This window comes from Moschus berezovskii, chromosome 14 (assembly GCF_049115385.1).
Source record: "Moschus berezovskii isolate FMDL1 chromosome 14, NW_MosBer_1.0, whole genome shotgun sequence".
Classification (NCBI taxonomy): domain Eukaryota; kingdom Metazoa; phylum Chordata; class Mammalia; order Artiodactyla; family Moschidae; genus Moschus; species Moschus berezovskii.
This window is the reverse complement of record NC_142473.1, coordinates 85,758,093-85,891,662: the sequence shown is the minus strand read 5'-3', so window position 1 is coordinate 85,891,662 and position 133,570 is coordinate 85,758,093. Positions and strand designations below refer to the sequence as shown.

The following is a 133,570-nucleotide window of genomic DNA, read 5'->3' as shown; positions in this document are numbered from 1 at the left end:
TCAGCATCAGCCCTTCACCTCAGGTGGTGGCCCCCTTCTCCATGGGTTAGTTCAAAGGCCACAGCTTCTGAGACGGCTCCCCGACCATATCCTCATGGGAGGCTGTTCTCCTCGCTGCCCTCCATCCTGCGTCCCCTCTCTTGTCCCCAGCCTCCCTCCCCTCCCTGGAGGGACCACGGTCTCAGCAGGGAGCCGCGTTGCTCCCCGAGGGCCTCGGGGCCCAAGTCAGGCCATGGGCAGCCTGGTGGCTCCAGGGCTGGCTTTCCAGCCCTGGGTCTCCCCGGCTTCTTCCATTTTCTGGGGTCCTGGGGTCACTGAGACAGACCAGTGCTCCTGCTCTCAGCTTCATTCCAGGCTGGGCTCCAGGAAGGATCGGAGCTTGACGAGGCAGGAAGCTCAGACTACACATGGTGCTCAGAGGGCAGAGGTCCCTGGGTGGTGACAGAGAGAGGACTTCCCGGCGGTGCGGCTCTACGTGGGGCCTGGGGAGCGTGTCCAAGGATGTCGGGGCACACGTGTGTATGGCTGTGTGGGTGTCTTGGAGTGTGTGTGAGCCAGTCTCCAGACACCCGTGTATGTCTGTGCTTGTGAACACGCGTGAATCTGTGTGAGCCAGCGCGCGTTCGTGTGGTGCTTGTGTGCACGTTCCCTGCATCTCTGTGGAGATGCTCGTATGTGTGCGTGTCCCTGAGTGTGTAATGCTTCACGTTTTCTCTGTCTCCACCTCACTCTCAAGGTTACCTAGTGGTGTGGTCTTGTGCATGTGCCCAGTTGCGTTCTCCATTGCAGGACAAATCCAAGGTGAAATTCTCTCCACTTCTGGGTCTTCTACTTGGGACAGTTTCAGCTTTCCATCTGAGTCAATCTCTTTGGCCTTTAGCCTTTCTGCCTTGACTCCTTTCTAGATTTGTGGGGTCAGAGCCACAAAGCCACCTTCCTCCCTGGCCACCCCCTGTTTCAGGATCTCTGCACTAAAGCAGCAGGGACGCTAGAGCTGGACTTGCAGGGACTCCTCAGGACAGCTGCGTGTCTGCAGGCTTGTCCTACTGTGACACTCTCAATGCTGTCCTTTCTGCAAGATGCAATGATGACCACATCTTTTGCCGTGAGCTCACTGAGGGTCCTGGGCTAAGCGTTTTCTGGGCACTGTCTCCTTTAATCCTCATAACATCCCCGTGTTGTGGGGGTGCACCTGCATCTCAAACGAAGAGAGTTGGTAGATGATGGAACAGTACCAGCCCCTCACCTGCCTGACCCTCAGTTCGTGCCCTTAACCACCAGGACCTCATGGGAGAAGCTGGGTTCTCCTGGGGCGTCTGTATGTGATGGGGTGTGTAGGGGGCGGGGGTGGTGAGCTCCATCAGGTTCTCTATTTGCAGGGCTCAGTCCAGGGCTAGGTGGGAGCTGTCCATGGTGCTGGGGCGGAACCGGGCAGGATGTGAAGGAAGGGCACTTGACCTTTTCCCACCAGGGACCGAAATGTCCAATGTTGAGAGCCCCTCGGGAGATGACACCCTGCCTCAGTCTGGGGAGATGCCAGCGAGTGAGTCGGGGCGGTCCCTATGGAAGGGCTGATGCTGCCAGACAAAGAGGAAGAGGGGGCTCTGGAAGCGAAGGTGACCCCAGGGGAGAGGGGCCTGCTGAGTCCATCTCAGTCTTGAATGAGGTGGCCAAGGACTTTTAACATCTTCAGGAAGAGGACACAGTAAGGCTGGAGGGCGTCCCTGCAGGCCAGACCTGCCACTTCCTGCTGGTGAGGAGCCCCGTGAACTTTAATCCTGCTCAGGTGAGTGGCCAGCGACCGAGGCAAGGCCCAGCGTGGAGATGGGGACAGCCTGTACCCCTGGTCATTTTCTGCCTTGGGGACCCTGGGGGCATCAGCAGAGGCTGAGCCTGGAAGACGTGTTGGGGGTAGAAGGGGAGCGTCTTGTGGAAACACAAGCTGCATCGTAATCTGCCTTCAGCTGTCTGCGGGGCTGGAAGTCAGGGAGTGGATTTTGGAGACTTGAACACCCAGCGCTCAGGTGATGTGGGTTTCTTGAGGGGACGCTCAATTCTCCCTCTTTCATCCTACCTTGGAGGTTCTTTGGTAAACGTGCCACTGGGAAGGACTCATCCACAAGTTCGACCTCAGTGACCAAATCTGGTGTTCAGTAGAAGGTCAACCAGGGCCAAGTCGGGATGGGGGCCCAACCACAGTGGGCAGGAGGGGTCCCGGCTCAGTGGGAGGGAACTCCTACTGACCCCAGCGTGCACTCAATTTGCTGCAGGTCCGTCTCTGTTTCTCTCTACAATCCACTGGAGACCCAGGGACAGATGGATGTCTGGAAAAGACATGAAGGGGGACTGGGAAAAGCCAAGCATTTTCCTTTCCTTTAATATTTTACCTGCACCATGTGCATGCGGGACCTGAGTTTCCTGGCCAGGGATTGAACCTAATTGCACACCTGGCGTTGAAAGTTTGGAGTCTTAACCACTGGACCACCAGGGAGGTCCCGCCAAACGTTTAGGATCAGGATGCGTGTGTGGAAATCCTGCTCGGTCTCTGACTATCTGTACGACCTGGGCAGGAAGACGAGCCTGGTTCCTCATCTGTAGGATGGGGTGGCCACACCTGCCCTCCTCTTGTTAGAGCCAGAGGGATGCGTGTGTCCCGGGACGCAGAGAATGTGAGGGTGACCATCGCCGTGGGTCTCCATTTCAGCTGACCAGCAGGTGTCCAGCATGGTCCAGCCCCTCTCTAAGGGTCGATGCCGGGCAGGCAGCAGGAGCAGCAGGTAGGGACAGGCCAGGGCTGCCCATGTGCTTCCCTCCTGCCTCCTCTGGGGTCGCTGGATACCCTTCACCAGCTTGCCATCGGTGCCTGGAATTTGCGTCCCGGGCGGCCGGCTGTCTCTGGGGCAGTGGCTGGATGTGTGATCCTCGGCACCCGAGGGCAGGTGGGAGAGGGGTGACTGTCAGCAAGCCTGGGGGTGGCACTAGGAAGAGCTGGACCTCCGCAGAGGGGCCTCCTGGGTCTCTAGACTCATCTCCACTGTGGTGTGGGGCGGGGAGGGAAAGACCCTCCTGGGGCTGAGTCGGGGGAACAAGAGGCTGAGGGCCCTTCCCGCTGTGTCTTCACAGGAGGCCCTGGACTCGCTCACTGTGGCTCAAGCCTCCTGTTCCACTCTTCCTACCGATTTGGATCCTCTGGGCAGTCTCCACCCGGCCCCTCCCACCCCCTGCAATAAAAGTGCTTTCCTGAAGCTGATGTTTTGCTTCTTCTTGTCATTGATGACCTCTTCTGAGCCCCACCCACGAGCTTTCTGCCCTTAAGGCCCGCCCCTTCCACCTACTGTGTTTCATCAATAGGTCAGTTCAGGTCACTGCAGTCGCTCAGTCATGTCTGACTCTCTGCGACCTCATGGACTGCAGCACGCCAGGCCTCCCTGTCCATCACCAACTCCCAGAGCTAGCTCAAACTCATGCCATCCAACCGTCTCATCCTCCGACCTCAATAGGGTCAGAGGGCATCATTCTAAGGAGATGGGGAATGGGGTCGGTGGGGGCTCCTCAGGGCAGGGGAAGGGGCTCAGGGGCTCTTTTCCTAAGATGCCCAGTCACCGGGCACGTGCATCGCAGGAGCCGCAGGACCACGCCCACCCCCTCCAGTCTTCCCACTGGGCTCTGAATGCGCTGCACTGCCTGCTACTGCCTCAGCGTCAGAGGACAGCAGCTCCCTGGGAACAGCCCACGGCTCCCCGGAGTGGCAGTGTGGGAATTCCATTCCTCTGCTCCTCAAGAGGAGTAATTCTGGGGCATGTATTGGGCACCGCTTCCCAGGGTTTCCCAGCGGGATCAACTTGCAGTTACCCACTGAGGTGGCTGGCTTTATCACAGAGAGTATCGGCCGCCTTCTCTTCCCTGTGTGAACCCTCCTCTTCCCCACGTGTGTCCCAGCACCTCCCAGATAAACTGCTTCCTCAAATCCTTGTCTCAGGCTGTGTTTCTGGGGACTCTCAGTGGTATAAAGACTGCTATTAATATATGTACAACTCTGCGCAAGGCCTGGGAATTATGACAAGACAGCTTCAGGAACGTAGGATGTTTCTAATGTAGGCACAGCAGATCCAGTGATGGTTACTACTAACTGTGCATCTGCAAAGCACTCTGCTGTGGCAGGCAGCTTACCAAGATGACCTTGTGTGATCAGCAACTATTGTCCCTTTGATAGAACCAGGTTAGAGAAGTTGTGACCTGGTTTGTGCCCCAGGATGAGCATCTGCATGTGACCCATGGCGGGATGCAAGGATCTCCAGAGCATGTCCTTTCTGTCAGGAGGATTTCGTGGCTGGAAGTGTTGGCTGCTTCCTGGACATGATCACATGGGGTGCAATGCGGAGGAGAGGTGGGACAGCGTTCTCTACTTTTTGAAAAAATCATTTCTTTGTGGCTGTGCTGGTCCTTGCTGCTGCTCCCAGGCTTTCTCTAGTTGCAACAAGTGAGGACTACTCTCGAGTTGCAGATCAGGGACTCAATGGCCCCACAACATGTGGGATCTTCCCAGACCAGGGACTGAACCCGTGTCCCTTGCAATGCAAGGTGGATTCCTAACCATTGGACCATCAGGGAAGCCCTGAGTCCTCTACTCTTGTCTTCCCCTTGGGGCACAGGATTCCAACCTCACTGGGGCTGAGGGAGTCCCTGTCTGAGGTGAGGAAGGAGGGCGTCCTGAACCCTCTGCTGGGGGGCGGTGAGCAGAAAGTGAGGCGTCAACGCCGTGAAGCCCTTTTCTCCAGAACTGTTGAAATTCACAGACGTATAGAAGGTGCAATGGTCTTAGAGGCAAAGAAAAAAACCTCACTTAAAAATTATTTCATTTTTTGTGTATTTGATTTGGCTGTGCTGGGTCTTCCTTGGAGCTCAAAGGCTTCTCGAGCTGTGGCACCTGGTCTCTAGAGCTCAGGTCCTTGGTAGCTGTGTCTCGCAGGCTCTGTTCGTGGCAGCAAGTGGGATCTAATTCCCTGAGCAGGGATGGAAACCTGGCCCCTGATTTGGGAGCTTGGAGTCTTAGCCAATGGATCACCAGGGAAGTCCCACCCCAGGGCCTTAAGAAGCAAATCAAGAACCTTAATGTTTTGAGTGTGGCCCTGATAGGAGAAGCTACTTACTCAAGTTTTCAGAGTAAGTTGAAAAAATTAAGAAATCAGACTGAGGTCCGCTGTAACTGCTGTTGTCTAGATTTCCCTGACGGTGGTTTTCTGACACAATGTACGGGCTCAGCCCTGTGCTGGGTGACTTGGAGGACACAGCTGGAGCGGAGCTTTCGCTCCTGTCCTCAGGGACGTTGTGTTCTGCTGCGGGGAGGCACTGCTTCTCTTTGTTGCAGACTTAATAATAAAGAGTAACAAAGTCCCTCGTTTATTAAGCATTAAATATGTGCCGGGCTCTGAGACTCTGTGCTAAGGGAGACTTCACCTTGTTCCTCACAAATCTCTTCTGTTGGAGGTGTGTTTGTGGCCGAAGTGTGACTTCTACCTTTGGGGGGTTAAAGTCACCAAGGAGGCATTTGGGCTCCTGGAAAGACTATATCTTGACGTGGGCTCCATCACATGGTGCATTTCCTCTGTGACAATCTCCCGAGCAGTCTCTGATACAGTGCGGGTGAGAAATTGCATCTTAAACATCCTTAAGATAAATTTTAAATAAAATAAGGGGACTGGCCTTGTATCCCCAAATATGGGCTTGTGTGTCATTTTCCCCTCCAAAATGATGCCAACTAAGCTCTGGGTACCTCAGCTGGTGTCTTTACAACAGAACCCCTGGAGGATCCTTACCTCATCCTGAAATGCACTGAGCGGGACCTCAACCACCTCTCCGTGCTTACTGGTTGACGAGGGGAACAGTTGGGTCCTGGTTTCCTGACAAAGGCTACCCCCAAGCCCACATGCCAGGTACGACCTCAGAGCGTTCCTGGAGCGGATCTCATAAGCGGTAGGTCCTGTCATTAGCCTTGGTTTGGGAATGGGAACATTGAGACCCAGAGAGGCTGAGTCTGGAGTGGTGATTGCATTCCACAGCACAGCACACTGCCCTCTGCATGATGTGGGGCTGGACAGGCCTCACACAAGGGGCGGAGCTGAAACCCCATTAACAGAGATGCAAACAGTACGCTAGAGAGGGGAGTTTCACGGATCCTGAAAAGGTGGGAGCATTAGCTGACCGGGGAAACACATTGAGGGAATCACGACAGCCAGGACTTGGGAGTCAGACACTAGGCTCAGACATGAGTCTTCCAACGAGCTGTGTGGACTTGGGCAGGTTACTTAGCCTCTCTGAATATCTGTCAACTAAAACGGCAGTGCCTCAGGCCTCAGACGAACGTAAAGATTAAGGAAGTTGGATAAGGATGCGAAAGCCTTAGAGAAGCACAGCGTTGGGATGGTGGTGGAGCTTCAGAAATGTTATGTCCAGACTTCCAGCCCCATGCGTAAGACTCTGAGCTTCCCCTGCAGGGAGTGTGGGTTCGATCCTTGGTTGGGGAACTAAGACTCCGCCTGCCTCGTGGCCAGGCCAAGAAAGCTGTTTCCAGTTTTACATCGGAAGGAGTCACCGTGATGCGGAGGGGGTCCCTGAAGTCACCGGGATGTATTTGCCCAGGTCCAGCCTAGAGGAGGGGCTGGCCAGAGGGATGGGCGTCCTGGGACAGGAGGCCGAGGGTAGGCAGGCAGATAAGGAGCCGGAAGGCCTGTCTCTGGCTCCTCATGTTTTCTTGGGCAACTTATTTCAGCTCTCTGAGAGGCCGTTTCCTAAAGTGTGAAACAGGGACTTTTAAATGAAACGTCGCTTGAAAAGCTTATCATAGCACTGGTTCGCAACACTGGCTGATGTTACTGGTCATCCCAACTGCTGTGTGAAATGGTGTCCTTGGCCTGGGCCCAGGACTGGGAGAATAAAGTGGAAGGGCTAGACCTCCACTGCCCCTCCAAGGGAAGTCTCCAGCTTGAAATCTAAAGACCAGGTTTTCCCTCTCTGGAATTGACCAATCCTCCCCAACACCAACTCAGAAGATAAGCTGAGGGTCGGGTCCATTGGCCCTGGGAGATAATGGCTGAGACCGTTACTCTGCAATCAGCCCAGAAGTGACCTCTCAGACACTTCTCCAAATGCAGGGCCCCGGGGAGAGCAGAGGATGGGAAAGAAAGCCTAGATGCCCCATTCTTGGTGCCCTGAGCCCTGGGCTGGATCCAAGGTACCAAAATTTACTGCTCAGCTAGGGTACCCCAGAGTGCAGGCAACACTCTGACTGGCCCATGGACCCTGGGCCATGACATCTGGCAAAATCCAATCTCAGCCCTTGCTGGCCTCTCCTTGATCGCAGTGAATGTGGCTGGAACTTGATTGATGAATATCTCGACATTTTGTTCATCACGGTACTTTTGCATTGATTCTGACTTTTAAGAAAAATTGCATGAAATGTTTATTTACCCTGACTTCTGAACTCTTCAGTGTCCCTTGAGCTCTGCAACTGGGCTGAATGCCTCATTTGCAGCCCCTCGTACCGACCGTGGGGGCTGGTGGACTGGAAGGGAAGCCTGGACCCCAGAGAATTGGAATGACTCAGTATGAAGGTCTCCACTCCAGCTGTTGCTTCCTGATGAGAAGATCTGCCTCTCGGCTGGACAACAAGGCCTGAACTAGGTCAGCGAACCTCAGAGAGGCAGTTTTGCTTTCCAGAGGACATTTGGAAATGTGTGGAGACATATCAGAGTGACTTAATGCTGCTAAACTTTCTAGAAAACGTAGGAGATCCCCTCCACCGACCCCCATCAAAGAATGATTTGACTCCCAAGAATAATTGTGCAAAGGCTGAGAACCTTCAGCTAGAGTGGCAGTGTAAAGGAAAGAGCATCAGGTGTTCATCTTGAAGACGAGAAAGGGATGGAGAGCAGAGGGAGACGCAGGACGAGAGCAAAGGGAAAGGCGGGAGACAGCGGCCCCGCGAGAGGAGGCTCCAGCCCCAGAGGCTCAGCGGTCCCGGCGCCCCCGCTCCCCGCAGCCTCCGCTCGGCGCGGCCCCCTCTGAGCCTCATTCTTCACATCAGTGAGTCGGGCTGGCCGCACGATCTCGCGGGACCGAGGTTCGGAAAGTGAGGATTCGGGATGTGACGCACATGAAGCATCCACACGTGGTCCGCACAAGAGCTCAGGAGGGCCGAGCCGCCCCTTAACCTCCCCGCACCTGCTCCCCCTGGTCTCCCCGCTCCCTGGGATCCTCCGCGGCATTTACTGGAGTTCTGACCAGAGGAAAGTGCTCCTGGGACTGAAAAGTGTTCAGACCTGGACCCTTAGGGGCACTGATAAAAATTCAGTCTGGACACTAGTCATGGGGGCTTCTGGAGCATACTAGGGTGCTGGGGCATCTGTGTCCAAACAGGAGGCAGGTCCCTGATGTCCCAACAGAGTGCATGGCCCAAGGGCGGGAGGACTGATCCAACCTCTTATCAGCCCCGCTGTCTAACCCCCGAGCCTGGGGCAATCCTCCTGACCTCCTCCCACTTCCCCAAAGCCCAGTATAAGGGCAGCTTCTGTGTGCCAACAGCCAGAGGCTGACAGCGGAGGCTTCAGACTCTCAGGCGGTAAGTGCTCCCTTGGCTTCCCCAGAAGGACAAGTCCAGGGCTGAGAAGAACCGGGGTTCTCTATGGGAAACACTGGGGAATCTGGTCCTTTCCACCATAATGACCACTGTCTTCCCTTCTTCCCCTGTGTGTCTGACTCTGGCCCTGAAGGTGAGCACACCTGTTCCTGTAGGAGCGACCGTCTGAGCTGAGTGCTGTCCCAGGGAGCAGTGACCTGCTCTCAGGAACAGGTCTCCCCTGTTCTTTTTCTGATCCTCCAGCTCAGGGTCTGTTCACTGGCGGACAAGGAAGCTCTCTAGTTTTCCCTTTAATCTACCATTTGAGCAAACACTGCCTCTCTGCTATGTTCCAGGGGCGGTGGAGACACAGGGAAGTCCCCAGGAGGGAACGTGGAGCTGTGCGTCTGTTTCAAGACTGCAGGGACATGAAAGGCTGCCTGCTCCTGCCCCTTCTGCTGCTGGGGACAGTTTCTGCTCTCTATCTGGGTGAGTCCTCCCGTTCCCTTCTCATCCATCTTCCCCTCTTTTTTCTGCACTGTTTTTTGCTCCTTGGGTCCAGGGCCACAGGCCCCCGTTCAGCTGCCCCATCCCATCTCTAGTTCGATTTCCCCTGGACCCAGAACTGTGACCTGAACCTTTATCAGGGCTCCTTTGCAAGGAAAATCACCCACCTGTGAAGATGAGAGCTTCTCACCTCTCTCACTCCCAAATGACCCGCACGTGGTGTCAGCTGGCATCAGGTTCTCAGGCATTTGTGTGTGTGATGCAAGAATTCTGGCTCATCCAACCCCCAAGGGATCCTTCCAGTCTTTGGTTCCAGATGGCATCCCTAGGAGGACGGAGTGGAGCCATCAGCGCTGTCCATGGTCCTGGAGGAAGGTGGTGTCTGCTGATGGTGGGTTATTATTTTTATTCCAGAGAAGGATGCCCCCCATCTGGACGGTCCAGAGACACAGGAGGACCCGAGCCAGGATCTGGAAGGTTCAGGGGGGCAGGAAGGAGAGCTGTCCCTGTGTGGTGAGGTGCTTGAGTCGGGCGGAGAGGAGGCCGAGGACGCCCAGGACGATGATGGGGACTCAGACCCTGATGACTTGGATGAGGCCATGCAGTGCCCCAAGGAAGAGGAGACAGTGCAACTTCCAGCCTCTTCTGAGTGCAAGGGTTGCCGCTACAGGATGGTGCTGACCCCGAGGAAGTTTAAGAATGCTCAGGTATATGGCAGCGAGGCTGCTGCCGGGGACCAGGGATGGAGAGACAGGATTGGATTCAGTGTTCTGTTTCTTATTATTTAGACTAGTGGTTCTCTTAGCTTAATATGCATCAGAAAAGAAAGTGAAAGAAAGTGAAGTTTCTCAGTCGTGTTCGACACATTGTGACCCCATGGACCGTAGCCAAACGGGGTCGTCTGTCTATGGAATTTTGTATGGAATTTTGCAAGCAAGAGTACTGGAGTGGGTTGCCATTTCCTTCTGCAGGGGATCTTCCCAATGCAGGGATCAAACCCAGTTCTCCCACATTGCAGGCGGATTTTTTACCAGCTGAGCCACCAGGGCAGCCCAAATAAAGGCACAAGAGATGGGATTCACGGGGAGCAGTAGATACCTGATTTCTGATTTGCAAATGGATGTGGGTTCTGTCCTGGAGACTCAGGAACTTAACATGAAAACAGTGAATTTTCTCTCCCGCCTGTTCTCTCTGCAGAGAGTCTGCAGGAGGTGCTACCGAGGCAACCTCGCCTCCATCCACAGCTTGAATGTCAACTATTCCATCCATCGCTTGACAGTAACGACCAACCAAGCACAGGTCTGGATCGGAGGCTTCATCAGAGGTTGGGTAAGTGACGGGCCAATGTCCAAGGAGCGGGAGCTCTTTCTTTCTGTCCTTTTTAAAAAGGTTGGTTTAATACTGGGAATCAGTCCCCTATCTTCTAAAAGCCTTTTTCTTTTATTCATATTTGGGTGCACCCGGGATTTCTCTAGTTGTGCTGGGGCACCCTCTGGCTGTGGGGCATGGGTTTCTTATTGAGGTGGCTTTGCCTGTTGGGGTGCACAGAACTGAGAGCCCCTGCTCAGCAGTGGGAGCACAGGTGGGTTTCTGCGGCACGTGGGGCCTTCCAGGACCAGGGACCGAACCACGGCTCCTGCACGGGCACGCAGCTCCTTCACCACTGGACCATGAAGGAAGTTGTTTCTGGTTGCCTCATGGCACCACCGGCTCCCAGAGAACCCCATCCTGGCACGGGAAGCTGGCTTGTGCTGACCTAGGCGCCATGATAACTGAGCGCTTCTCTTCCTCAGCCATGTTCAGTGGCCTCACACTTGCAGCGTGAGATCCGCCATGGTGGATGCAGTTACACCAACGAGATGGACAATTATTATAAATCAGGGTTCTTCCTTTCCTCTGCCTCTCATCTTCCACCAAAGCTGGTGGGAAACGTCTATCAGCCCATCCCTGGAGTCAGGAGGTGGAGCTCATTCCCAGCCTGTGCGTTACTGGCTGGGTGCCTGCCTCTTATTCCAGTGTCCGCATCTCTAAGCGGGTCCTTCTCTCAGAGTGACCCTGGGGACTGTGGCTGAGGAAGTGCTGTCATATTGCTGCTCAGGTGTGGTCCAGGGACCAGCAGTACCAACATCGCCGGGTACTTGTTGAAATACAGGATCCTGGGCTGCACCCCAGACCTCCTGAATCAGAATCCACATTTCCACCTGGTCCCTAGGAGATGTGTCTGCTCAGTGAAGTGTGAGAAGCCTGCTCTGTGTGAGAGCTGGAAGTGATGTTTGCTCTTCCATGTCATTGCCTGAAAACGCTCAGGGATGGGTCTGTATGGTGGCGTCCTAGCCAGGTGACACAATGAGAGGAGATTATAGACACAGTGTCCAGAGGGGATGCTCAGGGGCCTTTCAGGAGCCCCCGCACCTGTCTTCCTGGACCTCAGCCCTCTGACCCAGCCTCTCTCCTCTCTAGTTCTTCTGGAGGAAATATCACTGGACTGATGGGAGTTCTTGGAATTTTACGTACTGGGCCCGAGGGCAGCCTAAGTTTGGGAGAGGCCACTGCATAACCCTGTGTACCAGAGGTGAGGGGGCCGGGTGCTCGGACAAGGGGGGCGGTGGACTCGCACACACGCCCCTGTGAGCTGCACAGACACGCCTTCCCCCTAGAGAACCCCGCCCTGTGTGTGAGCAGGGCTGAGGTGCAGGGATCCTCAGAGCCACAGTGAGGGGTCCTGGACGGGGCTGGGGCTCTGTGTCCTCCAGACTCAGCGAGGCTCCTGCCCTTCCTCTGACGGGACGGTGACAAGGAGTGAGTGTGGGACAGACGGGAGGGACACTAGGGAATGGGAGGTGTGGCCGAGGGACACGGGAAAGACGTGGGAACTAGGGCCAGCTGACAGCTGATACACCAGCTCCCAATAGCACGGCTGCCAGATACGCAGGAGTTTAGAACAGGGGCAAAGACCATGCGGGCCGGAGTCAGATGGCCGAGGTCCGCAGCTGGCTCTGCCACGTGTCTGCTGAGATCAGGGCAGGTTATCACTCCCCCAAGCCTCACTTTTCCCATCTGTGCAATGGGAGTGCTGACAGCACTGACCTCGTGGCGTCTCTGTGAGGATGAAAGGACAGTCCATAGGAAGCCCTTAGCACACTGCTTCTGCCAGGGAAGGCAAGGATGGTTGTGGCTAGCTGGGACGTGGGGAGACATCCGGCCCTCAGCTTGGTAGGAAACAGTGACCTTTCAGGTGCGCGGGACTGGGGTGGGGGACGCAGGCCACACTCAGGTGGGGAGCTGACATCCCTGTGCTCTCTGCCGCCAGGGGGACGCTGGCGACGAGCTCCGTGCAGAAGGCGGCTGCCGTTCGTCTGCTCCTACTAAGCCGGACGCGGAGACCCTGCCCCATGCCCCCCTGCCTGACGGTCTCACCCTTGGCTCCCGACCCCCCAGCCTCCCCGGGTCATAAAGGCACGTTCTCACAGCATCTCCAGACACTGGTTTCTTTACTGCACACGTTGGAGAAGGCCCCTGGGTTGGAGAATCCTGGAAGCCCTAGTTTTGGCTTTACAGGCAGGGCCGGGGGGACTTTGAGAAGTAACAGCTGGAGCGGGTCTCCTGCCGGCGGGGCAGGAGCGGGTGGCACTGGGGAGTTTCACTGCAGTGGCCCCTGGGGGCAGAGTGGGGACCGGGCCGGGTCCCGCTCCTGGAGGCCCCCCACCAGCATCTGGGGGAGGACGCCTCTGTTGAGGGGCCCTCTTCGTTTGGACTCAATAAGGTCTGCCGTTTAGGGGCAGAGTTGTGGCTTTCCACAATGCAGGGCTTGTGTCAGATTGGAGAACTGGGAGGAGCCTGAGGTCCCGCCTGGGGCCCCCACATGATGGGGTGAGGAGAAAGGGCCTCTCAGGGTGCCGGGCTCTTCCAGCCCTGGGCTGTTTCACCTCAGAGACTGGCCCCTGTTCACCTTCTCCCACCTGCCTGCTGCTGTTCAGTAGCTCAGTCGTGTCCAACTCTTTGTGACCCCATGGACCGCAGCACGCCAGACATTCTGTCCTTTACCAACTCCCAGAGTTTACTCAGACTCATGTCCATTGAGGCAGTGATGCCATCCAACCATCTCGTCCTCTGTCGTCCCCTTCTCCTCCCGCCTTCAATCTTTCCCAGCATCAGGGTCTTTTCTAGTAAGTCAGTTCTTCGCATGAGGTAGCCAAAGTATTGGAGTTTTGGCTTCAGCATCAGTCCTTCCAATGAATATTCAGGACTGAGTTCCTTTGGGATGGACTGGTTGGATCTCCTTGCAATCCAAGGGATTCTCAAGAGTCTTCTCCAACACCACAGTTAAAAAGCATCAATTTTTTGGCGCTCGGCTTTCTTTATAGTCCAACTCTCACATTTGTACATGGCTACTATGGTTTTTCCCGTGGTCATGTATGGATGTGAGTGTTGGACTGTGAAGAAAGCTGAGCGCCGAAGAATTGATGCTTTTGAAATGTGGTGTTGGAGAAGACTCTTAAGAGTCCCTTATAGTGCAAGGAGATCCAACCAGTCCATTCTAAAGGAGATCAATCCTGGGTGTTCATTGGAAGGACTGATGCTAAAGCTGAAACTCCAATACTTTGGCCACCTCATGTGAAGACTTGACTCACTGGAAAAGACTCTGATGCTGGGAAAGGTTGGGGGCGGGAGGAGAAGGGGACGACGGAGAATGAGATGACTGGATGGCATCACCGACTCTGTGTCATGAGTTTGAGTGAACTCTGGGAGTTGGTGATGGACAGGGAGGCCTGGCGTGCTGTAGTTCATGGGGTCGCGGAGAGTCGGACACGACTGAGTGACTGAACTGAACTGAACTGAACAGGAAAAACCATAGCCTTGATCATACTGATCTTTGTCAGCAAAGTGACAAAGTGTTTTTTAACACGCTCTCTAGGTTGGTCATAGCTTTTCTTCCAAGGAGTACGCGTGTTTTGATTTCGAGGCAGCAGTCACCATCTGCAGTGATTTTGGAGCCCAAGAAAAGAAAATCTGTCACTGTTTCCAATTTTCCCCATCTACTTGCCATGAAGTGATGGGACCGGATGCCATGATCTTAGTTTTCTGAATGTTGAGCTTTAAGCCAAATTTTTCTATCTCCTCTCACATTCATCAAAAGGCTTTAGTTCTTCTTCAGTTTCTGCCCTAAAAGTGGTGTCATCTGCATATCTGAGGTTATTGATATTCTTCCCGGCAATCTTTATTCCAGCTTGTGATTCATCCAGCCTGGCATGTCTCATATAAGTTAAATAAGCAGGGTGACAATATATAGCCTTGACATAATGCTGTTCCTATTTTGAACCAATCGATTGTTCCATGTCCATTTCTAACTGTTGCTTCCTGACCTGCACACAGATTTCTTAGGAGGCAGGTAGGGGGTCCGGTATTCCCATCTCTTTAAGAACTTCTCAGTTCATTGTGATCCATGCATCAAAGGCTTTAGCAATAAAGCAGATGTTTTCCTGTAATTTCCTTGCTTTCTCGATGCTCCAAGGATGTTGACAATTTGATCTCTGGTTCCTCTGCCTTTTCTGAGTCCAGTTTATACATCTGGAAGTTCTCGGTTCACATACTGCTGAAGCCTAGCTTGAAGGCTTTTGCACATTACTTGCCAGTATATGAAATGAGCATAATTGTATGGTTTGAACATTCTTTGGCATTGCCTTCCTTGGGGATTGGAGTGAAAATGGACGTTTTCCAGTCCTGTGGCCACTGCCGAGTTTTCCAAATTTGCTGGTGTATTGGGTGAAGCACTTTAACAGCATCATCTTTTAGAATTTTATGTAGCTCTGATGGAATTCTACCACCTCCACTAGCTTTGTTTGTAGTGCTGCTTCCTAAGGCCCACTTGACTTCACACTCCATGATGTCTGGCTCTAGGCGGGTTGCTCTAGTGTCATGGTGATTCGGGCCGTTAGATCTTTTTGTATAGTTCTGTGTATTCTTGCCACCTCTTCTGAATCCACTTCTGCGAGGTCCTTGCTGTTTCAGTCCTTTAGTGAGCCCATCTTTGCATGAAATGTTCCCTTGGCGTCTGCAGTTTTCTTGAGGCAAACTCTGGGCTTTCCCGTCCTGTTGTTTTCCTCCATTTCTCTGCACTCATCCCTGGGGAAGGCTTGCTCATCTCTCCCTGCTGTTCTCTGGAACTCTGCATTCAGTTGGGTGTATCTTTCCCTTCTCCTTTCCCTCTGGCTTCTCTTCTTTTCATAGCTATTTGAAAGGCCTCTTCAGGCAACCACTTTGCCTTCTTGAATGTCTGTTTCTTTGTGATGGTTTTGGTCACTGCCTCCTGTCCAATGTCACGAACTTCTGTTTATAGTTCTCAGGCACTCTGTCTTCCAGAGAGACTCCTTTGAATCAATTTCTCACTTCACTGTATAATCGTAAGGGATTTGATTTAGGTCACACCTGAATGGCCTAGTCGCTTTCCCTATGTTGTCCAATTTAAGTCTGAATTTAGCAGTAAGGAGTTCATGATCTGGCCACAGTCAGTTCCAAGTCTTGCTTTTTGCTGGCTGTATAGAGCTTCTCCATCTTCAGCTGCAAAGAATACAATCAATGTGATTTCAGTATTGACCATCTGGTGATGTCCATGTGTAGAGTCTTCTCTTGTGTTGTTGGAAGAGGGTGTTTGCTGTGATGAGTGCATTCTCTTGGCAAAACTCTGTTAGCCTTTGCCCTGCTTCATTCCATGCTCCAAGGCCATTTGCCTGTTACTCCAGGTGTTTCTTGACTTCCTACTCTTCATTCCAGTCCCCTATAATGAAAAGGACATCTTTTTTGGGTGTTAGTTCTAAAAGGTCTTATTGGTCTTCATAGAACTGTTCAACTTCAGCTTCTTCAGCATTACTGGTCGGGGCATAGACTTGGATTACCGTGATATTGAATGGTTTGACTTGGAAATGAACACACGTCATTCTGTCGTTTTTGAGATTGCAACCAAGTACTGCATTTTGGACTCTTTTGTTGACCATGATGGCTACTCCATTTCTTCTAAGGGATTCCTGCCCACAGTAGTAGATATAATGGTCATCTGAGTTAAATTCACCCATTCCAGTCCATTTTAGTTCACTGATTCCTAAAATGTCGACATTCACTCTTGTCATCTCCTATTTGACCACTTCCAGTTTGCCTTGATTCATGGACCTAACATTCCAGGTTCCTGGACCATATTGCTCGTTATAGCACTGGACCTTCCTTCCATCACCAGTTGCATCCGCCACTGGTAGCACCTGCAAAGTACGTGCCCAGTAATGGGGTGTCTTTTGGAAACAGCACATGGGTGCCTTCCTCTCTCTCTAAGAAGCCCCATGGACCCAACACTGCAGTGTCCTTCAGAGTGATAGCTTCTAGTCCTTTTCATGGAACACGGTGGGGTGGGGAGGCAAGATCTTTACAGGCAGAAAGCTCCTGGTTGGGGCTGAGCAGGGAAGATCAATGTCTGGAAGGAAAAGAAATCAGCTTCAGGAAAGCACTTTTATTGCAGGGGGTGGGAGGGGCCGGGTGGAGGCTGCCCAGAGGATCCAAATCGGTAGGAAGAGTGGAACAGGAGGCTTGAGCCACAGTGAGTGAGTCCAGGGCCTCCTGTGAAGACACAGCGGGAAGGGCCCTCAGCCTCTTGTTCTCCCGACTCAGCCCCAGGAGGGTCTTTCCCTCCCCGCCCCACACCACAGTGGAGATGAGTCTAGAGACCCAGGAGGCTCCTCTGTGGAGGTCCAGCTCTTCCTAGCGCCACCCCCAGGCTTGCTGACAGTCACCCCTCTCCCACCTGCCCTCGGGTGCCGAGGATCACACATCCGGCCGCTGCCCCAGAGACAGCCGGCCGCCCGGGACGCAAATTCCAGGCACTGATGGCAAGCTGGTGAAGGGTATCCAGCGACCCCAGAGGAGGCAGGAGGGAAGCAGGTGGGCAGCCCTGGCCTGTCCCTACCTGCTGCTCCTGCTGCCTGCCCGGCATCGACCCTTAGAGAGGGGCTGGACCATGCTGGACACCTGCTGGTCAGCTGAAATGGAGACCCACAGCGATGGTCACCCTCACATTCTCTGCGTCCCAGGGACACACGCATCCCTCTGGCTCTAACAAGAGGAGGGCAGGCGTGGACACCCTATCCTACAGATGAGGAACCAGGCTCGTCTTCCTGCCCAGGTCGTACAGATAGTCAGAGACCGAGCAGGATTTCCACACACGCATCCTGATCCTAAACGTTTGGCGGGACCTCCCTGGTCCTGTCTCCAGTCTTCAAGTTGGACTCTCAATGCGCTGTCCTTGCATCTCCAAGTCTAAGGGCATTTTCTCCCACAAACGGCTATTGCCTTAATGTGCCTGGATATTAACAAGTCCCTGGGAACAGTCCACAGCTCCCAGGAGTGAGTGTGTGAGAACTGCAGTCCATTGCCCCCTCGAGTGGAATAATTCTGGGGCATGAACTGGGCACCGCTTCCCAGGGTTTCCCAGCGGGATGAACGTGCAATTACCCACTGAGGAAGCTGGCTTCGTCACATACAGTGGATTGGCTGCCTTCTCGTCCCCGTGTGAACCCTCCTCTGAGTTCCAGCACCTCCCAAATACTCCACTTGCTCAAATCCTGCTTCAGGGTCTCTATCTGGGGACTCCACATAAGTCAAACTGCTATTAAAATACGTACAGCTCTGTGTAAGTTCTCAGAATGTGATAAGACGCAGCTTCGGGAACATACAGATGATTGCAAATCAAACACAGAGTGAAATTCGCTCAGTCGTGTCAGCTCTTTGCGACCCTGTGGCCTGCAGCCCGCCAGCCTATTCTGTCCATGGAATTCTCCAGGCGAGAACACGAGTGGGCTGGCATTTCCTCCCCCAGTAAACACAAAAGAATCTGCCACTTGTTTCTGCTCATTGTACATCCATAAAGCACCCCAGCCGCGCTGAGTACAAGCACCTGTGTTAAGGCACTTCCGTCATATCCAGCTCTCTGTGACCCCATGGGCTATAGCCGGTCAGGCTCCTCCATCCAAGGGATTCTCCAGACAGGAATACTGGACTGCGTTGACATGCCCTCCTCCAGGACATTTTTCCAACCCAGCGATTGAGCCCATGTCTCTTACGACTCCTGCCTTGACAGGCAGTTTCCTTAGCACTAGTGCCCTCTGGGAAGCCCTTATCTGTGGCAGGCACCTTCAAGGAAGGCCTTGTGTGATCAGTAACTATTGTCCCTTTGACAGAACCAGGTTAGAGAAGTTGTGACCTGGTTTGTGCCCCAGGATGAGCATCTGCATGTGACCCATGGCGGGATGCAAGGATCTCCAGAGCATGTCCTTTCGGTCAGGAGTGGCTAGACATGTTGGCTGCTTCCTGGACGCGATCACATGGGGTGCAATGCGGAGGGGAGGCGGGAGACCGTCGTCTGTTCTATTTCTTTTTTTTCTTAAAAAAACCATTTCTTTGTGTCTGTGCTGGTCCTTGCTGCTGCTCCCAAGTTGCACCAAGTGAGGACTACTCTCGAGTTGCAGATCAGGGACTCAATGGCCCCATGACACGTGGGATCGTCCCAGACCAGGGACTGAACCCGTGTCCCTTGCAATGCAAGGTGGATTCCTAACCATTGGACCATCAGGGAAGCCCCGAGTCCTCTACTCTTGTCTTCCCCTTGGGGCACAGGATTCCAATCTCACTGGGGCTGAGGGAGTCCCTGTCTGAGGTGAGGAAGGAGGGCGTCCTGAACCCTCTGCTGGGGGGCGGTGAGCAGAAAGTGAGGCGTTAACGCCATGAAGCCCTTTTCTCCAGAAGTGCTGAAATTCACAGACGTATAGAAGGTGCAATGGTCTTAGAGGCAAAGAAAAAACCTCACTTAAAAATTATTTCATTTTTTGTGTATTTGATTTGGCTGTGCTGGGTCTTCCTTGGAGCTCAAAGGCTTCTCTAGCTGTGGCACCTGGTCTCTAGAGCTCAGGTACGTGGTAGCTGTGTCTCGCAGGCTCTGTTCGTGGCAACAAGTGGGATCTAATTCCCTGAGTAGGGATGGAACCCCGGCCCCTGACTTGGAGTCTTAGTAGCTGTGTCACCAGGGAAGTCCCACCTCCTGGTCTTAAGAAACAAATTGAGAACCTTAATGTTTTGAGTGTGGCCCCGATAGAAGAAGCTACTTACTCAAGTTTTCAGAGTAAGTTGAAAAAATTAAGAAATCGGACTGAGGTCCGCTGTAACTGCTGTTGTCTAGATTTCCCTGACGGTGGTTTTCTGACACAATGTACGGGCTCAGCCCTGTGCTGGGTGACTTGGAGGACACAGCTGGAGCGGAGCTTTCGCTCCTGTCCTCAGGGACGTTGTGTTCTGCTGCGGGGAGGCACTGCTTCTCTTTGTTGCAGACTTAATAATAAAGAGTAACAAAGTCCCTCGTTTATTAAGCATTAAATATGTGCCGGGCTCTGAGACTCTGTGCTAAGGGAGACTTCCCCTTTTTCCTCACAAATCTCTTCTGTTGGAGGTGTGTTTGTGGCCAAAGTGTGACTTCTACCTTTGGGGGGTTAAAGTCACCAAGGAGGCATTTGGGCTCCTGGAAAGACTGTATCTTGACGTGGGCTCCATCATGTGGTGCATTTCCTCTGTGACAATCCCCCGAGCAGTCTGTGATACAGTGCAAGTGAGAAATTGCATCTTAAACATCCTTAAGGTAAATTTTAAATAAAATAAGGGGACTGGCCTTGTATCCCCAAATATGGGCTTGTGTGTCATTTTCCCCTCCAAAATGACGCCAACTAAGCTCTGGGCACCTCAGCTGGTGTCTTTACAACAGAACCCCTGGAGTTCCTTACCTCATCCTGAAATGCACTGAGCGGGACCTCAACCACCTCTCCATGCTTACTGGTTGATGAGGGGGACAGTTGGATCCTGGTTTCCTGACAAAGGCTACCCCCAAGCCCACATGCCAGGTACATCCTCAGAGCGTTCTTGGAGTGGATCTCATAAGCGGTAGGTCCTGTCATTAGCCTTGGTTTGGGAATGGGAACATTGAGACCCAGAGAGGCTGAGTCTGGAGTGGTGATTGCATTCCACAGCACAGCACACTGCCCTCTGCATGATGTGGGGCTGGGTGGGCCTCACACAAGGGGCGGAGCTGAAACCCCATTAACAGAGATGCAGACAGTATGCTAGAGAGGGGAGTTTCACGGATCCTGAAAAGGTGGGAGCATTAGCTGACCGGGGAAACACATTGAGGGAATCACGACAGCCAGGACTTGGGAGTCAGACACTAGGCTCAGACATGAGTCTTCCAATGAGCTGTGTGGACTTGGGCAGGTTACGTAGCCTCTCTGAATATCTGTCAACTAAAACGGCAGTGCCTAAGGCCTCAGACGAACGTAAAGATTAAGGAAGTCGGATAAGGATGCAAAAGCCTTAGTGAAGCACAGCGTTGGGATGGTGGTGGAGCTTCAGAAATGTTATGTCCAGACTTCCAGTCCATGCGTAAGACTCTGAGCTTCCCCTGCAGGGAGTGTGGGATCGATCCTTGGTTGGGGAACTAAGACTCCGCCTGCCTCGTGGCCAAGAAAGCTGTTTCCAGTTTTACCTCGGACAGGCGTCACCGTGATGACGGAGGGCGTCCCTGAAGTCACTAGGATGGCTTTGCCCAGGTCCATTGTAGAGGAGGGGCTGGCCAGAGGGATGGGCGTCCTGGGACAGGAGCCGAGGGTAGGCAGGCAGATAAGGAGCCGGAAGGCCTGTCTCTGACTCCTCATGTTTTCTTGGGCAACTTATTTCAGCTCTCTGAGAGGCCGTTTCCTAAAGTGTGAAACAGGGACTTTTAAATGAAACGTCGCTTGAAAAGCTTATCATAGCACTGGTTCACAACACTGGCCAATGTTATTGGTCATCCCAACTGCTGCGTGAAGTGGTGTCCTTGGCCTGGGCCCAGGACTGGGAGAATAATGTGGAAGGGCTAGCCCTCCACTCCCCCTACAAGGGAAGTCTCCAGCTTGAAATCTGAAGACCAGGTTTTCCCTCTCTGGAATTGACCAATCCTCCCCAACACCAACTCAGAAGATAAGCTGAGGGTCGGGTCCGTTGGCCCTGGGAGATAATGGCTGAGACCGTTACTCTGCAATCAGCCCAGAAGTGACCTCTCAGACACTTCTCCAAATGCAGGGCCCCGGGGAGAGCAGAGGACGGGCAAGAAAGCCTAGATGCCCCATTCTTGGTGCCCTGAGCCCTGGGCTGGATCCAAGGTACCAAAATTTACTGCTCAGCTAGGATACCCCAGAGTGCAGGCAACACTCTGACTGGCCCATGGACCCTGGGCCTCTCCTTGATCGCAGTGAATGTGGCTGGAACTTGATTGATGAATATCTCGACATTTTGTTCATCACGGTACTTTTGCATTGATTCTGACTTTTAAGAAAAATTGCATGAAATGTTTAATTACCCTGACTTCTGAACTCTTCAGTGTCCCTTGAGCTCTGCAACCGGGCTGAATGCCTCATTTGCAGCCCCTCGTACTGACCGTGGGGGCTGGTGGACTGGAAGGGAAGCCTGGACCCCAGAGAATTGGAATGACTCAGTATGAAGGTCTCCACTCCAGCTGTTGCTTCCTGATGAGAAGATCTGCCTCTCGGCTGGACAACAAGGCCTGAACTAGGTCAGCGAACCTCAGAGAGGCAGTTTTGCTTTCCAGAGGACATTTGGAAATGTGTGGAGACATATCAGAGTGACTTAATGCTGCTAAACTTTCTAGAAAATGTAGGAGATCCCCTCCACTGACCCCCATCAAAGAATGATTTGACTCCCAAGAATAATTGTGCAAAGGCTGAGAACCTTCAGCTAGAGTGGCAGTGTAAAGGAAAGAGCATCAGGTGTTCATCTTGAAGACGAGAAAGGGATGGAGAGCAGAGGGAGACGCAGGACGAGAGCAAAGGGAAAGGCGGGAGACAGCGGCCGCGCGAGAGGAGGCTCCAGCCCCAGAGGCTCAGCGGTCCCGGCGCCCCCGCTCCCCGCAGCCTCCGCTCGGCGCGGCCCCCTCTGAGCCTCATTCTTCACATCAGTGAGTCGGGCTGGCCGCACGATCTCGCGGGACCGAGGTTCGGAAAGTGAGGATTCGGGATGTGACGCACATGAAGCATCCACACGTGGTCCGCACAAGAGCTCAGGAGGGCCGAGCCGCCCCTTAACCTCCCCGCACCTGCTCCCCCTGGTCTCCCCGCTCCCTGGGATCCTCTGCGGCATTTACTGGAGTTCTGACCAGAGGAAAGTGCTCCTGGGACTGAAAAGTGTTCAGACCTGGACCCTTAGGGGCACTGATAAAAATTCAGTCTGGACACTAGTCATGGGGGCTTCTGGAGCATACTAGGGTGCTGGGGCATCTGTGTCCAAACAGGAGGCAGGTCCCTGATGTCCCAACAGAGTGCATGGCCCAAGGGCGGGAGGACTGACCAACCTCTTATCAGCCCGGCTGTCTAACCCCCGAGCCTGGGGCAATCCTCCTGACCTCCTCCCACTTCCCCAAAGCCCAGTATAAGGGCAGCTTCTGTGTGCCAACAGCCAGAGGCTGACAGCGGAGGCTTCAGACTCTCAGGAGGTAAGTGCTCCCTTGGCTTCCCCAGAAGGACAGGTCCAGGGCTGGGAAGAACCCGGGCTCTATATGGGAAACACCAGGGAATCTGGTCCTTTCCACCATAATGACCATTGTCTTCCCCTTCTTCCCCAGTGTGTCAGACTCTGACCCTGAAGGTGAGCACACCTGTTCCTGTAGGACTGATGGTCTGAGCTGAGTGCTGTCCCAGGGAGCAGACCTGCTCTCAGGAACAGGTCTCCCCTGTTCTTTTTCTGATCCTCCAGCTCAGGGTCTGTTCACTGGTGGACAAGGAAGCTCTCTAGTTTTCCCTTTAATCTACCATTTGAGCAAACACTGCCTCTCTGCTATGTTCCAGGTGCGGTGGAGACACAGGGAAGTCCCCAGTAGGGAACGTGGAGCTGTGCGTCTGTCACAAGACTGCAGGGACATGAAAGGCTGCCTACTCCTGCCCCTTCTGCTGCTGGGGACAGTTTCTGCTCTCTATCTGGGTGAGTCTTCCCGTTCCCTTCTCATCCATCTTCCCCTCTTTTTTCTGCACTGTTTTTTGCTCCTTGGGTCCAGGGCCACAGGCCCCCGTTCAGCTGCCCCATCCCATCTCTAGTTCGATTTCCCCTGGACCCAGAACTGTGACCTGAACCTTTATCAGGGCTCCTTTGCAAGGAAAATCACCCACCTGTGAAGATGAGAGCTTCTCACCTCTCTCACTCCCAAATGACCCGCACGTGGTGTCAGCTGGCATCAGGTTCTCAGGCATTTGTGTGTGTGATGCAAGAATTCTGGCTCATCCAACCCCCAAGGGATCCTTCCAGTCTTTGGTTCCAGATGGCATCCCTAGGAGGACAGAGTGGAGCCATCAGTGCTGTCCATGGTCCTGGAGGAAGGTGGTGCCTGCTGATGGTGGGTTATTATTTTTTTCCCAGAGAATGATGCCCCCCATATGGGAAGTCTGGAGACACAGGCAGACCTGAGCCAGGATCTGGAAGGTTCAGGGGGGCAGGAAGGAGAGCTGTCCCTGCGTGGTGAGGTGCTTGAGTCGGGGGGAGAGGAGGCCGAGGACCTCCAGGATGATGATGGGGACTCAGACCCAGATGACTTGGATGAGGACGTGCAGTGCCCCAAGGAAGAGGAGACAGTGCAACTTCCAGCCACTTCTGAGTGCAAGAGTTGCCGCTACAGGATGGTGCTGACCCCGAGGAAGTTTAAGAATGCTCAGGTATATGGCAGCGAGGCTGCTACCGGGGACCAGGGATGGAGAGACAGGATTGGATTCAGTGTTCTGTTTCTTATTATTTAGACTAGTGGTTCTCTTAGCTTAATATGCATCAGAAAAGAAAGTGAAAGAAAGAAAGTGAAGTTTCTCAGTCGTGTTCGACACATTGTGACCCCATGGACTGTAGCCAAACAGGGTCGTCTGTCTATGGAATTTTGCAAGCAAGAGTACTGGAGTGTGTTACCATTTCCTTCTGCAGGGGATCTTCCCAATGCAGGGATCAAACCCAGTTCTCCCACATTGCAGGCGGATTTTTTACCAGCTGAGCCACCAGGGCAGCCCAAATAAAGGCACAAGAGATGGGATTCACGGGGAGCAGTAGATACCTGATTTCTGATTTGCAAATGGATGTGGGTTCTGTCCTGGAGACTCAGGAACTTAACATGAAAACAGTGAATTTTCTCTCCCGCCTGTTCTCTCTGCAGAGAGTCTGCAGGAGGTGCTACCGAGGCAACCTCGCCTCCATCCACAGCTTGAATGTCAACTATTCCATCCATCGCTTGACAGTAACGACCAACCAAGCACAGGTCTGGATCGGAGGCTTCATCAGAGGTTGGGTAAGTGAGGGGCCAATGTCCAAGGAGCGGGAGCTCTTTCTTTCTGTCCTTTTTAAAAAGGTTGGTTTAATACTGGGAATCAGTCCCCTATCTTCTAAAAGCCTTTTTCTTTTATTCATATTTGGGTGCACCCGGGCTTTCTCTAGTTGTGCTGGGGCACCCTCTGGCTGTGGGGCATGGGTTTCTTATTGAGGTGGCTTTGCCTGTTGGGGTGCACAGAACTGAGAGCCCCTGCTCAGCAGTGGGAGCACAGGTGGGTTTCTGCGGCACGTGGGGCCTTCCAGGACCAGGGACCGAACCACGGCTCCTGCACGGGCACGCAGCTCCTTCACCACTGGACCATGAAGGAAGTTGTTTCTGGTTGCCTCATGGCACCACCGGCTCCCAGAGAACCCCATCCTGGCACGGGAAGCTGGCTTGTGCTGACCTAGGCGCCATGATAACTGAGCGCTTCTCTTCCTCAGCCATGTTCAGTGGCCTCACACTTGCAGCGTGAGATCCGCCATGGTGGATGCAGTTACACCAACGAGATGGACAATTATTATAAATCAGGGTTCTTCCTTTCCTCTGCCTCTCATCTTCCACCAAAGCTGGTGGGAAACGTCTATCAGCCCATCCCTGGAGTCAGGAGGTGGAGCTCATTCCCAGCCTGTGCGTTACTGGCTGGGTGCCTGCCTCTTATTCCAGTGTCCGCATCTCTAAGCGGGTCCTTCTCTCAGAGTGACCCTGGGGACTGTGGCTGAGGAAGTGCTGTCATATTGCTGCTCAGGTGTGGTCCAGGGACCAGCAGTACCAACATCGCCGGGTACTTGTTGAAATACAGGATCCTGGGCTGCACCCCAGACCTCCTGAATCAGAATCCACATTTCCACCTGGTCCCTAGGAGATGTGTCTGCTCAGTGAAGTGTGAGAAGCCTGCTCTGTGTGAGAGCTGGAAGTGATGTTTGCTCTTCCATGTCATTGCCTGAAAACGTTCAGGGATGGGTCTGTATGGTGGCGTCCTAGCCAGGTGACACAATGAGAGGAGATTATAGACACAGTGTCCAGAGGGGATGCTCAGGGGCCTTTCAGGAGCCCCCGCACCTGTCTTCCTGGACCTCATCCCTCTGACCCAGCCTCTCTCCTCTCTAGTCATGTTACAGGAGATTTCACTGGACCGATGGGAGTCAGTGGAATTTTGCCCACTGGGCTGCAGGACAACTGAAGTCTGGGAGAGGCCGCTGTGTAGCCCTGTGCACCAGAGGTGAGTGGGCTGGGCGCTCGGACAAGTGGGGCGGTGGACTCGCACACACGCCCCTGTGAGCTGCACAGACACGCCTCCCCCTAGAGAACCCCGCCCTGTGTGTGAGCAGGGCTGAGGTGCAGGGATCCTCAGAGCCACAGTGAGGGGTCCTGGACGGGGCTGGGGCTCTGTGTCCTCCAGACTCAGCGAGGCTCCTGCCCTTCCTCTGACGGGACGGTGACAAGGAGTGAGTGTGGGACAGACGGGAGGGACACTCGGGAATGGGAGGTGTGGCCGAGGGACACGGGAAAGACGTGGGAACTAGGGCCAGCTGACAGATGATTCCGCAGCTCCCAACAGCATGGCTGCCCAATGAGTGAGAGTTTAGAACAGGGGCGAAGACCATGCGGGCCGGAGTCAGATGGCCGAGGTCCACAGCTGGCTCTGCCACGTGTCTGCTGAGATCAGGGCAGGTTATCACTCCCCCGAGCCTCACTTTTCCCATCTGTGCAATGGGAGTGCTGACAGCACTGACCTCGTGGCGTCTCTGTGAGGATGAAAGGACAGTCCATAGGAAGCCCTTAGCACACTGCTTCTGCCAGGGAAGGGAACGATGGTCGTGGCTAGCTGGGAAGTGGGGAGACATCCGGCCCTCAGCTTGGTAGGAAACAGTGACCTGTCAGGTGCGTGGGGCTGGGGTGGGGAACGCAGGCCACACTCAGGTGGGGAGCTGACATCCCTGTGCTCTCTGCCGCCAGGGGGACGCTGGCGACGAGCTCCGTGCAGAAGGCGGCTGCCGTTCGTCTGCTCCTACTAAGCCGGACGCGGAGACCCTGCCCCATGCCCCCCTGCCTGACGGTCTCACCCTTGGCTCCCGACCCCCCAGCCTCCCCGGGTCATAAAGGCATGTTCTCACAGCATCTCCAGACTCTGGTTTCTTTACTGCACATGTTGGACGAGGCCCCTGGGTTGGAGAATCCTGGAAGCCCTAGTTCTGTCTTTGCAGGCAGGGCCGGGGAGACTTTGAGAAGTAACAGCTGGAGCGGGTCTCCTGCCAGCGGGGCAGAAGCGGGTGGCACTGGGGAGTTTCACTGCAGTGGCCCCTGGGGGCAGAGTGGGGACCGGGCCGGGTCCCGCTCCTGAAGGCCCCCCACCAGCATCTGGGGGAGGACGCCTCTGTTGAGGGGCCCTCTTGGTTTGGACTCAATAAGGCCCGCCGTTTAGGCGCAGAGTGGTGGCTTTCCACAACGCAGGGCTTGTGTCAGATTGGAGAACTGGGAGGAGCCTGAGGTCACATGATGGGGTGAGGAGAAAGGGCCTCTCAGGGTGCCGGGCTCTTCCAGCCCTGGGCTGTTTCACCTCAGAGACTGGCCCCTGTTCACCTTCTCCCACCTGCCTGCTGCTGTTCAGTAGCTCAGTCGTGTCCAACTCTTTGTGACCCCATGGACCACAGCACGCCAGACATTCTGTCCTTTACCAACTCCCAGAGTTTACTCAGACTCATGTCCATTGAGGCAGTGATGCCATCCAACCATCTCGTCCTCTGTCGTCCCCTTCTCCTCCCGCCTTCACTCTTTCCCAGCATCAGGGTCTTTTCTAGTAAGTCAGTTCTTCACATCAGGTGGCCAAAGTATTGGAGTTTCGGCTTCAGCATCAGTCCTTCCAATGAATATTCAGGACTGATCTCCTTTAGAATGGACTGGTTGGATCTCCTTGCAATCCAAGGGACTCTCAAGAGTCTTATCCAACACCACAGTTAAAAAGCATCAATTTTTCGGCGCTCAGCTTTCTTTATAGTCCAACTCTCACATTTGTACATGGCTACAGGAAAAACCATAGCCTTGATTATACTGATCTTTGTCAGCAAAGTGACAAAGGGCTTTTTAACACGCTGTCTAGGTTGGTCATAGCTTTTCTTCCAAGGAGTACGCGTGTTTTGATTTCGAGGCAGCAGTCACCATCTGCAGTGATTTTGGAGCCCAAGAAAAAAAAAATTTGTCACTGGTTCCACTTTTCCCCATCTATTTGCCATGAAGTGATGGGACCGGATGCCATGATCTTAGTTTTCTGAATGTTGAGCTTTAAGCCAAATTTTTCTATCTCCTCTCACATTCATCAAAAGGCTTTAGTTCTTCTTCAGTTTCTGCCCTAAAAGTGGTGTCATCTGCATATCTGAGGTTATTGATATTCTTCCCGGCAATCTTTATTCCAGCTTGTGATTCATCCAGCCTGGCATGTCTCATATAAGTTAAATAAGCAGGGTGACAATATATAGCCTTGACATAATGCTGTTCCTATTTTGAACCAATCGATTGTTCCATGTCCATTTCTAACTGTTGCTTCCTGACCTGCACACAGATTTCTTAGGAGGCAGGTAGGGGGTCCGGTATTCCCATCTCTTTAAGAACTTCTCAGTTCATTGTGATCCATGCATCAAAGGCTTTAGCAATAAAGCAGATGTTTTCCTGTAATTTCCTTGCTTTCTCGATGCTCCAAGGATGTTGACAATTTGATCTCTGGTTCCTCTGCCTTTTCTGAGTCCAGTTTATACATCTGGAAGTTCTCGGTTCACATACTGCTGAAGCCTAGTTTGAAGGCTTTTGCACATTACTTGCCAGTATATGAAATGAGCATAATTGTATGGTTTGAACATTCTTTGGCATTGCCTTCCTTGGGGATTGGAGTGAAAATGGACGTTTTCCAGTCCTGTGGCCACTGCCGAGTTTTCCAAATTTGCTGGCGTATTGGGTGAAGCACTTTAACAGCATCATCTTTTAGAATTTTATGTAGCTCTGATGGAATTCTACCACCTCCACTAGCTTTGTTTGTAGTGCTGCTTCCTAAGGCCCACTTGACTTCACACTCCAGGATGTCTGGCTCTAGGCGGGTGGCTCTAGTGTCGTGGTGATTCGGGCCGTTAGATCTTTTTGTATAGTTCTGTGTATTCTTGCCACCTCTTCTGAATCCACTTCTGCGAGGTCCTTGCTGTTTCAGTCCTTTAGTGAGCCCGTCTTTGCATGAAATGTTCCCTTGGCGTCTGCAGTTTTCTTGAGGCAAACTCTGGGCTTTCCCATCCTGTTGTTTTCCTCCATTTCTCTGCACTCACCCCTGGGGAAGGCTTGCTCATCTCTCCCTGCTGTTCTCTGGAACTCTGCATTCAGTTGGGTGTATCTTTCCCTTCTCCTTTCCCTCTGGCTTCTCTTCTTTTCATAGCTATTTGAAAGGCCTCTTCAGGCAACCACTTTGCCTTCTTGAATGTCTGTTTCTTTGTGATGGTTTTGGTCACTGCCTCCTGTCCAATGTCACGAACTTCTGTTTATAGTTCTCAGGCACTCTGTCTTCCAGAGAGACTCCTTTGAATCAATTTCTCACTTCACTGTATAATCGTAAGGGATTTGATTTAGGTCACACCTGAATGGCCTAGTCGCTTTCCCTATGTTGTCCAATTTAAGTCTGAATTTAGCAGTAAGGAGTTCATGATCTGGCCACAGTCAGTTCCAAGTCTTGCTTTTTGCTGGCTGTATAGAGCTTCTCCATCTTCAGCTGCAAAAAATACAATCAATGTGATTTCAGTATTGACCATCTGGTGATGTCCATGTGTAGAGTCTTCTCTTGTGTTGTTGGAAGAGGGTGTTTGCTGTGATGAGTGCGTTCTCTTGGCAAAACTCTGTTAGCCTTTGCCCTGCTTCATTCTGTACTCCAAGGCCTAACTTGTCTGTTACTCCAGGTAGCTCTAGACCTCCTACTTTTGCATTCCAGTCCCTTATGACAAAAAGGATGTCGTTTTTGTGTGTGTTAGTCTTAGAAATTCTTGTAGGACTTCGAGGAAACAACTGTATTAAAAATACACCGAGCATGGCCCTGCCCACCAGAGCAAGACCGAGTTTTTCCCACAGCCGGTCTCACCCATCAGGATGGTTGCACAAGCCTCTTATCCTTATGTGACAGAAGGCAGACAGAAGAAGGAAGAACTGCAAACCCAAAGACTCCAGAGTGAAAACTCCAATCACAGAATGCTCTGCAAGATGATCACGTGGACCACAGCCTTGTCCAACTCAATGAAGCTCTGAGCCATGCCTTGGAGGGCCACCCGAGATGGACGGGTCATGGAGGAGAATTCTGACCAAATGTGGTCCACTGGAGAAGGGAATGGCAAACCACTCCAGTATGACTGCCTTGAGAACTCCACGAACAGTATGAAAAGGCACAAGGATACGAGCCCGGAAGAAGAGCCCCCCAGGTTGGAAGGTGCCCAATATGCTACTGGGGAGTAGCTTCAGAAGGAATGAAGAGGCTGGGCCCACGTGGAAACACAGCTCAGCTGTGGATGTACCTGGTGGAGATGGGAAAGTCGATGCTGTAAAGAGCAATATTGCACAAGAACCTGGGATATTAGGTCCACGCAGCAAGGTGAAGTGGATGTGGTCAAGCAGGAGATGGTAAGAGTGAACACTAACATTTTAGGAACCTGTGACCTAAAATGGACAGGAATGGTGGCTTTTCTTCAGAACTTAATTGAGCCACCTGGGGGTGAGTCCAAGGCCCATCTCTCTGCGACACGGCTCCCCGACCATATCCTCATGGGAGGCTGTTCTCCTCGCTGCCCTCCATCCTGCGTCCCCTCTCTTGTCCCCAGCCTCCCTCCCCTCCCTGGAGGGACCACGGTCTCAGCAGGGAGCTGCCTCGCTCCCCGAGGGCCTCGGGGCCCAAGTCAGGCCGTGGGCAGCCTGGTGGCTCCAGGGCTGGCTCTCCAGCCCCGGGTCTCCCTGGCTTCTTCCATTTTCTCGGGTCCTGGGCTCACTGAGACAGACCAGTGTTCCTGCTCTTTGCTTCACTCCAGGCTGGGCTCCAGGAAGGATCGGAGCTTGATGAGGCAGGGAGCTGAGACTGCACACGGTGCTCAGAGGGCAGAGCTCCCCGGGGGGTGACAGAGAGGGGGCTTCCCGGCGGTGAGGCTCTACGTGTGGCCCGGGGAGCGTGTCCAAGGATGTCGGGGCACACGTGTGTATGGCTGTGTGGGTGTCTTGGAGTGTGCGCGAGTCAGTCTCCAGACACCCGTGTGTGTCTGTGCTTGTGAACACGCGTGAATCTGTGTGAGCCAGCGCGCGTTCATGTGGTGCTTGTGTGCACGTTCCCTGCATCTCTGTGGAGATGCTCGTATGTGTGTGCGCATCCCTGAGTGTGTGTATCGGGGTCACTTCATACCTTAGACACCTGATCTGTGTTGCTCTCCTTGTGTGTTCCACTGTGTCTTTGGCCAGCATGTTTGGGGGTGTGTGTACGCGTCAGCGTGTGTCTGAACAGATCTGTGCAGGTCTGCTTGTGTGCATATGTGTGTGTGTGTGTATCTATCTGTACAGGCCTTGGATGATGTAGAGTCCTAGGACTGCATGGTCTGGGAACTTCCCTGGTGGTCCGGAGGGTAAGACGCTGATCGCTAATTCAGGAAGCCCAGGTTCGATCTCTGGCTGGGGAACTTGACCCCACACGCCTGCCGCCAACTCAGAGCTCGCGTGCCACGATGAAGGCCCCACGAGCCACGCTGCCAAAAGAAACAAGAAGACAAATTTTTAAGAGAAGCCAGTTTTGCCGGCTGTGCTTTGCTTCTCAAGGTGCTGGAGTTGATGGAGCAGGCAGGATGGGAGACCCGCAGGGGATGTGGTTGTTGTTGAAGTTGCAGGGTTGAGGCCCTCGGACGTGAGCAGGCCTCTGGCAAGAGGAGAACGGGCCTTGGCGTTGCCTTAACCACACCAGGGCTGGGTCCTGGGGACTGCCTCCGGGTGAAGAGGCCTGTCCTCAGTGGAGGGGTCTGTCCATCTGCCTTGCATGGAGATTGGGTCAGGAGGCTCCTAATCACAGCGTCTCAGTGTCTCCAAGGGCGGGGAAGGGGAGCTGCTTTGGGACAGGCCACACCCATGTCCCTGCATTGCAAACTGCAACAGCCCGTTTCTTTTTGTTTTTAGGATTGATTTACTCCGTTTTGGCCGTGCTGGGCCTTCGTTGCCACGCACGGGCTCTCTGGTTGCGGTCAGCGGGGGCCACTCCTCACTGGGGTGCTTGGGCTGCTTGCTGCAGGGGTGCCTCCTGTTGCAGAGCACAGGCTCTAGGCGCTCGGGCTTGAGTTACTCCATCGCATGTGGCATCTTCCCGGCCCAGGAATCGAGTCTGTGTCCCTGTGCTGGCAGGCATATTCTTTATCTGCTGTGCCACCAGGGAGTCTTTATCAGGGAAGTCCTGATTCTTTGTCAGGGAAGTCCAACAAGCTAGTTCTTGAGACTGTCCTTCAAAAAGAAGTGGAAACGCTGGGGTGGGGTGGCGGGGAGGGAAGGCTGAGCTCTGCACAGGTGGCTCTGGGACTGGTGTTCCTGGGACTTGCTGAATGGCAGTGAAAGTGTTACTTGCCCAGTCGTGTCCGACTCCGTGCGACCCAATGGACTGTAGCCCACCAGGCCACTCGCTCCATGGGAATTTGCAGGAGAGAATACCGGGGTGGGTTGCCGTTCCCTTCTCCAGGGAATCTTCCCAACCCAGGGACTGAACCCAGATCTCCCACGTTGCAGGGAGATGCTTTACTGTCTGAGCCACCAGGGAAGCCAGATTCCCTCCTCTCAACCTTCACTTGTCTCCTATATGGGGAATGGGCTCTAGCTAATCCCAGGGTCCCAATATACTGCCTGCCAAGGTCAGAGAAGGAGGGCGGGAGGAGAAAGGGATGGCAGGAGGGCTCAGATCCTTCCAGACTGAAGCCTGCTTGAGGTGGGTCAGGGTGGTAGACAAGATGTGCTTCAAGCATCCAATCTTGTCTATCATTCACCCTCAAATTCAACCATTATATATGCATTCCTTTGGCTGTTTAAGGCCTTTCAACTTTGAAGTTCAGTTCAGTTCAGTGGCTCAGTCGTGTCCGACTCTTTGCGACCCCGTTAATCGCAGCACGCCAGGCCTCCCTGTCCATCACCAACTCCCGGAGTTCACTCAAACTCATGTCCACAGAGTCGGTGATGCCATCCAGCCATCTCATTCTCCGTCGTCCCCTTCTCCTCCCGCCCCCAACCTTTCCCAGCATCAGAGTCTTTTCCAGTGAGTCAACTCGTCGCATGAGGTGGCCAAAGTATTTCAGTTTCAGCTTTAGCATCAGTCCCTCAAATGAACACCCAGGATCGATCTCCTTTAGAATGGACTGGTTGGATCTCCTTGCAGTCCAAGGGACCCTCAAGAGTCTTCTCCAACACCACAGTTCAAAAGCATCAATTCTTCGGCGATCAGCTTTCTTCACAGTCCAACTCTCACATCCATACATGACCACGGGAAAAACCATAGCCTTGACTAGATGGACCTTGGTAAAGCCTTGACTAAAAAGCAAATATTCTAGAAGAAACTCCTGAGTGTGTTGTCTGTAATTACCTCTGGGAGATTGATTGGTACCTTGACAAGGAACAGGTTTTGTGAGAAGGAACACAGAAGGGAACAGTGTCTGTAACTGCTAGCACACATGTTGGGGGGGGGGTTGTGGAAAAGAAAAGCCATTAGAAAGGAGCCAATGAGGCCGAGAGCACCGTGTCCACCATTGTCTCTTCCTGGGGGCCTGGGACGGCTGTATTTCCCTGGTGTTCTTCTCAGTAAAGCTGGGTTCTGCAGCACAGTTCTGAGTCTGACCAGCGAGAGGCGGTTGGAAGCGGCACGAGGGCCAGGCCTGGCATTGACTTGTTTACTCATTAAATATCTGTTTGTTTATTTGGCCGCATGGGGCCTCAGCTGTAGCGCGCTGGACGGTCGGTCTTCATCACTCAGGAGAACTCTCAGTTGTGGGATTCAGTTCCCTGACCAGGGATCGAACCCAGGCCCCCTGCACTGGGTGACGTGGAGTTGTAGCCACTAGACCACCAGGGACGTCCCAGGCCTGGCCTTTAAATGACCCCCGATGGTCACCCATGACCTTCCAGTTCTCACCTCCCTCGCCATAGTGGTCTGGGAGTTCACGTGTCTCAGACGGCACAGCTACCAGTGCAAGGGCTGTCTGACGCACTTCATTGTGCAACATCCTGAGATTTCACAGTTTGTTCCTGCAGCAACAGAACTGTTTTTACCTAACTATAGAAAAGAAGGGGCCAACAAATTTCTTCATTTTCCCCAGCCGGATGTGGCACGCAAGTCGCGATCCCAGACTCTGGGGTCATAAAGGTCTGGGTTCGAGTCCCAGACCTACCATTTTAGTCTAAAACCTTAGCCTCAATTTCTTCAACAAAATGAAAGTTGAATTAGACAAAGCCTACCACTCATTTAACCCACTGCTTGGCGATGGCGGGTTATCACGGAATATAAGCTTTGCTGCTGAGCTGTTAGGAATGAGTGTGGGTTCTGGTTCAAATGTCCATGTATCGCAAATTTCTTTTTCTATCAGGACTAATGACAAACCACAGCAAGCTCTTTCCCGGTAGCTCAGATGGTAAAGCATCTGCCTGCAATGCAGGAGACCTGGGTTCGATCCCTGGGTCGGGATGATCCCCTGGAGAAGGAAATGGCAACCCACTCCAGTACTCTTGCCTGGAAAACTCCATGGATGGAGGAGCCTGGTAGTCTACAGTCCATGGAGTTGCAAAGAGTTGGACATGACTGAGCAACTTCACTGGTTCACAGCAAGCTTGGGCTTCCCAGGTGGCACTAGTGGTAAAGAATCTGCCTGCCAACGCAAGAGATGCAGGAGATGGGGTTTTGATCCCTGGGTCAGGAAGATCCCCTGGAGAAGGGAATGGCAACACACTTCAGTGGACAGCGGAACCTGGTGGGCTGCAGTCCATGAGGTCGCAGAGAGTTGGACTCAACTGACCACAGCACAGGGGTGGATGGGGCAGCAAGCTTATCCGGGCTCGGGGGAGGAGTCACTGACGCGTGTGCTGAGCAGAGGTGAGTTAATACCGGGACTGCTCAGCCCTGAGGCTTGCACAGGGAACCGCGACCTAGTTCGGCCGTGGGGAAGACAACATCAGGGTCACACAGAGTCACACACCCACGAGTTCAGGCCCGGGATGGGGCGTCTGGAGGGAAGGGAGGGACTGCAGGAGAGGGTGCCCCCAGGACGGAGCCGCCTCCATCCCCTCATCAGAGAACAAACATTGCTGTGACCCCAGCCTCTGCCCAGCCTCCTGAGAGCTGGGTTCACCAGGAACGCCGGTGGGGCTCCTGGCTGGAGAGGTCAGCTCTGCCTTCACTGATAAGTCTGCTGTTCAGGTCTCCGGATGCTGCCTCCTCCTCTGGCTGGTCCCTGGGGAGGTGTCACCCCGGCATCCTGAGGACGGGGGCTGGACTGTAGGCAGAGCAGGAAAAGGGGTGACGGGCCCCCTGCAGGGAAATCTCATCCCTTCTCCCCATGGGCTGGAGGTCACAGGGGTCTGGCCTTCCCAAACAACTCCCTCAGCTGCCCTGACCCCCATTTCCCTGCACCTTCTCTGGAGGGACCAGCCCTCCCTGTATAATCAAGCTCTGCTAAGACCTCATGGTCTGGCCTGGGTGCCCACCTTTCTGCGGCATCTCCCGTGAAACTGGTGGAGCTCCCACTCCAGGGCTGTTCAGCGGCACGAGCCCCTTCCCATGCCTCATGTTGCAGTCTTCTCCAGAAGACACACAGAGCGTAAGCCTCAGGCTTCATAAGGGCTTCCCAGGGGGCGCTAGTGGTAAAGAACCCACCCACCAAAGGGGGAGATGTAAGAGACTGTGGTTCGATCCCTGGGTCGGGAAGATGCCCTGGAGGAGGGCATGGCAACCCACTCCAGGATTCTTGCCTGGAGAATCCTGCGGACAGAGGAGCCTGGTGGGCTACATACAGTCCACAGGGTCTCAAAGAGTCAGACACGACTGAGCGACTTAGCACATGCTTCGTGACTCTTAGCTGGACCTGCCCCTGGGACCTTTCTGGGCCCCTACCGCAGAAGGGAGGGGGCGACTGGGCATAGAGAGGCAGCCGGGCTGCCCGCGTCTGCTCCTGGCTCCCCACCACCACCCCGAGCGGCAGGACGTCTCTGGTTCGCTAACTGCAGGTCCACGGACAAGCCGTTTCCATGGCCTCAGTTTGCTCATCTGTAAAGAAGAGAATCAGACAAGAGAGTTCCTAAAGCCCCTTTAGTTTCTGACGTCAGAAGGCTAACCACCTCGTTCGGGCCCCGCGGAGATAGGCCCGCTGACCGGCTGCTCACAGGTTGCCGGGTCTCACCCAACCTTTTCCTCCATGTAATGGAGAAGACTCGCTGACTTCCTGGAATAGGGCAGCAGGTGGGGAAGCCCACCCTGCCCCGGGCAGGGGAGTGGGTGCCTAGCTGGGCTCCCGAGTGAGGGGCCTGGATGTGTATGACCCTGTGGGGGTCCCAGAGAAAACGAGAAGGTTCCCTTCTCCGGCTTGAGGTGAGGGAAGGAAAAATTCACCGACGGTTACGTCTCCTGTTTCCTTCTGCGTCTGGGATCCACCCAAGTCAGAGAAAGGGACCCTGCACCCCCGTCTGACAGGGGCCCTGCCTGAGTTCTTGGGGACTGCAAGGGCTGCACTCGTGGGGAAGCTGAAATGGATCGTGGTCAAGGTCAGGGAGGCTGAAGCGGAAGGGCAGACGACTCCAGGTGTGCCCTGTCTCCTGGTGGGGTGGGGGTGATGGAGTGAGTCAGACCCGGGTCCAAATCCCAGCTCTCTTGCTTCCTGGCTGTGTGTCCGGGGGCAAACGACTCAGCCTCTCTGAGCCTCCATTTATTTTCAGAAAAGGGAACCTAATATCTACCTTGCAGGACTATTCTAAGGGGTAAATGAGCTAACATGTGTGAAGGTGCCTGGCACTTGGTGGGCTCCTGTGGCCCATGGTTATTCCTATTTTTATCTCTTACTCTTCGGAAGGGGGATGGCCAGGTACCACCACCCCGGGTTCCGGGGAAGCAGAGCAGGGTGAGGCAGGGGGTGCAGGTGAGTCGGGGGTCTCCGTGGGAGCAGGACCCATCTGCAGGGTGGCGGGGTGGCCAGACGCAGGCCTTGGCGGTGGCCCCTGTGGGTGAGCAGCAGAAATGAGAGCCGCTCCCCGGCCCGTCCCCACCGCGCCGTGCGGGGTCTCCCGTCAGGAGGCTGGGCGCCCCAGGCTGAGCGTGCGGCCTGCGGGAGAGGCCCTAGTGACCGATAGAGTAGGCGCCGGAGTCCGTGGACTGCTTCTCCTCCGTGGTCTGGTCGCTGGTGTCCCCGGGGTGGGCAGAGGCGGGGGCCCTCAGCGTGGTCTCGCTCACCTGCAGGCAGAAGGGCAGGGGTGAGTGGGCTCCGACCCCGGGCGGGGTCCTCCTGTGGCCTGTGGCGGACTCAGCCGTCGGGGCTCACGGCCGGGTCCGCGGGGAGCGAGGGCAGATGGGTGTGACCCCAAGATTCTTCCCATGCAGCTCAAGGGCAAAGCGAACCCCGAGGCAAGCCACAGCAGGGTCTGCCCACCCACGAGGGACGACGAGTGGGTGGGGATGCTGAGAGCGATGCCCATGCCCCGCGCTCGGCCAAGGTCGGCCCGGACACCCGACGTGCGCTGAGGCCCAGTGAACTCCGCTTCGTGGACCCCGGACAGTCCAGGGTCCAGCTCCCTTCCTGCCCCGGTCCCTCTCTGTCGCGGACACCCGCCTCCACCACTCACCTCCTCGAACTTCCTGGCCTTGTACTGGTCGGCCCCCTTGAGGAAGTTCAGCAGGATGATGTCGCAGAGCACGGTGCCCTGGAGGAACAGCGGGCGGCCCTGAGCGCTGCGGCCGGGGCGGGGTGGGGGGAAGCTGGGGCGGGGGCAGCGCCGCCCTCCCGAGCTGCCCGGCTGACCTTCCTTTAGGAAAACGCCCGAGGGCTCTGCTCTGTCTCTGGGGTCCACCTCCGCAGCCCCGGGGGGTGGGCCCACCCTGAAATGCGCCGGGAGAAACCGAGGGAATGCGGGGGGCGGGGGGCGTGAGCCCGACCCCGGGGATCAGGGCTCTGCGCCTGCTCGGCTCTCGGCTCTGGGAACCCTGGGGTCTCCCCCAACCACCCCAAACCCCGCCACCTTCACGGCGATGGGCACTCGGACTTGGTAACTGGGGGGGCGCTGGCCACGTGGGTGTCAGGACAGCAGACGCTGGCCCCGCGCGGAGGGGATGGCTCCATGCAGAAGAGGGCCCCCCACCCCCAGGCTGGCCTGCACCCCCGCCCCGCCCCGGGCGTGACCGAGCCTGGAGGGCCGGCACTCACCACTCCCACCGAGGTGAAGGCCGCCACGGAGCTGATGATGGTGGGGATGATATTGAACTTGCCAGCCTGGTGCACAAAGACGCAGGTGAGCGCGCAGGGCCGGGTGAGGCCTGGGGCTAGACGTGGACTCGCAGCCAGGGCGGCCGCGGAGCCGGAGGCTTCTCGGGGACCAGAGGGCGCCCCCACCGCCACCCCGCTGCGGAAGCGCGACCCTGAGGGTCTCGGGGCGGGTCAGCCGCAGGACCCGCCCCCGACGGCGCCCCTCGCGGCCCGGATCTCGCCCCGCCCCGGCCCGGAACTCACGTCGCCGTACACCAGGACGTCGAAGCGGATGCCGAAAGCCTTCAGCAGGGTGCGGTACTCGCTGCCGTTGTCCATCTTGTAGTACTTGGCGAACCTGGAGGCCAGAGGGGAAGGCGCAGGCCCGCTGTGGGCTCCTGCCTCTCCTGCTTGAACCCGCAGGGTCCCCTGGAGCCCTGCAGCCCTGCCCTGCCTGACGGTGGGGCGGGACTCCCGCCGCGGTCCTCCCCGTGTGGTCACCTGGAGGGTTAGTTAAGGAGGCAGATTTCCAGGCCCGGCCCTGAACCCAGAGAAACAGCAGCGCAGGGCTAGGTCCCGGGGGGCTGCCTTCCTCTAAGTGAGTCTGACGTTAGGACAGTGTGAGCCCCGCTGGACTCCAGGCTTCCGCGGCCCTCTTTCTCTGGGAGTCTTCTCCCAGGCCGGTGTGCCCCTTGCCGTGGACGTCTCGGCCTGCTCGGATTCAAAGCCTGCGCCTGCCACTTGCCAGCCGCCCAACTTGGGACAGTCACTTAACCTCTCTGAGAGTCGATTCCTTCATCTTTGAGTGAGCATAACACAGAAGTCCTGCTCCTAACTGCTGCCATGAAAACAATGAAGTCACACGTGTCAGGGGCTGAGAACAGGGTCTGGAACAAAGTAAGCACCTGGAGAGGCTCCCTGGTGCCGACGCTGTGAAGGAATACACGGACTCCTAAACACACGGACTTCCCTGCTTTGTAGGGCGGCTTTAACAAGTGCTTTTAGGAACTTCCCTGGCGGTCCACTGGTTGGTACTTTGTGCTTCCAATACAGGGGAGGCAGGTTTGAACCCTGGTCAGGGAACTAGGATCCCTCATGACACGAGGCGTGGCTGAGATGATGATAATAATAAATGCTTTCGGACACTGCATCTCACAAGCCAGTGGGATAAGGGTGTGACTGCCCTACTTTTCAGACAAGGCTCTAGGGGTTAAAAGACTGGTCCAGGGTGACTCAGCTGGCCGAGACCTAGTGCTGGATTTGCCCCACTCTCCCCACCCAGTTCAAGAACTCACTCTCTGAGCTTTCTCTGCCGTGTGCCGGGATGATTGATCAGAGTGATCGCGTTTCATTCTCACTGAACACAGTGAGGTGGGTGTCATCCTGTCTGGGGACGCCTGTGGTGGTGAAGGCGCCTACCTGCTGTCTCACAGTCGGCAAGGACTTGAGTTGCATTTGTCTTTCAGCTTCTAAAACCAGTGCGTTTCCCTCTTCGTGGCTGTGCCCGTTACGGGTGAAACTAACTCTGTGTGCGCATGTATGTGCCCAGTTGTGTCTGACTCTTTGCGACCCCATGGACTGTAGCTAGCCAGGCTCCTCTGTCCATGGGATTTCCCAGGCAAGGATACTGGAGTGGGCTGCCATTTCCTTCTCCAGGGGATTTTCCCGACCCAGGGATTGAACCTGCGTCTCCTATGTCTCCTGCATTGGCAAGTGGGTTCTTTACCACTAGCACCGCCTGGGAAACGAACCCTAGCCAAGAGGTAATCTTTTTGGCTACTACCCCAAAGCGGTGACACAGGTTCCCAATGTCAGCATCCCAGGAAGAGGATGAGGATTCAGTGAGGGGATGACTGAGAAGGGACATGCAGAGCTCTGCAACTGTCTCGGGTCCACACTGGTCTTTTTCTCGGGGGCTTCCCTTTCAGCATTTCCACTCCCCAGAGGCTCCCAGGCCTGTCCAGGGCCTCTCCCAGAACAGAAGACAGCTGAGAAACTCACTCCCTGGAAGTGTCCAGGAACTGACATGATGCCCCTCCCAGGGATGTTTGCCTTCCAAACTGTCCAGCGGGGAGAATGAAGCCCTGAGTCCAAAGGGGTAAATAACAGAAGGATCACGGCGAGGGGAGAAGGTCACTTGTCGGGGGGACGAGCCACCTTGAATCGTAAATGTCGGCTCTGTCGCCGCTGGCTGGCTAGCTTCCCACGTGGCTCGTCGGTAAAGAATCTGCCTGCCAGTGCAGGAGACTTGAGCTTAGTCCCTGGGTCGGGGAGATCCCCTGGAGGAACAGCTAGCAACCCTCTCCAGTGTTCTTGCCTGGGAAATTCCATGGACAGAGGAGCCTGGCAGGCCACAGTCCGTGTGATCGCAAAGAGTCAGACACGACTGAGGGACACAGGCAGCGCTCACTGGTCAGCCCTGGGAACTCCGGGGTCAGGCAGAAATGAGCTTAAATCCGTGCTCCACCACCACAGCTGCAGGTGTGGGCTGTTTCCTGGGACTCAGCCCCTGGGGTTTCACTTCCGGCGTCTATAACACGGGGGGGCTGCTGAGGCCTCTGAGGCGACCCCGAGCCCACCCTCCGAGGCGGGCGTGCTCCTGACCTCGGTGTCGGAAGTCCTCTCTGCCCTTCTCTGCAGAGACCACTCCCGCCCAGCCCCCTGCCCTTGGGACAGGCTGGTCCAGCCAGTGGGAGGCACCTGCGGGTGGCCAGAGGGTGAAGGGAAGACAGGCAGGGTGCGTTTTGTCTCCCGGCTCCTCTCTGGGGCCTCTAACCAGGCTGGCCTCCCGCCTGAGGCCCAGAGCCCACAGGGAGGCCTGCCCACCTCTGCAAAGAGTGCCTCCGTGCAGTCACCCCTTTTGAGACCCCTGACTGTTCCCTCCCAGGACTCTGGCCCTCCCCTTCCCCACTTTACTGGCAGGAAGCTCGGGCCTGGAGAGCTTCATCTGGGTCAGGATGGAGTGTGGGAGGAGGGGACCCACCTTCGGTTTCTGCCTGTGCCCGAGGGAAGCACCTGCTTGCTGATGGAGGCCTTAGAAAGGCTGGAAAAGGTTCGGGGAGAAAATAGTCTCTGGGGAGGCTGGCCCGGGCATGTGTTTTGTGCAGGGGCTCAGCAGCTGGAGGGAAAGGCTGGGAAGGCAGAAGGGTCCTCCTGACAGTGAGACTCAGAGAAAGAGCGAACCCAGGCCTGGGAAGGAGGCTGTGAGAAGGCCAGCCACTCAACCCCAAGGGCAAAGCCTTGGTGGGGGAGTTCCCTGGCTGGCCAGTGGTTAGGACTTGGTGCTTTCACTGCTGGGACCCAGGTTCAATCCCTGGTCAGGGAACTAAGATCCTGTGAAGTGTGCATTGTGGCCGAAAAGGAAAAAAAAATGACTTGGAGGACAAGGAGATACGGCAGCAGCTACCTCATCCTCAGAAGTATGGTAAGTGTCGGAACCTCCCTGGTGGTCCTGAGGCTATGAGTCTGTGCTCCCAGTGCAGGGGGCCTGGGGCTCCATCGTTGGACAGGGAACTGTATCCTGCATGCCACCACTGAGACCTGGTGCCGTAAGGTAAAGAAATATGCAAAAGAAAAGTACGGTCAGCATGGTCTGGGGGGATGTGGCAGAGAGCTTCACGGAGCAAGACACAAAGCACCAAACTCGAACCGTACCAGCTGTAAGAGAACAGGACGAACACCAGAAAGGAAATCATTTCTGTAAAGATGAAGAGGCCCCAGAACCGAATTCTGCCAGCAGGCCTCGCGGGAGAGTTCAGGAAGTTTGCAGAAGGGTCTGGTGTGGGCAGAAGGCTCCCGAAAGTCCTTGCTGTGGCTTTCTCAGGCTGGCCCAAGGCAACGTGTGAACCGTTTCCATCTCCATCTCCATTTACAGAGCAGCAGAAAAACACGCACGTCTCTTGAGCTTCTCAGGAAATCTCAAGAAGAAGACAGTGCTAGCCCATTTTGCAGATGGACAGACAGTTGACAAGGTCGCTTGCCTGCACTGGAATTCCGATGCATGCTGAGAACTCCTCAATCTGTGCTTTCAACCAGAGCCATCCTGCCTCTGTGCGCTGCTGCTGCTGCTAAGTCACTTCAGTCGTGTCCGACTCTGTGTGACCCCGTAGACGGAAGCGCTAAGTGGCCGTAATTCTTCTTTTGTTCTTTCTTTCTTTGTGAAGGACACAGCGCCGGATCTGAAAGCCCTTCTGTGCGCTGCGTTCTGTCTCACGTCACTGGAGCGCTCAGGGCCCTTGTCTGAAATATGTGGCAGCTGAAGACTGGGGACGGGGTGGGCGGGCAGCGGGTCACAGAGGCGCAGGGCCGAGACTGGGACGGCGCTGCTGAGCTCTGCACCCCGGGCTCAGGCCGCAGCCGTGGGAAACGCTCCGATACGGGGTTGGAGAACAGAAAAGCGGTATCCTGGGTAGCGCCGCTCGGAGCAGGGCTGGCTAAATTTATCTTGGGAAGGAGTGTGAAGGGAACGGAGAGGAGAACCAAAGCCGACTTGGCTCCCCTCCAGCACCTGCCTTCCAAGAGGCAATGAGCACGCTCAGATCATTATCTCGCCGCCCACACACCCTCGGAGGAAGCTTGGCAGGGACCGGTTCTCCTCCCGGGAGGGCGCGAGGAGGAACGGCTTTCAGCGGGGGGTGAGGGGGAGGCCCGGCTGCAGACGCGGGAGCGGCCCAGGCGGCCTGACTTCTGCACTCGGTGTGGCTGCAGTTGGGGGGGGATCACGGAATCTGGCCCCACCCTGCGGCAGAGACAGGCTCCCTGCGCACCAGGGTCAGGTTATCTTCTGTCTTGGCACTGGCTGGACCGGGTTTCCCAGCCCCCTCGCTGTTACCTGGGCCCCCAGGACCAATTCTTGTCAACAGACTGTGAAGGGAAGTGAGGGCTGTTACCGCTGGGCTGGGTGTGTGAGAGCTGTGTGCTTTCCTCATCCTTCCCAGCTTCACGCCGGGTGCTCAGGAGCCAGGGGAGAACTCAGGCCCCAGAGGGGGCTGACCCCAGGGTGGCAGGACCCCCAGAGGACTGCACACAGCTCTCCACCCACCCTGACCCCCAGGGCACGGCGCCTCGAGCTTGGCGTAAGCCTCTGCTGAGCCACTGAGCTGCAGGGCCTATTTGTTACAGCAGCTAGCAGTACTTACCCTGACTACTACAAACTACTCCCTCATAGCTCAGTCACTGGGAAAGACTCTGCCTGCAGTGCAGGAGACCCAGGTTCGGTTCCTCCTTCGGGAAGGCTCCCTGGAGAAGGAAACGGCACCCCGCTCCAGTATTCTTGCCTGGAAAATCCCATGGACAGAGGAGCTTGGCGGGCTACAGTCCACGAAGTTGCAAAAGTCGGTCACGACTTAGCAACTAAACCACCACCATCACATCACAGCTCAGAAAACTGAGGCTCGGAGGGAAGAAGCATTTGTGGAAGAATAAAGAATGAGCTAAAACTGGGGAGTCGCCCAAGATGACAGAGAGGGCAGATTCCAAGGACACCACATTGCCAGGAACAAACCTTCTTAGGAAGTCTAGGAGATTGACGTGTGGTTCCACGGCTGTCGTTAACCAGCTTTTTGACCCTGGGCAAGTCACTCAACCTCTCTGAGCTTTTTGCTTTGGTCGGTAAGTGAGAGTACAAAGAGCTGCGGGCAGGATGGTGATGGGATGGTGCCCAGATGGACAGCGTGACTGCTCAAGCCTCGTCCATTTCCTTCGTCACTCCGAGAACGAAGCAAAGTGAAACCACAGGGTCTAGGGGACTTCCCTGGTGCTCCAGTGGCTAAGATTTCGTGCCCCCGATGCGGGGGGCCCGGATCCAATCCCTGGTCAGGGAGAACTAGGTCCCGCGTGCCGAAACGAAGAGCTCACATGCCGCAACTTAGGATCCCACACGCCACAACTCAGACCCGGAGTGGCTGAATGAGCAAATAATGAGTAAAATAAACATTTTAAAAGAGCATAGGTGAGCCACGAAGCGTCCAGAGAAGGACTCCAGCCACCTCCCTGAAAAAGGAGAAGGGCGTGGGATTCCCTGGTGGTCCAGTGGTTCAGACTCGGTGCTTTCATTGCCATGGGCCTGGGGTTTGACCCCTGGTTGGGAATGAAGACCCCACAAGCCATGTGATGCGGCCAACAGATAAATAAACGGAGAAGTAAACGGAAGGGCTGAGCTACCCCACACCTGCGTGCAGGCCGAGTCACTTCAGTCGCGTCCGACTCTGCGAGCCCACGGACTGCAGCCCGCCAGGCTCCTGTCTGTGGGATCCTCCAGGCAAGGATACTGGAGTGGATTGCCATGCCCTCCTCCAGGGGAATCTTCCCGACCCAGGGATCAAACCTGCGTCTCTCATGTCTCCTGCCTTGGCAGGCAGATTCTTTACCACTAGTGCCACCCAGGAAGCCCCACCCTATGGCTGAGCCCTGATTTTCCCCAAATCCTCTGATTCCTGCCTCTCTGGCTCCTGTCTTCTTGACTAGGAAAAGGGGTCAGTGAGGACAGGCCTGGAATGCCCAGCCCCAGGTCTGCGGTCCCAGCCTCACCCTCAGAGGCCCCCTCACCGCCTGCACACCACGCTGCCTGCTTTCTGGACCCCCCGAACACGCTCCGTGGACACTGACTTCTGTGCCTCTGCCCCGATGCCCCTTCTCCTCCCTTTCCCCACTGCGCAGACTCCTATTCGTCCCGCGGGGCCCAGCTTCACGGGCTGCCACTTCTACTCCCCACAGCTCTTCAGGGCACCCTGCTTCGTGCCAGGTGTGGTGCTAGGCACCGTTGATCCACTGGCAAGCTCCGCTCTCAGGTGAGGAAGGGAAATAAGAATGAACCGCGCAGACCCATACTCAGGTAAGACTGGATGCAAGAGCACACGGCGTGGAGGCTGGCGGGTCAAGGAAGGCGTCGTGTGAAAGCAACGTGGACACTGAGACTTGAAGCGTCGGGGGCTGAAAAGTAAGAATGGCTGGAGCTGGAGCAGCTTTCCTGGTTGAGGGGTCTGCAGGCCCTCTTGAGGGCAAGGATGCTGCATCCTGAAAAGCTCAGCGACCTGGTGGGTGGAGCAGAGACTGGAAGCAGCCCTGGTTGGTGCAACTTGCCCCGGGAGCCCACCTGTGTCTCTCGTCCCACTGCTGAGGTCAGGGGCTACATGCTTTGGCTAGAAATTGACCAAGGTGGAGTATTTACACCCCGGAAATTGGCAAGCACTACAAATCAGTGCTCTGGATTTTGTTTTTTCCCAGCGTGCTGGCTTCCCTGGCTTCCCAGGTGGCACTAGTGGTAAAAAACCTGCCTGCCAATGCAGGAGACCTAAGAGATGCAGGTTTGATCCCTGGGTCGGGACGATGCCCTGGAGAAGGACATGGCAATCCACTCTCGTATTCTTGCCTGGAGAATCCCAGGGACAGAGGAGCCTGGTGGCTACAAATCCATGCGGTCACAAAGAGTCCAACACGACAGAAGCGACTTAGCACGCACACACGCTGGCTTACGAGTGCAGCGCTGAAGCTGTAACACCCCTTTGGGCCACCTTTCCTGTCTCTGCTGGGATCCAGGCCTCCACTCCAGTACCTGCCACCCCAGACTGTAGCTAATAATTAGGACTATCGGGACTTGCCTGGTGGTCCAGGGGGTAAGAAGCCAGTTTGCAATACAGGGGACGGGGGTCTGATCTCTGGTCAGAGCAACTAAGCCCACATTGCAGCTCCTGGGCCTGTACATCACAACTAGAGAGCCCATGGCTGCAACGAAGATTCCGCGTGTGCAGCAAGGCCCCACCGCGGCCAGATAACACAGAAGTAGTTTCTACAACAGTAACTGGGGACTATTGACTACAAGCCGGATCTCCCCATCTCTCTTTGCCCAAGGGCCTTCCCAGTTCAGCAAGGAGTCGGGTAAATGCTTGCTGGAGGAGCAAATGGATTTCTGAGTTTCCTGACATCTCACAGTGGAGCTTCGCAAGGCTGGCCTCCTAGTTTCCTCCTACGGACTGGGGCATCTGCGTTTCTCCCCATTCGTCAGGTGGAGCTAGGACAAGGCAGGGACAAAGGCTCTCTCCCCAGCAGAAACAGTTAGATCTGACAGCTGGCTGGGTGGGGAAGTAGATGCTATTGGTGGGAACAGTGCAGGGCAATAATATATGTGCAGCACTTTCTCCCGCTAAGCACTAGGCCGGCAGCTTCCACACTCATCATTTCATCGAGGCCTCTCACAACAGCAGCTCCATGGAGCAGCTGGTGGCTTAGGGGCCCTGGAATGAGACTGTCCTGGACTGGGACTCCGGGTCTGCCACTTGGATGAGCTACAAAACCTGGGGCTTAGGGCTTGGGTCTCAGTTTCCCCAGATGCGCCATGGAAATACAGCAAGGGGCCACAGCTGGGATCCGCACGGCACCTCTGGAATCCACAGCTCCCTGCCCACCCCCTGCTGCTTCCCTGCGAGAAGAGGCTTTGAAGGGAGCGTTGGCTGCAGTCTCGGAGCAGGCTGGCAGCTCGTTCAGCTGGTGCCTGCGAAAACACCGTGGCCGTGGAGGAAAGCACAGTGCGGCTCTGACGTGATGCCAGGACTATCGGGGAGAGAAGAGACCCCAGACACCTGCCCGTGCTGAGCTGGGAAGCAGGGGGAAGCCTGGGAGTGGGGTGCCGACTGGCAGGGCTGGGCCTCTGGGTACAGGGGCCCCTGGAGCCCAGCTGTTTGAAGGGTCACCTGTCCCAACACCCAGCCTCTCTCTGTGCTGTCATGACTGCACCGTGAGGCGGGAGGGATCTTAGTTCCCTGACCAGGGATTGAACCCACACCCGCTGCGCTGGGAGCTCGGAGTCTTAATCCCTGGACCTCCAGGGAAGCCCCCCAGCACCGAGTCTCTGGTCTCCGACCTCCACGGACTGCCTTCCTGCCCCCAACTCCTCCCTGGTTTCCACTGGGGGACTGGTGGGTGGGAGGCACCGGCCAGGGACCAGTGGGTAGGAAGCAGAAGGTGGGGTGTCAGTTCCACCCGCTGCTGCCTGGCTTCACTGGGTCCCGCCTGGAGCTGGGTCGCTGTGCGGCTGTGGCCCCTGCTGGGACCCCGGCTCCATCCTCTGACCTGACTGGGGGGGTTTATGCTCCTTCACAGACCCCAGCTGAGCCGGCTTTCTGGCCAGGCCCCTCGCAGAGACACCTGTGCTATGGCCAGATAGCATGCCCTCAGCACAGGACTGAATCAAACACTTCTGAGGCCTGACAGTACTGAGAAGCTTGTGTGTGTGTGTGTGCGTGCACGCGTGCATGTGTGTGTGTGTGTGTGTGCACGCGTGCACACACACATGCTTCCTCTTGCCTCCAGCAGCAACAAAGAATGAGTAAGTTGCAAGCGTCAATTACCGTAATAAATCACTTGTCAGAGGTGCTGCTGGAGGGCAGTGTGGGAACGTCATTCTCGGGTTGCGGGGAGGGGGGGGTCCACATCACAGGTCTATAAATAAAGAGCGCATGCTTCAGCAGCCTGAGTCTCCAAAGCCTTTCCCCAGAGGCCCACAGGCACTGAATCGGGCTTAGAGACGGTCACCTGTATCCAGCCCATTTTACAGACGGGGAAACTGAGGCCCACAGAGGGAACGAGGGCTTGCCAAGAAATCACACTGAGTTTTTGCGGCAAGGCCCGAACCCCCACCTGAACCTTCCTTCTGCTTCTCCTCTACCTTGTCTTTGCTATTCTTGGCTCGCCCCAGCACCAGATTTTTTTTGTGTGTGTATAAACATTCTCGTTATTTGAGTGCAGGTCTATCATCTCTACTAGATTAAAGATTTCTTGATTGGACCCGGGGGTCCCATGGTCGGGAGTTGTCCTGCCCACACAGGGGACGTGGATTTGATCCCTGGTCTGGGAGGATCACACAAGCCCAGGGCAGTAAGCCTGTTTTCCTCGACCACTGAGCCCACCTGCCCTGGAGCCCGTGAGACCACCGCAGCAAGGGGCCCACTCACCGCAGCAAAGAACCAGTGCGGCCAAGAATAACAGACAGATAATTTATCTCAACCCGGGGCTCTGTGACACCCTAGAGGGGCTGGATGGGGCGGGAGGCGGGAGGGGGGTTCAAGAGGGAGGGGACGTATGTATACTTGTGGCTGGTTCATGCTGATGTTTGGCAGAAACCAACCTAATACTGTAAAGCAATTATCCTTCAATTTAAAATAAATAATTTTTTTAAAAGTTAAAAAAAAAAATCCCTGATGCTAGGAACCGGTCCTGCTCTCTCCGGGACAGCCACAAAGCCCAGCACATTATAACTGGAGGTTAAGAGAAAGCCTCAAAGCCCTTCCCGCCTTAGCCTGGAAGGGCCGCCACCAGCTCCCACTGGTGGGAGCTGCCCAGCTCACCTTTCAACAGCTCCAGCCCCGAGCGGCTTCCCTTGGGGCTCAGCGGGTAAAGAATCCGCCTGCAATGCGGGAGACCTGGGTTCGATCCCTGTGTTGGGAAGATCCCCTGGAGAAGGGAAAGGCTCCCCACTCCAGTGATCTGGCCTGGAGAATTCCATGGACTGGATAGTCCACGGGGTCACAAAGTTGGACACGACTGAGCGACTTTCATTCACTTCCTTTCACTTCAAGCCTGAGTGGCGCTTTCCCACGCTGAGCTGGTATTTGCAGCCTCTGAACTGAATGGAGAAGTGTTTTTTACCACCACGTACAGATCCCTTGGACGCTCCCAGACATCTGTTTAGAAACGATCCATCTCCCAAGGGGTGGTGGGAACTCCTTCCCAAGGCAGGGACATGTAACTGTTACAACAGCAGGAAAAACAGCAACAAACGTGCCGGATCCGGTTGAACCTGCGAGGGAAAACCTGGGCCTGGAATCCGCTGTCTGAGGGAGGGAGGTGGCACTCTCAGCAAAGCTTCTGCCTGGTGGGAAGTAATTTTGCCAGCCGAAATACACTTTTACAGTTGATTTTTTATACTGAAGGGAAAATATCTCCTGGCAGACTCCTTGCATGCGGCTGAGGCAACATCCTTCCAGCAGGCAGGGACTCCTCCCCTGGGAGAAGGGTCCCAGGTTACATTGATTGACTCACGTTCTAGGAACCTAATCGACCGCATAGGCAGACATTTAAAATATGGTGTGTGGGATCTTTTTTAAAAAAATACTACTATTAATTTATCTTCAACAAGGCAGGGAAAGGTCAACGGACATAGAGCTGGAGGATACATCAGAGAGCCAAGTTACCGGCTGTCTGCCCCGGGAGCGATCTGTTTTTGGCCTCAGTTTCCTCATCTGTAAAATGGGGGTGACCATACCAGTCCTGCCAGCATACTTGGGGCTGCGAACACGAGCTCGGGGGTCAGCCCGCCAGGGTTCGGATTCCAGCTCAAGCACTATTTGCTGTGTAGTCTGGGGGCAGATAGATGCAAGCTCTGAGCCTCAGATTTCCAGTTATAAACTCCAACCTCCTCAGAGTCGATGGGGTGATCCACAAAGAGCGCTTGCCAAGTCCCAGGCTCACGAGTCAGTGCCCAGGAGTGTTAGCCAGCAACCTCTACCCATCCTGCGGGAGTGACAAAGGGCTGAATGAATTCAGGACCGCTCTGATTGCCTCGCCTCTCACCGTAAGCTAAAGGAAGCAGAGACGAAATCGGAGGAGAGAGAATTCCAACCCGTGCAGCCGAGCCGAGAGGACCTGCACGTGTTTCTTCAGAAATGATGGAAATGACTGGTTTTATCACACTTTCTACAGCTTTTGGAAGGAGAAAAAATCCAGATTGCAGAAAGCGCGATCAAAGCCAAGGGTGCCGTTCGATTCTGTCTCTGTCAATTGGCCTGAGAGCTCGCTGAGTCGCACGTCGCAACATGGAAGCGGAACACACGCCAGATTTCAGAGTTTCATGAAAGCTGCGGTGGGGACACTTCCAACAGCAAACGATCGCTAGAAACACCTACCACACGAGGAACATCTCGCAGCTGAACGAGTGTTTTCTGTCCCAGACTCAGGAAATCCAAGACTGCGTTGCCTTTTAGTATAGCAAAGCTGTCTTGGGAGCTCTCAGGGGAGGAACAAGATATGCGATGATGCTAAATGCATGGTTCTGATTCTGTCATTCCGGCAATCAGGGTGGGGGTGGGGGACTATATCCCTGACAGCTGCTGGGTGGCCACAGATGAGGTCCCTGGGTTTGAGGACTCACGTCCTCTTCACCGGGCCGTGTAACCTTGGGCAAGTCTCAGAATCTTCCTGAGCCTTCCTTGGGGTGAGAGGCAGATGATGAGCTGTAAATCCTATCAAAAAGAGGTCTGAGAGGGCTCTTCCAACTTAACTCTAGGGGCTCCAAATCTGAGGTCCAGGGATAAGCTTTTCAAGGTCTTCAAAGCCCTGGAATTCTATGCTGTATGAATATAAATGCAGAGAGAGAAAAAAAAAAAAAAGATGGCCAAACTGCCCAAGAGGTTAACTTCCCATAAAAGGAGTAGGACTGGGGGAGGGGAGGGTGCTTCCCTGTCAGTACTCTGACTTGGATTTACTATTCAGAGAGTGGACTTCACCTTATTTGTAGAAATCGAGGATCCTGTACAAAAAGAAATCGCCTGCCAAATTGCTCACACGTGTGAATACGTGCATTTTTCTGGGGCAATCAAGGTTTTCATAGGTGTGTGGAAGGCTCAGAGGCCTCCAGGAGGTAGGGCAGAGCTGTGACCTCACAGAGGAAAGCTGTCAGGCTTGTGCTGGGTGTCTCTACTGATCCTGCTCCTCCCTGCCCGACCGTGCTCCTCCCTGCCTGGCCCCGCCCTGGGCTGCCCAGGCCTTTGCTTCTCTTGCTTGCTGCTCTGTGTCCCGGGGCTGGGAACTGCTTCCTGCCCTGTCCCTTCAGACCTGGACCGTCACCAGCGTCCTATTACTGCCCTCTGTGGACGCTGCACTGTCCTCTCCGCTTTGAAACAGTCCCTTTATTCAACTCTCCTCCAGTTACCCAGTTGGCAAGTGCCATCTGTTTCCTGCTGGGACCCTGGCTGATACAGTATTTTCAATTCGTCTTTGTACTGTCTCTGCCGAGCCACTCACATGGATTCACACGTGTTCCCTGACACACTCTCAGCCTCACCGACTCGCACAACTGGCGCACACTCACACGCATTCATCCCCAAACGCACGCACACACCCGTTCAGAAGGACACTCAGTGCCCCTACAACGCTGCCTGCCCCAGCCCTCTGAGGGATGCAGTCAGTTCTCTGGTTAAAATTCTGCCCCGCGGAGCTGTGGGGGCACCCGACACAGAAGCCCTTCTGCTGGGGTGGCTGTCACCTTGCGCACCCTGGAACTGGTGACTTTCGCCAGTTCTTATTTCTTAAATTTTTTTACTAATAATTAAAAAAAGTCCTCTGGCCATGCTGCACGGTCCGTGGGCCCTTAGTTCCCAGCCAGGGATCAGACCCACACCTGCCTCATCGGCAGCGGGGAGTCTTAACCTCGACCTCCAGGGAAGTCATGCCACTTCCTATTTTCAGAAATGCTGTGCTCTGTCTGGGATGATGTGGACGAACCCACCCACTGCACGTTCTCAAGGTAGTTGGAAAGAAGCCGCATGAAAACACTAAGTTAAAATGGCCTTTGGAGCCTTACACCACGCAGAAGAGGCCTGGGGGTAAAAATAAAATCTTTCCACTCAGTTTCAGGTAGGGACAGATGGGAACCTCCAGGAGATCACACAAAGAAAGATTATTTAGATGGACGGCACCAGGTGCTTTGGGTGGGAGTGGAAGGGAGACGCGTTTTAGCTCAATACGAGGTCACCTTTCCAATGACTGGAGCCGTCAGTGACGGACAGACCCTGTCTGGGGCCTCATTGCAGAGACTGCCAGAGGGACTGAGAGCAAATGACCTCTAAGCCTCCTCTAACATGCACCTGTGACCTTGGCCTCATCACCTCCCGCTTCGCAGGGCCTACTGCCTTGTCTGTTAAATGGCCGCGTTAGTCGAGGTGCCTTCGACAGCTATAAATTCTCTAAGTCTCTGACTTCTGCAGGCAAAGATCCTCAGATCCTTGGGGTGGGGGCTGGCATTTGGAAAGGAGCTGCAGAAGTAATTAGGGATGGAAACTCGAGTCTCTAGCTGCCTCTGAACGTCTGAGTTTGCAGATTAAAAGAAGGCTGAATCTTGGCTGAATGATTCCATTCCCTCCAGAGCAAACGGCAACAGCAGGACGTTGGGAAAAAAAAAAAAAAAAATCTAGCCTGAAGAAGCAGATGAATTTGTTTGGGAGACAAAAGACTGGCCTAGGAATGGTGCCTCCAGCAGCAGCGACTAGTCTTTCAGCCTCCCTGGGCCTCAGATTCCTTGTCTTTAAAGTGGGGATGAACGTATTAACTACACTGACCGAGCTAAAGGTGAACATGTCTAACCTTCCTGGTTGGGGTGGAAAGCAGCCAAGAAAACAGGTTTGCATCCAGGAACCCACGCTTACTGGCTCTGTGACCTCGAGAGAAGTATTTCACTCGCAAGCCTCTGCTTTCTCATCTGTGAGGTGCGGGGAGGGAAGCTCCTCTGGTCTGGGGCTGAGGAACTTTGAGCAAACGCACATGGGACGCTTCACACACTGGCAAGGGGCCTCGTGAGACTCTACAGAGCAGACATACAGGATCTGCACCGCAGCCGAGCTGAATGAGCCTGGCCGTAAGCCTTGTTCTCTGCGCCGAGGTTTTGGATTGGTGGCCAGGAGCCTCCCCAGCAGGTGATCTCAGCTTAGCATTGGGTGTTCATGTGGTGCCTGCAGTTTGCGGCAACATGAGGGCAGTGGCTGGCTCCCCCAGTGGGGGAGTAGATTGGGGGAGTGCTCTGAGGGGCCAGAGCCAGGGCCACAGAGATGCCCTCTGTGCCCTTACCCCTTGGGCTCTCTAGAAACTCTTAAACCCAAAGGGTCAAATAGAGCACCTTTGCCTCTTCACATTTGAGCCAAAATCCCCCGGGACAGTGACTGCAACCGTGAAATTAAAAGATGCTTATATTTCTTGGTAGAAAAGCTATGACAAACCTAGACAGTGTGTTAAAAGGCAGAGACATTGATTGGCTGACAAAGGTCCACATCATCAAAGCTATGGTTTTTCCAGTAGTCATGTATGGATGTGAGAGTTGGGCCATAAAGAAGGCTGAGCAATGAAGAATTGATGCTTTCGAACTGTGGTGTTGGAGAAGACTCTTGAGAGTCCCTTGGACTGCAAGGAGATCCAACCAGTCCATCCTAAAGGAGATCAGTCCTAAATATTCATTGGAAGGACTGATGTTGAAGCTGAAACTCCAATACTTTGGCCACCTGATACAAAGAACTGACTCACTGGAAAAAGACCCTGATGCTGGGAAAGATGGAAGGTGGGAGGAGAAGGGGACGACAGAGGGTGAGATGGTTGGATGACATGACCAACTCAATGGATATGAGTTTGAGTGAACTCCGGGAGTTGGTGATGGACAGGGAAGCCTAGTGTGCTGCAGTCCATGGGGTCGCAAAGAGTTGATCACGACTGAGTGACTAAACGAAAACAACACTCTAGCCTGGAGGTCTTTGGTGGGAGGGTCTATCTGGGACCCCCACATCTTAGTTTCCCTTAGGACCCCAGGGATTATGCTCACAGGGTACTTAAAGACCCTCTGAGCTGTCTCCTCACATTTAACCCAGGCTTATTTAGGACTAGTCTTCCCTTGTGGCTCAGCTGGTAAAGAATCTGCCTGAAATTGGGAGACCTGGGGGCGACCTCTGGGTTGGGACGATCCCCTCCCTGGAGAAGGGAAAGGCTACCTATTCCAGTATTCTGACCTGGAGAATTCCACGGACTGTATAGTCCATGGGGTCGCAAAGAGTCGGACACGACTGAGCGACTTTCACTGCACTTATTTAGAACCAGGTCTAACTCACATCCTGCTGTGCCCAGGGTGAGAGGGCAGGGGTGCAGCGTATGTGTGGGTGAGCCCACCACGACCACCTGGAGATGAGAACTGCAAACCAGTCTGTGAATGAAAGACTTTCTCCTAAAGCTGTGTGAAACCGAGAGTCGGCGTCTTCCTCCTAGCTCTGTTCTTCATAAGCTCTCCTGCCAGATGAGTTAGCTGGAGGGCTGAAGAATTCCCAGTGGCCAGAGGGAGGTTATGAAGATGAAGATTTGCATTTTAGATTGCAAGAATTTTTATTAATATGTTACTATTTTAAGCTGCCATACAAATATTCTTTGTATTGATTTCAGTGTGATGTACTGACTGGATAAACATGACAGTTTCTGCCAGGGAGCCAAACTGTATTTTTAACCTACTTTAAATTATGTGTTGTTTCCTATGGTTTTTTTTTTTTAAGTTTAGAGTTGATTATAAAGGAACTTTCAATTAAAAAAAATTTTTCTTTCCAGAGAATACACACATATTTTAAACTATTAATTGTAAAGCTTGTGGTTGTTAAGTCTCTAAGTCATGTCCAACTTTTTGCGACCCCATGGACTGTAGCCTGCCAGGCTCCTCTGTCCATAATGGAGTGGATAACTATATTTTTAAAACTACAAACAAAAATTAAAAGAGGTAAAATGACTTTTTTTTTTTGCTTATGGATGCCATTATGTTGGACAGTACCATATAATATATATAATATATATATAATTGAAATACATTCTTAATCATGTTTTTTTCCCCTGATTCCTGCCTATTTACCTAATTTAGCCTGTTTACAGTATATAACACCGTGTACTTAACCAGGGCCCTGCCAGAAACTTTAGGACCTTAAAAAATTAAGGGAAAACCCCTCCCCAGAGAGCTGAAGTCTTCCACACATTGATCAGCTCCTCAAGATAGTAAGGTTCATTGATAAGGAAACGGGGATGGAAGGTCAAGGGTTTTTCGAGGACTTTCAGCTGGTTACCAATAGTTCGCCCCAAGTTCTTTTCTCTCCCTTTCTTCAAAAGGGGAGAGGGATCCCTTATGTCTCAAAGCCATTGGGAATGTAAATGAGATGATATTTAAAGACTGAGTTCTTGTTTGGAAAGTCACTGAAGAGCTAACAGTAATAGTGTAATCAGTACTTGTCACTCGATGAAATCTCTTGGTTATGGACAGAGACACAAAATTTCCACCTTTTGAGAAGACGATACCCTTGCCTAGTGAAGCAAGAAACCTCAGAAAATTCTGGTGCAGGAGACAAATGGGACGACCCGCAGCTTCAGAGCCAGAGGAGCTCAGAATGCGTTCAGAATCACGGAACGGAATGTTTCAGGAGGCCCTGGTCTTGGGGCCTAACTGCCAGCTGGGAGCGTGACCCCTCCACGGGGTCCCTGCCCGTGATGGTGAGCTCGGAGGGTGGTCTGGGGTCTCTGAGTGGCTGACGGCTGGAAAGTCCTCCCTGATTTTGAGTCGAAATCTGAGGGGGGGCCGTGGAGCCTTCTCTTTCTGGGGTGCACTGTGGCCTGACATGTCAGGGTGCCCACCTCCTTCTCGCAAAGTCCCGGGGAACGGGGGGGTTACCTGAAATTGTAGCCCGGGGAGACACTGCTCTTCTCGGAAACGCCATCCAGCCGGGTGAAGGAGTATCTGGGGATGCACTGGTCCCAGGCCTTGTCCAGGTCGCACACCCAGCCGATCTTAATGCCCAGGACTCCGCCCTGGATGGACAAGGGTGCAGACTGAGCCCTCCAATGGAGCGGGGTGGGTCCCGGTGGGGTGGGGTGGGGGGTCGTGACAAGTGGACAGGGGATTTCCTGCCACTCCCCAGGTGGAGGGCAGAGGTCGGGAGAAAGAAGAGGGCTTTGACACGCATCGCTCAGTAAAGAAGGGCTGTAGCTGAGGGTCACAGCCCCTGAGCCTCTCTGATTCCTGTTTTCGGTATCTTTTTTACCCCTGTGGCACTGGCTCTTGTCGAGGCCTGCCCTTTAGTTGTGGCATGTGGCCCTCACTGCCCCACAGCAGGTGGGATCTGAGTTCCTGGGGCAGGGATTGACCTGCTGTCCCCAGCATTGCAAGGCGGGCTCTGAACTGCCGGACCACCAGGGATGTCCCTGTTTTTTATTTTTTAATTTCTGGTTATCTTTAGTCCCTTAGTTCCAAAGCAGGGAAGTGACCACTGATCTATCTTCCCATGGTGTGGGCGCTCCTGGGAGATGGGCGGCCTCTGCCTCCATGTGGAGCGTGAAGACAGGAGCAGGGGAGAGGGCTGGGGGTGGGCAAGAGCACTGTAGGCACAGGGCGGGCACAGGTCTGGGGTGCCCCCACCCGGGGCGTGACCACACTGCAGCTCCTCCCCGGCCCCCAGAACCCCCTCCACCGGCCAAAGGGCCCCCTGGTCCCCCAAGGCAAGAACGGCTCACTCCTCACAGTTTGGGCCAGCTTGGCAAAATCCTGTCCCGCGAACTTGACCACGTCGCCCACCCGCAGGATGGGGCAGAAGGGGGCCCTGTCGGGGTGGAAGCGGCAGGTCTTCACGTCTGCGGCCGTCAGGTCGGGGAGGAGGTTCCCCCTGGGGAGTGGAGGTGGGTTGACGCCTGGACTTCCCTCCGGGCCCCGCCCTCTGGATGCTCGCCCCCTACCCCCGCCCCTGCGCCTTTCGATGGCCCGCACCAGCACCCTCCTATGTGAGGGTGGGCGGCCTTATCCTGGCTCCTCTGTTGGTTCTGCACGTGGACACCCACCCAGGAGGGGCTGAACGGGGCACCACCGGAGGGGGGCTGCCCCAAGGGGAAAGGGACACCCACCCACACGTGGGCCTGAGGCGGGGAGGAGAGGACCCTGCCTCCGGAGGTAGGGTTCCAGGCCCAGGGTCCACTGTCCCCGCCCCCACCCCCACTGCCCAGCAAAGCCCCCATGTGGGTCCTCAGCCCCAGCGCATGAAGCTGGCAGAGAAACTGGTCCCAGAGTCCACCTGGGGAGGTCTCCCCCTGGGGATCCGGGGAAGAAGGGGTGTCCCCCTTCCGGGGGTGGGGGTGGGGGTTGGCTGCGATGCTTCTTGGCTTCAGGAAGGAGCTAGGACTCAATCCTTTGGCCCCCTGATGTGAAGCGCTGACTCATTGGAAAAGACCCTGATGCTGGGAAAGATTGAGGGCAGGAGGAGAAGGGGACGACAGAGGATGAGATGGTTGGATGGCATCACTGACTCGATGGACATGAGTTTGAGTGAACTCCGGGAATTGGTGATGGACAGGGAGGCCTGGCGTGCTGCGGTTCATGGGGTCGCAAAGAGTCGGACACGACTGAGCGACTGAACCAAATGGGACTGAGGACTCACTTTTCAAAGTTGAAGAGGGGGAAACGGATGCTGTTCTTGATGAAAATAGTGAAGTTCTCGGCTTCCATCATGACAGGCCTGCGGGCGAGAGCAGGAGGCCTGAGCTTGGGAGGAGGAAGGCGGAACCGGGAGGAGGGACCACCTACCTTCCTGGGAGCACCTCCTGACGGCCACCTGACCGTGGTGTCTTAGGGTCTGAGGGACAGCGGGGCTGGGGGAGATGCTCCCAAGGGCCCCATCCCCGCCCCAGGAGTAGACGGGACCGGGGCACCCAGAGGCTTGGAGTGTGCCCAGGTCCTTACATCTCCACCGTGTCCACCTCCGCTGGGCACCAGCCCTGGATCTCGCAGGTCCGGAGCTCAGAGCTGTAGTTGACGCAGCGCCCAGTGAGGATCCCTGTGAGGGTGGAGCCACGATCTCTGGGTGCATGCCCGGCCCTTCACCCCTTCCCCCTCTTCCTGTCAGGGATGCCCCCCAACACACACAGGGACCCCGCAGGCAGAGGGAAAGGACAGGCTGGGCCAGGGAGGTGGACTGGGGGCCCGTGCTCCTCAGAGCTCCTCCCTCCTCGCCTCCCCAGCGCTGGACCGGCCAGATGGAGGGGACGACCTATCCCTCCCGTGTTCCAAGCCCCTTCACCACGGAGACCCCTTTACCACAGGCTCTTTCCTGCCTCTGAGCCTTGGCTGCCTCTGCTCTTCTTGCCTAGAAATGCCCTTCTTGAAGCCTCACCTGCCAAATCCTGCCCGTTCTTCAGGGCCCATCTCAAATGTCCCTGCCTCTAGGAAGCCACTCGGGATACCCACCAGGAATCAGGGGCTCCCCTGGTGGCTCAGCGGTAAAGCATCTGCCTGCAATGCAGGAGCCACAGGAGACCTGGGTTTGATCTCTGGGTCAGGAAGGTCCCCTGGAAGAGGGCATGCCAGCCCACCCCAGTGTTCTTGCTGGAGAATCCCAAGGACAGAGGAGCCTGGTGGGCTACAGTCCGTGGGGTCAGAGTTGGACACGACTGAAGCAACTTAGCACGCACATGCCAGGAGTCAATCTCTCTCCCCCAAGCTCCTGCATCCCACTGTGCATCCGTGCCAGCCCTGGCCACCTCGGGCACACCTGTGTGCCCCCATCCCTGCACTGGCAGGTCTGGGGCAGTCCCCGCTGGGCTGGCATATGGCGGGCTTCCGTCAGAGCGGGCAGGGCCACCTGGGACCCCTGATTCCCACTCTTTCCCGTGGCAGGGATGTGCTGCCTTCGGGGTCCCGCTGACGGCCGCGGGGTTGGGAGGGGATGGGGAGGGGGCCACACTCACCTCCCCCCGCGAAGCGCTCGGGCCCACACTGGCTGTCAGACACACAGCGGAACTTCTCCTCGCTCTGCGGGGAGAGAGGTGTGGGGAGGATCTGTCACCCTGGGGGGCGCTGGAGGGTGGGGGCCCCACACAGCTCCAGGGACGGGAACCTGGGCATCTGCTTGCACCCTCAACCCCACGCCTCCCCCAACCACGCTGCCCTGCCCTCACCTCTGGGCAGAAGCCTTGCATCTGGTTTTCCGTGACGATCATCTTGGTGATGATGACGAAGACAGAGGTGCCCTTGGGAAGAGGAGGAGGGAGAGGGAAAATGCAACAGCGACAATTTGAGAGGTGGTATGACTGTTATCCCCACCATACAGATGAGGAGACTGAAGCTTATTCTTATCCCCACTGTACAGATGAGGAAGCAGGGTTGGACCTGGAGATCTGGCCAAGGTCACGGGGCTAATGAAAGGCAGAGGTGGGGTCCAAGCCAAACTCTTTACAGCCATCTTCCCGGCCCTTCTTGCTCCCCCCAGGGTGCTGTCCTTGATTTCAGGACAGGTTGTAGCAGAGCCAGGGAGAAACCCGGCTTCCTGATGCCAAATGCTGCCTAGCAAAGTGGGAAGGCAGGCCCAAGCCCCCAGCACCTCCCAGCTGCTGGGGAAGGGGTCCCCCGGATCCCTGATGCCACGGCATCTGGTCTGGGAATCCCATCAGCGCTCCTTGCCTTGGCCCCTCCCCGCCAACCCACCCAGCATCGGGGTGCCCGCAGGGTCCCGGGATGGGCAGAGGGACGTACCTGGGGTGGGGTCACGTAGTCAGACACGTCCATGACTCGGTTGGCATAGCGTCCGAAGCCTTTGACCTTGGTCACCACCGAGGACTCGATGGCTGTGTCCCGTACCTGGTATGCCTTCTCGTGCAGGAAAACCCACCTGGCGGGGGCGGGGGCGGAGAGCAGCAGAGGAGGGGTGAGGGCTCAGTCAGAGGCCGGGAGAGGCCCTCCCTGTCCGCCTCCAGATGGCTGAAAACTGGTTCTTGGAAAACGTAAAAAACAAAAAACCTTACGGGGCAGGCCGGCAGGGGCCTGCCAGCCGGCCTGGCAGGTACAGGGGGAGGCTGGGGCTGCTTGTTTCTTGGGTTGTACTGCCACCCAGTGGGCATTTACCTGTAGTGGTCGACAGGGAGTAAGAAACTATGGTCCCTGTCCCCAGAACACTTGAGCCAAAGAGTGAGTTTAATAGAGAAGGGAGAAAACGCAGACACGAAAGGGAAACAAACAAAGAAGAACAAGCAATAATTTATCAAAGTCCAGGAGCTTCAGTTCCTGCGCAGGGGTAGAGATAACCCTCTGAGCCCTAATGTTTGAGCTGTCTTGTAGATACGGAAACCCCCCACCAGGTGGAAGAATTTGATTAGGTGTTGAGCGGACTATAGCTGTGACATGAGCTGCCACAATTCTGAGAACTGGCCTCAAAAAAAAATAAAGGAAACAAACCAACCCCGGAAGTGAAGATGAACTGTATTGAAAGCAATCGAGACGCCGCCAGTCAGACCACCGATGGCCAATTTCATGACGACGGTCAGAGCTGACGGTGCTGTTTCTGCATGCAGCTTTGCCCCCTTCAGCCAATAAAAGCTGAAGCTCCCTGATTGTCGGCAGCGGCAGAGGGGGGGCAGTCTGCCTTTGGAGAGCATCTGTCATCCCAAAATAGAGCAAAGTTTCCCTTCCACTGACCTGGCCTCTTTACCGGCTTCTGAGAGGCAAGCAGTTGAGCCTGCTGTCAGTCACGCGGCTTCCCCCCCAGCGTCAGGGCAGAGAGGGACCATGTGGGCCCAGGAGGATGCCCTGGGCTTCTTCCCTTCCTGCCTCCCTCACGGGCCCTCCCATCCTTCCCCAGCAGCAAGGAGGGGCTGCCCCTGGTCCCTTGCTTTCCCCTGGGTTTCGGAAGGTGCCTGCCTTTTCACGGGAAGTGAAGCCCCCTGCCCTTAGGGCTCAGGCCATGCTCAGCCTCAACACCACTGGAGGCAGTTCCATCTGCTCCTGACAGCACGCGGGGAGGTGCCTTCACTGTCCTCACTGTGCAGATGACAGAACCTCCTCAAACGCATTTGCAAAATGCTGCGTATGTATGCCCAGCTCCGCAGACACACCGTGACCTCTCAGGGAACCTAGGGGCAGACTTGGGGAATATGATGTCAGGGTCACTTTCTGATGCTCACCAGGGCGATCCCTGGCGGGGGAACCCCGTGAGATGGAGATGGGCAGGAGGAATGGACACCGTGGAGCAGAGAAGACAAGCCTGGGTGGGGGTGGTTGAGGGCTGGGAGGTGGCTGCAGGCTGAGCCAAGGGGCTTAGAAGCAGGGGTTGGGACTTCAAGCCTGGGAGCTTTCTAACCTCTGGGGTCCCCTGATGTTGGGAGACGCAGAGAGGAGCAGCTCATGGGTCATGCTGGGGTCCCGGTCACTCGTGGGGGTCCTACCTATGGGGCTGAACTTTACAAGCGGCTCCTCGTTCACGTTTCAGTGAGGGGGTTCACAGTCATCCCCTAGTTGGGCTTCCCTATGGCCTCCGAATTCTTTTTAAAAAAAGATATTTAATTATTTGGCTGCATAGGGTCTCAGTTGGGTTTCCCGGGTGGCTCAGGGGGTAAAGAATCCGCCTGCAATGCAGGAGATGCAGGTTAGATCCCTAGGTCGGGAAGATTCCCTGGAGGAGGGCATGGCAACCCACTCCAGTGTTCTTGCCTGAAGACTCCCATGGACAGAGGAGCCTGGCGGGCTACAGGCCACAGGGTCGCAAAGAGTCGGACATGACAGAAGCCACAGAGCTCGCACGCATGCAGGGTCTCAGCTGCAGCACACGGGGCTCTAGTTGTGGTATTCCACCTTAGCGGACTCAAGACACCTGGGATCTTAGTTCCCCGACCAGGGATCAAACCAGTGAACCAGGGTCCTCTGCACTCGGAGGCAGGTTCTTAACCACTGGACCACCAGGGTAGTCGCCGGCGCCGAGTTCTGAATGCTGTCTTGAGTGGGAGGGAAAGGGTGGTCACCGCCAGCGCTGGCCGAGGGAGCCTCACCTGAGTAGCTGTTCCTGCCTTGTTCCAGGCAGTGCCCAGAGTAATGAGCCATTAAGAGTTCTCTGCGTGCTTGCAAACCGCTCCCCGGAACACCACGCCTCTGTGGAAGTCTGCAGGGGGCTGAGCTTTGCTTCCCTCACCCTGCCTTCTGTGTTTTGAACTGGGAGGGGTTTCATCGAGGTCTCTGGAGGGAAGACGGCTCATGGAGATGTCCCACCTCCCATCTCTAATCCCAGCAGAAGGGAAGGGAACGATTATGGAAAATGGGGATGTCATCCAGAAGAGTGGGAACGTCGTCCAGAAGAGCTTGGCTGCGGCCCTTGGAGCCAAGGTAGGGAGGGAGGTCTGACAGAGCACCTCTGCGGTTGTGGTGCCCTCACCCGGGTTAGGGTCACAGTGGCCACATGCCCCCTGGACCCTCTGTATGTCTGGCCTTGGAACTGACATGCCTCTGTGTGTCCAGCAGTGAAATGACCAGCCTCTCCTGTCCTTAAAGTCTGGGAACCTTCGGGTGAGAAGCGGAGTTCAGATGGTCACCATCACTGCAGGGCCAGCCCAGCACGCTGAGGATGCAGGAATCCTTACTCACGACCCAAGGGGACTGCTGTGCTATCGTCCTCACGCTACACGTGAAGGAACCCAGGCCCAGAGTGGGGCACTGACTCGCCCAGCTGGCATGCACGCTCTGACCCTGGATCACCCCTGCAGGGTCCTTGGTGGGGTCCCGCCGCCCAGACCCTGGTTCTTGTCCTGCTGGCCCCCGGCTCAGGGACGTCTCAGGAGGAAGAGCCCAGGGTCCAGGGGACGGCTGACCGGCCTCTCTCCTCTCCCTCCTGCCTCACGGCTCCTTTCTGTGCCCAGGCAGGGCTCCCCCTCCGAGTTGAATAACAAGCGGAAGCGTTCCAGTGCCCCCTTGGGGCATGCGGGCAGCTGGAGAAAGCGGGGTTGGGGAGAGTGGGGTGTTCACTTCCAGAACAGAGGAGCCTAGTCTGTCTCCAGAGGCTGGGGCTGAGGAGCTGGGGCGGCACTGAGCCTCCAGTTCTTGGCACTGATTCTGCTGCTCTGACTTCTTTCCTCGTGTTTCTGGTTCCTTATTTATAGACCGGGAGGCGGGCGGCAGGTCCCTGGCAGGTGGGACGTGCAGGATGGAAGTCAGGGCAGTGTCCCGTCCTGTCCACCACCCAGGAGTCAGGGAGGAGACTGGGAGGGCATGAAGGTGTGTGTGTGTCTGCACACGCGCGCTTGCCCATGGGGATCAGACGGGTCTCTCAGGAAGGTGTGAGCTGAGCTGAGGGACAGGGGACAGGCTGGGAGCCTGAGGAACGTCAACTGTCACCAGCTTCCCAAGCCACCCAGCCCAGGCACTGCTGTGCGTCACCTCCTCCCACCAGAACACTCGGAGGTGGCATCGTCCAGATACGGGGGCTGAGACATGCAGACAGAAACTGACCTGTCTGAGCCCCGCTCCTGCTGGGGTCAGAGCCAGGCTTCTGACCAGGTCTCCCCATCTGGAGAGATGGGTGCGGGGTGGGCAGAAAGAAAGCCATGGGATTCCACGCCCCTCTCTGTAAACTGGATCAACCCCCCCCACCCCGCCCTTTAAACGGCCTTACACGATGGACGTCTTTGGAAGCTTTGACCTGAGGCTGAACGTTGTGAACCAAAGTGGGTGGCCGTGCAGATGGGGGTCTTGGAGTGGGAAAGCCAGTGCAGGGCTGCGATGGGTTGGGGGTGCCTGCAACCCCGACGGGCCCTTCCCGGGGTAGAAGGGGCACCCCGGAGGCAGGAGGCCCTCACTGCTGCTTTCCAGGCTGTGGGCTTCCTGCAGGAAGGCCCCGGGAACCAACCCTGGACTGGGCACTGGTTGGCACATCTGGGCACTCAAGCCTCAAGGATCGTCTCCTTCCTCCTTAGGTGCCCGCAGGATCCAGAAAAGGGGTGGGTTCTTAGGAAGTCCTCCCCCACCCCACCACCGCAGAGGAGACTGTGCATTACCAGCTGAGCCCAGAAAAGGCGCGAGAAAGACCCAGTAGTCCTCACGGAGACAACTCCGTGCACCTGGCACAGGTCAGGAAGCCAGGGATGAAGGGGCGTGAGCTGCAGGCAAGCAGCTGAGGCTCAGGCCAGTGTGTGCATGTGTGTGTGTGTATGGAGTCGATCAGGCTGTGTGTTGCTGTGCATACATAAGAGAAATGGTTGACTCCTGTCATTCACGCCCTAGGTAAAGCTGTGCATCTGGTCTACCTGGCAGGGCTAATATGGAAGCGATTCAAGTCAAGCATTAACCTCAAAGCACTAAAAATCCTTTCAAATCCTCTTGAGTTGGAGCCACGGTCACTTCTCTTTGCATGACTGCCTGGCTTCTTAACGGGTTCTCCTGTGTCCACTTCTGCCCACACCAGTCCCTGGGGTGTCAGCCAGGGCTTCCCACCTCTCCCCCTACACACACACACACAGGTTAAAACACATCAGGAGCTTCCATCACGGTCCATCACTCCCCTGCAGCAGTGAAGGATCGGACGTCCAGCCTCCGCCTGTGGCTGCAGCCCCGTCCTCCACCATCCTCTCCTTGGCTCCCTCTGCTCCAGCCACCAAGACCCCTTCTCGTCCTGCATTCACCAGGCTCTTCCACTTGGCAGAGTGGGCCTTCTCTGCCTTGAACCCCCTTCCTTCCCTTCCTGCCCCTGGTGGCTCTGACTCATCCTTCAGCTCTTGGCTTCACAGTCTCATCTCCAGAAAGCGTTCCCTTACTTCCCCGGCTGGGTCAAAGGCAAACCCCTTGGTACCCAGGACCCTCGGGCACTGGGCGCCCCTTCTTCAACCCCGAGCCACGGCTGCCATTTTATATCTGCTTGTGGAGACGGTCTGATTAGCATCCACCTCTGGCCAGGTCAGCTCCATCAGGGTGAGGACCCGTCCTGTTTGGGCCCACTGTTCCCGCCTCTGTGTCAAGAGGACACACGCGATACACTCCTGCTGCCTTCCTGACCACGGACGCGCGTCTCAGCTCAGGTGCTCAGAGATGCGGCTGAGACCAGGGGCTGGGCTGAATAGCACGCTGATGGAACTGCCAGGCTCTGCTCCGTGGGGAGCTGTCAGGCTGGGAGATGGATGGGGCTGGATGTCAAGACGCCAAGGAGCCTCTCCCCCCTGCCCAGCAGGCCGGCCAGCAGCACTGAGGGCGGGGCGCTGGACTGGATCAGGGAGAGACAAAGGCAGTGGAGGGCAGGGGTGATGGAGCGTGCTGGGTCTGCAGCCCCCGGAGCCAGGCCAGGCTGGAAGGTGCGGAAGTAGCTCTGCGCTCACCTGGACCGACAGGCCATTCTGCAGTGACCAACAACCACAGCTGTGCACACGCAGGCAAACGTGGAGCCTTAAGAACCGACTTTGAGCCAGATGCCGACGGAGAGCATGTGCGAACATCCTATCTCGCGAAACCTCGGTGTCGGAACAGAACTTCATTTAAAGCTGTTTAATCCCATCCCGAAGCTTGAATCCCACGCATGTCTCTGCGAGGAGACTGCAGGTGCAGCCTCGTCTACACACCGCATGAGTGAAACCCACTGGTTCTCAGCACGCGTGTGGGGCTGCTAAAAATTTCCTTCATCCACGCCCACCTGTCTTTCCACGCGCTACTCCGGCCTGGCGGGCCAGCAGGTCCATTCCCGCGGCCCCAGCCCACACGCACACGGGTCTCCTTTGACCTCCCGGCGTGAACTCCCGACGGCCATCAGTGGCTTTCTGTCTCCCACACGCAGACCCGTTGTCTCAAGGAACAGCATGAGGCTAGAGACCCGAATGCCAGGGAAAAAGCAGCAGAGCTGCAAGGTTGCTGCCCGCTTTCCTGAGTCAATGGCCTTGAGGAGGACGGAACCCGTGTTTCCCCGTGGCCACTGTCCGTTTCGCGAACCTTTGTGTAGACGTGTGTGTTCATGTGCGCGTTGTTCAGCTGCACGGGGTGGGGGCCGAGAGGGGCTGTTCGGGCCTCCCTGGCCCTTAACCAACTCCCAGGATGGATTCCAGGGCATGAAGTCAGGCGGACGTAGGGCATCGATGCTCTCTGACAAAGGGGAGTATTTCTGGTCCTTGAGGGGGGCGGTCCCCTATATCATGCTCAGAAAAGCCTCCTTTCTCTGCAGTAGATCTTCCCTGGAGGGGTGTTTGCACCCGTTTCTGCCCGCCGCCTGTCCCCCCACAGGGGCAGGGTCCCCCACTCCAACGCCCCCCACGTCCTGCACTCAGAGAACGAGGGCTCCCCTTCCACATTCTCACAGCACCTTGCCCAGCCCGTCCCTTCTCTGCGCCCTCTCCGCCATCCACCTGGTCAACCTGTCGCCGACTCCCTTGTCTCATCGCCTTCCCCTGGCTCCCTCATCTTTCCGAGACCCCTGAAGAGTTGACTGAAGGCAATGGGAAGATATGTGTGTGTGTGTGTGGGGGGGGGGTCTGTTCTTTGGCTGGGGCTGGGGCTGGGGCTGGGGGAGATGGAAGGGGAGACGGTGGAGGGGCAAGAGCTCCCCTCCTCGGGGTGCATGGCCGCGGTCCAACTCCGGAGGGGTTAGTGTGAAAAAGAACTCCCCGATGACAGCAGCGGAGGCCAGTGCCTGGGACAGGTCCCCACAGATGAGGCTGATGCCCCCCAAAAGGGGAGACACTTAGGAAGCTGGGCAGCAACACTGAGGGGAGGCGGGGGAGGACGGGACCCGGGGACGGCCCTCGGGGTCGCTAGGACCTCAGGTTTCTAGGTCCTGGGGGCCAGAGACTCACCCCACGAAGTAGGAGATGATGAGCAGCTGAACAGCTCTGTTGATGATCCCAATGGTCCAGCTCTTCACGACCACCGACTTGGTGGTCTCGTAGGTGAAGAAATCTGAGATGCAGTTCATGCTGAGAGAATGACCCCTCAGGAGAGACCCGATGGTGGACTCAGGAGGGAGGGGTCATCGGATGGAGGCTGGGGGCGGCTTAGCGGGGGCTTGAGGAACGTGGAGCCTGTTCCTTTAAGCCAGGCAACCCTAGCTCGGGGCTCAGCCTCTCTCTGTTCTCCACCCTCTGGGCTGCCAAGAGTCCAAAGCCAGGGTGGGAGACCCCCTTTTTGTTGGTCTCCACCCCACTCCCCTGTGATGTCACGGCAGGGGTGGGGTCTCCAATCCCAGGCTCCTGATTGCCTGGGAGGCAGCTGGCTGGGGCCCTCTGGGACTTATGCTTTATCTGCACTCTGTCTACCGCTTCGGTTCTGTTCTCTTGCGCTGCGTCTCCATCCCAGCTCACCAGCTGCTCCGCGCTCTTCTGAAAGCCCCTTGCAATACCCCACCCCACCCACCTAGCAGCCTGTTTACACTGAGTTCATTCCTGTCTTCCTATAGCGCTCAATTCTACAGACAGCCCCCTCTTTTCAAGAGCTGCCATCAACAGCGTGGGTTGGAGGAGGGGGGGGGGTCTCCTGAACCTTTCTCCTGGTCTCACGGGAGAGGGTGACTAAAGAGTCACTTAGTTTCTATTTCCTATTCATCCTGGCAGTGGCTGAAGTTCTACTTCCAGCATTGCATTATAACACTGGGTGTTGTTTTTTTGGGGGGGTTGTTTTACTGTCAGTGTATTTATCTGAATCATCTGATTACATGCTCCTGGAAGGCTGGAGTTGTTTCCATCTTGCTTGCTAGTTTCCTCAAATCCTACCACCGTGTCGGAGCTCAATGCATATTTATTGAATCTAGTTGAATTTATATTGCTAGAGAGTGTGGGAACAGCCATCACCCAGAGGGTTAAGCCATGAGTTCAGGGAACAACGGTGCGTTTACATTGTCTTTCGTCCCAGGATCAAAACTACTGGTGTAACCGCGGGTCAGATTGTCGGAGAAATGTTCGAGTTTCAACATTCTGCACTAATGTCTCCATGCACGACACATACTGTCAGTCATTCTGAACGTAGAGTCACGATGAGGATGACAGAGGATAGCTAGAGGTGGTAGGTAGATCTGTCTTCAACTCTGTCGCCAACTGAGGCCCCGGGGCTACTCCCCTAAGGGTCTCAGTTTTCCCCATCTGCAAAAAGAGGTTGGGGCGGAGAAACCCAGACATCTCTCCCAAGTCCGGCCGCCTATGATTTTGTAAGATGCACCCTAGGACTCTAGAAGGTGGGGGTGTGGGGGTGGCTGGCTTCCGCAGTCCCAGGGTGATAGGCTTTCAAAGCAGTTGTGGCTCCGTGATGAACCTGACACCAGTGCTTGAACTTGGCACGGCCGCTGGCCAGCCCCTTCCAGGCAATTTACAACTTGCTGGGGCTGCTGGAAGTTTCGGGGGTGCAGCGAGCTCATTTGCAAAAGGATCCAGTCCTCTCTGGACAGGGGAGGGCGGTGCAGTCACAGCGACATCAACGCCTGCATTCTCCTGGAAGCCAGTGGGAGGGGGCATTTCTCTGCACAGCTCTTCCAATCTTTTCCTTCTTGGGTCAGACTCCTTTCTGCTTCACAGAAGCCACTATTGTGCAGGAGACACACGCGCTCACTGCAAGGGCCACGTGCTTCGGGGCCCAGTCTGATAAAAACACTACGCAAGTTCTCTTTTATAAAGCCCAGGCGTCTTTAGCGTTTAACGGGCCCCCGATTTCCGGGCCCGGGGGTCGGGGGCAGCGCGGGCGGGGCCGGGCTCAGCGGCCGCGCTGGCGGGCGGGGCCCGGCGCACCCCGCGGGTCCTCCGGCGCCGCCGGCGCTCTAGCCGCGCGCCTGGCGGGCGGCGCCTCTCTAGCCGGCCGCCGTCTCTGTGGCCCGCGCTTCCGGTGGCGGGACGCGGGGCCGCGCACGCGGGAAGAGCCTGCCCAGCGACCCTGCCGGCCCCCGCCCGCGCCGTACCCCCGCCCCGGCGCGTCCTCCGCCCGGGCGCCGGCGGCCGCGAGGCTCCGGCCCGAGGAGGTGGGTGGTCGCCGGCCGCGTGCAGGGTGCGGGCGCGGCTCACCCGCGGGGTGCGCGCGGTGGGCCGGCCCGCGATGGAGGCGACCGGCCGCGGGCGAGTCCATCCTGGGGGGCGCCGCGCGCGCTAAGTGGGCCGGGCCCGGGGGGCTGCGCTGCTCGGTGCAGCGCCCAGGGCGGGAGTCGGGTGTGGGGGGGGCTGTCAGCACTTCTTGGGGCAGGCCTGGCACCCCAGGACTGGGCCCCCGGGCGGAGATCGGACGCAAGCCCGGCGCCGCGGGCCCATCCGGGGTTACCGTGCGCGGCTGTCTTTCCTACCCACCTCTCTCTCTCTCGAATCCAGATCCCCAGCGCGCCCTGCGTCTGCGCGCCCACCCAGGAGTTTAGGGGGTACCAACAGGGCTAGGTCAGCATGGCAGAAACCCTGGAGTTCAACGACGTGTATCAGGAGGTGAAGGGCTCCATGGTGAGGAGGGCCCCGCGGAGGGAGGGGAGTGGACCTGCAGGGCCACTGGTCATGCCCATGCTCTGAATGGGCATGCTAGTTTGGAAAAGGGGTCAGAGTACCCGTGTGTGCTTAGGGTTCCCCTCAACTGAGAAGCGGTACCCAGGGAAAGGACCAGAATCAGGTCCGCTCGAAGGGCCCCACAGCTGCTGTACGCAGTCCCGGAGCCTGGAAACAGAGCCTGCAAGGGCTGTGGATGCCTGGGTCCTGGCGGGCTTGGCTCCCCTTACCGGCCCTCAGGGCTCCCCGCAGCTGCTGCTGCTCTGGTCTGTGGACGTCAGGCGGGCCCAGAAGGGGCGCCGGGTGGGCCTGACCCCGGTCTGCTGCGCTGCGGCGTCCCCACGCATTTGGTCCTTTTTTCACGGCAGAACGACGGTCGGCTGAGGCTGAGCCGCCAGGGCATCATCTTTAAGAATAGTAAGACGGGCAAAGTGGACAACATCCAGGCTGGGGAGCTGACCGAAGGCATCTGGCGCCGGGTGGCTCTGGGCCACGGGCTGAAACTGCTCACGAAGAACGGCCATGTCTACAAGTACGATGGCTTCCGGGAATCGGTGAGACACCCTGTTGCCATCGGCCCCTCTTGACTGTGTATCTCTTTTAGTTTTAATTCTCTAGACAGACAGTTCCCCGTTCTTCTGGTAACTGTGCGATCTCTGCTTTGGGCTCCTTACAGCGGGACCAGGGAAGCCATTAAGCAATCAACGTTCAGTTTTGGGTCAGTGTCAGGAGTTCCTTTGTGCCCTGACTCCAGAAGATTTTCTACTGTTTTGATTTTTTTTTTTTTTTTTTGGTGGCTTCTGCCTGTTGCCTTTATCCAGGTTCTGGGTCTTACCTGATGCTTTAGTTTGGGTTTTGTTTTTCCATTGTGACCTGCGTGCATTCAAGACTTGACTTCATTTTCGCTTCTACTTTTGCTAAAGCAATACCTGTGCAAACTCAGAAAAATCATTGTGAGACCCCCTAACTGGGACTGTCAGCCCCTTACTTTATTCCTCCCCCAGGCTGAGAAATAACCCAGAAATAACCTCTTACAACAGTCTTCTTAACAGCTTTATAGTTGTGACTCTTAAATCAGCATGGATTTCTGATAAAAGGTGTACTGGGATAGCTTCTCAGAAACAGATAATCCCAGAACATTCAAGTTTGTGTTAGGCCATCAGGAGTTTACTGGGCTGCTTCTCTTTCCTCTCCCTACAGGAGTTTGAGAAACTCTCTGATTTCTTCAAAACTCACTATCGCCTGGAGCTCATGGAGAAGGACCTGTGTGTGAAGGGTTGGAACTGGGGAACCGTGAAGTTTGGTGGTGAGTCCTCCAGGAGATTCAGGTTTCAGGGGAGGAAGAAAGATGAAAGATTTCCCACTTTAACTTGGCTTGCTGTCTTTCTGCCACTGCCTCTGATCTCCTGTCCGTTTGTAAATAATCGTGTGTTTATCGAGGACCAACGGTGTATTAGGCAGCCTGCCTGGTTCTGGAGGTCTGGGATGAACAGACAGCCCCCAGGTCCTCTCCGTAGGGAACCTGCAGTCTGACAGGAGTGCAGTTTATGCTGAGCCAGGGGAAGAGCCTGAGGATGGATCGTCTACCTTTTTCCCACAGGGCAGCTGCTTTCCTTCGACATTGGCGACCAGCCGGTCTTCGAGATCCCTCTCAGCAACGTGTCCCAGTGTACCACAGGCAAGAACGAGGTGACGCTGGAATTCCACCAGAACGACGATGCGGAGGTCTCCCTCATGGAGGTGCGCTTCTACGTGCCACCCACCCAGGAGGACGGCGTGGACCCCGTCGAGGTGAGGCCTTCCGCGTGTGGAGAGGGCTCCGGATAGCCCTGTGGCCGGCTCCCAGCGGCTCGATGACCCGCGTGTGCCTCGGCAGGCCTTCGCCCAGAACGTGCTGTCGAAGGCGGATGTGATCCAGGCCACCGGAGACGCGATCTGCATCTTCCGGGAGCTGCAGTGTCTGACGCCCCGAGGCCGCTATGACATCCGCATCTACCCCACCTTCCTGCACCTGCACGGCAAGACCTTCGACTACAAGATCCCCTACACCACCGTGCTGCGGCTCTTCCTGCTGCCCCACAAGGACCAGCGCCAGATGTTCTTTGTGGTAAGCGGGAACCTCTGGGGCCCGTGGCCCTGGGGCCTGCCCGGGTCTTTGGGAGGCGGCTGTCACCCACGTCCGTCTAGTTCATCTGCTGATCCTCCAAGCCCTGGCTGGCGCTGAACCTGGTCGGTGCTTCCCCCGCAGATCAGCCTGGACCCCCCCATCAAGCAGGGTCAGACCCGCTACCACTTCCTCATCCTGCTCTTCTCCAAGGATGAGGACATCTCCCTGACGCTCAACATGAATGAGTGAGTGAGGCTGACCCTGGCCCGGGCTGGAGGCGGGCGGGCAGGCGGAAGGCCGCAGCGCCCCCGCCCGCCTCTTGCTGTTCGCAGGGAGGAGGTGGAGAAGCGCTTCGAGGGGCGGCTCACCAAGAACATGTCGGGATCCCTCTACGAGATGGTCAGCCGGGTCATGAAAGCGCTGGTGAACCGCAAGATCACGGTCCCCGGCAACTTCCAAGGGTGAGCGTGCCAGCCTGGGCTGCTGCCTGCCATGGGGGGTGGGGGGGGTGTGCTCCCAGGTGACCCCCTGCTGGGAACACAGCCCCGCGGGGGCCTGGGTGGGCGGTCACTGGAGGGGGCAGCCTCCTGAGGCTTACGCACTGGGGGGTCTGGGACATGCCGTGTGCCCGCTGCCCAGGCGGCACTGACCGCGCCCCTCCCCAGGCACTCGGGGGCCCAGTGCATCACCTGCTCCTACAAGGCCAGCTCAGGGCTGCTGTACCCCCTGGAGCGGGGCTTCATCTATGTCCACAAGCCGCCCGTGCACATCCGCTTTGACGAGATCTCCTTTGTCAACTTTGCCCGCGGGACCACCACCACCCGCTCCTTTGACTTCGAAATTGAGACCAAGCAGGGCACCCAGTATACCTTCAGCAGCATTGAGAGGTGAGCGCCTCTGCCCAGCCCTCCTGGGCACCCTGGTCCCAACCCAGCCTCCTCCACTGGGTGGCCGACCTCTTCAGGCCGGCGATTCCTCTCTGACGCGTCGAGCCTGGAGCAGAGTTTTGCTTCTGTTGCCTGGAAGCTGGCTCTCTCCCTTGGGGTGCTCAGCCTTTGGCAGCCACTGCATTGCTTGCTTTCTCTCCTTGAAAAAGGCCGCATGCCATATGTGTTTGGTAGTAGTTCTCCTCCTCTGCCCGCACGATGGAGATGCTTTCTCCCTCTTTCCTGGAATGATCTCGGTGCCGAGAACACAGCGGCTGTTCACTGAATGCTGGCTGGGGGCTACGCTTTTCTCAGACAACCTTCATAACAGCCTGAGGAGGCTGCGTTACAGACCAGCAAAACGCCAGGCACGTCCCCCAGCCCGCCTGCCCCCTGCCTGTGCGTGTTGGTGGACGGGCATGCACTGCTTTCTGCCTTTTCTTCCCCTGAAATCTTAAGATCCTGTAAGTTTTCTTCAAGACCAGCATCTGACTCTTCTCTGCCTGCTGTCTGCTGGGGGTCTCTGAGATCCCGGGCGCAACTGAGCTGTCGAGGGTTTGGGCCCCTCGGTCCGTGCGGCCCCCGGCAGGTGTCAGGACAGCCCGCAGCCCACCCCGCGTCGGACCTGCCCATTGGGTAACGGGCCCCTCTCCTCACAGGGAGGAGTATGGCAAGCTGTTCGACTTTGTCAACGCCAAGAAGCTCAACATCAAAAACCGAGGGCTGAAAGAGGTATCTGGGTGTGCGTGTCTCTGTCGGGGAAGGGGCCGGGGTTGGCGCGGCTTCTTTTTCACTCTCTCTTCTCTTCTCGCCCTTGTAGAAAAAAGAGGTGCGTGAGACCCTCCCCCTCCGGGTACAGGTTTCCTGGCATGACCTTAGAGCAGGCTCCGCAGTCCCCCAGGGGCCCCCCGGGGGCCGGGTGCGGGAGGGGCTTGGACTAACCGGGTCGGCAGGGAGTCGGGCAGATACCCCGCGCTGAGCTGTGTGTGGACACGTGGCCCTGGGGCTCCAGGCGCGGTTGCTCCGAGCTGCTCACAGGCATGGGGACGGCTTTCGCGGGCGTGGGGCGGGGGGCTGGCCCTGAGCCCCACGCCCGCCCTGCAGGGCATGAACCCCAGCTACGACGAATATGCCGACTCGGACGAAGACCAGCACGACGCCTACCTGGAGCGGATGAAAGAGGAGGGCAAGATCCGCGAGGAGAACGCCAACGACAGCAGCGACGACTCCGGAGAGGAGACCGGTGGGGGGCCTGCAGGGGGCGGGGCGGGGCGGGGGGGGGGGCCGGGGCGGAGCGGGGCGGGGCGGGGCGGGGGGCCTGCAGGGAGCGGGGCGGGGTGGGGGGCCGGCGGCGGAGCGGGGCGGGGCCCCCCAGGGCAGAGCTCACGCGGTTTGTGCTCCTTTTCAGATGAGTCCTTCAACCCCGGTGAGGAGGAGGAGGACGTGGCGGAGGAGTGAGTCGTGGGTCCGCCTGGCAGGGTGAGGGTGGCCCGTAAGCTTCAGGGACTGGAGTATCTCTGGGCGTTCCCAAGACCTGGAGTTACCTACTGACCGAGGGTAGAAAAGTGACCACCGGCGAAGTGATCCAGGGACACGTTTTAAAGCTGTCAAGATGCTTTGTAAGTGCAAAGCGCCTCCTGAAACCAGAAAAGGAAAGTGGAGACAGAATGGGGGTAGGGGCCAGAGCTTGCCCGCTTCCCAGCTGCAGTCCACGGCTCAGGCGATGCATCTGTGTCTCCCCTGTGAGATGGTAGCATCCATCAGGACTTTTTAAAAAAAATTGTTTGTTTTTAGTTTTGGCCGCGCTGGGTGTTCATTGCTGGGTGCAGTCTTTCTCTGGTTGCGGCGAGCAGGGGCTGCGGGCTTTGCACTACAGCGCCCTCCCTTGTTTTGGAGCAGGGGCTCTAGGGCGCGAGTGGCTTCAGGAATTGTGACTCACGGGCTTAGCTGCTCTGCAGCATGTTGGGATCTTCCCAGAGTAGGGATCAAACCGGTGTCCCACTGGGAAGCCTCTCTATCGAGGCTCTTGATTGCTGATGTCAGAAACACGACTCACACTGACTTTGGCGTAAGAGTGAGTTTTTATCAGGTCATGTAACCAGAGAGCCTAGTGATAGAATTGGGCTTGGGCACCTGAATCCAAAGGCTTCCCTGGTGGCTCAGACAGTAAAGAATCCGCCTGCAATGCGGGAGATATGGATTCCATCCCTGGGTGGGGATGATTTCCTGGAGAAGGGGATGGCAACCCACTCCAGTGTTCTTGCCTGGAAAAACCCCATGGACGGAGGAGTCGCACCTCAGCAACTACACCACCGCCACGACTGAATCCAGGTGCTCAAAAGCTGAGGGGAGCCTTAATTTCTACTCTCATTTCCTTATTTTCAGATAGGCTCGCCGCATGCGTTGCTAAATGACCCTGAGCAGCATGGGGCAGGCTCAGCCCTACGGTTTAACACTCAGAAGTGCCGCTTTTTCCAGAGCAGCGGTGAATAGTGTGGTTGCCGCCCCTTCCTGAGTTTGAGTTCTGAGATGTGCCCTGATGGGCCAGAACTAAGCCATGGACCCCCTCAACCCCCGTGTAGAGCCTGTGGTTGGGGTGAGCTCCCCCTGAATGGGGCTGGGTGGTTCCCAACAGGAAATTGGAGCTCTCTTATTGCAAAAGAATTAAGAAAGGTTGGGCAGCAAAAAGAAAAATCTGCTGGAGTCCACTAGTTCTGCTTGCTACATACTTGTGAAGGTCAGTGAGCAAATGCTTGTGAAAATGCCTTGGAAACAGCTCTGCACCTTGATACAGGTGTTAAGGGAGCTCCATCTTCTGAGGAGCTGAGCACGTGTGACGGAGGGGACTGCTTAGGGGTACTGGGTTGGACTGAAGGTGGTCCCCCCACTTTTTACACGGTAGCTGATTATCTCTTCGTCACAGAAGACTGCAGGGTTAAAACAGTTAGCTCAGGGGAACCGGTGAAGTGGACCTGGGGCGTGTTCTGGGCAAGATGAGACCGTGGCTTTGTCTCCAGGGGCGTGGGGTCTGGGTCAGGCCGTGACCCAAGAAAGCCGCTGAGGCCCACTGCATCGTTTGTGTCTTGCTGATGGATTCGATGAAGCCGCTGCCACGGCCGGGGGGGGGACCGGGCGGTCAGAGGCACGTCAGCGAGAGGAGGACGCGCACCGCAGCCCTGCCCCTTCTCTGCTGTCTGGGCGGGGGTCTTCGGGCGCGCTGTCCTCCTGTCCGGAGTGGGTGGGGGGCTCTGCTCTCTCTGAGCCCCGCTGTCCCTGACAGGTTTGATAGCAACGCCTCCGCCAGCTCCTCCAGTAACGAGGGCGACAGCGACCGGGAAGAGAAGAAACGGAAGCAGCTTAAAAAGGCCAAGACGGCCAAGGACCGCAAGGGCCGCAAGAAGCCCCTGGAGGTGCCGACTCTGCTGGGTGCTGGGGGGGCCATTCTCTTTCTGTCTTCCTGCAGTCTCCCCTCCAACGCCCCCACCCGGTAGGGCCTGCAGACTGGTGCTGCTGGGTCGAGTTTTGCAACCACTGGCGCTGGCCTTGAGGAGGAGCCTGGAGAAATTTTAGTCTGGCCCTTGAGACAATTAGCTTCTGGGAGATCCAAATTGGAAGCAGGCTTCTGTCCCTGGAGCCCAAGGAGAGGGTTCCTCATGAGCTCAGGCTGGGGTGCTGAGCGGTGGAGGTCATGGTTTCCGTCCTTGGGGAGCTCGTGAGCTCAGGCTGGGGTGCAGAGCGGCAGAGGACATGGTCTCCATCCCTGGGGGCTCTCCGTCTAGCCTGACGCTGCGCAGTCTTTTCTCCATTGTGTCCCTCTAAGAAGGAGGTCCAGGTTCTCCTGGGGAGAACGTGGGGCTTTGTGGGCAGTAGGTGGCTGACGGCCTCTGGGTTCATCCGCAGGTAAAGAAGGGCAAGGACCCCAACGCCCCCAAGAGGCCCATGTCTGCCTACATGCTGTGGCTGAATGCCAGCCGGGAGAAGATCAAGTCAGACCATCCGGGCATCAGCGTCACGGACCTCTCCAAGAAGGCGGGCGAGATCTGGAAGGGAATGTCCAAGGAGAAGAAGGAGGCAAGGAGCCGTGGAAACGCGGCGTTGGGAGCCTGGGACCTGACGGAGGCGGCGGGGTCAGGGCTACGGTTCTGTGCTGGTTTTGCCTGCGTTGGGGCAGGGGTCTAATTTTTTTTTTCCCCTTGTTTTTTTCATTCCCTGTGTGTGTGTGTGACACAGGAGTGGGATCGCAAGGCTGAGGATGCCAGGAGGGAATATGAAAAAGCCATGAAGGAATACGAAGGCGGCCGTGGAGAGTCCTCCAAGAGGTGAGAGTTGAGAACAAAATGACCCAGGAGCTGCTTTTCTGGCAGATATTTTTGCAGTTCCAGGTTGAAAATTGGGGTGTTAACAGACTAGCTTCTGACTGCAGTAGGGCAGTGCTGCTCAGATCAGGGTAGGCAGTTGCCCAGATATGGGGAATGGGCTAGAGGATTTCTGAAGGTAACTTGGATAAATATGGCACATTTTAATCTCTTCCTTCAATTTTATTTCAAGGTGTGGGGGAGATTAAAAATTATTATGGAGCGTAATTCACATGGAAGTTTTAAAGTAACAGACGTTAGGAAGATCCCTTAGAGAAGGAAACGGCAACGCACGCCAGTATACTTGCGTGGGAGATGCCATGGACAGAGGAGCCTGGCGGGCTACAGTCAGCAGGCCCTCAAAAGAGTGGGACACGACTTAGTGACTCAAACAACAACAGACGTTAAGCAAGTTTTGCATGTGGGGCTGCTTCAGGCTGCAGCCCCTGATCCTTCCGGTGATTCATTTATGATGAGCTCCCCTGGGGCGCTTGGGGCTGACACACCTGGCTGTGTACGTTTAGTGAGCTGGGCAGTGTTGCTGGGATTGAGAAAGGCCCTGTGAAAGCCAGGAGAGATTCCGGCCCTGATGATGTGGGGAACCCGAGGGCCCAGCACCCGCTTCCCTCTTGCTCACCTAGGGACAAGTCCAAGAAGAAGAAGAAAGTCAAGGTGAAGATGGAAAAGAAATCCACACCCTCCCGGGGCTCATCATCGAAGTCTTCTTCATCAAGGCAGCTGAGTGAGAGCTTTAAGAGCAAAGAGTTTGTGTCCAGTGACGAGAGCTCTTCTGGAGAAAACAAGAGCAAAAAGAAGAGAAGGCGGAGTGAGGTGTGGCGGGGCTTGGGGGGCTGTGGGGCCTGGAAGGGTGGGGGCCGCTGGGCTGGTGGTGGGACAGACAGATGCTCCTGGACAGAGGGGTAATGAAGGGGAGCGGGTGGTTGGAATCTATCCTTCTGAAGGCTAACACTGGAGTGCAGGGAGTGGGTAGGCAAGTGGGGGTCCTTCCCTGAAAAGTGTCTGGTAGGGAGGGTGGCCTGGACTCTGTACCTCTCCCCGTAAGAGACCTTTGGCTTTCAGGACTCTGAAGAAGAGGAACTAGCCAGTACTCCCCCCAGCTCAGAAGACTCAGCATCAGGATCTGATGAATAGAGAGGAAGATTGTGTCTCCTGGGGCTTGCCCTGTTCCAGCCCTTCTCCCTACCCGTGTTTTGGTACCCATTTTCTCCTATGAAATGCAGTCCTTGGACTCTGTGCCATCTGAACAAGCTTTCCCGCTAGCCTGCACGTCCCTGGGGCTGCACGGGAGGCGTCTCACCCTGTGGCTTCAGAAGATGGCTGTTTATAATCCGGGGAGACATGGGGTGGGGGCCAGGGCAGGGCCGGATCCCACTGCGCCCCCTGCCTTCTCGCCCTTTGGGGTACATCTGCTGCTTGTCCTGTACAAGTTGCCGCAGGCAGGGGTCCTGTGAGGGCAGGTCTGTAGCTCCTAACCAGGGCCTATTTCTACTTTTATTTTGTATTTCCGGTCTGTGAAAAATGAACATTTAATAAAGGGAACTGACTTTGGCAATCATGTCCTTAGGCCTTCTTTCTTACCCTGCTGTATGGCTCTCTCTTTTTGGTGTTCACTGCACTCGTCTGACCCTTCAGCTGGGAAGCAAGTCTCCAGGTACAGCCTGTTCTGTTCCCGGCTGGACAAGCATTGGCTTTCAGTCTCTTCTGGTGGGATGGGCCACCTGAGAGTCTAGAAATGAGAGCTGATCTGATTAGGCAGTCTCTTTCACAGCGGCACTCCATTAGCGAAGCTGAGAGGGCAGCTCCGGCTCCAGCCTTAATCACCTGCGAGTCCAGGGTCTTGGAAGTCTTTCGATAATGGAATCAGGATTGACCAAGCTTCCCCGCAAACCGGGTGGAATGGAAACCTGAGCCCGCAGAACTGGGGGGAAGAGTGCTGTGTGTGGGGGTGGGGGTGTAGCTTGATAGGGGTTCAGGAAAGGGGTGGAGAATGTGTGAAGCCTTTCTTGTGGAGGAAAGGGGTATGCAGCATTGTTAGGCTGGGAGGAATTTATGTTGGGCGGGGCAGGCATGCCTACTAAGCCGCTGCAGTCGTGTCCGACCCTCTGCGACCCTGTGTGGACTGCAGCCCGCCAGGCTCCTCTGTCCATGGGGCTCTCCAGGCAGGGATGCTGGAGAGGGCTGCCGTGCCCCGCTCCAGGGGCCCTCCCTGACCAGGGACGTGCCACCTGGGAAGCGCGGCGGCAGGCGCCGCAGGAGACGCGCGAGGGTCAGCGGTCATCCCCGCGCGCTGCAGACTGAGCCGGCGCGCGCGGAGGGCCCCGGGGCCGGCCCCAGGCGCTGGCCAGGGGAAGCCTCTCCCGCGCGGGCCCCGCAGGGTCGCAGCCCACCCGCCGCCCGGGCCCGGGCCGCCTCCTCTCTAGGCCGCCGTCTCGGTGGCCTTCCGCCCCAGCGCCGAGTTGCGTCAGCTTCGCGGGGGTCCGAACCCGGGGCGGGCCCTCGTGGGCCGGGGGCGGCCTCATTTGCATGCGCCCCGGCGAACTCGGCGGCGCGCGGACACTGGCTAGGCGCCGCGACACTCGCGAGGCGCCCCGGGGGCGGGGCCCGGCGGACTGAGGGCGGGGCCGGGGCGGGGCCCGGCGGCCCGGAGGCGGGGCCGGGCGGCTCGGGGCGGGGCTAAGGGCAGGGCCCGGCGCGCTGTGGGCGGGGCCGTGGGCGGGCCCAGGGCAGCCCCGCCCGGGCTCCCCCAGGCTCGGTCCCTCGGCGGCGGCGGCGGCGGCGACTGAGACTCACGACGGGGTGCGGAGCGCGGGCCTGGCGGAGCCGGACCCCGGGGGACAGCGTGAGTGCGCGGGGGCGGGCCCAGGGCGGGGGCGAGGCACGGGGACGGTGGGCGCTCTCGCGTCGAGACCACGGCCGAGATTGGGGGCGGGGGGCGGTCACGAGGAAAGTTTGCAGGGCCCGGGGGTCCGGGGGCCGAGGCGTGCGCGCGGGGGCGCAGGGCGCAGGGCCTGGAGCGCGTGCCGGCCGAGCCCGGGAGGCGGGGGCCGAGGCTGCAGGCGGAGCCCGCGGCGGGCGGAGCCGGCGGATGGACCCTCGCCCCCTTCTCCCGGGCTGGCCCCCCGCCCCCGGCACGCCCCCGGCAGCCCCAGCCCGCCCCCGCCCGGCGCGCGTCCCCGGGCCCCCGTCGGTCCGCCGGCGGCGCCCCGTCCCGCGCGCGGGGCCTCCTTCGCCCCCTCCTCCAGCCCGCCGTCCCCTCCCCCCGGCGGCCGCGGCCCCCTGTGCCCGGAGCTCCCCGCCGGGCCCCTCCAGACGGCCCCTCGCCCCGGGCTCTCCCGTCCCGCGTTTGGCCCTCCCTCCTGTGGCAGTGTCCTCTCTGGCCCCGGCCCCTGCCCCGGCCGGAGGGAGATCGCAGGGCCGGCGGAGGCGGCCCTGCCTGCGGCGAGGCTTCTTTGGGCCTCCGCCCCGGGGCAGGAGCCGCCCGGTGTCTCCCCTGTGCCCTCAGGGTCCAGCCGGTCTCCGGACTCTTAACGCATGGGGGATGCTCGGAGCCGCTGAGATTTTCACAGCTCTGCTCTCCGGCCCTGGTCACCCGGGTTTCCCGCTGGGCGTCTGGGCTGAGACCCCGTCCTCAGTTGGGGGGTGAGGGCGAGCTCTCCCCCTTGTGTGCTACAGCTCCCCGCCCGGCTGAGCCTCCAGGTGAAAGGGTTTTTCGGTTCTGGACCAGCTGGTCTCCATTTCTAACCACCCACACCATGTATCCCTGGTAATAACGTTCAAGGACAAGGAAACAGTCTTGCGTTTTTTTAAATTTTATGTGCTCTGCCGTGCCCCTCCTCCACGCACACTCGGGCCGGCTGTGAATGTTACTCACCCGCCCACAGTGCGCCGGCCGCACCGGACTTGGCCGGCCGGACTTGCACGGGCTTGGATGTCTCTTTCCCTCCTGCCTAGTCCCTCCTGTCTGGGGAACAAGCTGAGGCAGGGGTCAGAATTGAGAGGTTTTCCCGGAAGTTGGGCACCTGAGGTCCCCTCTTTGGATCTGGCGCTGTCTTGCCAGACCAGCTGGAATGGGTGACTTTGGGCAAGGCAGGGCCCCTTGCAGGTTGGAGAGGGTTGGGTTGTCCTCAGGGACCCCACGCATGCCAGGTGATAGGAAACATCCCTTTTCCTTTGGAACAGAGAGCCGGGGGCTCTATCAAGGAAGCAGGGGCAGTGGTCAGTCTGGGGGTTCTTGAGGGTGGGATGGCGCTTTAGGATCCAGGATGGGACCTGAGGAGGTGGTGAAGTGTCTGAAGAAAAGTTGACAAAACTGGGTTCTTCGGGAGACAAGGTGTGGTCTGCAGTGCTGGCAGCCTGTGGTTGGGGGAGAGGATGAGATGGTTTCCAAGGAGCCACCGTTTAATGGTCACTTCCTGGGTGCTGGGCACTGAGCTCAGCTGCATGGATCATCTCATGTGACCCTCTTTTTTTTTTTTTTAGTTTTGGCCACACCTCCCAGCATATGGGACCTCAGTTCCCTGACCAGGGATCGAACTGGTGCCACCTGCAGTGTGTGGTGGAAGCGCGGAGTCTTAACCACTGTGTTAAGTCTCGCTGGGTTCTTCATACAGGGAAAAAACAGGTTTAGAGCAGTGAGGAACGTGCCTAAGGTCACAGAGCTGGAAGGCAGGAGATCCACCCAGCATTTGAATCCTGGTGGAGCAGACCCGGAGCTCCAGTTACAGGCCGAGAGGAGGGGCACCCGTTTGCTCTCGGCAGTAGGCTTCTGTCACGTGGTTTAAAATCTCTTCCGCAGCCCCCCTTGAAACCCCTCGGGTCAGGCCCAGGCTGGTGAGTGATGCCCACGTAGCTCCTTCTGGTGGGCTGTGGACCCTCCCACGGTGACAGGCCCAGGAGGGGAGCCCTAGGGAGTTTTCCCTCAAGCCACCCCGCCCCCCGGATGTTCTCCAGCCCGGTCCCATTCTCCCAGCCCCGGGCCTGGGCCGGCTCCTCCTTCCTCTTGGCGAGGCTCTGGAAATCCAGTGGGAGGCCGTTGCTATGGCAACAGGACTAGGCCCTGACTTTACCTCATCAAATTCCGAGCCGAAGCCAAAGCGATTGAGAAATTAAAGGAAAAAAAAATGTATTCCAGATGTTTACTTTTTATTCCTTATTTTTCCGTGTTTGGATGAGACGGCTCTGGAGGAGGCGGGAGTCGGGGCAGGGACGTGGACGGAGGCGGGGGCCTGGGGGCGCGGGGAGGGAGCCACTCCCCGCGGCGGGCCGGGGCGCGGGAAGGGGAGGCCCGCGGGGCAGGCGCGCGGCGGGGCGGGGCCCAGGTTGGGGAGGAGCGGGTTTTTCCCGTCTCCCGCGAGGTGATTCACCGGGAGACTTCAGACCTGGCAGCCCTCTTGCCCCGGCCCTGAGTCGATCCCGCGAGCGGGGGCCCCCGGACCCAAGGAGTGTTGGGGGGTGCCTTGGGAGCGGTAAGTGGGGTGCCCTGGACAGCTGGCTGGAGGAGGGAGCAGGGGGCGGCTCCTTGGACCTGCAGGACTTTAGTGTTAGGAGACGGACTTGGAGAGCCGTCGCGGGGGGGCGGGGAGAGGGGAGGACGTGACCGCCAGGGGACCTCCCGTGACCTCCCCCAGCCCCCTCCTGAAGCGCCCGCTTCCTGCCCCGCACCGGCCTCGGCCAGAAGTCGGAGACTCCCTCTCCGAGCGCGCTGCCAGCGCCCAGCTCTCTGGCTCTCTCTCCGCTCTCTCTTTCCTGGGTCTTCCGCCCTCAGCTCACACCCCTCTGCCTCCCACTCCCAGGTCCGCCGCATGTGATGCAAGTGTCTGCTCCCAGGGAAGGCGCAGCCATGGCCTCCCCAGCGCCCCGGGAGCCCGACGAGGAGCTGGTATCCGCTGGCTCCGAGCCAGGTACCTGTGGGTGCGGGGTGGAGCGGGCTGGCTGGGAGGGGGGCCGGAGGCCCGAACCCCCATTCGGTCTTGGGGGTCAGTGGGCGAAGGCTGACCCTGTTGGGGAGGGCGGGAGGAGTCCTGAGGACAAGCGGGATGAGCCTGAGCGGTCCTGCGCTCTGGTCGAGACCCTTCGGAACTGTCAGAGATCACAGCTCTCCAGCTGGAAACATGCTAACCTTGGAGAGGATGTGGATCAAACCACGTGCTTGACAGAGGAGAAAACTGAGGCCTGGTGGGGTGGGGAAGGGCAGGCACCTATGGGCTTCAACCCAGGCCTCCTGGCTCCCTGTCTAGACGCCTTTCTTGAGCTGAGTGGAATGAGTGGGTGATAAAGGATCCTATTAGCAGGGCTGTGGCCGTGAGTAATTCAAGGTCTTTTATTTGGCATTGAAATGCCTTATATAGAAGGTAGATTTCTGGGTTTTTTTTCCCCTTCTGTAGCAGATTTCCTTCTGTTTGGCTTAGGTCAAACAGTGAGTTTGCGTTCCTAGTCACACAGCGGATGATGGTGGGGAGGTGGCCTGGGTGTGCCCTGGAGGAGGGGGGCAGCAGGGTGGCAGGGTGGGGAAGCTGAGCTGGGAGAACGAGTTTGCTGTGGATGTAGTTTAGCAGAGTGGCATGCTCGAGGGAAGGACCAGATTGGGGGAGATGGTGGGCTGACTGCCTGGTGTGGGCAGGCAGGCGTTCATTTATTAGCTCGTTTGCTCATCTCATCATTCACTTGGTAAGAATGTGTACTAGGTGTAAAGTGGGTGCAGTGAGAAATAGCTGCCAGCTGGGCCCTTAAATGGCTTTTCACTTGTAAGGGTGACTGGCTGGACATTTTGGGAAGATGTTTCTGGGATGTGTCTGGAAAATCCAGGAAGCCTTCATGGAAGCGGTGACATTTGACTTGTACCTGGAAGGGTGTGGGAACATTCTGAGTCTGTAGAGTGGGAGGTGAAATTCTGCTTCCTATTCTTCTGACATCGGCTCAACCAGCCCTTTCCTTTCGGTAGGTGACCCTCGGGCCAAACCACCTGTCAAGCCCAAACCCCGAGCCCTGCCTGCCAAGCCAGCCCTGCCTGCCAAGCCCAGCCTGCTGGTGCCCATTGGGCCTCGGCCTCCCCGGGGTCCTCTGGCCGAATTGCCTTCTGCCCGGAAGATGAACATGCTGGCGGGACCCCAGCCCTACGGTGGCAATAAGCGGCCCCTTCCATTTGCGCCAAGGCCTGCGGCCGAGGCCCTGGCTGGGGGAGAAGGTGCCCCGGAACCTGGGAGAGAGGAGCCTGGGAAAGAAGAGACGCCCCCTTTGACCCCTCCGGCCCGATGCGCTGCCCCCGGGGGCGTGCGCAAGGCACCCCTCCCTTTCCGCCCGGCCTCAGAGCGCTTTGCATCGCCCACCGTGGAGGAGATCCTGGCCAAGATGGACCAGCCCAGGAAGGAGGGCCCGGCCAGCCCCGACCGCCTCTGGGGCTCCCGCCTCACCTTCAACCACGACGGCAGCTCCAGATATGGCCCCAGGGATGGTGCTGGGAGCCTCTCCAGGGAATGCTCCCAGGAGGGGCCTGCGGAGTCTCCCGCCGACTGCTCCGAGGAGCCCAGCAAGACCCCTGAGCAGAGGTGAGGGGTGGGGGCCTGTGTGTCTGGTTGCAGCCAGCCCGGAGGATAGGGTGGGTAGTCTCCTGTGAGATGGCAATCTTCTCTTGGAGGTTAGCTGTGCTGCGTGCACACGGGCCAACCCTGGACAGAGTCAAAGACCATCGCCCCTGAAGACCAAGTTAGCGTGTGCTTTATTCTGTGGTCGTCCTCTGTACAGAGTCCATGTGTTTGTAGGAGAATTCAGATGTATAGCTTGGAAGTTTATTTTCAGTGTTTTTTTTAATACCGAGAGCCAAACGCTGCCTCACTTAATCCACAGCCATCCTGTGAGGTGAAGGGAATATTAGGCCCATTTTAGAGATGAGGAAACTGAGGCTCAAAAGTGACTTCTTCTGGTCCCTTAACAAGTGACAGACAGAGTCGGGGTTAGAATTAGGGCTCTCTGATTCCAGTGTGTGCTCTTAACTGCTGGCCCAAACTGTGGGTGCAGCAGTGTGCCAGGTGCTGGGTGTGTGTGTGTGTGTGGCTGTGCTGGTGTGTATGTGTCTGTGTGTGTGTGGTGGGTGTGTGTGTATGTGTGTCTGTGCTGGGGTGTGTCTCTGTGTGTGTTTGGAGGGCACAGCCTGGCCACATAAAGAGAAGTCTGAGGGGAGAGGAAAGCCGTGAACTCCCCTTGACGCCAGGCCAGTGGGTGTGAGCACGCAGGCCGCACAGCTGGGTTGGAGACCGTCGTGTGCGGCATCCACTTTACCAGAGCTGGTGCCAGTGTGTCCTGGAGGCTCCTGACCTGGATGTGTCCCTGGGCCCCGGGGAGGAGGCTGAGGGTCCCAGCTGCCTGGAGCATCCTCAGGGCAGGAAGCGCCAGCTCGGGCCAGTTTCCCCCAGGGCCCTGCAGCTCTCTGACCCCGCTCCTGCTGCAGAGAAGGCCCTGCCGTGATCTGAGCTGAGCTGGAGGCCCAGAGCCTCGCCTGCGCTGCCTGCCAGCCTCTCCTGGGAGTGTGGGTGCCCGAGGCCTCCTGTCCCCCTGGGCTCCCAGGAGGCCCACCCTGTCCAGGCTGGGTTCTGCTCCCAGCTGGGCTTGAAAGGAGCAACCTCGACCTTGCAAAATCTCTCTGGTTGTCTTCCTCCCCTGCAGTTCTCCAGAAGCATTGGCTGGGGAGGGGCCAGTTGCCCTGGGCCAGAGAACCTTAACCCCTCAAGGGCTTGGGGGCTTGGTGGTTTTACCAGGAGCCCCGAGGGCTCTGGGCCCCTGCAGGCTCTTCCCAGGGGGGTTGGGGGGCTTACCCCCCGACGTGCAGGTGGGGTGTGCGCTGGATCTGGGGTGCTCTCTCTGGGAGCTGCAGGGGTCTTTGTCCCCCCAGGAGGACATGCCCCTGGTGGGGTGCACTTCGGGTAGACCCCTGATGACCCCTTCCTGCTCCGGGGTGCCCGTCGGGCTCTGTTCCGGTCTTCGGGCAGACCCCCGATCACCCCTTCCTGCTCTGGGGTGCCCGTCGGGCTCTGTTCCGGTCGTCAGGCAGACCCTGATCACCCCTCCCTGCTCCGCCCGCACCAGGCTCATCTGATCTCTGCCTCCATCTCCCCTCTTTCCCTCACAGGAAGTCCCCCTTGGACCTGGCCTTCAACGGGGACCTGGCCCAGCCGGCCATCTCTGAGCCCGTGGCTGACGTGAGTTCCCCACCTGTGACGGTGCAGGTTCTGAGCTGGAAGGGTCTGGTTTGTGCGTCTCTTCCACCTCCCTTAGTTTAGCTGGGGAAACAGAGGTCATGGAGGAGGTTTACGTGACTTGCCCCAGGACTCAGATTTCTCAACTTGCAGGCCACCCTGGCTAAGTGTGGCTGAGGCCCTCAGGCTCCTACACTGTCCAGGACGACTGCCCTTGACGGCCTACTATCTGCTGGGCAACCTCGGGGAGGTTGACTGACGTAACCCTGGTCATAACTCTGGCCTAGTAGGCCCCTCCGGTCCCATGCGAGAGGTGCGGACGCCAGGGCTTGAGATGCCAAATAACTTGCCCAGGGGCTGAAGGCAAGATCCGAGTCCAGCACGGTCCCCGGCCAGGTCTGCCCTTTGGCAGAAGAGGGGAAGCGACGTTTCAGGGAGGTCTCCTGTTCCAGCCCCTCTGCCCATGGTGTGCTCGGGGGCGGACAGTCTGCGTTCCCAAGTAAATGACGCGGAGGGGGGTCTGTCTTGCTCCAAGAGCCCTTGCTAGCCGGAGGCTACCCCGTCCGGCAGGGAGAGAGACCTGAGTGTGTGCGTTTGTCCAAACGTATTTATCAAGCATCCACTGTGATCCCAGTGCTGGGGAGACAGCCACGAGCAAAGCATCCACAGTCCCCCTGCTTCCAGGGAAGTGTGTGTCTGTTGCTCAGTTGCGTCCGACTCTTTGCAACCCCGTGGACTGTAGCCTGCCAGGCTCTCCTGTCCATGGAGTTCTCTGGGCAGGCATATTGGAGCGGGTAGCCATTCCCTTCTCTTGGGGAGCTTCCTTACCCAGGGATCAAAACCAGGTCTTATTCCTTGTAGGCAGATTCTTTACTGTCTGAGCCACGAGGGAAGCCCTTGCTCCCAGGGAACGCGCCTTCTAACGCGGGGAGGCAGACTCCCACACCGGGAGCCCCGCGAACCGGCAGATGGGTAGAGCATCAGACAGGCACCCGGGACACCTACCTGGATGCGTCCCGCGGTGAGGGTGATGGGACGGCCTTGCCAGGAGGCGGGGGATGGGGTGAGCTCTCAGATGTTTGGGGAAGAGGGAGCTGCTGCTACAGCGGACGTGGGCTCCACCCAGCGAGGAAGCTGGTGTGTCTGGGTCACAGAGACAGCGGAGCTGGGTAGTGATGGGCCGCTCAGGGGGCGCTGGCTTGCAGGAGGGGACGAGGCCATTGAGGGGCTGGAGGAGAGGTGTGACCTTGCTGTAGTTGCAAGGCGTCTCCCTGCCCAAAATCTTGGCCGGGGGTCAAGGGCAGCACCAGGGGCCAGTCTGGGGGCTCTTGGGGTCACCCTGGTGAGAGACGACAGTGCTATGGATCCTGGAGGCAGTCCCTGGGGGAGACGGTGGGCAGGGGGGCCTCTGGTGTGAAGGTGGAGTGGACAGGACCTGCAGGCAGGCTGCTCTGCGGGGAGTGAGTGGAGAGTGAAGGAAGCTGCTGGGGGTCTCGGGCCCAAGTGGTCGGGAGGTTACCTTTTACAGAGAAGGGGGCCTTCGTAGGGTAGGGAAGACTAGAGGAGCTTGCTTCTGGATCTGTTGGGTTGGAGACGCCTCGTCCAACGGGGTCCTAGGGGGTCAGTGGGGCGTTTGAGTCTGGAGCTGCAGGGACTTGTCGGTGTGGGTGTGCAAATGGCCGAGAAGACGGCTGAGGTCCCCCCAGGGCGTGGGTGGGGTGTGGGAGGGAGCCGGAGGCCTGGCAGAGGAGCTCAGGAGGCGCAGGAAGGAGCGGAGGCGAGCTTGGAGGGAGCCCGGCTGGCTGCCCCGGCTAGGGGAGGGACTGGGGGCGGGTGGTCAGCGGTCAGGTGGTGCCTGTGCAGCGAGGAAGGGGCGCCCCGAGAACGGGGGCGTCGCAGCAGAGCGGCAGGGTGGCGAAGTGAAGAAGGGAGCCCGTTTGGAGGGGGCTCAGCGGAGGCCGGGCCCAAGGCGCTGACGTGAGAGGTGCTGAACGCAGAGCCCCGGGTTTAGGGAAAGGGGTGTAGCTGGAGAGATGGGAGGGATGGACAGCAGTGTGTATATGGTTTTTTTTAAGCCAGAAGAAATGAGAGCAGTTTATGTGCTGATGGAAACAGTCCAGTAGAGAAGGAAAAAAATCTGTGACGCTGGACACAGAGAGGAGGGCTTGGCCCGAGCTCTGAGCAGGGATGGCTTGTGCTGGCGGCGGGGAGCGGGCACCCGGGTGGGGGTCTCTGAGTCCTTGGGGAGGGAGAGCAAGGCCCTTAGCCTGGACAGACAGGATGGGAAAGCGTTGCTGGGAGGTGGGGGTGCGCGGAAGGGGGATGTTGTGGAATTGCTGGGCCATTCTGGGGCCGTCTGAGCCTGGGGCGGCTGCAGCTTCAGGGAACCCACCATCCCAGCGGCGGGCTCCTCTCCAGCTGCCCAGGTGCAGCCTGCAGCTGGGGCAGAGCGGTATTTAGTTGGGTTAAACTGGGGTGAGGGAGGGAATACAGGGAGCTGTGTGAGCAAAGTGGTGGTGGAGAGGGGAGTCAGGACAGGGAGAAGGGAGGAGACCCGGTGACCGCACTTCTCAGATGGGCAGAGGGGAGGGAGAGAGGGCGCCGGATGGACGGGGGTGGACACAGGTGAGCAGGTCCCCTAGCTGTGACAGTCCAGAGGGGCTCTGGCTGAGGACGAGGTCTTGGGTGGACCCTCAGAGAGGTGGGTTCTGGGGAGGTCGGGGAGAGGAGGTCAGGGAGCAGAGCCAGGATGCTGGACGGGTCAGTCGTGGGGCTTTGGGAACCGCTGTGAGCTATTTACTAGGGGCAGCGCTCGGGAGAGCGGCTGTGGTCGGAAGCTCTGCTCTGGGGGCGGAGGGGTCTGTCCCAGGCTCTTGGAGGAGGGTTCCTGGGGCTCGTGATTTAAGGGCACCGGCTCTAAATTAACCTGAGATTTGCAGAGAGTGCGCAGGTTGGAAGGATAGGACGATGGCCTTGACGTGGAAGCAGGACGCCCCCCTGCCCAGGCCCAGGGGTCAGGTGGTGATGGGGCAGACAGCCCCCCATGGGAGAAGATGGGGGTTGGGGGGAGAACCTGACCTCTGGGGAGGGCAGAGGTTGGATAGAGCGAGACTCAGGTCACAGCCTGGGGCAGGCCACTGCAGGGGGAAAGGGGGGCCAAACGCTGGGGGTCCCAGGGTCCAAGAGCGTCCGTTCTTCCCCTGTGCTGTTCCCAGCGGCCGGGTGTGCAGATCTTGCTGAATCCTCTCCTGACTGCGAGGTGGACGTTGTTGCCCTGGCCCCGGGGTGCAGGTGGGGACGCTGGGGCCCAGAGAGACCCTGTGTGGGAAGGCGTCCAGCTGACGGGGGAGGTGCCGGTGTCTCCGACCAGCGCTTTCATGGCCCCCAGGGCTTCTGGCCTGAGTCCCTGGTTCTGCTGCCCCGCTGGGACCCTGGATGCTCAGAGCAGGGGTGCGGGCTGCCCCTGGGAGCTGGTCTGAAGCTGCCCTGGGCCTGGTGGAGTCCCACCCTGAGGCCGTGCACCCAGACAGCCAGACTCTCAAGTTTCCTTTTGCCTTTACACAGCCAGTTTTTAAAAAATGTATTTTATTTATTTATGTACTCGGCTGCACTGGGTCACATGGGATCTTTGATCTTCACTGTAGCTCGGCGATCTTCAGTTGTGGCGTGCAAACTTTTAGTTTCCTCACTTGGGATATAGTTCCCTGGCCAGGGATCGAACCTGGGACCCCCCACATTGGGAGCATGGTATCTTAGCCCCTGGACCACCGGGGACGCCCACAAAGCCAGTGTTCTTAACCCATGAACCTTGGACCCTTAGGAACTCCTCACATGAGCTTTGGGCTTGGGGATGTGGGCATGGGCATGGTCTGAGTGATCCCCTGGGGATAGAGCACTGTGCATTTCTTGGGGGGAGGGCCACGCGGTAGCGGTCTGGGGGCCCTAGCAGTCTCAGATGCCTGAGGTCATTCCGGAGCCTCTGGCAGTTGTCCTGGGGGGCTGTCCCCCTGAGCCCCGGTTTCCCCCGTGGAGTGAGAGTGTCAGGCAGCCAGCCGCTGACCTGTGGTCTCTCAGGGGTGGGCAGGGGCCTCCCCAAGCCGGCGGTGCAGTGACAGCTTCTGACTTTTTCTTATAGGTTCTCAAGCCCTGGGTGCCTCCTGGTCCAGGCCCCACCTTGGAGAATGGAGGTGCCCCCAGCCTGGGTCTCCCCGCTGAAGCCTTGGGCTCAGACCCCGAGTCTCCCCGCCTTGACTCCCTCGAGGGGCGCTCTACCTCCCACCCCCACCATCCAGAGGCCCAGACCCCTGCTGCTCCTGGGCCTCCCCTCCTGCCCTCTGAGACTCTGGGCTCCCCAGCTGTGGGTCTCCCCAAGGAAGGCTCCCGCTACCTGCCCGCGTGCCAAGGGGTCCCAGCTGTGGCCACCCCCGAGGCCCTCAGACCCGGCACCCCCCTGGTGCGGGAGCTCGCCGGGCACCCCAGCCCCGAGCAGCCCCCAGCTGCCGCTCCCCAGCCCCTGACGGGAGGGGGTGAGCTGCCGGACTTGCCTCGGACGTTTGCATCCGGGGACGGGGCGGCCCCGGGGGATGAGGACCGCCCTGCCGGTGGCCTGGCCCAGCGGCGGTTTTCTGAAGGTGTGCTGCGGCCTCCCGGCCCAGACCGGGAGCAGCTGGGGGGCTCGCTGGCCACCCTGCCCCAGACCCAGGGGGGCCCGTCCGCCCTGGACCGCCCCCTGGGGGGTGGGGCCGAATCTAGCTGGAGCTTGTCGCAGTCTTTCGAATGGACCTTCCCCACGCGGCCTGTGGGCCTCGGGGTGTGGCGGCTGGACCCCCCGCCGCCCTCCCCCATCACCGAGGCCGCGGAGGCTGCAGAGGCCGCGGAGGCTGGAGAGGCCGCGGAGGCTGGAGAGGGGGCCGCGTCTGCCCATGAGGAGGCTGGAAACTGGGCTGCATCCACCCAGGAGGAGACCGGAGATGGGGCCATGTCCACCCAGGAGGAGCCTGGAGATGGGACCGCGTCCACCCGGGAGGAGCCCGGAGATGGGACCGCGTCTGCCCGGGAGGAGCCCGGAGATGGGGCCGCGTCCGCCCGGGAGGAGCCCGGAGATGGGGCCGCGTCTGCCCGGGAGGAGCCGGGAGATGGGGCCACGTCTGCCCGTGAGGAGGCCGGAAACTGGGCCGTGTTTGCCCGTGATGAGCCCGGAGATGGGGCCTCGTCCACCTGCGAGGACGCCGGGGACTGGCCTGCGACCACCTGGGAGGAAGGCGCGTCCCAGCCAGGGCCAGGGGCCCCGTCGGCTGCAGAGGGACCAGGAAGACCTGCTTCCCAGGAGCCGGGGGACGATCCGGACTCCTCCCCGAGCCCGACGGGCGGAGGGGAGGACCATCCTCTGGAGTCCTCGCCAACAGCAGGGGACCCACCTGGACCAGCCTTGCCGCAGGTGGAGGAGACACATGGGGAAAGGGAGCCCCCTCCGCCCACCCGGGAGGCCGCCCTGCGCATACTGGAGCCAGTCCTGGGGCAGGAGCAGCCAGCGCCCCCGGAGCAGCCCTGCGTCCTGTTCGTCGACGCCCCCGAGCCCGGGCAGGCGCTGTCTGCCGAGGAGGACCCCATGTCCCTGGCCCTGGCCGAGACCACCCGACCCAGGACAGTGGTTCAAGAACCCCGCCGGGCGTCCCCCGAGCCCGCGGGGCCCGAGAGTGGCTCACAGTGGCTGGATGACCTGCTGGCCTCGCCCCCGCCCAGTGCACGGCGGGGCGCCCCGTCTGAGCTGAAGGGCGCCCCGACCCCCAGCGCCTGCTCCGAGGTGAGGGGGGACCCGGGCGGGGTTCAGAATGGAAGCCAGGGGCTTCGGGGGGCCTCGTTTTGACACGGATGCCCTGTGTCGAGAGTTTGGGTTCCAGCTGTGAGCAGGCACCTCTGCCCCTGCCCTGGAGGTCCTTAACCACCTGCTCAGCTGGTGGAGCAGCTGCTTAGAGTCTAGTCTGAGTCTGCATCTGACTCTGGCTTCCACCAGCTGAGTGGTCTCGGGAACGTACCCAGATCTCCAAGCTTCAGAACCCTTTCACAACGATGACATTTGCCTCATAGACTTGGGGGCTTTCCAGGTGGTGCTGGTGGTTAAAAATCTGCCTGCCAGTGCAGGAGACACAGGTTCAGTCCCTGCGCTGGGAGGATCCTCTGGAGGAGGGGATGGCAACCCACTCCAGTACTCTAGCCTGGAAAATTCCATGGACGGAGGAGCCTGGCAGGCTGCAGTCCGTGGGGCCGCAAAGAGTCGGACACGACTGAGCGACCGAGGACACTTAGGCTTGTGTTGTGGGCAAGACAGACATGGAAAGTGCTGGCTGCAGGGTTTGGCACCCCTGAGCGTTCGGTCCGTGACGATGGCTGGTTTCACGAAGGGCACCAACAGAGCCAGTTAGACGCAGGTCCTGGACCCAGACTGCCGAGTTGCTGTCTTGGTCCTGCTCCTGGCCCACGTGTGAGCTTGAACACTTGACTTTCCTGCCTGCACCTCAGTTTCTGCATCTGTAAAATGGGGAGAATGATGCTGGGCTCTGCCTCGCAGGGTGATGGCTGCAGTGCCTGTGAAGTACTCAGACTAGCGCCCATCACGAGTGCTTGGGAGTGTTGCATCTTGCAAGTGTTCTTACTGTGAAGTTCAGACTTGCTTTCGTAGAGGCCCAGAGGAGGCAGAGCCTTGTGCAAAGGTTACCCAGTAAGCTGGCAGCTGGGCCAGTGCCCTTTTGCCTACCGGGCTGCCCAGTAGTCTCAGGGATGGGATCCAGGTGGCATATGAAAAGTACTTTTCACACCCAGCCCGGGACTGGGAGGGGCGGGGCTGGGAGGAGGGAGGAGTCGGGGGCCTTGGGGGACGAGCAGGAAGGAGTTAAGGCCTCTGGGCTCCCGCGGTAGGTGTGTCCGTCCGCGGCGGTAGGTGTGTCAGTCCCGGGATGCCGTGACTCAACTGGCTCCAGGGCGGGGCCACCGAGAGCTGCAGCTGCTCTGCCGGGAGCGGGGCCAGGGCCATTGGACAGGTCCGGGCGGGCGAGGGGAGCGGCTCAACCCCGTCTCAGCACCCGCCGCGCCCAGTGGGCCCCGGGGCGGGCGGGGACCGGAGGCCAGCACCATGGCCGGGCTCGGGGACCGGGAGCCCAGCGTGTCGGTCCTGGAGAGGCTGCTGGCCAACGCCGCGCTGCGGGACGAGGCCGGCCGGCTCCGCAGCCCCGAGCCCAGGGCTCCCCCGCTCCCACGAGTGAGTCAGGGAGTTCCGGACGGGGTGGGTCTCCCTGATCCAGAGGAGGCCGTCCCTTTGGGGCCGGCGGTGAGGACTCAAGAGGGCTTCGCAGGGCGGCCACTGGCAGGAGGGAGTTTCCCTTGGGGAGGTCGGGGCTGGGGGTTCACGCGGGCTGGAGGGGTGAAGGGTGCCCTGGGGAGCTTGCCTTGGAAAAGAGGGGCCGTGGAGGGGCCCAGGGTCTTGACTGCTCCTCGCCAAGGGCATGCCCGCCCCCACGGCCTGGGAAGACCCCTCTGCCAGGCAGCCCTGCTCCTGGCGCTTTGCCAGGTGTTGCCCAAGGGCGGTAAACACGACCTCGGGATCTGCCGTGGAGGCCCCACGGGGTGCCTGCACCTCTGCTGAGCTCTCTGCTTCCGTGATCCCATTTAAGTCTCTCGTCCTATCCTGTGCCATAGGCACTGACCACATTGAACGACGGGGACCCAGAGTGCTTAAGTGATTTGCCCAAGGCCACACAGCCTGCATCCAAACCCAGGCTCTCTGAAGCCAGAGTTGGGCACTAGGCAGCGCTGACTGTCACTCCCGACCGATCGCCACCCTGACTAATTCCAAGCCCCGTTTCTTTCTATTCTCTCTGATTCCCAGGGACTCCTCGGCTGGGCCCAGAAGGACCTGCAGAGTGAATTTGGAATTGCAGGAGGCCCACATCCTGGCAGTTTCCGGCCTTCCACCTGGTCCCAGGACGCTTCTGGGGACTACGGCCTGGGGGTTGCAACCCCTCGAGGGGACCCAGGCCTCGGAGAGAGGGACTGGGTCGGCGACTGTGGGCACGGAATCGGGGAGGGGCGCCCTGGGGATTGGGCCAGCAGGTGTGCCCTCGACCGCGAGGAGGGCGAGGTTGGGGGCCAAGATGGGCGTGGAGCAGGGGCCCCTGGCGGCCTTGGAGCCCAGGACCGGGCGATCGGGAAGCCTAGTGCTCCGCAAAGCCACGAGGCGGACCTTCAGCACTGGGAGTTCGGGAAGAGGGATTCCCAGGGCACCTACTCCAGCCGGGATGCAGAGCTTCAGGACCAGGAGTTTGGGAAGAGGGATTCTCTGGGGACCTACAGTGATCGGGATGCAAGCCTTCGGGACTGGGACTTTGGGGAGAGAGATGCTCTGGGCTCCAACGTGAGCCGGGATGAAGAGGGGCAGGGTCCAGAATCAGGGCAGAAGGACCCACTCAGCAGGTACAGCTGCAGCCAGGACGCAGGGCAGCAGGACCAGGGGTTCGGGAGGAGCGACGCTGCACGAAGCGCCTACGGCCTCCCTGGCGCAGAAGCACCCGGCCGGGACTTCGGCAGGAGCGCCTGGGTGCCTGACTACAGCGGCGGCCTCCCCCGGGACTTCGGAGCCAGAGCCCTGAGCGCCGGGTTCAGCCTCGAGGAGGCCCAGCAGCAGGACACGGAGTTTGAGAAGAAGACCCCGGGCCGAGCGAGCCCCGGGGCGGCTGGCAGGGACGTGGGGTGGCCCGAGACCGCCGAGGCGGGGGGCGTGTTCCCCGCCAGTGGCCCCCAGCCGCAGGACGGGGCTCCGGGGCAGAGGGACCCAGGCGTCTGGCAAGGCGGCGCTGCCTCCCGGGAGGTTGGGGGGCCGCAGACGCGGGACGCCCGGAGCCCGGGGGAAACTGACCGGGAGGACAGGGAAGGGGCGCGGCGGGGCTGGGCCGGAGACTTCGGGCTCGGCGTGGGCGCCCAGCCAGAGGCGGCCTTCGGCCCGGGGCGGCGGGGCTGGGGCGGCGGCTTCTGCGCGGAGGCTGCGGAGCGGAGCCCCCAGTTTGGGATAATTGGGGACGACCGGGCGGGCGGGGCCGGCCTGAGCCCTTGCGGCCAGCTGGGAGGCGGCCCCTTCCTGTCCCCGGAGGGGGCCGTGGACTGGACTGACCAGCTGGGCCTCCGGAACCTGGAGGTGTCCAGCTGCGTGCGCGCCAGCGGCTCCGGTGAAGCCAGGGAGGATGGCGTGGGACAGACGGGCTGGGCAGACCACGCGGGCGTGAGGGACGCAGGACTAGTCCGCTGTCCGCGGGGCGGAGGGGCGGAGACCTCCGGGGGGCTCCGAGTCGGGCACCAGGACTGGACTTCTGAGGTAGGAGGCCCCAGCCAGGCCGGGGAGGGTGGCGTGGGGCAGACCAGCTGGTCGGGCGCGGAGGCGGGAGAGTTCCTCAAATCGAGGGAGCGCGGCGTGGGTCAGGCAGACTGGACGCCCGAGCCGAGAGAGCGGGCACTCGGGCCGGGCGGGGTGGACTGGGGCGGCAGTCTGGGTCTGAGGCATCTGGAGGTGCCCTGTGAGCTGGACTCGGGGAGTTCTCCGGGGCCGCGGGGTCGCGGGCTGGACCAGGTGGACTGGGCCGGGGACCCGGAGCTCCGGAGCGTGGAGCTCCCGGGTGAAGCCAGGGAGTGTGGCGTGGGGGGCGTCGGCCAGCCCCCGGAACCAGGCGTGGGGAATGATGACCTGGAGGCCCGAGGCCCCTCGGAGGCCAGGGAGCTCGGGATTGGCGAGATGAGCCGGCAGGACGCCGAGGATGGAGACCCCTTCCTGCCGACTGTGGTCATCTGCCCGGAGGAGGACGGATACGGACTTCGGGAGTCCCCGGCCTTCGGATTCAGGTAAGGGAGCCCCACCCCGGGGCAGGAGGGCAAGACGGCCACCTGGAAACAGCCCCCTTTTTACCCGGGGTGGAAGCTGCTCTTCCCCCGAAACTGCTAGTATTCAGAGAGCTGGGATGGTTTGGAGTGTGACTTTTTCTTTCATTTATTTCTTAAATTGAGCACCGACACACACACAGGCGGGTTTTTTTTTTTTTTTGAAGCGATGACTGTGGTGGTTGAGGTGTGATTTTGCAGTGTGATTGTGTGGGTGCTGGAGGAAGCCTCCTGTGTGGGATGGTTTCTGGCGATGCATTCCTAGTCCTGGGGCGCGAGGCCTGGCATGATCCTGGCCAGGTCCAGCGTGGAGCGGGCAGTGGCGCTCATCTCTGCCGGCGGGGAGGACCTCCGTGCTTCTTGCCTGCCCTGACTTAAGGCCCTGAAGGGCAAGACTTCCCTGGTGGTTCGGTGCTTAGGACTGCACTTTCACTGCTTGTGGACCTGAGTTCAGTCCCTGGTCGGTTGGGGGACTGAGATCCTCCATGCAGACCGTACAGCGCGGCCAATAAATAAATAAAAAACAGCCACACCAGCAGAGAATGAACCCTGGTTCAAAAGGGAACCCAAAGGACATTGGGACCTGGTATCTGTCCCGGTGACCTTTTGGCTTCCACGCCCAGGGTGGCTGAAAAAGAACTTTCAAAAAAACAAAACAAAACAGTTTTATGAGTCAACTGTAGTCTGTCTCTGAGATTTTTCTGTTCTAAAACCAACTGGGGCAATGTCTCACCCCACTTAAGGATGCTTAAAAGGCATTGTGTTTATTTTGCCATCACTTCCGTCCGTTGAGATCGGGTTTAATTCTCTTGAGTCGCAGGTTGGACCTTTGCCAGACCTGGGGTGGGGGGGGCTTCTCATGTGTTGTGAAGGGGAGGTGGGAGGGGGTGCTGGGTGGAAGCTGTTTTCACAGTGGAGGAGGGGATGCTGGTACCTGGGGGGCCAGAGGCACCAGGAAGGCTCTAGAGGGGACTGGGGTGTTAGAGGGGTTGGGAGAGGCATTGGGGGCTGAGGATGGGGTGGGGGGAGGGGAGGTGGGACGAGGCCCTGGGGGGCATTCCGGGGCTCGTCGCTGTGGGGAGCTGGAGGGGCATTGGCTGGGGTGAAATCTGCAGGGAAGGGCGTGAGTGACCTGACCTCTCTGAGCTGTGACTTTGTGGGTGTGGGGAGAGCGTAGGCTGCCCGAGTTTGCCCCTGAGTCCTCTTCCCAGGATGCGCAGAACTCTGCCATCCTGCACACCTCCCCTGGGGGATCTTCGCACCTGCCCTGTGAAGCAGGAAAGGGTTTTTTTTTATCACCTCCAATTTACAGGTCGAGTGGTGTGACCCACTTAAGGTCACCGAGTCAGCTATGCCACTTTCCTACTTCTGGGTCTTAAATGCCTTCAAGGCTTTTGGACTTGCAGACAGGGGGACCCACCGCCTTCCACATGTTCCTGAAGGTGGGGAGGGGGAGAGAGAGTCTCCCCCGTTGTTGAGGATGGAGAGAGAGGCTGGCTGGGGGACTGCGTTGGGGAAGGGGCAGGGTTCTGGCAGAGAAGCTCAGCTGTCTGAGCTCTGGCCTCCATCACATCTTGAAAACACCTGGCTTTTTTGGGCCTTGTTGTACATTTGGCAAACGCTGTGTGCTCAGTGGACATATGGGAGACTTAGAAAATAGGGCTCTTGGCACTGAAAATACAGCAGTAATGGAAACCTGTTTCCCTTTCCCCAGTGCGATATTTCTCAAGCTTATTTGACTAATATCCACAGGACTGGTGTTCAGGGCTTCTGACTCGGGGAAATTCTACACTCGGGAAAGTTGCTCTCTGGAGGAAGTTTTGCAGGTTCTTCCGGTAATGAGATGTCCTTGAGGCTGGCTCAGAGCCCCTGGCTTTGGGCTCGTCCGCCAGGTTTGGGGCCTGGTTCTGCCACTGCCTCCGTGACGCTGGGGAGGTCCCGTCTGTGCTCCGGCTTCCTGCCTGTGACCAGTGGGCGTCATTGACTGCCGACACCCCCAGGGGCCGTTGGCCTGGGGGTCCGTGTGTGCAAGTGTCAGACCTGCAGACGCGTGGTCAGCCCAGGCAGGTGCTCACCGCCAGTGTTCACACCTGCTTGGCAGACGTGGATGGATGTAGGGCCCTGGGGGGCGTTTCTGGCCGTTGTCCTGCATGGGATGGAGGCCCCCCGGCTGGCGGCCATCGGCTGGACTGCTTTCCGAACAGTTGGGACGAGAGCGGCATGGGTGCTTGGTGTGTTCCTCCCGCATCTCGGGCTCCTTGTCCTGGGGGGAGAGGCGCTCCTGGGCCGCCCCCCCGAGAGCTGCTGCACTGCCCCCTCTCCTGCCCCAAGCCCCAGGGATACAGCAGCCTCCCAGCCATCTGGGGGGGTCTTTGTGGGCTGGCAGAGGACCCTCAGGGCTTCTGAGGGCTGGCCCCCTCATTCTATGAGCAGGGGAAGCAGCCCCAGAGAGGCAGCGCGACTTTCTCAAGGGCCCACAGCTTGTGAACGCTGCCCCTTGCCATTCCTTCGGGCCCCTGCATGTGGTCAGCATTCTCTTCCTGTCTCTCTGGGGTCAGGGTCAGCTGCTGCTCGTCTAGACACATCGTTCCAGCTTCCATCCCGACCACTCTCATTTTGGGTCTTGGAGCCTTGAGCATGAGGAAACAAGTCTGTTACACACGGACCCCCGTGTTTGTACCTGGAATGGCCCTGGGGGTGGGGTTGGATCAAGTCCTGGCCCTCGGGATCCTCAGAGTCCTGACGGGCAAGGGGCAGAGCTGGTGTCGGGTGAGACAGGCCGTCAGGCTGGGCACCTGGTGCGGACTGTGGGCGGGAGGCGTGCTCCCCCCACCCCTCCGCAGGGCGTCCCCGCGGCCCAGCCGGGTCCCCTCGCGTGGATGTCTCTGCCCACCCTTCTGTGGGTCTGCAGCCCTTGGCCCTGGCCTGCCCTGAGCCTCCCCTCTGCCTCACCCCAGAGGCTCATGGGCGCGGCCGCCCCTCCCGCCCTCCAGGGTGCTCCTGATTCCCCCCACCCCCAGTCATTTCAGTTTCCGTGTGTCAGCAGCCTGGGGGGGCTCAGGCTGACACGCTCCCCGCCTCCAGCCTGGCACTGACTCACCTGCTTCACGCTCTTCCCCTCCCGCCTGGGGTCTGGGGCTCATGGCCTAGCTTCCCGGCACTGCCCGCCTTTCCCATGCCCATGGGGGGCGTGTCTGTGTGTGTGTGTGTCGGTGTGTGAGTGTGTGTGTGAGGTGTGTGTCTGTGTGTGTGTGAGGTGTGTGAGTGTCTGTGTGTGTGTGTGTGTCAGGTGGGGCTCTGTGCTGCTTGTGCCTGTGTGTGGAAGGAGTGACCGGTGAACGGTGCCCACTTCCCCGCAGGAGACCGGTCGTGAGTGTGTGCAGGTGTGTCTGTGTCTAGGAGGCAGGCAGGCAGCTGGGCCACACACAGGCTCCCCGGGTGCGGAGCGTGAGCTGCTGAGCGCGCTGTGCGGGCTGGATGGTACGGTCGTGTCTCGAGGGCGCAGGGGGCAGAAGATGCAGTTCGGGGACAAGGTGGCGTCCCAGGCCCTGGGCCACGCGGGGACACAGGTGGCTGCATCCTCAAGTTGCTCGCCGACGGGACGTGGGGACAGAGCACCTGGACTTGTGGCGGGGCTGGCAACTGGCGCCCAGGGTGTGCAGGGCCGGGGCGGGCCCGGGGCTCCCCAGGGGGAATCCAGGCGCACCAAGGGCCCGGGGGCGCCTGTTGGGCAGAAGCAGCTTGTCCAGGTGTGCCATCGAGTACACGTCGGGTACGCGGCCATCCGCGAGGGCCGCGTGTGCAGAGAGGCGCGCGCAGGGAGGGCTGAGCTGGAGGGCGGGGGCTGAGAGGCCTGCTGGGCAGGCGGACTGCCCCCGGGAGGGCCAGCATCCGTAGTGTCGGCAGCGGTGAGGATCGCGCTGGTGGGCAGGCACCCTGCGGGGCTCTGTGCCAGGCATTCAGTGTCACTCCGCGCCCGCAGGGACTGTGTACTTAGAAGACTGTAAGGCTCTTGGGGTCCCCCGCATGCGGCTCTGTGCAAGGTGTTCAGAGTCTCACTCCGCACCCCCGGTGACCCTGTAGGTAGCAGACCCCCTGGGGGTGAAGGGACTCCCCCATTGTCGCAGGAAGCGGGGAACCTGGCATTTGAACACGCCTGGCTGTCCCAGTTCGCTCCCTGCCTGCTGTCCGGGGAGAGGCTTGGATGGGCCGCAGGGAAACGGGCTGAGAAAGGCACCCTGCTCAGGGGACTTGGGGCGGGCCCCGCGGCCCCGCATGACCTCGGCCTCTGCTCTGTCCCCGCAGCCCTGGCGATCACCCGGCCTGCTCCCTGCCCACGGGCTCCCATGGCCAGCTGGGGGAGAGGCCGGCCACCCACAGCCCCGAGGCTGCAGCCCCGCAGGAGTTGGCGTCCCCAGGGCCCAGGGCCCCATCGGAGGAGGAAGGGGCTGCGGCAGGTGCGGACAGAACGGAGCCTCGGGAGCCTGGCCGGGACCCTCTGCCTTCCTGGAGGCCGCAGCCGGATGGGGAGGCCAGCTGGACAGACACGGTCGATGGCACCCGGGACACCACAGGGGCCAGGCAGGGCGAGCAGACCCCCCAGGGCCCGCCGGCCAGTGCCCCCAGCCAGGATTTCTCCTTCATCGAGGTCAGTGGGTGGGCTCTCGTTGGGGTAGGGGTGGAGGGGGTGCGTGGGTGCTGCAGTTCAGGTCTCACCTGGGCACCTCCCTCTTCACGGGGCGGTCTCAGCGGGGGGTGGGGGGAGCGGGGGCGGAGGCTGGAAGATGGAATGGGGCAGCTCTGCGAAGGTGATGGCAGTGGCGTGTACCCCCGTCCCCCATAGGACACCGAGATCCTCGACAGCGCCATGTACCGGAGCCGTGCCAACCTGGGGCGCAAGCGCGGTCATCGCGCCCCAGCCATCCGGCCCGGGGGCACGCTGGGCCTGTCGGAGGCCGCGGCGTCGGATGCGAGGCTGTTCCAGGACTCCACGGGTAGGGCTGGGCTGTCCTAACGACCTCCGTGTCGCTGTCCCGGGGGCGGTGGGCAGGGGGTCTGGGGTCGCTGCCCCGTGTTGAGCCCCTGCCCGGGCCCTTGCAGAGCCACGGGCTTCGCAGGTGCCGTCCTCGGACGAGGAGGTGGTTGAGGAGCCGCAGAACCGCCGGATGCGGGTGACCAAGGGCCTGAAAGTCAGCCTGTTCCCTGGCCTGAGCCCATCGGCCCTGAAGGTACCCTCTGGCCGTGCCGCCCCCTGGCGTCCAGCCTGAGCTCCCTCCGTCCGTCTAAGCAGCCCTGAAGCCCTGTCTGTCCTCCATGCCTGCTGCACCTCTGGTGGGCGCGAGGCAGGATGGAGGAAAGAACACGGAGGGTCTGGGTCCCAGAACCCCACGGGCTGGTGGGGCGACAGCGGTGCAGCAGGGTGGAGGTTCAGGTATCCCTGGGGGTGCAGGGTAGGGGCGGGCCGCTCAGAGGGAGGTAGGAGGCGGGGTGCGGGACTCGGGGAGGCCTCTGGTGAGCCTCCGATCGCAGCTTCAAGGCTCCAGGAGGCGCCTAGTGTGTGCGGTGGGGAGAGGCTGCAAGCAGAGGGCGCAGGGCGTACAGACCCCAGGGGCGCCCCGCTGGCTCCGTCCAGGCTGCTCGGGCTGGATTCAGGTCAGCAGTGTCTCCCCGAGGGCCTGCGGGGTGCTAGGCACAGCCTGCTCTCAGGGGAGGTCATCACTAAGCAACTTCCCCTTCCCGGGGTAAGGACTGTGGAGGGCATTCGGGCCTGGGACGGGCCGCTGCACCCTGGGGAGAAGGCTTGGCCCTCCCTGGGTGCCTTGGGTGGTCCCGCTGACGTCCGTCCACACCGCGGCCCTCTCTCAGGCCAAGCTGCGCTCGCGGAACCGCTCGGCTGACGAGGGGGAGCCGTCAGAGGGCAAGGCAGGCCAGAAAGAGTCGATGCAGCGCTCCAAGTCCTGCAAGGTCCCCGGGCTGGGCAAACCCCACGCGCTCCCGCCCAAGCCAGACAAGTCCTCAGGGTAGGTGATCTGCGTGCCGGGAACTACCCTTCTCGGCCTTAAGAGGAAAACCCTGCTTTACAGGGAGATGGAGGCTTGGGGGGGTGTCATGCCGCGGATTGCACTCTTTGGTTGGTGCCAGGGTGCTGGTCTCTGCGGCAAAGCTGGACGCCACCCCTCTTGGTGGGAGGGCGTTTCTGACTCCCTTCCGACCTCTGCCCCCTGCCCTCTAGGTCAGAAGGATCATCGCCCAACTGGCTGCAAGCCCTGAAGTTGAAGAAGAAGAAGGTCTAAGAAGTTGTTGAGGTGCGGGCAGGAGCTGGGCTTGGTCTGTCTGGGGTTGGGAGCTGGTTCAGGGCTGCTCGGGGCCCTGCCCGGAAGCTTCTGGAGGCCCCAGACCTGCTCTTATGGCCCTCCTCTGCGAGGCTGGAGGAGGGATAGGCTACCCACTCCAGTATCTTGGGCTTCCCTGGTGGCTCAGCTGGTAAAGAATTGCCTGCAATCAGGAGACCTGGGTTCCATCCCTGGGTTGGGAAGAGCCCCCTGGAGAAGGAAATGGCTACCCACTCCAGTATTCTTGCCTGGAGAATCCCATGGACAGAGGAGCCTTGTTGGCTGCATTCCATGGGGTCGCAAAGAGTCGGATACGACTGAGCCGTTAACATTCCGAGGCTGGAAGCAGACGGCTCAGGCCAAACTCCAGAGTCCTGGGTCCCTCGGCTTGGGGGCGTCCAACCTGCCTTCCTCCTAGGGCTCAAGGGTGGTAGCCTGAGTGTGGTCTGCCTGCCCTTCTGGTCCGGCACCCCTGGGTGGTACTCATGAGGCTGGAGGTCCCAGCAGGGCCTTCCTCACGCCGGGCTTCGAGGAGGGGTGCCTGGGCAGGGAGATGCAGTGTCCCCTCTGCCTCCCTGTCCCCACCCAGCCTCTTCTCTTCCCTGCGTTGCAGGTCCTTCCCATCTGGCAGTCTCAGGCATTGCCCGCCCCGTGGGATCCCCGGTGGGGCGACGGCTGAGCCTCCCCATGCCCCAGGCCACAGCCCCTGCCGTCCGCCTCTGGGGGCGTTGGAGGAGGCCCCGATATGCACTTTGTATCAGCTCCCAGCTCCCCTGCACTGCCCCTCCCCGCCGGTCTAAGGTGGTCCACGGTGTTGGTCCCTCGCTGTCTTCCCGCCACCGTCTCTGCTTCCTCCTGCAGCTCCCCTTGGGTTTTCTTTTGATACCAGTTTATAGCCTTTTTTATAAAAGCCTTTGATTTTGTAACGGGCGGAGCCCAGCCCCACCCCACGTGTCCTTCCGCCCTGCCAGGGGCCCCACAGAAGCCAATCACGTTTTGCCACTTGAAACAATAAAGTTTTTTGGGAATTGGTGCTGCCCCGGTTGTGGTGTGTGGTTGTGGCCTGTTCCCCGTCGGAATCCGAACCTGGAAGGTGCCGGCTCTCACCCTGGCCCAGCCTGTCTCTTCCCTAGCACTCCCTGGGCTCGCGGAGGAGGGTGTGTTGGTTACAGTAGGCTGATTCCTGATTTGGACAACCCCCAAATCTACATAGCTTAACATACAAAGGTTTCTTTTCCAATCATAGCCCCATCTGGGGTGGGTTAACTCTCAAATTACATTAATAGCCCCCACACTCCCTAAAAATAAAAATTAAAAAAAATGAAAGACTCAAGAAGCTCCGGTGGATGGGATGATTGCCAAGTTCAGCTTTAGTTCAAGTGATTCTGTTTGGCCTCCGTCTTCCCTGGTGGCTCAGACGGTAAAGAATCTGCCTGCAATTCAGGAGCCCTGGGTTCCATCCCTGGGTTGGGAATACCCCCTGGAGGAGGGTTGTGAACCTCACAGTCATGCGGAACCCAGGCCCCTTCCCTGTTGTGGCTCAGCCATGGTCAGGGGCCCCAGAGTCTCTGTAGCATCCAGTGGAGACAGGGGTCCATCCTTTGGGAGATCAGTGGTCCACTGGCCAAAATTCAAGTCATGACCCCTGCTAACTGCGAGAGAGACTGGGAAATGTAGTTTAGATGTTTGTAGGGAGAGAGAAAGAACCACGTATCGGTAAAAATTCATCCTCACGGGAGGAGGGTGTTGGTTCCTATGATCCTAAGTGTCCTTTGAACCCATATATTCGAGAATGTCTCCCCAGCCCAGGTCTTTCCCACCTTACCCCCTGACCATCGACATCCAGCTGTCCCTCAGCCTATTTCTCTGCCTCCTCTGTCATCCAAGAGGTGCCAGCCTGTTTCAGGGCTGGGATCGTTTCTCCCTGAGCTTTGGGGAGAGGAGAGACTTGTGTGGACTCACCTTGAAAGTGCAAGTGTTAGTCACTCAGTCGTGTCCAGCTCTTTGCGGCCCCACAGACTGTAATCCACCAGGCTCCTCTGTCCACGGAATTCTCCAGGCAAGAATACTGGAGTGGGTTGCCATGCCCTCCTCCAGGGGTCTTCCCGACCCAGGGATGGAACCCAGGCCTCCTGCGTTGCGGGCGGATTCTTTACCGTCTGAGCCTCCAGGGAAGATGGAGGCCAAACAGAATCACTTGAACTGTAGCTAAAGCTGAACTTGGAAACCTCCCATCCACCGGAGCGTCTCAGCCTTCTGGTTTTTATTTTTTTATTTTTGGGGAGCATGGGGGTTCTTAATGTACCTGGAGAGTCTGACCAACACTGTGGGCTCTAGAGAAATGCACCAACCAGCCTGGAATTCCCACCCCTGGCGTTCCGGAGCCCTGGTCCTTCGCCTGGTGCTTGCTAAACGTGCGCATTCCAGGATTGCGATCTAGCGGGTGTGCCCGCGAATCTGCCCATGGGAAGCCCCCTGAAGCAGAGGGGAGGGACAGGGGCCCTCCCATGGGTGCCTGGCCGTGCCCGGGGTGCGTCTGTGCCGCGCGGCCCCGTGCCAGCCTTCCTGGGAGCCGGCGGAGCCAGACTGGCACGAGCTCTGCCCTGCTCCTCGTCTCCCACCCCTCCTCCCTCCTCCTCGCAGGAGTAGGACTGGCAGGGGCCCAAGGCAAACACTTAAGACTCATTAGTGGGGAGAATGGAGCCGGGCCCTTCCCAGCGCCCGGCCCTGCTTCCGGAGAAGGCGGAGCCAGGGCTGGCGGGCGGGGCGGCCCAGCCTCCCTTTGACCGAGGACCGCCAGTTCAGGGCTGGGAGTCGGAGAGAGGGGAGAGCAGCATACCCAGGCTCTGAGCTGAACGGCAAGTGTCTGAGGACAATCAGAAACCGTGTTCCGACCCCGCAGCCATGCAGGGGTTCCTCGGAGGGACAGGTCTGTGGAACCTGGCTTTGAGTTTTGGAAACAGAGTCACTTGGATGCCTGGACTGGGGAATTCCTTGGGCAGTCAGGCAGGCTGATCAATGTTGGTTAAAGGTGACTCTGAAGGCGCTTTCTGAAGAGTTGAGTGAGCTTTAGAAGAGTCATTAGAATAAAGATACAGACTTTGAGGGCATCACTGGGTTTATTTTTAATCGCTAGTCCTCTGATATCTTAAAATATTAATATTTCTTTTTCTGGCTGCTCCGGGCATGTGGGGTTTCCCTTGTAGCTCAGTTGGCAGAAAACCTGCCTGCTAATGCAGGAGCCATAAGAGATGCTGGTTCGATTCCGGGTCGGGAAGATCCCCTGGAGAAGGAAATGGCAACCCACTCCAGTACTCTTGCCTGGAGAATCCCATGGACAGAGGAGCCTGGCGGGCTACAGTCCCTGGTGTTGCAAGAGTCGGACACGACTTAGCGACTAAACCACCACCACCACCAGTCATGCGGGATCTTAGATCCTCCTTGGAGCACGCGAGGTCTTTTAGTTGCTGCAGGCAAGATCGAGTTCCTCTACCGAGGATCAAACCCAGGACCCCTGCGCTGGGAGTGCTGAGTCTTAGCCACTCGACTGCCAGGGAAGGTCCTGAGGGCTCCCCTTTAAAGGCAACAAGTCAATGTGTTTCTAAAGGAATCAAACCTTTTCCTACACGTTTGAAAGCGGAGCTGTCCCGTCCTGGGATTTTTGCTGATAATGCCCGGAGAATCGGGTCCCAGTCTCATGATTGGAAACGTCTCCGCATGCTCTCCCCTGATTCCTTGCTTCTGCGGCCCTCACCGAGAGCCTGGGCCACCTGCGGACTGGATCCTAGAGGATGGAGGACGAAGCCTTTGGGAACTGAACATGGTGGTGCGTAGGGGACTGTCCCACATTCCCTGCAGCCCAAGGTTGGCATTTGTGTTGGGCTGAGTCTGAGAACAAGCTGATGGTTGCCTGTGGTGCCCTTGGTACTTGGGTGGTGGTGGTTGGTGTTGTGGGAAGTCTATCCACTAGTGATGCCTGCTGTCCTTCCACCTGCATCCTGCCCACCCCTCCCAAAAGTGGTCCAGCCATCTGCCGTGGTCACAGCCCATCCCCGAGACGCTTAGAGATGGGCAGTCCCAGTGGCGGAGTGAAGCAGGTCAGACTTTATCTGCTTTTGACCCTCAGGGACCCTTCCTGAGCCTCAGTTTTACTATTTGTGGCTCATACAGTAAAGCATCTGCCTGCAATGCGGGAGACCTGGGTTCGATCCCTGGGTCAGGAAGATCCCCTGGAGAAGGAAATGGCAACCCACTCCTTGCCTGGAAAATTCCACAGATGGAGGAGCCTGATGGGCTACAGTCCATGGGGCCGAAAAGAGTTGGACACGACCGAGCAACTTCACTTTCACTTTCAAATTAAATGTATTTAAAGTAACTCCAAGCCTCAACTTTGTAAAATAGAGGATCTGCTCTACAGGGCTGTTCGAGGTCTAAATGGTGGCAAATGAATGTCCCTGAGACAGAGAACGTGGTCCTGGCTGCCTTTGTCTTCTTCCTTTTGTTTATTTAGGCGAGGGGAACAGAGGAGCTTTTTTGGATCCATCTTGACTCAGAGGCCTGGAGCAGGCTGACCCTGGGCCTGGAAGCTGGTGGTGGACAGGGTTTCCCAAGGGCTGGTTTGCCTTTGGGGCCTCGCTGAGTCAGACGTATGGGGTCATCTGTGACAAGCCTTTGGCCCCTGAGCAGCTGCCCTGCCTCCCCACCCCTCCCCTGCCAGAGGGGCCCGTCGCAGACAGACGGGAAACAGGCTGGCCCCTCTCAGAGATGCAGCACTCCACCCCGGGAGAGGGCCAGGCCCTCGCGGCTGCAGCCTCCCGCATGCAGAATGATCGAGTGGGTTTTAACCGCTGCCCAAAGACGACTTGAATTATACTTTGATTTATACAGCACTCTTTCTCCAAAGGGCCAAACACCCATTCATTCATTTTTTTTTTAAGACTTAAGATTTTTTAATTCTTTTTGATGAGAAAAGCAAAACAGATTCATGGTCGACCACTTAGAAAATACAGAGAAGTATCAATACAGTTAAGAGGAAATTGCCTGTCCCTTTACCACCCAGCTATACAATTTTAAAAAAAGACTCGTTTTTATTTTAGAGTAGATTAAAATTGTGCAAGGAGTACAGAGTTCCTCTCAAGCCACACCCAGTTTCCCTTAATGTGAATATCTGACATTAGTTTGGTACTTGGATTACAACAAATGAATCTTAATCTTCACCTGAGACTCCTTTTCTTCAAGGAACGCACTCAGGATCCCACCGTATGCTTCCTTGTCATGTTTCTTGAGGCCTTGTTTGGCTGTGACCGTTTCTGAGAGTTGCCTGATTTTGGATGACCTGGCAGTTTTGAGGAGTGCTTGTAGAATCTTTTAAACTTGAGTTAGTGTGATGTTTTTCTCCTGATTAGACAGCAGTTACAGGTTTTTAGGAGGCAGAGGTAAAGTGCCAGGGGACTTCCCTGGTGGTCCAATGAGCTCCCAATGCAGGGGGCCCAAGTTCGATCCCCGGTCAGATAACTAGACCCCGCATGCTGCAACCAAGACCTGGTGCAGCCAAATAAATAAACATTAAAAAAGAAAAAAGAAGTAAAGCACCATGCCTATGATATCATATCAAAGATACATGCTACCCAGAACAGTCAAAAATAAATAATGAAAATTTAAAAAGAAGGTACCTGCTATCCATATGATTTATGACTCTCTATTAACCTGATCATCTAGCTGAGGCAGTGTTTGTCAGATTTCTACAGTGTGAAAGTGAAAGTCAGTCGCTCAATGGTGTCCGACTCTGTGTCCCCAGGAATTGTAGCCCGCCAGGCTCCCCTGTCCATGGGATTCTCCAGGCAAGAATACTGGAGTGGGTTGCCATTTCCTTCTCCAGGGAATCTTCCTGACCCAGGGATTGAACCCAGGTCTCCCTAATTGCAGGTGGATTCTTTACTGTTGGAGCCACAGGGAAGACTTCTCCGTTGTGAAGTGTTTCCATCACTCATTACAGTCATGGCAGAATCCTGAAACCATTGTTCATACACAAGCCAGAGTACTGCAGTTTCAGCTTCAGCGTCAGTCCTTCCAGTGAACACCCAGGACTGATCTCCTTTAGGATGCACTGGTTGGATCTCCTTGCAGTCCAAGGGACTCTCAAGAGTCTTCTCCAGCACCACAGTTCAAAAGCATCAATTCTTCGGCAATCAGCTTTCTTCACAGTCCAACTCTCACATCCATACCTGACCACGGGAAAAACCATAGCCTTGACTAGACGGACCTTTGTTGGCAAAGTAATGTCTCTGCTTTTTAATATGCTGTCTAGGCTGGTCATAACTCTCCTTCCAAGGAGCGAGTGTCTTTTAATTTCCTGGCTGCAGTCAGCATTACCATGGCACAAATCTGTGTCCAGTCTTCTGATAACCGCTGTGTCCTAGTGAGAGTCCTGGGTCCTCCTCTTTCTGCTGCGGTTTGACGTCTGTGTTCACTGTGGGAAGAGCCGGTTGGCATCACTAAATGCTCAGTGAACGTTTTTTCCCTTCACTGCACGTTCACAGATGGCTGAGTTCCTAACGAGGACCCCAGCTTAAGAAGGAGCTGCTGGGTGCTGGGGAGATCCAGCTCCTCCAACGTGTGACTGGAGTCTGCCCCCAAGGAGCCAAAGGGGTGGAGAGAGAGGAGCCGTGTGTTCTGTGGGTATCGACCCCAGCCCAGGTGCAACACGAGGCCTTGGGAGCCTCAACCTGGCTTCCCGGATCGCGCTGTTCTAGAGGTTTCAGAGAAGCCGACTGGCAGCTCCCCGCGGAGACTTTGCCCTCACTGATGAACGGCTGCTGCAGCAGCTCGTCTATTGACCGGGCCCTTTGTTTTCAAGAAGCAACCTGCCTTTCTCCTGTTAACCCCTGCCGGCCTGGCTCCGAATGGGATGCGTTCTGTGCGCCAGGGGAAGAGAGTTCACGAGAAGAGGAAGATTGCAGATGCCCCCCCAAGGCCAGGCGCCGGGAGGGCCCTCTCATCCAGGTGTCGGCTCCTTTCACCTCCTGGCAGGGCAGCAGCGAGACTGCAGACCCCGGGTCTGCCCCAACTTCAAATGCTGTGCTCTCTGGGGTTCCAGAAGCTTTTAGCCTTGCTTCACCACATGGCTGAGTCTAGGGTCTTCATAACTTCAAGATACACACATAGCCACCCCTTCCTGTCTCTCTGTCTCTCTCTCTCACACACACAGACACACACACAGACACAGACACACACAGACACAGACACACACAGACACACACACACAGACATACAGACACACACACACACAGACACAGACACACACAGACACAGACACACACAGACACACAGACACAGACACACAGACACACACAGACACACACAGACACGCACACAGACACACACGCACACAGACACACACAGACACACACACACACAGACACACACACACACAGACACGCACAGACACGCACAGACACGCACAGACACACACACACACACAGACACACACACACAGACACACACACACACAGACACACACAGAGAGACACACACAGAGAGACACACACAGAGAGACACACACACAGACACACACAGACACACACAGACACACACAGACACACAGAGACACACACACACACAGACACACACACACAGACACACACACACAGACACACAGAGACACACACACAGACACACACAGACACACACAGACACACACACACACGGTTCCTCAGCCTCACAGCCAGTTTGGGAATGACTGCACCCAGCAGGAGAAGGGGCCACTGACTCAAGCTCTGGGGTTCTAGGAAGATGAGAAAGCAGCCCCCGCCCCCAGGTCTTCTGGTTTCCAGCCCTGGCAGCCAGGATCGTCATTAGCGACCCATCTCTGTGAGTCAAGCACTGTCCTCCCTGGGGCCCTTGGTTCAGAATATGCACTCTGCATGATCGTGTGCATGCTAGTCACTTCAGCCGTGTCTGACTCTATGCGGCCCCATGGGCTGTAGCTTGCCAGGCTCCTCTGCCCACGGTTTTCTCCAGGCAGGGACACTGGAGCGGGTTGCCCCGCCCTCCTCCAGGGGGTCTTCCCGACCCAGGGATCGAACCCACGTCTCTTGTATCTCCTGCACTGGCAGCTGGGTTCTTTACCACTAGTGTCTCCTGGGAAGCCCCTCAGGTACTGTAATTCTCTGACTTTTAAGTCTTCCGTGAGTGTGTGCGGGGGGCAGGGCAGGGGCACAGAATGGGAAGCTCCGAGTGCCGGGGACCCAGCCAGGACCACGCTGAGACACTCTGCAGACCTCTCCACGCAGTGCAATCAGACAGACATTTATCGGGCCATCTGTTACTCATGCTGGGGATGTGGAGAGGAGTCAGGAATAGCCCGCATCTCGGAGTCAAGAGAGATGACGACAGGAGATAAACTGAAATCTGGTGTCACAGAGACAGCAGTGGTGACTAGGTACAGCGCCAGATGGCAGAGCGCTGTGCTGGCCTGGGGAGCTTGGAGCGAAGTATCGTCAACCCCTTAGCAAAGGGTGCAGGGTGGAGCTTGTCCGGCGCAGCTGGGGGAGGGGGGAGAAGAGCGAAGGAACAGCATCCCGGGTGGGTAGATCGGGGGGTGGTCAGCCTGGGCAAAGTCAGGGTGAAAACGTGTGACGCAGACCATGGGAGCTGTCTTAGTCTGCCCTGGCTGCTATAACAAAACACCACGGGTAGGCAGCTTAAGTAGCAGGCCTTTCTCCACGGCTGGTAGGTGGCTACCATCTCCTGGGTCTCCCACGTGGTCTTCCCTCTGTGCGTGGCTCTGTCCTAAAAGCTTCTTCTTCTTTTTATAAATATGTATTTATTTATTTGGCGGCACCAAGTCTTGTGGCATTCGGGATCTAGTTCCCTGACCAGGGATTGAAGCTGGGCCTCCTGCATTGGGAGCGCAGAGTCTTAGCCACTGGACCACCAGGGAAGTTCTTCCTTTCCTTATAAGGACACTAATCATATTGGCTTGGGGCCCACCCACATGCCCTTGCTTTCATGAAGCCCTCTCTAAGGATGGTGTCTGCAAACACCGTCACAGTCCCAGGTGTTTCTACACGTGACTTTGGGGCGGAGGGCACCGTTCAGGCTGTGGAAACAGGAGTTGCCTGTGGAACACGGAGGACCGCTGGGGGTGGGTGTGGACAGACCTGGGTCAGCAGAGGCCTTGGCTGTCAGCTTTAAGCTCTACCGTACAGGACTAGGAGGTGCTGGCACCTGGTCCTAAGCTGTAAAGTGAAAGTAGCTCATCTATTCCTGTTCCCAGCGCCCTGGAAATTCTGGGTGGGGTGCGATCTCACAGGCCTCCCGCTCCCCGCAGGGCTGGTCATCGGGCCCCGCCCCAAGGAGTGGCCAGCCTCCCCACCCCACTCCTGTCCTGGGCGTGTGGGAGCCCCGCCCCTGTTTGAGTCCCAGATGCCTGTCTTGTAGGAAACCTTCCTGCTGTCCAGGAAGTCCCATCTGGATGGGCAGGGTTGGACGAAGACCTCTCCAAGCAGAGCCCGGCGGACAGTGAGCGCTGAGAGCGGCTCTCCAACCACAGGAAGCCGGGCGGAGCTCTGCCTCGGGGGCGTTGGCCATCCCGGGGCGTGGCCCCGAGGAGGAGCGCGGTCCCACGGTCAGATCCCTCCACCGCTCTGTTTCCTGCCTCCTCCTCCTTAACAAGAGGGCCCGGCCCTTCCGCCACGAGCTTTAGGATTCCTAAACGAGAAGGAAATGGGGGCAGAGGGCCGGTTGAGGGTGGGGAACAGGCGCCGGCCTCTAGTGAGAGCCTTTCTGCGCCACCGCCCACCCAGGACTGGGGAGGTCCCGGAATCTGGCCAGGGACGGGGGCGAGGTGAAGACGTCCGCTGGGTGATTCAGTTCAGCTCAGTTCAGTTCAGTCGCTCAGTCGTGTCCGACTCTCCGCGACCCCATGAACCACAGCACGCCAGGCCTCCCTGTCCATCACCAGCTCCCGGAGTTCACTCAAACTCATGTCCACAGAGTCGGTGATGCCATCCAGCCGTCTCATCCTCCGTCGTCCCCGTCTCCTCCCGCCCGCAATCCCTCCCAGCATCAGACTCTTTTCCAGTGAGTCAACTCGTCGCATGAGGTGGCCAAAGTAAAGGAAAAAATAAAAAATTTGTTGACCTAGTGTGTCTGATTAATGAATTTTAAGCACAGAGCCTTGATGAATATTTGTGTCCGAATAAGTTTGTGTGACTACCACTCAGATCAAGATACAGAGCCCGGAAGACTCCCTCCCTGGTGGCCTTTGCACCTCCCCCCACAGGCCACCACTATTCTGACTGTAGATTAGTTTCCTCCTTGAAGGCCCATCAGTGGGCCTTCCCGGTGGCTCAGTGGTAAAGAATTCGCCTGCCAATGCAGGAGATGCAGGTTTGAGCTCTGGGTCAGGGAGATCCCCTGGAAAAGGGCATGACGACCCACTCCAGTGTTCTTGCCCGAAAATTCCTTGGGCAGAGGAGCCTAGTGGACATGCAGTTCCAAAGGGTCAGCCTCGACTGACCACTGAGCATGCGCACACATCACATAAAGGGAAACATAGGGGATGCACACTTTTACCTCTGGCTTCTTTCGACACTTGCTACATCTGAGAGATTCTCCCACTGGATTCTGCAGGAAACAGGGCAAAACGGTCTCTTCCTTATATGCCCCTGAACTTGGCTCCCAAATTCCTTCTGGCAACGTGTCCCTGCCCTTGAATCTGGGTGACTTGTGACCGCTTTGACCAAGATGTGGAGAGCGACGCTGGACTTCCTAGGTGAGGCATAAGAGATGCGGCAGCGTCTGCCTGGTTTGCTGGAGCGCTGCTGGCTCCCCAAGGAAGAAGTCTCACCACCCGAGGCCGCCGTGTTGTGAGGAAGCACACCGCAGGGGAGACCACGTGGGTGCTCTGTCCATCTCGGAGTCTGTGCAGCCCAGGCGTCTGGCAGGTGGGTCAGCGGATCCCTGAGGGTTGCAGCCCCCAGGTGTCCGTCATCCTCGGCCTTTTCTGCCCCATTGAGGCCCTGGACGTCATGGAACAAAGACAAGTCACCGCCCTGACTGACCTGTCCCCAGATCCCTGACTCGGGGAATGCATAATTAAACGGCTGCTTGAAGTTGCCGGGTTTGGGAGTCATTGGTTACCCCGATAATAACTGGAATACGGGATGGCTGGATTTGGGAAGGCTGAGCTTAGCCTTCTCCCTGGGTGGGAAATGGCAAAAAATCTGCTTTCCGGAGCCTACCCGCTGCTTCAGAGTCCTGCTGTGGTCTCGTCTTGCGGTCGCTCTTCAGACCTCGTCGTACTGGCTTTAGGCCAGTTGTCCACTGAGTCTCTGCTTTCCCCACCCCAGAAGCCAAAGGCTTCTCCTAGCAAGGATGTGGTTCCTCCCTGTCAGAAACTCCTGAAGAGGGGTATGCGTGGAATACTGGGGGAGTACAGACAATCTCTGAGGTGTGCAAAGAACACAGAACACAGTTCCAGGCACAAAGTGCTCAAGAGAGGAGGGTGTTCGTCACTCAGTCGTGTTTGACGCTTTGTGACTCCGTGGATGGCAGCCCCCCAGGCTCCTCTGTCCATGGGATTCTGCAGGCAAGGGTACCGGAGTGGGCTGCCATTTCCATCTCCAGGGAGTGCTCGAGAGACCTGTCTATCAAAAGCACCACCATCCCCGCTCCGCGGCCTCCAGGGGTCCTCTCGGTGGCCGCTGGGTGGAGTCCCTGCTCCAGGAGAGGACGTCGGTATCCCGGCTCTTGGAGCTCTTTTCTGAGAGTGCAGCTCATTACCTGCACTGTGAATGTCATCCTTGCTGGGGGATGGAGTGTAGGATGGCACTTAAAGAGACAGACAGAGGCGGCACAATGGCTCTCCCTCCTGTTGGCTGTGTGACAACCGAGACGCTGTCTGACCTCTTTGAGCCTCCAGTCCCCAGTTTTGCAAAAAAGGCATAGTATTAAACAGCCCTGGCTCTGTCCAGGACTGCAGGGAAGACTAAACAAGGAACTGGTGCGTGGACAGCATCGGCCTGGTGCAGAGTAAGCCTTCCATAAACGTCAGCCCAGCCAAACAAAAGGAAGTGGACTGGGGAGGAGGGGAGTGGATATGATAGGAATTATTACTGAATTTTTTCAGATGAAGAATAGCCCTAAGGTCGTGGAAGTAATAAAGGGAAGAGTGTGGTGCCAAGTTGGATCTGACCGTTGCCGATGCCCCTGCCCCTTTCACTCTGTAACTCTGTCGTCAGAGCAGGTGCCTGTAGGTCTGGAGCCCACGCGTGACCTTGCAGGGCTTCCTGACCCGCCCAGGTTCACAGCCACGTCCAAGGTCAGTAGAGCCGGGTTGCTCTCTTTGCGGTGTGGTGGGCAGCCCACTGCAGTGCGTCCTCCAGCCCCAGTGAGCCAGGCCCTGCCGGGCTGCAGCCACCGAGGAGCCCTCTGGGTCTAGAAGGTTGCACTGCAATACAACTGTCCTGCCTTCTAGAAGGCCCTGATTTTCTTTTTTTTCATGACCTAGACTGAATGCAGGTGCTTAGAAGCTGTGCTTGCTTCAAGCAGGTGTAGCAGGAACAGTCCGACTGATATTATTATTTTTAACAGCTTTATGGAGATATAATTTACATATACAAATCACCCATTTAAAGTGTACAGTTCAATGGCATTTAGGATATTCACAGAGTGGCGCAAACTCCATCAGTTTTAGAACATTTGTGTCACCTCATAAAGACACACTGCACTCCTTGGACATAATTGTCTGCCCTCCCCTGACCCCCCAGCCCCAGACAACCATGAGTCTACTTTCTGCCTCTATAGATATGTTTCTTCTAGACATTTCATATAAATGGAATCATATGTGGTCTTTTGTGTCTGGCTTCTTTTACCTAGCGTGTTTTCAGGGTTCATCCATGTTGTGGCAGGTACCTTTCCTTTTTTTACTGTCAAGTAATATTCCTTATAGGACTATACTCCATTCCTTTGATAAGCTTGGGTTGTTTCACTCTTTGGTTGTTCTGAAGAGTGGTTTTATACATATTTGTGAAACAGGAGGGAAAGGGGCCAGGGCACAACCTCTGAAAGGGTGACATAGCCCGAGGCCATGACACAAACTGATTAGAACCAAACAGATCCACGATAGTGGACGGACTGACTTCCACTAGACCTCGAGCCTCAGTATATGCTCACGGTAACACATCAGCTAGCTAAATGACACACCCACAGCTGCCATGACAGTCGCCAGTCTGACAATAAAGGTCAAAAAGTGTGCAGTAGCCCAATTCCTGGAAATCCCTACCCTTTCCGCCAAATAGCTGGAATACTTCTCCCACTCATTAGTCTATAAAATTACCCACTCCTGTAAAACTGATAGCCTCATCCCCTGGTGCCTCTCTCACCTTCGGAGATGGTCCAGGCTTTGTGGAATGTGTTTTTCTCTGAATAAATCCACTTCTTACTTATCGCTTTGTTTCCCACTGAATTCTTTCTGTGATGAGACATCAAGAACCTGAGTTTCATTAAGTCCTGAGACCAGGTGTGTGTGTGACCTCAGTTAAAAGACTGTGCATTCAAGACTCAATCTTAGTTTCACAGCTTCATTTGTGCCCATATTTCTGTGTGGATGTATGTTTTCATTTCTGTTGGCTATGTACCCAGGAGTGGAATGCCTGGTTACACGGTAACTTGACGTTCAACCTTTTGGGAAACTGCCAAGCTGTTTTCCAAGCAGTTGCACCATTTTACATTCCCACCAGCCATGCAGGAAGCTTCTGATTTCTCCACCTCCTCACCAACACCTTTTTTTGATTCTAGCCGTCCTCATGGGTGTGAAGTGGTGTATGTTTGTAGTTTTGCTTTGCATTTCCTTGATGGGTAACGATGATGGTCACCTTCCATTTGCCTATTGACCTTTTGTATATTTTCTTTGGAGAAATGTCTCTTCAGACCCTTTTCTGATTTGTCTTTTTGTTGCTGGGCTGTAAGAGTTCTGCACATATTCTCCATACAAGTTCCTTATCCTGGTTGATTTGGAAGAATCTTTAGGAAAGGCCATTTCATAACTTCCCCGATCCTGTTTTTACTGGCTGGAGAATTGCATCAGAAACAAAACATTGCTTCATTCCTGGGCAGAGCTGATGCCTTTTGGAAGCAATCTACAGTCCTGGTGCTGGTGAAAACAGATGAGATCGTCCTGCTTCTCATTTCTCTTTTCTTGAGCTTTGCTTAAATCAGTGAGTCTCATATGGTATAGAGGGGAGGTACATGTCAGAAGCACCTGTAGGACTCTTTCTTTTTTTTTTTTTTTAGAGAATTAAAAAACTTGCTTTATTTATTTGGTTGTGCCAGCTCTCAGCTGTAGCATGCAGGATCTAGTTCCCTGACCAAGGATCCAACACAGGCCTCTAGACTGAGAGTGCAGAGTCTTAACCACTGGACCACCAGGGACGTCTTTGTGGGACTCTTTCAATCCTCAAAAGCCTCAGCTTCATCTGAAAGTTAGATATGCTTTCATCTTTCCTCTGGTCCCCATTGTCTTTTTGAGAAACTGTCCTAAAAGGAATACTTTGAGATTAACGCTGGCATCGCATGAAATGGCCCCTGTGTGTGTTGCTGTTTTTTCGCTCAGCTGTGTGCAACTTTGTGACTCCGTGGACAGTAGCATGCCAGGATTCCCTGTCCTTCACTATCTCCCCGAGTTTGGTCAAACTCTGGTCCATTGAATCGGTGACGCCATCCAACCATCTCATCCTCTGTTGCCCCCTTCTTCTCCTGCCTTCAATCTTTCCCAGCATCAGGGTCTTTTCCAACGAGTCGGGTTTTTGCATCAGGTGGCCAAAGTATTGGGCTTTCACCTTCATTATCAGTCCTTCCAATGAATATTCAGGATTGATTTCCTTTAGGATGGACTGGTTGGGTCTCCTTGCAGCCCAAGGGACTCTCAAGAGTCTTCTCAACACCACAGTTCAAAAGCATCAGTTCTTCAGCGCTCAGCTTTCTTTATGGTCCAACTCTCACATCCATACAGGACCATGGGAAGAACCATAGCTTTGACAAGACGGATATTGTACAAAACCTTTTATGTCCGTTATCTCCTTAAGTCCCCACCATGGCCTTACGGGTTAGGCACAGTTTCGTCCTTGTTTTCCAAATGAGGGAAGTAAGCCTGGATGGGTGGACTCACCAACCCTCACTCAGACCGCAGGTGGCAGAGCTGGGATTCAAACGCAGGCTGTCTGCCTTCAACCCCCTGCACGCTGAAACTCCTCTTTCTAAAATTCAAGAGCAACCAAGCTCTTGAATCCAAACGCTGCTGATGTTCATTGTCACATTGTCAATTTCCACAGAAGTTTGCCTGGGAGGTGGTTGAGCTGTAGAAGGACCCCTGAGAACAGGTTCAGAAAACTGGCACTGAGAACTACCCTCGCACCTCAGGTTTTGTGTGATTTTGGTCCATGACATCATCTCCCTACACATTTCCTTACCCTGCAATGGAGATAACACACCTACGTCATAGGGTTATCGTGAGGGTCAGATGAGATTATGGCTGTGAGAACGCTTTGCAAATGCTAAGTCCGAAAAGTCAGGAATTGTTATCCTTATTACATTGTTCCCTTAATTCAGGTCAAATCCTGTAATTAGCAGCCCCAAATCTAGATAACAAGAGTTCCAAGTCTTAGCCAAGAAGTTCAGCATTGGCTCACTGGTTCCAGAGCAATATGCAAGACAATAGCAATGGGGCCCCGCCCAAACGTTGGAGTTTGGAGCTTGCGTACTCGGTCAAGCCTTGACTGCGACCCATCACTGCCTACTTCCCAACCCCATCCCGAATCCTGGTCTTTCTGCCTTCATTCCTTACTCCCATCTGCACTGGCGGGCTGAGCTGGTTGTCTCGGCCTTTTTTTCTCTCCCCTCGGCAGGAGCTGTGTGGTTCTTTGCAGCAGAGACACAATGTGTTTATCAAATGTCCACACGCTAATTGGTCGGGGCCAGTGAAATGTAAGCAGAAAGGACATGTGTTCCTTGCAGACCGGGGCAGTTAAGTTCCCGTGTTCCCCTTCCATCTCTTTTTTCCCTCTGCTGGAGGCCATCTCTAATAAATACGTTTTGTTGCGATGAACCACGGACACTAGCACTCATTTGGTAAGCAACATAGCCGGCTCGGCCCCGACAAACGTATGTTCTGCTATCAGTGTACCTAGAGGCAGGAGGGAAAATCCTGCTCCAGGCAGAGCAGCCTGCGTAAGACACGCCTTGTTGAAGGAAGAATGAAAACAGCTGCTGTGGATGGGGCTGAGGTTTCCTCACACACAGGGCCGCACAACAGAGTTAAAGTCATGTGCGTGGAGTCCCGGCTGTGTGTCTTGGACAAATTACTGCTAAGACTTGGTTTCCTTAAAACCATACATTTAAGACAACAGCAGAGACAATAACAGCTCCTCGACCAGCCCATGGAGATGGGTGAAGATTCTGAGAGTGCCTTACTCAGCGCCTGGTGATGATCAGCATGGTAAACGTCAGTCATTGTTATAAGGGACGAATGCGAACGATTGCAGGACAGACAGAAGGGTGTCCTCGTCTCACAGGGACCTGGAGCCTAAGATGGAAAGTAGGGAAAGACACGGAGATAGAGTGTCCTGAAGGCACCTAGAAGCGATCCATCCAGCCTGCGTTCCGCCCACCCGTCCACACGCCACACAGCCATCCATCCACGCAGTGCTCTCAGCAGAATTTTAAAAAGTCACTCTCTGGATTTTGCAAGGGTGTCTCTAACCAACAGGGAGTTAAAGCCTGAAATTACTGGGGTTATTGGAGAAACTCTCTTATGGTTCTGCTGTCTCCTTAGTAGGAGCTAGAAAAACAGAAATATCTGGAAGGGAGCCAAGGCCAATGACGTCTTGGTGGAAAGGGCAGCAACAGGAAGCCCGCATCAAGGCTAAGCGCCTCTCCTGGGGGTGAGTTCTCCCCTGTGTGAAGAGGTGCATGGGGAGGGGTGGGAGACTGTCCACCCTGGGGCTCCACAGTTGAGGGTCTCCGGCTTGCAGTCCACCAGTTTCTGGGCCGGTGTAAGGAGAGCAGGATGGTGGGAAGCCGGGAGGTGCTTCACTGAAGTTACATCTCAGAGGCAAGGAGAAGGGGACGCACCATCTGCAGCCACACTGCTCGCAGCCTCGTAGGAGTGTCAGGAGCTGTGACTCCCAAGGGCAGAGTGAAAACAGCTGGTGTGGATAGAGCTGAGTTGTAAACATTAGTCAGAATGAACATAGTGGGTCTTTTCTGCCCTGTCTCCGGGTTACCGAGCCGCTCTAGACCCATAGGCTCAGCAGAGCTGGCTCCAGCTCCAGAGCTGGGCAAGTGACCCGAACCTGACCGATTCCAGCATCACTTCTTTTGGGCCACCGTGGTTGGTTCAGGGGTGACCCGATTGGTCAGATGGCATTTGGTTTCTGAACTTTTACTTGAACTGTGGGGCAATAGAATCTCTCTTTTCACTGGACTGATGGCTGGGAGAATATGAGCCTGGAACTTCTGGAAGCTAGGAAGTACAGGGAGACACCCTCCCCAAGGCTAACCCAGCAAAACGTAGTATTGAGAGAAGGGCGGAGGCCACATCCTGATGCTGTTGTGTGTGAGCTCCTGGATCAAACCGTACCTGAAGGCTGAATGAATTTTTCAGTGATTTAAGAATCCTGATTGATACACTGGTTCTCCAAAATACATACCTGGCTCTTTGAACACTAGTGATGGGGGATATCTCTCCACCAGAATGCACTTTCATTCCCCTCACTTCCTCTCCATCCACAATGGGTTTCGTACTCTGCAGCAGCTTATGGGCTGGGCTCCTGGCGTAAAAAAGGAATATGACCTGGGTTTTATCTTCAAAGAGTCATGATCTAGAAAGACGGGCAATGATGACTAGAATAGCTCATTGTGAGCTGTGCCGAGATAAAAGTTAACCGTCGTGGGGACTAACTGGGGGAAGGAGGCCTGGCTCTCAGAGGGGCAGGGCTGTCAGTTAAGGCTGTGGAGAGGGCGTGACACTCATTCACTTCAGTGGCTTGCTTACTTATTTCGCCGCACCAAGTCTTAGCTGTGCCATGTGGGGTATAGTTCCCCGACCTGCATTGGGAACGAGGCATCTTAGGCACTGACCCTCCAGGGAAGCCCCTGAATAGGTATCGACTGAGCATCTGCTCCATGTTATATGTATGTGTGTTATATAAATATCTGCTCAGTGCTGGGAATACACAAGCAGATATTTATAAACAGACACGGTCCCTGACCTCGAGGAGCTGATAGTGTAGTGGAAACAGGGCCACTCGACTTCCCAGAATGAGGTATAAGGGTAGGAGGATCATGGTGCTATGAGAACAAATAACCAAAGAACTTTGGGATTTAGGGGAGGCTTCTCCAAAGAGGAAGTACTTGAGTGTGTAGTCTAAGGAGGAGCAGGAATGAACTAAGATCCAGTGGAATGGATCCTAGGTAGAAGGGAAGACATCCCCGCAGCTTCCGTGGTGGGAAGGAGTGAAATAACCAAACAAACAGAACAAAGCATTTGACTATTTTACTGAGAAGTTAGGGCCCATGATTCTTAACTCCGTGGCTTTCTCACTCACAATTTTTTTTTTCCTAGTCACCCTGAGTATCATTTTCTTCATCTATAAAATGGGATAACAATACTCACTTGCAGGGACTTCCCTGGTGTTCCAATGGCTAAGACTCTGCGTAATGCAGGGGATCTGGGTTCGATCCCTGGTCAGAGAACTAGATCTTACATGCTGCAATTGGAAAAAAAAAAAAAAGATCCTGCATGGCACATCTAAGGCCTAGCACGGCCCAAACTAAACAACCCAAGAAAATCCACTCTGCAGGCTCGCTCAAGGGGCTGAATGAGATGCTGCGTTAAAGGCCTGGCTCAGAGAAGGTGGGCAGCAAATACCGTTTCCTCCCCGTGGGTCCTGTCCCCTCATCCTTGGCGAGCTGTGACTGGAGCTGTCCCTTGGTTCCCAGGATGTTCGCTTTCCTTCTGAGCCTGCCTCCATGGTCACCCACTCCCCACAGCTCTCTCCCCACAGCCCTGCTCCCGTTGGCTCCTCCAGGTCGGGCAGTGAGAGCAGAGATGGGCAAGTTCTGTGCGGAACTGGGTTCCCTCGCTCCTAAATTCCCGTGTTAGAGTCCTAACCCCTGGGCCTCAGAATGTGATGGTATTTGAGATCGGGCTCTTTAAGGAGGTCATTAAAGTGAAAATGAGGTGGGGTGGACGTGTGTGCAACCGTGCTGTCGCTTCAGTCGTGTCTGAGTCTGTGCGACCCCATGGACTGCAGCCCACCAGGCTCCTCTGTCCATGGGATTCTCCGGGCAAGGATACTGGAGTGGGTGGCCAGGCCCTCCTCCAGGGGATCTTCCTGACCCAGGGATCAAACCTTTTCTCCTACATCTCCTGTCTTGGCGGGCAGAGTTCTTTATCAAGAGCGCCCCCTGGGAAGCCCATTAGAGTGGATGCTAACCCAATATGTCTGGCGTCCTCATGAGAAGAGGAAATTAGGATTTTGAAACCTACAGAGGGAAGGCCCTGTGAAGACATGGATGGGCATCTGTGAACCAAGGAGAGAGGCCTGAAATAAGCCCTTCTCTCCCAGCACTGAGGAGGCGCTAACCCCGTGGACAGCTCGATCTTGGATTTTGAGGTTCCCAAGCTGAGAAAATACATCTGCGTAGCTCAAGCCGCCCAGTTGGCAGACCTGGGAGCCCGAGCAGACTAACAGAGGGTGACGGTAAACGGGCGGGGAGATCACCGGGGCTACGGGTCACTGCCCTGCCCCCGGGGCTGGGAGAGCCGCCTGCACTCTCCTCTGCCGGGACACAGGCGACAGGGAAAGACGGAGGCCCAGGGACAAAGGGGCTTTGTCCTCCACCTGTACTGGGGGGTGGGTGAGCGAAGCGCGAGGTCTCCAACCGGGCTGCAGTCAGGCTGCTTCTGTTTTCACATCCTGACTCCTGGGTGTGTGACTTTGCAAAAGTTACTTACCCTCTCTGAGCTTCACCTCCCCTACTGCTCCTCCGTGTCCCTACGGGGTTGTTGTGGAGGTGAGATTCGCATTTAGACGGTGCCTGCCCCAGAGTCAACGCTGTGTGCACGCCAGTGAGCGTTAGGACGGCTTCCCTCTTACAGCCTCTCTCTCAAAATGGCAGGAATGTTCCTGACCTCATGGGATTAGGCTGAGGCTGAAATCTGACCTTTCAGGCTGTTTCAGGCCATCAGGCAGGAAGGAATCCACGATGTTAGCAGCGGAATTATTAACCCCGCGCAGGCCCCAGTTCTGGCAGCCATTTGAGAGGCTGGGTAACCTCCGGGTCTCCGTGTGCCTGTCTGTAAAATGGCTCAGCTGGCTCTTCATGCCCGGCACCTGCCTCACAGAGCCACTGTGAGACGCAGATGAGGCAACGATTGTGAAATTGCTTTGTAAAATGAAAGACGCACGTCAGTGGGAATATACGCCCCCACAGACATGATAAGAGTGAACATTTACATGCTCACCACTGTGTCTTCCATCTATTTTCATTTAGTCTTTACAAGAACCCTATGAGCTGGGCGCTATGACCCCCTATTTTGTAGGCGAGAAAGATTACCAGCGAGGGGTGGTGCTGCAGTTTGCATTCACGAGGCAAACGTGGGTGCACATACCTTTCATCAGAGGGCAGAGTTGTCCAGTAAGTAGACCATTCTGGGATGATGGAGATGTCTCAGAGCTGCCCCGTTCACTACAGCAGTCCTCCGGAATGCTTACATGTAGCTAGTGTGACTGAGAAACTGAAATTTGAATCTAATTTTTTTTTTTAGGCTTTTGGGATCTTAGTTCCCCAACCAGGGACGGAACCCACACCTGGTGCGGTGGAAGCGAGGACTCTTACCCACTGGCCCACCAGGGAAGTCCCTAATTTAATTTTAATTAATTAAAATGAAACCAGCTCTTATAATCCGTGTGGGCACATGGGTACTGCGCCATGTGGGCACAGCAGCTAAGCTGTAGTGCCTCCCAACTGATGCCCTAAAGCTGAATTTCAGACAGCCTGCCAGTGAGAGAAAGGTGATTCTGCGGATTCTCACAGCTACTAAGCCCGGTTGCTGAGGCTGCCACTCACTGCCCCAAGCTTCAAGCCAGTCCCGACTTCCTTGCTGGACCCACAGGGGCAGGCTGTTCGCTCACTAGAGGGGACAAAGGTCCATTTTCCGCTGGAGGGACCAGACCTCCTGTTTCTCCCTGATGGGAGGTGCTGGGGGGAGGTTGGGCGCCCCTGTCTGGTCCCCCGCACCCCTGGTCCTTACAAACCACCAGCTATGTCTGCTTCCCAACCCCCCAACCCTCCATCTCCACCCCCCACCCCCCAAGAGAAGAGCTGGAGACAAGCTCCTGCACTCCCTCTCTGAGTTGGAAGCCGAGCTGGCTGGCGCTCAAGGCTTAATTAGCTGAAATAACTGTGAATAATCACCTTTAAAATGAGAGTGGTTAACGCTCAGGCCGGGCTGCTTCTGACTATTCCGCGGCCCCGTGGGAGCATCACGTTGCCGGCTCAGTCGTGCCAAGTCCGCCGGGCTGCGCGGGATGACCCGGGTGCCCCATGGAAGCACTTCTCTGCCCACCCTGCCCTGATGCGAAGGGCAAGGCTCAAGGTCTTGGGGGGGCCTGGCTCTGCACCAGCAAGATGGAGACCTCACCCAAGCAAGGCGGTAGCGAGGGGTCGGGGAGATGGTGGCAACCGGAAGAATTCTGTCGAAGAACACCCGTTAGATGGGCTGCATGGACATCACGCAGAAGGGCACACTAGAGCTTGCTGCTGAGGGACCGCGAACGTGGCTCTTCCTGCCTCTGAGACTGTTTTCTTTTCTGGAAAACCCGGGACACTCACTTTTAAAGGTGGTCCTGGAGGAGTAAACGTGCATGCATCCACACAATGCCTGCACGCGGTAGATGGTCAGCAAAAACCGACTTGCCCTCCTGTTTGGTTTTCCCTTTCTTTCTGCTGCGTCTTGGGAAGTATTCCTAGTGCAAGATAAGAGGGCAGGACTTGGTCAGGACCTTGAAAGAAGCCGATGTTCCAGTAGCGCGCTGTCCCCTAACACCCACCGACACGCTCTGAGGCAGGTGGATGTCACGGAAAGCTGGGACTTCCAGGTTTCAGACCAGAGCAGAAGAGGCAGGGAGTGGCACCCTGGTGTGGACATGTGTCGTGTATGTTCTGCTCCAGAGCCAGCCCTCCAGAGCCAACAGATCATGTTTCAGACTAGATCAGGTCAAACCACAGGAGACTGCCATGTTTCTAGGTCAAAAGTTGGTTGAACTTAGGTCTTGTAAGATAACTAAGGCTTGACTTGGAGTCTTTAGCAAGCAATGTGATGTTTCTGTGTGCCTATTTAAGGACAAGACAAAATACACAAATCTTTTAATAATGAGACGACAGAAACAGGCAGGGTGTGACTAACTGCCAGGTTATTTGTGGGAACGTGACTGGTGCCGGAGTTGAGCGGAGGGGCAGAGTGCGCTGGAGCAGGTGGGGTCGTGGGCAGGTTAGCAGAAGGAAGTAGGCTCTGAGTTGTGTCTGGAAGGATGGTTACCCGCTGAAATAAGCAGTAGGGGGTGGAAATGATGCTCTGGGCAGAGAGAAGTGGTGTGACCAAAGTCTGGGACTCTGAGAATCACCAGAGCAGGGAGAACAGGACTGGTGAACATTTCTGTGCCTGCGCAGTCCCCAGGAAAGAGTGGGCACCACTGCATATTGGGTAAAAGAGTGAACGCATGAAGAAATGAAAGCCTGTGGAGACGAGTGAGCAAATGTAGCTGCCCTGGGGGCAGTGGGAGATCCACCGTAGAGACTGATCGTGGGGCGTTCTGAATACAGACAGGGGAGTCTGGGTGTCATGCTGAGGAAGCAGGATTCTCTGACTGTGAAGTCAGTAAATACACACGTGTTTGGTCAGGTTCTAGAGGTCAGAGAAAGGTCATCTAGGATCTCAAGATTTGCTGATTTTAAGTTGATGTGGTCCTGGAAAACAGAAGCTGTTCTGTGTTAGTCTGGGTAAATTGATTATGTTACAGACAAATAACCTTAGAGTTCCAGTGGCTTAGAGCAACAGAGATTTAGCTGTTAGTAATTTCACAGTTTCAGTCACCATAGCATTGTGTGTGTGTGTGTGCACGCACGTGCACTGTCGTGTCTGATTCTTCGCAACCCCGTAGACTGTAGCCCACCAGACTCTTCTGTCTATGGGACTCTCCAGGCAAGAATACTGGAGAGGGTTGCCATTCTCTCCTCCAGGGGATCATCCTGAACCAGGGATCGGACTCAGGTCTCCTGTGCTGTCAGGCAGGTTCTTCCCCACCAATGCCACCTGGGAAGCCCACTGCAGCATTGTGTGTGAGCCACTTGGTTGCGTCCAGCTTTGTATGGCACCATGGACTGCAGCCCGCCAGGCTCCTCTGTCCTCCGGACTCTCCAGGCAAGAACACTGGAGAGGGTTGCCATGCCCTCCTCCAGGGGAGCTCCCCGACCCAGGGATGGAACCCACGCCTCTTACGTCTCCGGCATTGACAGGCAGGTTCTTTACCACTAGAACCACCTGGGAAGCCCACTGTAGCGTTACTTTATGGTTTTCACTCCAAAATCGGCTGATGGGGCAGCCCTGTGTTAGGGACGTTGCTGCTCTTATAACAGAAGAAAAGTAATACATGGTAAACTACATTCTGGGTCTAACGGCTGCTGCCGAGAAGTGACCCATTTCCTTGACGGAAGCAAGCCCTGTGACCCAGCCAGATGTCGGTGGGCTGGGAGGCACACTGCCCCCCTCCCAGAGAGCCAGCAGTAAATGTTTCTGAGCAGCAGCATTACCCCAGTCCTCCCTGAAATCCTGAGTAAGGGTAAGCAGGCTAGGAGAAAGGGAGACGCACAGGTAGTAGGGAGACAGGCGGCCTGATCAGAGGACACTTTCCTGAGCTAACCTCAGTCTAAGCCTTATAATCTTTCCCTCTAGCTATACAGAAGTCACTTTTAGGCTAGGGTAGCCGTTCTGGGCCCAGATCTAGATGGATGAGTTTTCTTTAGGGGGTAGGATAATTTGGGGGCCCATTTCAAAATGACCAACATAAACAGCATATTAAAAAGCAGAGACATTACTTTGCCAACAAAGGTCCAGCTAGTCAAGGCTATAGTTTTTTCAGTAGTCATGTATGGATGTGAGAGTTGGACTATAAAGAAAGATGAGTGCTGAAGAATTGATGCTTTTGAACAGTGGTGCTGGAGAAGACTCTTGAGAGTCCCTTGGACTGCAAGGAGATCCAACCAGTCCATTCTAGAGGAGCCCAGTCCTGGGTGTTCATTGGAAGGACTGATGCTAAAGCTGAAACTCCAATCCTTTGGCCACCTCATGCGACGAGTTGACTCACTGGAAAAGACCCTGATGCTGGGAGGGATTGGGGACGACAGAGGATGAGATGGTTGGATGACCTCACCGACTTGATGGACTTGAGTTTGGGTAAACTCCAGGAGTTGGTGATGGACAGGGAGGCCTGGCGTGCTGCAGTCCATGGGGTCGCAGAGTCGGACATGACTGACTGAACGGAACTGAGTGCAAAATGAAAATGTGGAGACCCGTGCTCAAAAGTTATGAGGAATCTCAAGTCAGGGACAGTAAAGCAGCTAGCCAAGCATGGAGCTACTTCCAGTGTGGGCGCTGTGCAGCTGGACAGGGTGGCTGCCCAGACGCTGGTCCTGTGTGTGGGTGCCCGCTGCTTCAGAACATTCGAGGTGGCTAGCACTTCCCTCTCCTCCTCTTCTTCCTTTTTTAAAATGCTTCATTAATTTATTTTTTGACTTCGGCACACGGCATGTGGGAGCTTAGTTTCCCGATCAGGGATCGAACGCTCACCCCTTGCCCTGGAAGTGCAGAGTCTTTCCTTTCTGAACTGTTTGTTTTGTACTGGCGTGTAGCTGATCAACAATGTTGTGATGGTTTCAGGAGCCCAGTGAAGGGATTCAGCCATAGGTCTGTAAATGTATCCACTTTCCCCTAAGGAAGTGCAGCGTCTTGGTTGTTGGACCATCACGGGAGTCCCGTCTCTGCTTTCCACTCTGGATTCCTCCTCCCCTTTGGGTGCCTCCCCACTCGCTGCTTCCCAGATCTGAGTAAGCTTGCCCATTGCTCGTTGGCTGGATCACCACTTCCCTCCAGCCCCGAAGAAGCGCCTGTGCTCGAGAAGCCCTGGAATTGTATGAGGACTGCAGCGAGCTGCAGGGAAGGGGAGTGGGCCTTCCCAGCAGTCCTTGTCTCCCATCCACAGCGGCGGATCTGACCCTCACCGTTCTCCTCAGGCCTCTGTCTTCCCGTTCACCCGCAGACGAGAGCGCCCACCTTCTCAAACCTCTGACCTCCCGATGGCTCACGACCTACGAGAGCGGCCACCTTCTCAAACCTCTGACCTCCACCCCAACCCTCTGAGGAGCCAGGGTCCAGCCTCCCGCCTCAGCCTCGGAACCTCCTCCTCCTTAATTATCTTTTATGCCTTTTTGCTTTCTTCTGTTTTACTTTCTTTCAACGGGATCCTCCCAGTTGACTTTTATTTTTTAAAATAACACCTTTAGAAAAAAATAAAAAAATTTAAAAAATATAATTCACACACTACACAGTTCACCTATTTAATTATAATTCATACACTACGCAGTTCACCTATTTAATTATAATTCATACATTACACAGTTCACCTGTTTAATTATAATTCATACACTACGCAGTTCACCTGTTTAAGGTCCAGCTCAATAATCCTTGGTGTATTCAGTTATGCAATCATCATTACAGTGTTTTTTTAAAGAGCCTTAAAAAAACCTTTTTTTCCCTTCCAATGTTATTGAGATATAATTGACATACAGCATTATATAAATGTAAGGTATTCCCTTGTGGCTCATCTGGTAAAGAATCTGCCTGCAAAGCAGGAGACCCTCGTTTGATTCCTGGGTTGGCAAGATCCCCTGGAGGAAGGCATGACAACCCACGCCAGTGTTCTTGCCTGGATAATCCCATGGACAGAAGAGCCTGGCGGGCTACTGTCCACGGGGGTCACAAAGAGTCAGACATGACTGATCGACTAAGCACAGCAAATATGGCATAAGAGTTTAGTGAATATCCACCATCTTATACAGGTATTGATACAACATTAAAGAAATAGAAAAAATGCAAGTCTGATCTCTTTTTCTATGAGTTCTTTTGTTTGTCTGGCTCATTGATTGCTTTTGAAGTATGATCAACCTATAGCAGTATATTTCTTCCTGTTATAAAACACAGTGATCAGTTTTACTTTATTTACTTAATTTTTATTTTTCTGATTTTTGTGGATGAAATTTATTTTACAGAAGAGACTACTTAGAATGAGAACAAGTCACAACAGATTACAAAATTTTAAAACATGGCAAATGCTACAAACTCACAAAATCCAGAAAAACAACACTGCAACCAATTTTCGAACATTTCATCACCCTGAAAAACTCTCATACCTATTAGCAATTATTTCCCTCCCCTGCCCCACAGCCCTAGGCAACCACTAATATGCTTTGTTTCTACAGATTTGCCTATTCTGGACATTTTAAGTAAATGGACTCACACACCTTGTGATTCTGTTACTGACTTCTTTCAAGTAGTAAAAAGCAGCTTTCATTCTTAATGCTTTAAACAATCAGCATGTTGCACCATGTACTGTAGTTCTTAGTCGCTCAGCCGAGTCTGACTTTTTGCAAGTTCATGGACTATAGCCTGTCAGGCTCCTCTGTCCATGAAGATTCTCCAGGCAAGAATACTGGAGTGGGTTGCCATGCCCTCCTCTAGGGTCTTCCCAACCCAGAGATCAAACTCAGGTCTCCCACATTGCAGGTGGATTCTTTACCATCTGAAGCACAAGGGAAGCCCAAGAATACTGGAGTGGGTAGCCTGTCCCTTCTCCAGGGGATCTTCCTGACCCAGGAATCAAACTGGGGTCTCCTGCATTGCAGGCAGATTCTTTACCTGTTTAGCTACCAGGGAAGCCATGTGTTAATACTTTATGATAAAAAATTGCCAAATGATATTCCATTGTATGGCTATACCACATTTTACTTCATGGGTATTTGGGTTGTTTCCACTCTTTGGTCATTATGAATAATGCCTGTATGAACATTCGTGTACGTGTTTTTGTGTGGAAATATAGTTTCACTTCTGCTGGGTACATGCTGAGGAGTGGAATTCCTGGGTCATATGGTAACTTGAGGCCTCCTCCGGTCACTCAGTCACAAGGAATCAACCTGCAATGCAGGAGACACAGGTTCAATCCCTGGGTTGGGAAGGTCCCCTGGAGAAGGGAACGGTAACCTACTCTGGTATTCTTGCCCGGAGAATCCCAGAGGAGCCTGGTGGGCCACAGTCCACAGAGTCACCAAGTCAGACACAAGTGAGTGAGCACACACGCACAGGTGACTCTGTGGTTAACACTGTGAGGAGCTGCCAGACAGCGTTCAAAGCGGCTGCATTGTTTCACACTCCCACCAGCGGTGCGTGAGGTTTCCAGTTTCTCCACATCCTTGCCAAGCCAACACTTGTTATCATCTCCCGTTTTGACTGCAGCCCTCCTTGTGAGTGTGAAACAGTATCTCACTGTGGTTTTGCTTTGCATTTTCTTGATGGATAATGAGGTTGATTATCTTTTCATGTGCTTATTGGCCATTTCTATATCTTCTTTGGAAAAATGCCTGTGAAGATCCTTTGCCAGTTTTTAATTGGGTCATTTGTCTTTCCATTATTGAGTTGCAGTAGTTCTTTATTATATTCTAGATACAAGCCCCTTACCAGAAATATGACTGCAAACATTTTCTCCTGTTCTAAGGGTTGTCTTTTTGCTTTCTTGATAGTGTTTTTGTTTTTTTTTTTTGGCATGGATAAAAACATGCAAGGAAGCTTTTAATTTTGCATGAAGCCCGATTTATCCATTTTTGGGCTTTGTTGATGTTGCAGTTTGTGCTTTGGTGTCATATTAAGAAACTGTTGCCTAATCCAAGGTCATGAGATTTACTCCTATGTTTTCTAAACAACATTATAGATTTAGCTCTTAGATTTAGACATTGGCCCATCGTGAGTTGCCTTCCCAGGTGGCTCAGTGGTAAAGACTCCTTGTGCCAATGTAGGAGATGCAGGAGGTGGGAGTTTGATCCCTGGGTTGGGAAGATCCCCTGGAGGAGGAAATGGCAAATCCATTCCAGTATTCTTGCCTGGAGAACCCGATGGACCGAGGAGCCTTGTGGGCTACAGTCCCTGGGTTGCCGAGTTGAACACAATTGAAGCAACTGAGCATGCATGCACACACACACCCCTGTGAGTTAATTTTTCTATATGGTGTAAGATAAGGATTCAACATCATTCCATTGTACCATTCTCTAGCACTATTTGTTGAAAAGATTTTTCTTTCTCCATTGAATTGTCTTGGCATGCTTGTCAAAAATCAATTGACTGTAAACGTGAGGGTTTATTTGTGGAGGCTGCAGTCTATCCACTGAAATGCATGCCAGTGCTGTCTGTCTTTATGGAGCTATCCATTTCCTACTGCCTTTCCTCTGGGGTGAAATCTTGGAAGCCTTTCTCCAGAGCTGGGGGCAGGGACCGTGGTCCACTCTTTCAGAGTGACACTCCTGATTTATGAGCAGGGCACTGAGCGAAGAGGGTGGTCTTGAGTCTTCTCAGCTCGCCTTTGTTTATCTCATGTAATCTTATTTATTAACTTTTTTTGGCTGTGCTGGGTCTTTGATGCTGCTGCTGCTTTTCCTGTAGTTGTGGGGAGTGGGGACCACTCCCAAGTTGCAGTGCACAGGCTTCTCTTGTTGCAGAGCATGGGCTCTAGGGCACTCAGGGTTCGGTCATTTCGGTACATGGGCTCTGAAGTTGTGGCTCGGAGGCTCTGGAGCGCAGTCTGGGTCGTTGTGGTACACAGGCTTGGTGGCTCCGTGGAATGCGGGATGTTCCCAGACCAGCGATCGAACCTATGTCCCTGCATTGGCAGGTGGATTCTTATCCACTCCACCAGCAGGGAAGTCCTCAGCTTACCTCTCTTGATATGAACTTGGGTGAGGGCAGTCAGGGTCCCCATCTTCTTGGCAGGCAGTGCCTGGAGTGGAGCCTCTCTCTGATCATGATGGTGGGGGTAAGTGCGCCCTGATATTTTGGTTGCCTTTTCCAAGAGTGGCTCAGTGGGTAGGAATCTGCCTGAAATGCAGGAGTCACAGGAAATGCCTGGGTCATCCCTGGGTCATGCATCTCCTGGAGAAGGAAATGGCAAGCCACTCCAGTATTCTTGCCTGGAGAATCCCATGGACAGAAGAGCCTGGTGGGCTACAGTCCATGGGGTCACAGAGTCGGACACAACTGAAGTGATTTATCACGAATGCATATGCCAGGAGTTTAGCTTCTGCAACTTGGAGTTTGGGGAAATGAGAAATGACAGTGGTTTGCCTTTCACAATGAAATAGTTTACCCCTTGACTGGGAACTTAGGGGATAGGAAGGCTCATTTTTTAAGCACAGCTGTTCAGATTGGAGCTGCCCTTGTTTTGCTGAGATGTGGAGAGAGGGAATGTGTTACAGTTCAAGTTTCACAGATGCTTACTGTTCTCCATGAGGTCAGTTCTTGAATAACTGTTTCTTCATCTGCTGTCCTCCTGTAGGACAACTCCCAGAAACTTGAAGTGGCTGGTTTAATAACTGTCATTCAGTTAGGTTCAGTCACTCAGTCGTGTCCGACTCTTTGCAACCCCATGAATGACAGCACGCCAGGCCTCCCTGTCCATCACCAACTCCCAGAGTTCACTCAAACTCATGTCCATCAAGTCGGTGATGCCATCCAGCCATCTCATTCTCTGTTGTCCCCGTCTCCTCCTGCCCCACAATCCCTCCCAGCATCAGGGTCTTTTCCAGTGAGTCAAATTGTCGCATGAGGGGGCCAAAGTATTGGAGTTTCAGCTTCAGCATCAGTCCTTCCAATGAACACCCAGGATTGATCTCCTTTAGGGTGGACTGGTTGGATCTCCTTGCAGTCCAAGGGACTCTCAAGAGTCTTCTCCAACTGTCATTAGTTAAGCTGGTTTCTTGGGGGGCAGGCGGAACCCCTCATCCTGTAACAAGGGAAGCCCCTACTGGCTTTTAAACTCGAGTTTTTGCCACTAAAGAAAAAAAATTCTATCTGACTCCAATTGCTGCTCTTTCTTTTTTCTTTCACTGCCAAAGTTCTAGTAAAAGTTCTGGACTTTTCCAACTTTCTCCTCAGTGACCTTAAATAGGTTTTCCACGCTGATTCGTCCTGAAAGAGCAGCTTATTTCTAACGTCAGCAGTGATTTCCATGTCTCGATGTCCGCCAGGTATTTTTCTCTCATCTTAGTTCACCTGTCAGCAGCATCCCACCATCGACGGCTCCCTCCTCCTTGAACTGTCCTCCGCTCCTGGATGCCGTGACTGGACCCAGCTGGACCGCCTCCTTTCCCTCCTCTGCAGGTTCGTTCCTCTCTGCCAGCCACTGAAAGAGAGGGCCCTCAAGACCCTGGCCTGGACTCTGCCTTAATTTTCAGTTGCTGAGAAACAAAGGAACCTCAAACGTAGCAGCTTAGAAAGCAGGCTTTCTTTATCCGTTTCTCTGGGTCGGGAGTCTGGCTCTCGCACAGCTAGGTGTCTCCTGGTAGGGGTCTCACAAAGCGGCCGTGAAGATATGCCTGGAGCTGAGTCATCACCCGAAAGCTCCAGCAAGGCCGTAGAAGCTGTTTTCAGTCTCCGCCACATGTTGGACAGAGGGTGTCAGGCTCCCATTGGCTGTTGATCAGAGGTCTCCCTGGGTCCTTGCCACGTGCGTCTATCCATAGGGCAGATTGCACCATGGTGGGCATCCCTCAGAGCAAGTGACTGGGGGAAGGGACAGCCAAGGTGGAAGCCAGTCTTTGTAATCTAATCTTGGCAATGACGACCCAGCACTTTTACTATACTTTGCTTTTTAGAAGCAGGTCAGTAGGTGCAGCCCACATCTAAGAGGTATTGTTTGCGTGCTCAGTCACTTTAGTCCTGTCTTTGCGACTCTATGGACTGTCGCCCACCAGGCTCCTCTGTCCATGGGATTCTCCAGGCAAGGATACTGGAGTGGGTTGCCACGCCCTCCTCCAGGGGATCTTCCCGACCCAGGGATTGAACCCGTGTCTCTTATGTCTCCGGCATTGACAGGTTCTTTACTGGGAGGTGGAGATTATACCAGGGCCATCTTAGCAGCTGCCTGCCACAGGCTCGCTTCTCTTCTCACTACACCGTGGATACCTTTAAACTTTAATTACCAGCCACACAGGCGAGGGAGAAGACTTACAAACTTATATTTGCAGTCCAGACCTCCCCTCTGAGTTCCCGACTCATGTCTGACTGGTCAGTTGCCATTTCACTTGGATTTCTCAAAGGCTGCTCAAATATAGACTGTCTGAAGCCGGACTCGGGGGCTTCCCCCAGACCTGGCCTTCCTCCCCTCTGCCCTACTTGTGGGTTATGGTGCAGGCCGAGCTGTGAGAGGGAGAGGCAGGTGGGCGGCTCACTGCTTTCCACTCCCACAGATGTCTTCTTCCACGCGGTCAAAGCTGACTCACCTGGGCCATCACATTCCAGACCAAGGGCGGGGGTAGGGGGGAAGAAGAAAGTGAAGAGTTAGCAATTTCTTTTTTAAACGATGCGGAAAT

At 56.5% G+C, this 133,570-nt stretch overlaps 5 protein-coding genes and 1 long non-coding RNA gene across 7 annotated transcripts; 4 read left to right on the top strand and 2 right to left on the bottom strand.

The window, feature by feature from the left end:
* Positions 1-8,978: 8,978 nt before the first annotated feature.
* On the top strand, positions 8,979-12,490 carry LOC129554153 (proteoglycan 3-like). The gene is made up of 5 exons (XM_055422775.2): positions 8,979-9,103; positions 9,536-9,828; positions 10,319-10,450; positions 11,582-11,693; positions 12,432-12,490. Exons 1-5 carry the CDS (start codon positions 9,043-9,045, stop codon positions 12,488-12,490), a joined length of 657 nt encoding a protein of 218 aa, XP_055278750.2. The 5' UTR covers positions 8,979-9,042.
* A 10,173-nt stretch (positions 12,491-22,663) lies between these two features.
* Positions 22,664-26,641, top strand: LOC129554152 (proteoglycan 3-like). Its single transcript, XM_055422774.2, has 6 exons — positions 22,664-22,685; positions 23,038-23,170; positions 23,603-23,895; positions 24,378-24,509; positions 25,641-25,752; positions 26,490-26,641. The coding sequence occupies exons 2-6, from the start codon at positions 23,110-23,112 to the stop codon at positions 26,546-26,548; spliced, it is 657 nt and encodes a 218-aa protein (XP_055278749.2). The 5' UTR covers positions 22,664-22,685; positions 23,038-23,109; the 3' UTR covers positions 26,549-26,641.
* A 9,206-nt stretch (positions 26,642-35,847) lies between these two features.
* P2RX3 (purinergic receptor P2X 3) lies at positions 35,848-66,444 on the bottom strand. Its single transcript, XM_055422773.2, has 12 exons — positions 66,326-66,444; positions 59,274-59,409; positions 58,700-58,771; positions 58,490-58,553; positions 57,486-57,579; positions 57,184-57,261; positions 56,277-56,418; positions 55,431-55,567; positions 38,252-38,345; positions 37,949-38,014; positions 37,371-37,448; positions 35,848-36,981 (listed from the first exon to the last, which is right to left on the bottom strand). The coding sequence occupies exons 1-12, from the start codon at positions 66,442-66,444 to the stop codon at positions 36,868-36,870; spliced, it is 1,194 nt and encodes a 397-aa protein (XP_055278748.1). The 3' UTR covers positions 35,848-36,867.
* A 1,867-nt stretch (positions 66,445-68,311) lies between these two features.
* On the top strand, positions 68,312-77,935 carry SSRP1 (structure specific recognition protein 1). Its single transcript, XM_055424139.2, has 17 exons — positions 68,312-68,469; positions 68,810-68,932; positions 69,340-69,525; positions 70,172-70,277; positions 70,572-70,762; positions 70,848-71,078; positions 71,220-71,323; positions 71,411-71,539; positions 71,744-71,965; positions 72,664-72,736; positions 73,109-73,247; positions 73,413-73,458; positions 75,285-75,414; positions 75,905-76,075; positions 76,235-76,323; positions 77,001-77,190; positions 77,440-77,935. Exons 2-17 carry the CDS (start codon positions 68,879-68,881, stop codon positions 77,509-77,511), a joined length of 2,133 nt encoding a protein of 710 aa, XP_055280114.1. The 5' UTR covers positions 68,312-68,469; positions 68,810-68,878; the 3' UTR covers positions 77,512-77,935.
* Positions 77,936-79,099: 1,164 nt separating this feature from the next.
* CNOT12 (CCR4-NOT transcription complex subunit 12) lies at positions 79,100-102,856 on the top strand. 2 transcript variants are annotated; one of them, XM_055424138.2, is made up of 12 exons: positions 79,100-79,219; positions 82,173-82,280; positions 83,321-83,924; positions 85,502-85,571; positions 89,704-91,371; positions 93,451-95,450; positions 99,792-100,134; positions 100,330-100,480; positions 100,587-100,714; positions 101,352-101,506; positions 101,719-101,791; positions 102,432-102,856. In XM_055424138.2, the coding sequence occupies exons 2-11, from the start codon at positions 82,187-82,189 to the stop codon at positions 101,777-101,779; spliced, it is 5,274 nt and encodes a 1,757-aa protein (XP_055280113.2). In that variant the 5' UTR covers positions 79,100-79,219; positions 82,173-82,186; the 3' UTR covers positions 101,780-101,791; positions 102,432-102,856. The 2 variants fall into 2 exon arrangements, with proteins under 2 accessions (XP_055280113.2, XP_055280112.2); XM_055424137.2 differs by lacking the exon at positions 79,100-79,219 and adding an exon at positions 81,631-81,845.
* A 14,082-nt stretch (positions 102,857-116,938) lies between these two features.
* LOC129554150 (uncharacterized) lies at positions 116,939-119,652 on the bottom strand. The gene is made up of 2 exons (XR_008685569.2): positions 119,530-119,652; positions 116,939-118,403 (listed from the first exon to the last, which is right to left on the bottom strand). It is a non-coding gene; the product is annotated as an uncharacterized LOC129554150 (long non-coding RNA).
* Between the last annotated feature and the right edge of the window lie 13,918 nt (positions 119,653-133,570).

What these genes read in the sequence shown, in the direction of transcription:
- SSRP1 (XM_055424139.2), top strand. Translation starts at nt 68,879, where the DNA reads ATGGCAGAAACCCTGGAGTTCAACGACGTGTATCAGGAGGTGAAGGGC. An exon ending in AGCGCCAGATGTTCTTTGTG is followed by an intron (nt 71,079 to 71,219) that starts GTAAGCGGGAAC and finishes CTTCCCCCGCAG; the next exon opens with ATCAGCCTGGACCCCCCCAT. An exon ending in AAAACCGAGGGCTGAAAGAG is followed by an intron (nt 72,737 to 73,108) that starts GTATCTGGGTGT and finishes CCCGCCCTGCAG; the next exon opens with GGCATGAACCCCAGCTACGA.
- CNOT12 (XM_055424138.2), top strand. Translation starts at nt 82,187, where the DNA reads ATGCAAGTGTCTGCTCCCAGGGAAGGCGCAGCCATGGCCTCCCCAGCG. An exon ending in CCCCCAGCGCCTGCTCCGAG is followed by an intron (nt 91,372 to 93,450) that starts GTGAGGGGGGAC and finishes TCTGATTCCCAG; the next exon opens with GGACTCCTCGGCTGGGCCCA. An exon ending in AGGATTTCTCCTTCATCGAG is followed by an intron (nt 100,135 to 100,329) that starts GTCAGTGGGTGG and finishes CGTCCCCCATAG; the next exon opens with GACACCGAGATCCTCGACAG.
- P2RX3 (XM_055422773.2), bottom strand. Translation starts at nt 66,444, where the DNA reads ATGAACTGCATCTCAGATTTCTTCACCTACGAGACCACCAAGTCGGTG. An exon ending in ATCATCTCCTACTTCGTGGG is followed by an intron (nt 59,410 to 66,325) that starts GTGAGTCTCTGG and finishes CGCCCCCGCCAG; the next exon opens with GTGGGTTTTCCTGCACGAGA. An exon ending in TCCCCGGGCTACAATTTCAG is followed by an intron (nt 38,346 to 55,430) that starts GTAACCCCCCCG and finishes TCTGGCCTCCAG; the next exon opens with GTTCGCCAAGTACTACAAGA.
- LOC129554153 (XM_055422775.2), top strand. Translation starts at nt 9,043, where the DNA reads ATGAAAGGCTGCCTGCTCCTGCCCCTTCTGCTGCTGGGGACAGTTTCT. An exon ending in AGTTTCTGCTCTCTATCTGG is followed by an intron (nt 9,104 to 9,535) that starts GTGAGTCCTCCC and finishes TTTTTATTCCAG; the next exon opens with AGAAGGATGCCCCCCATCTG. An exon ending in GGAAGTTTAAGAATGCTCAG is followed by an intron (nt 9,829 to 10,318) that starts GTATATGGCAGC and finishes TTCTCTCTGCAG; the next exon opens with AGAGTCTGCAGGAGGTGCTA.
- LOC129554152 (XM_055422774.2), top strand. Translation starts at nt 23,110, where the DNA reads ATGAAAGGCTGCCTACTCCTGCCCCTTCTGCTGCTGGGGACAGTTTCT. An exon ending in GAGGCTTCATCAGAGGTTGG is followed by an intron (nt 24,510 to 25,640) that starts GTAAGTGAGGGG and finishes TCTCCTCTCTAG; the next exon opens with TCATGTTACAGGAGATTTCA. An exon ending in TGTAGCCCTGTGCACCAGAG is followed by an intron (nt 25,753 to 26,489) that starts GTGAGTGGGCTG and finishes CTCTGCCGCCAG; the next exon opens with GGGGACGCTGGCGACGAGCT.